Source organism: Globicephala melas, chromosome 17 (assembly GCF_963455315.2).
Source record: "Globicephala melas chromosome 17, mGloMel1.2, whole genome shotgun sequence".
In the NCBI taxonomy this organism is placed as follows: domain Eukaryota; kingdom Metazoa; phylum Chordata; class Mammalia; order Artiodactyla; family Delphinidae; genus Globicephala; species Globicephala melas.
This window is the reverse complement of record NC_083330.1, coordinates 64,411,854-64,556,032: the sequence shown is the minus strand read 5'-3', so window position 1 is coordinate 64,556,032 and position 144,179 is coordinate 64,411,854. Positions and strand designations below refer to the sequence as shown.

At 44.7% G+C, this 144,179-nt stretch overlaps 3 protein-coding genes across 3 annotated transcripts in view; 2 read left to right on the top strand and 1 right to left on the bottom strand.

Annotated features, from left to right (window-relative positions):
• FAM91A1 (family with sequence similarity 91 member A1) overlaps positions 1–10,205 on the bottom strand; it is a 42,921-nt gene extending 32,716 nt beyond the window's left edge. Inside the window, exons 1-4 of the mRNA XM_030875741.2 lie at positions 9,885–10,205; positions 3,371–3,455; positions 2,210–2,361; positions 293–350 (exon numbers count right to left, since the gene is read on the bottom strand). Coding sequence (XP_030731601.1) covers positions 293–350; positions 2,210–2,361; positions 3,371–3,455; positions 9,885–9,956 — 367 coding nt within the window. The 5' untranslated portion in view covers positions 9,957–10,205. The remainder of the gene's footprint in view (positions 1–292; positions 351–2,209; positions 2,362–3,370; positions 3,456–9,884) is intronic.
• Positions 10,206–43,775: 33,570 nt separating this feature from the next.
• On the top strand, positions 43,776–92,623 carry ANXA13 (annexin A13). Its single transcript, XM_060287074.1, has 12 exons — positions 43,776–43,813; positions 45,302–45,362; positions 59,789–59,864; positions 72,207–72,301; positions 75,357–75,527; positions 78,458–78,491; positions 78,590–78,669; positions 80,267–80,335; positions 80,745–80,846; positions 85,235–85,310; positions 89,007–89,119; positions 92,042–92,623. Exons 1-12 carry the CDS (start codon positions 43,776–43,778, stop codon positions 92,159–92,161), a joined length of 1,035 nt encoding a protein of 344 aa, XP_060143057.1. The 3' UTR covers positions 92,162–92,623.
• Positions 92,624–119,638: 27,015 nt separating this feature from the next.
• KLHL38 (kelch like family member 38) lies at positions 119,639–127,580 on the top strand. The gene is made up of 3 exons (XM_030875739.2): positions 119,639–120,991; positions 125,854–125,959; positions 127,291–127,580. Exons 1-3 carry the CDS (start codon positions 119,639–119,641, stop codon positions 127,578–127,580), a joined length of 1,749 nt encoding a protein of 582 aa, XP_030731599.1.
• Positions 127,581–144,179: the final 16,599 nt, after the last annotated feature.

Genomic DNA, 144,179 nt, shown 5'->3' with positions numbered 1-144,179 from the left:
TCTTTCCTCATTTGGTATACACCACAGCCCAAGTAACAGAACTTCATTCTCTAGAAATACAGAGACTAGTCCCATTTTTCTGATTCTACCACTCCAAAATATTTTCTTAGACATTTAGACAAAATCTTATACTTGACTTGTATCACCTGATAAAATTCCTATCAATAATGTTGCTTGCTGTTCTCATCTTTCAAGTCTTCCAGGTTAAAAGCACAATAATGAAAGGCAAGAGCACGCATGCACAAAGACACTCTAAACATTGCCTCGTTCTTCAGCATAATTAAATACTTACAGTCAGCAGCAGTGAAATTGGGCAATGAATCATAACTTTTCTCACTGTTCATAATGTCCTTTTAAAAAGAAAACAACGTAAATGTTAAGCGCAAAATGTCCTTGCCACAGGAAGCACTGAGATCAGAGCCTGGCAACCTAGAGCGTGCATGTCACAGTGTGGCATGTACCACGAGGTCCCAACCTAGCAACTGAAGGTCAGGCTTTCAGGTCTGGATTCCTCACAGCGCATTATGAAGCCCAGACAGTTGCCCAGTAACCTCTGCCCTGTGGAAGCTATGCAAGGAATACCTCTCTCAGAGTTCAGGGTTCTAGGCTCTCCACACTTCATACCTGATCCTAGACTCCTACCCTAGGATTAGAGAGAATCCCGAGAGAAGGCCCAACAGTGTGTCATAGCTCCATTAACAAGCATCCAAGACAAGCACTGCTGACAAAGACCTTAACCGCTCAGCAGCCTCTGCTCCTCCAAATCCCAACCAGCAACAGAGTCAAACTCAGGATCCAGCTTCTTGCAACCCTCATCTGTTTCTCCAGTAATAAACCAGCTGTTTACTGTGGGGATAAGACCCATTTTTAGCCCAGGAGTTATACCCAATGGTATAAAAACAGATACCAGAGAACAGCAAGCACATGGATGCACTGAAAGCTAGTAAATGGGACAAAACCTCACTCTATTATCTCCCCCAAACCTGTGGATAACACCAGAAAAATAATCAGAGAGACAGCAACAAAACTATTCTACACACTGCTTAGCTGCCACCTTCATTATGCTACCCTGGTTCTAGGGAAAGGGACTGACAGAAACCTGGGTGGCCAGGCCTCAAGCTTTACTTTGTATTTCCTCCAAAACAGGGACACAGGAGACATGGGACTATAGAAGTGCCTGTGAAGAAGGGGCTTAAGGAGACAGGCAAAGGGAGCTCCTGCGAAGGCAGCCACGTCCTAAAGGGAGCTAACCTCACTGCTACTGCAGGCGCCCAACTCCTTCAGTTCTAGGCTGCCCTCTGCTCTTCAAGTGGCTGGTGAGCCCAGAACAGTAGCACTCAAATAGAATTAACAGCAAATGAATACTAGATAAATACTGCCAAGCTTTACATAAAACCCACTTAAAAACAGTATATAGGGGCTTCCCTGGTGGCGCAGTGGTTGAGAGTCTGCCTGCCGATGCAGGGGACACGGGTTCGTGCCCTGGTCCAGGGGGATCCCCCATGCCGCAGAGCAGCTGGGCCCGTGAGCCATGGCCGCTGAGCCTGCGCGTCCAGAGCCTGTGCTCCGCAACGGGAGGGGCCGCAGCAGTGAGAGGCCCGCGTACCGCAAAAAAAAAAAAAAACGCCAAAAAACCAGTATATAACTACTATTTAAAGCTATTCAACACAGGCCTAAAAACTGCCTTTGGAAAAAGGCTAACATCTAAAAGTTAGTAATCACAGAAAGATTAGCAACCAGGACTACTAATACAATTCTATTCTTCTGAAACATGCATTATATAATGTTGGGTCTATATCATCATTTATTCTTTCTACAGTTAGAAAACAGCTAAATACATTAAGCTTCTCTGAGCTCAATGTTCAATTCTGTCACCCACATTTTCAACCTTAACAGTGTATTAAAAGCAATAAATTTTATACAAACTGTGCTAACATAAATGGCTGATTAACGCTACAACAGCACAAAGGGTCAACAACGTCTTCAAGAACACAGAATAAAGACAGATACTTTCCTGCTGAGAAAACACTGATAAGGACAACTACTTGCACAAGTGTGGCTACAACAGTTAACTATTAAGCAACCATCTTTTTTACACTATAAACTCAGAAACAATGTCCACCGTGGCTGAGGGCTGGTCATCATTCACAAAGTGTCCCCGACATGAAGTCCCATCCCATCCCTGAAGATTCACGTACTGTAAACTCACCTCCATAATCCCAGTATAATATAAAAATGGTGTTATCCTCAGGCCCTTTACCATGATATCTGATAAATGGTAAGGGTACAGCATGAGATGATCTCGACTGTACTTTAAGAGTTCCTCATAGTACTTGCGTTCATCTTTCTTGACATGTTTAACTGGGAAAGAAAGGGAAATTCTCCAGTTTTTTTTCAGATCTTATACTTAAATATAATTATAAATGCAAGGAGAAACACTTTACAAACTAATATTAATTAAAAAGAGAAGTATGTAAATTGGAAGAGAATAAAACAATCTAAGTTGGAACAAAGAAACAATTACACCACAAGCAACAGACTTCAGAGTATATAAGTAAAATATATGGGACAGAAAAGTAGAGAAATAATTCTTAACAAATCAAAGAGCAAAGAAAGTGAACATGGAATGTCTCCCCCAAAAAACATAAGCTATAATCCATCCAACCCCTATGATACTTTACAAGACAGCCAATCTGAATGGCCGTTTTCTATGAAATCAAGTCTATTTTTAAACATTATTTGCTGGTTTCTGTGTTTTAAATGTAAAAAAACCTCTGATTTCCATGGAATATGTTTTCATAGAAAACCTATCTCTGAAATACTATGCTTAAAATAAGAGTAACAAATGGGAGGGAAGACTAGCAGGGCAACAGAATAATCAAAGTAATCTGACAAATAAAAAGCAAACATTTTTAAAAAAGTTTTTTTTAAAAAATGGAGCCAATTATGTTTAAAATTTGTTCCAATTATTATAGAAAGAGTTTTCATTAAAGTTGTATTATTTGGAAAATTTATAGAGACCAAAACAAAATTCAAAGTCAAAATTCATTAAGAAGGAACGTACTTCTTTTCTGGCATATTTTCTCACTAAACTAAAAAGAGGACAACTGAATCAAAATTAATATTCTATAGGTAAAATGAATCTATAAACAGTACTCTAAAAAATAATTTTCATTGGAATTAGAAAGAAGAATCTACTTGCTAATGCAAATTATTGTTAGGTGTGATGGGTCATTATAGAATTTATTAAAGGCTGTACATGGAAAAATTTCAGTACTATGAAATATATAATAAAAAGATAGGACAGATTTATGAAAACGTAATTCAGCAGTAGTCATTTCTACCTCAATGTAAAAATGTCTCTACTTACCTAAGTTATTTCTGTATCGTAACTGATTGCGGATACTGTACAGGACAACCTGCTTCTCATATTCTCTCTGTGAATTTCCAAGACTCTAAAAAAAATTTCAAATAGATTTAAAATAGTTTCCAAACTAAACAACAGTACTTTTACCCCATAAAATTTCAATACCATGCCCCCTAATTTTATCCTGGAATCTCTAATTTCCAGAACTGAGTAAAGATTTTCTTAAATTTTATCATACAAACTTTTCTGCTATGGTATTAGAGCAAAAATTCAATGTGTTTATCTTCAGTCTCCCTTTCTAAAAGGATTTACTGAAATTATCTAAAGTATTTAATATCAAATAAAAGAGCAGTCTGAGAACATAACTTCACTTAAGTTAACAAAAAACTAAGTTCTACAAATAAAGATTTCCTTCTTTTGTTTTTTTTTAAACATTTTTACTGGAGTATAAATGCTTTACAATGGTGTGTTAGTTTCTGCTTTATAACAAAGTGAATCAGTTATACATATACATATGTCCCCGTATCTCTTCCCTCTTGCGTCTCACTCCCTCCCTCCCTCCCACCCTCCCCATCCCACCCCTCTAGGTGGTCACAAAGCACCGAGCTGATCTCCCTGTGCTATGCGGCTGCTTCCCACTAGCTATCTATTTTACATTTGGTAGTGTATATATGTCCATGCCACTCTCTCACTTTGTCCCAGCTTACCCTTCCCCCTCCCCGTATCCTCAAGTCCATTCTCTAGTAGGTCTGTGTCTTTATTCCTGTCTTGCCCCTAGGTTCTTCATGACCATTTTTTTTTTTTTTAGATTCCATATATATGTGTTAGCATACGGTATTTGTTTTTCTCTTTCTGACTTACTTCACTCTGTATGACAGACTCTAGGTCCATCCACCTCACTACAAATAACTCAATTTCGTTTCTTTTTATGGCTGAGTAATATTCCATTGTATATATGTGCCACATCTTCTTTATCCATTCATCTGCTGATGGACACTTAGGTTGCTTCCATGTCCTGGCTATTGTACATAGAGCTGCAATGAACACTGTGGTACATGTCTCTTTTTGAATTATGGTTTTCTCAGGGTATATGCCCAGTAGTGGGTGCTGGGTCATATGGTAGTTCTATTTGTAGTTTTATAAGGAACCTCCATACTGTTCTCCATAGTGGCTGTATCAATTTACATTCCCACCAACAGTGCAAGAGGGTTCCCTTTTCTCCACACCCTCTCCAGCATTTACTGTTTGTAGATTTTTTGATGCAATCCCTATCAAACTACCAATGGCATTTTTCACAGAACTAGAACAAAAAATCTCACAATTTGTATGGAAACACAAAAGACCCCATATAGCCAAAACAATCTTGAGAAAGAAAAATGGAGCTGGAAGAATCAGGCTCCCTGACTTCCAACTATACTACAAAGCTACAGTAATCAAGACAGTATGGTACTGCCACAAAAACAGAAATATAGATCAATGGAACAGAATAGAAAGCCCAGAGATAAACCCACACACATATGGTCACCTTATCTTTGATAAAGGAGGCAAGAATATACAGTAGAGAAAAGACAGCCTCTTCAGTAAGTGGTGCTGGGAAAACTGGACAGCTACATGTAAAAGAATGAAATTAGAACACTCCCTAACACCATACACAAAAATAAACTCAAAATGGGTTAAAGACCTAAATGTAAGGCCAGACACTATCAAACTCTTAGAGGAAAACATAGGCAGAACAGTCTATGACATAAATCACAGCAAGATCCTTTTTGACCCACCTCCTAGAGAAATGGAAATAAAAACAAAAATAAACAAATGGGACCTAATGAAACTTTAAAGCTTTTGCACAGCAAAGGAAACCATAAACAAGATGAAAAGACAACCCTCAGAATGGGAGAAAATATTTGCAAATGAAGCAACTGACAAAGGATTAATCTCCAAAATTTACAGCAGCTCAATATCAAAAAAACATACAACCCAATCCGAAAATGGGCAGAAGACCTAAGTAGACATTTCTCCAAAGAAGATATACAGATTGCCAACAAGCACATGAAAGAATACTCAACATCATTAATCATTAGAGAATTGCAAATCAAAACTACAATGAGATATCATCTCACACAGGTCAGAATGGCCATCATCAAAAGATTTCCTTCTTGACCGTCTCCAATTTGTGTAGATGGATAGATTCTTGCACCTACATTTATTTAAATTTAAGAATGGCCACTAAGGACAGATCCCCGTCTGATGACTACTTACAGTTGAGGGCTATGATTATTAAAAATTAAGATTCCTGGAGAATGTACACTTAAAAAATACCTCTAAATACGATTATTTCTTAAAAACGTCATCTTATGGCCTCATCAGAAAACACTTATGACAATTTTAGAATTTCCGATATATTTTTTAGTGAGCAAAATGCTTTCTAGCTGTGAATTTAGTGTTTTAAGTCCAAAATTGGGTTCTCATGAAAGCAAAGAATAAGTCTGTCTGATTATAGTTAACATGATATTCAATGTGAGACCATAAACTTAATTTAATATACGACTGCTATCCCCCTTCTAATTACTAGCTATGATCTTTCCAACACACTATAAAATAAGACATCTTAAGAGATTAATGACAGAAGGAACAGAGGACTCAGTTATTATATTTCTCACTCATAGATTTCTGAAAGCCAAGGTAAATGTCCATGCACATACTTTCACTTAAGGCCATCTTCACAAAACAGATGAAACTCACATCTAAATAAACTGGCACACAACTGGAACTACTGGTGGGTAGCATTTTAAGAAAAAAGGGACATAACGTGAGAAAACTAAAAATCTTTCTTCCTGCATCTAGATTAATTGATTTATCACAGGTTGAACCATAAGCCACACTACTGCTGAAATGTTATGTGCTGACATTATTTTCATCCATTTTAACATTACAAGAAGTTAGGAGTAAAGTTCATTGTAGAGATACTGCTCTCCTATCTTTTATGTAGCACCAAAACCAGGGCCACTATTGAAGATATTTAGGGGATTCAAAATATTAGGCTTTCTGTAAAATTTTAAAGGATCTCCTCTAGCTCTACTGCCAAATAAAAGTCTCTTTCTCAAGGAACAGAGAACATACACACTCACTCACACAGCAGACAATTTGCTAAAATCTCAGCAACTTCCAAACTTGAGGATTTACTCTTCTGTTTCAAAATAAGTCCCTTAATTTATTCTAACTTACAACCGTTTTCTCCCTTTAAAACTCTGTTCCCAGTAACTCCAGGATAAAAAGTGTAAATCAAGCCACTTACACAAAATATAAGGTCCCCATTATTTGTAAGTTAATGAGAGAATACAGTATCTACTAAACATCTAAGTCTTTGCGCTAGTCATTAAGTAATGACTGGTCCTGATCGATACATGTGCAGACACACAAATAACTAAAAACTGCATTAACAGCTGATTTTATTCTTCACTACCCTTGTACATAAAATATAATTGCTTTGTTCACAAAGATTCTTTGGCTTCTCTTCCACGCCCACCCCAATTTCCCACCATCCACATTTTAAAACACTGCTGCCACTACAGGAGGCAACGAAAGAAAGGTCATTTTACTGGGAGACAGTGCAGACCCTGTAGAAATTCCCACCAGGTCTGACAAATGAAGCTGGGCTGCAGATAAAAGGAACTAAAACAGACGGAGTGACATAGAAACCGGCTGTAAAACACCCACTGTGGATCACATGATGCTAAAAGCATAAAGAATTCTTTCTAAAGCTTTTGCTCCTACAAACCCCAATGCGCACCACCTCCCCCAAAATACACAATAGTTTTTTTTAATTGACCCTCCTTGGAACCTCATCATAAAATTTCCCTTCAAATAAAACTATGAATTGTTTTGAACAATGAATACTGGTAAACTACATAGAAAGATCCTGAAATAATGGCCTGATCCAAAACTTTTTAATGGATTTCTGAAAGTCTAGTATAGCTCACACCATGTAAAAAATTTTCATCTCATTTATATAAAAACTATTTTTTCAAATATTTTTTCAAAAAAAATCTGAATCACCTTCCACCAGCTTTCAAAACTGGGAAATATGAGTCACTTTCAAATTAAACTCATCAAAACTTACCAGAAACTCTTATCAAAGTACTTAGTATCTGTAACACCAAAAACCAAATTCTTTCCACACAAGGACTATTCCCCACTTTTAAACTGACTAAGCTTTAGCTCCTGGAAAAAAATCTCAGACTGATACTATCACTCATTCACTGCAAAAGTATTTACTAAAAGCCAACTAAGAGATAGGTGCTCAAAATACAAAAGCAAAAACAAGTAATGTAACCAGAAAATACAACATAGTGGGGTAAGTGCTATGGGTGAGAAATACAGTGCTGGGTCAGCACACCTGAGGGTCAACTACTCCAGAGATAGGTCAGGAAAACCTTTCTAGAGGAATTAACATCTCAATTCAAAAAGAAGCAACATGTAATCTATGGAGACAAATAGAAATAGGACTGGGTTTGCATTTTAGAAACCTCACCACAGTATAGTATGAAGAATGGATAGGAAGGTACTTTTCTGAGTGCTAGACACCAGACAGAAAGCTGATGTCCTAATCCAAGGTAGACCTAGGGAAAAAGAGCAAGGCTAGAGAAAATCCATGAAGTAATTTGTACAGATGGGTTTTGCAACACCTTCTACAAGCGAAAGCTTATCCTAAGCTAAAACACCAACTCTTGTAAGTGATCTCACCAAAAAAAGTTTTAATTTAATGTCATGCTTGTGCTTAAGTATAACACTGTTCTGAGATTATTTTTAATAGTCATGACTAAGGTTTGGAAAGGTTTTTGCCATATGTACAAAATAGATAATAAGAACCTGCTGTATAAAAAAATAAATAAAATTCAAAAAAAAAGCCTTTTCCCAATACTAATTAAGATCAATTATTTCTGCTGGACATAACTGAATCATCCATCTTTCTTCTATTATGTTACATTTATTTTTGTGAAATGAAGAGTAGAGAAAACATGGAAACAAAGGATTGTTGGTTCTTCCAGCTGTCTTGCCATATGCCACAAAACCCTAAGAACAAAAAGTGCCCATCAAAGCCCTCATTCCAGCTTAACAAGAGAAAGTCTGTCAGGTTTAGAGCTTTCTTCCTCCCATTCAAGATTAACGTCACATGGGCAGCCACTGCCACCCAAGAATTCTGAGTTCCTTAAATTTATCTTTCCACTTCCTTGTATTTTTGGTATCTTGAAGTGAAAGCGTTTTCTCTGCCACACAATGCACCGCCAGAACCTTAAATTATTCATTTCCTGGAACTAAGACCCCAAGCTGGGAGAGGAGGCAAAGTAATAATCCTTATACCATCACCACCAACAACCCAAACTTTCCAAATATGCCAGGGTCCAGCACCAATGGAAAACAGAATTTCACTCTCAACCAAGCAACATGGCGGGAACTTGAAGGTCCATCTATGACCAGAGAGAAAAAGTGCCTTCTATACAGCACATATCACTTCTTCATAATCTTTACCACCGCTCACCATATTATGTATTTATTCATTTATTTGTTAACTGTCTTTCTTTACTGAAACGTAAGCTCCATGAAGACAGGGCTTTCCCGTGTTGACTGTTGCAAATAACCCGCACCTAAAACAAGGCATAGCACATAGTAGGTGTTCAATAAATATCTGTAAAACAACTGAGTAAAAATAACACTCAAGCATTTGAGAACTACCTCTCGGACAAAAACCTCCTGTCGCTCTCTTGTTGCAACATCTCTAATAAACTCATCTTGTTGACAGACTGAAGTCCAACAAAACAAAGTCCGAAAGCCCTTTAAAATCCGGCCCTGACCGCTACCACTCCCCACGCACTCACCAAGCCCCACTGCCAAACACACCAATACATCTACACCTCCGGATTCCGGTGATGGAGGAGGTCGCTCACTACTCTCAAAGCACGCTTTCACTCGTCCAAGCTTCTTAAAATGACTTTCCCTCTCGCTGGAAAATCTTGAATCCCTCTTATCTATCTCTTATTCGTCCTTTAATGCCCAATTTAAATGCATCCCCTACACAACGTCCTGACACTCCCTGGACGGTTTCTGACGCCCTCCTCTGCGCGCTCGCATATACTATCATGCAGGTTCGTGTGAGCTGCTATCAGCCTGTAACGGATTCATTTGTTTCTCGTCCCTTTCCCACCATCCCGCAGTTCTGGAGGTCAAGAGCCGTGTTTTAAATTTGTTTCGAAGGTGCCTAGCGCAGTGCCCGGTTGAAGGGAGTCTGCGTGCGAAGGCGGCAAGCGAGTCCACTGGACACCATTCCATCCCATTTCGAAACGGCCCCATCCTGCCCCTGTGGCCCCAGGACCGTCCCCTCCTCACCCGCGGGCTGCGGGTAGGTTATCTCAAGACCCTGGGCGGGGGAAGGCCGGGAGCCAGCCCAGAGGCGCCAGCCTCGGCCCCGCGGGCTCGGCGAGCAGGTGACAGCGGGGCGGGACCCCGGCCCCAGGTTCCATACCTGTCTCACGTTGGCCGGCAGCTTGCTCCAGGGGTAGTTGTGCCGGATGTGGAACTCCACGTCTATGTTCATGACGCCGGGAGCCCGGGAGGGCGGCGGCGGCCAGGACCGCAGCTGGAACGACGCCTCCCGCCTGCCCGCCCGTAGCCCGTCCGAGGAGCCCGCGGGAGGCCCCACGCCTCACACTGCGGACGGCCCGGGCTGCCCCATGGCCTGGGCTCCCGACAGCTCGGTGCGGCCCGGGCCACGGGGCACGGGAGCAGAGGAGACAGGTGACCGGACGCCTCGGCTGCTCCAAGTTTCTTCCTAGTTTCGGCCCGCCGGAAACGGCTTCGGGCGTGCGTCACTTCCGCCCGCCGGCGCGAGGCCGGGGGTCCGAGGCCGGGGGGCGGAGCCCGGGACCAACCTTCATGCCCGCCCCCTGCAAGCTGAGGGGCGGGACAGCGAGGTACAGCCGGCAGGGACCCCGGTAGTCGTGCCTTGCTCGAGCGCTCCGTGTCGTTCTGTCAGTCTCTGGATGAATTGATTGGGTTTTTATTGCCATTGCTGGATGACCCACTTTCCCCCAAATGCGAGCCCGGGTGGCCCTGGAGCAGGCGGTTACAGGCGCTGGGGGAGGGCCGGCCAAGAAGCAGCGACTTGGGAAGGGGGCCATAGTTGACTTAAAAACGGGCAAGAGGGCTTCCCTGGTGGCGCAGTGGTTGAGAGTCCGCCTGCCGACGCAGGGGACATGGGTTCGTGCCCCGGTCCGGGAAGATCCCACGTGCCGCGGAGCGGCTAGGCCCGTGAGCCATGGCCGCTGAGCCTGCGCGTCTGGAGCCTGTGCTCCGCAACGGGAGAGGCCACAACAGTGAGAGGCCCGCGTACCGCAAAAAAAAAAAAAAAAAAAAAAAAGGGCAAGAACGGTGAGGTCCCGGGGGCTCTTAAGAGCCAACCCCGAACCGAGGCCAGGTGGAAGGGGTCCAGGCTCATGAAGGAAATGTGTAAGTCAGAGCTTTCCCCCCAGTGGAGTGGAGTAAAGGTCTAGCGATGCTTCATCCCCTCCTGATAGCTGCTACATCTTGTGGAAGAGGAACAGTTGGGCTCTCCTTCAGAGCTCCACATTCTTGTTTTGTTGCGACCCGGTTGGCGGGATCTTAGTTCCCCCACCAGGGACTGAACCCCCTGGCCCTCTGCAAGCGCAGAGTCCTAACCATTGGACGGCCAGGGAATTCCCACAAAGGTCCAAATTCTTAAAATGTAGGGATTCAGGGAGTTGAAATGGTAAACAGCCGGTGCTGACGTGGGGGAGGTCCAGAAGTAATCTAGGAGATAAGATTCTTGCGTGCAGCCTGTTACTGTTCTGCTCCTTACAGATGGCTCCGGAGTCACTTTTTAAAGGCAGAAATTAAGACACTCTTAATTTCAGTTCTAGTGAGAAGGTCTTTGGGGACACTTTCTTCCATAATTTGTTACTCTGGCTTAGCAAACCCATGACCCTTGTTACTGGCAAGCAACCACAGTATCTGTTTCAGTTTTAAACCATTGTTTTAAGGGCCTTCCCTGGTGGTCCAGCGGTAAAGAATCCGCCTTCCAATGCAGGGGACAATCCCTGGTCCCGGGGAACTAAGATCCCACATGCTGCGGGACAACGAAGCCCCCGCACCACAACTGCTGAGCTCGCACTCCTCAACGAGAGAGCCCATGCGCCCTGGAGCCCTTGTGCCACAACTAGAAAGATAAAGCCGCACTCCACAACTAGAGAGAAGCCCGAGCGCCACGACAAAAGATCTCGCACACCTTGACGAAGATCCCGTGTACTGCAAATACGACCCGACACAGCCAAGAAAACAAGGAAAATAAATAAATTTTAAAAAGAAAACAATGGTTTTACATATTTTATTCCACACCTGACAGATGTATACTTAGAACTTTTTATGACACCTAGGGCACAGCTCAGCAGCAGCCTGACGCATGGCAGAGACCTTATTATCTCTAATGGGTTGAAACAAATATGACCCACGCTGCCCTTGCATAGATATATTGGACTCGTGTTATCCAACTATAAGAGCCCATAACTAAATGCTTTGACGCCTATGACTACAGACCCTCGACATCATAGCTAAAATTAAAAGAACTCTGACCATGAGATGTTTATTCAACAAGTATTGATTGCCTGCCTGCTATGTATTAAGCCCTTGACTTACAACAGGTTATTTCTCACAAACTTATGAAAGAATCCCACTCTTAAAATCCCAGTTTACACTGGCATTTTTCACAGAACTAGAACAAAAAATCTCACAATTTGTATGGAAACACAAAAGACCCCGAATAGCCAAAGCAATTTTGAGAACGAAAAATGGAGCTGGAGGAATCAGGCTTCCTGACTTCAGACTATACTACAAAGCTACAGTAATCAAGACAGTATGGTACTGGCACAAAAACAGAAATACAGATCAATGGAACAGGATAGAAAGCCCAGAGATAAACCCACGCACATATGGTCACCTTATCTTTGACAAAGGAGGCAGAAATGTACAGTGGAGAAAGGACAGCCTATTCAATAAGTGGTGCTGGGAAAACTGGACAGCTACATGTAAAAGTATGAGATTAGATCACTCCCTAACACCATACACAAAAATAAGCTCAAAATGGATTAAAGACCTAAATGTAAGGCCAGAAACTATCAAACTCTTAGAGGAAAACATAGGCAGAACACTCTATGACATAAATCACAGCAAGATCCTTTTTGACCCACCTCCTAGAGAAATGGAAATAAAAACAAAAGTAAACAAATGGGACCTAATGAAACTTAAAAGCTTTTGCGCAGCAAAGGAAACCATAAAGAAGACCAAAAGACAACCCTCAGAATGGGAGAAAATATTTGCAAATGAAGCAACTGACAAAGGATTAATCTCCAAAATTTATAAGCAGCTCATGCAGCTTAATAACAAAAGAACAAACAACCCAATCCAAAAATGGGCAGAAGACTTAAATAGACATTTCTCCAAAGAAGATATACAGAGTGCCAACAAACACATGAAAGAATGCTCAACATCACTAATCATTAGAGAAATGCAAATCAAAACTACAATGAGATATCATCTCACACCAGTCAGAATGGCCATCATCAAAAAATCTAGAAACAATAAATGCTGGAGAGGGTGTGGAGAAAAGGGAACCCTCTTACACTGTTGGTGGGAATGTAAATTGATACAGCCACTGTGGAGAACAGTATGGAGGTTCCTTAAAAAGCTACAAATAGAACTACCATATGACCCAGCAATCCCACTACTGGGCATATACCCTGAGAAAACCATAATTCAAAAAGAGTCATGTACCAAAATGTTCATTGCAGCTCTATTTACAATAGCCCAGAGATGGAAACAACCTAAGAGTCCATCATCGGATGAATGGATAAAGAAGATGTGGCACATATATACAATGGAGTATTACTCAGCCATAAAAAGAGACGAAATTGAGCTATTTGTAATGAGGTGGATAGACCTAGAGTCTGTCATACAGAGTGAAGTAAGTCAGAAAGAGAGAGACAAATACCGTATGCTAACACATATATATGGAATTTAAGAAAAAAATAATGTCATGAAAAACCTAGGGGTGAAACAGGAATAAAGACACAGACTTACTAGAGAATGGACTTGAGGCTATGGGGAGGGGGAAGGGTAAACGGTGACAAAGCAATAAAGAGGTATGGACATGTATACACTACCAAACGTAAGGTAGATAGCTAGTGGGAAGCAGCCGCATAGCACAGGGAGATCAGCTCGGTGCTGTGTGACCGCCTGGAGGGGTGGGATAGGGAGGGTGGGAGGGAGGGTGACGCAAGCGGGAAGAGATATGGGAACATATGTATATATATAACTGATTCATTTTGTTGTGAAGCTGAAACTAACATACCATTGTAAAGCAATTATGCTCCAATAAAGATGTTTAAAAAAAAAAAAAAATCCCAGTTTAACAGAGGAGGAAACCGAGGCTTGGCAGGGCTGCCTGACTTACTTATAAGATCATACAGGTGGTAGAGACAGCGCCAAACTGGAGCCTAAGACTCTCTCCTGCCAGAGCCATCCTTTCAATTCCTTGATTCAGGCTCTCACTGAACTGTTCTGCCTGCTGTTCCAGTTCAGATAATGTTCATTTAAAGTCAACAACATAAATCCCCCTCAACAATATTTTTTTGAATAATTAAGTGTAGAAGAACTCATATTCTTCCAAAGTCTAACTTTGATTTAATGCAATGTCACGATGAAAATTAAAGTCAACATAATTTTTAAATCTTTGTAAACCATTGTTTAGGGAATTATAGCAAACATGAGCACCTGCTAAATTCATCTTTTTTGTTTATCAACAAATATTGACTATAGACACATCAAAAACTACAGAAGTAGACAGGGGATGGTGGAAGTGAACTTACACCTGCTAAATCAATAAGACACGGACCTTTGGAAACTTGACCATCAAAAGAAAAGAATCTAACTCAGTAAGTAGAATAGGAAAGATTAGTATAGAAAAGATCCTAATGCAGCAAGTAGCTGAGAAAGAAATTTGAAGGAGGAAATGGTAATGGGTCAAAGCTACGTATGGGAAAAATCCAAACAACAAGCCCTTCTAAGTAGGAACTGATGACAGAGCTTGGCTTATGAAACACAGGTGCTAATTAAAATACTGATCTGCCTCATTTCCCCCAAGGCGCCAGTCTTTGAGAGACAGGAAACAAAGCAGTTCAGAGAGACCATAGGTTAATCCACAGGGCTCAAAGACCCCTGTGCTGGGAAGTTCAGGAACAGGACTGCTCCCTCAAACACCAGGAAGCAGGGCTTCCCTGGTGGCGCATTGGTTGAGGGTCTGCCTGTCAATGCAGGGGACAGGGGTTCGAGCCCTGGCCTGGGAAGATCCCACATGCCGCGGAACAACCGAGCCCGTGAGCCATGGCCGCTGAGCCTGCGAGTGAGAGGCCCGCGCACCACGATGAAGAGTGGCCCCCGCTCTCCGCAACTAGAGAAAGCCCTCGCACAGAAACGAAGGCCCAACACAGCCAAAAATAAATATAAAAATTAATTAATAAAAAAAAAAAACACCAGGAAGCAAAAACAACTCATTGGGCTCCACATGTAGCACTCATTACATCATAGAGCCTTTCTGGTAAACGATAATGTCCATTCTTTTAGGTCCTTGACTCAGACCCCCTACTATTTCTGCTTCCGTAGACCTTTGCTATTCAAATTCCAGAGAGGTCAGAAACTGCAGTGTTAGAAACCCGATTCCAGAAGCTACCATTCAAATTAACCTCATGGGTAAACAGTGTGTTCAGAAATACAAGGGCAATGAGATTCCATCTTATCTGGCTTTACCAACTTGGACTAAGGAAAATTACTCAGTTGTCTTGAGCAGCTGCCCTTCAGAAAGACTACAGAACCATTTCATTCACACAATTCCAACAAAAGTAAGGAGCAGAAACAACCCAGAAGTAGGGCGCTATCTGGTGGACTAATTTCACAAACTCCAGAATATCACTCCCTGTGGTAAATAGAATAATAGTCCCCAAAGATGTCCCCATTCTCATTCCCTGGAACCTGAGAATATGCTGCCTGATATGGCAGAAGGGTCTTTGCTGGTGTGAGTAAGCGAAGGATCTTGAGATAGGGGTATATCCTGGATTATCCGAGTGGGCTCAGTGTAATCACAGGGGTCTTAGGAGAGGGAGGCAGGAAAGTCGGTCAGAGACGGAGACCGGACAATTGAAGCAGAGGTTGAAGTGACACAGGGCCCCAGGGCAAAGAACATGGGCAGCTTCTTGGATCTGGAAAAGGAAAACAGATTCTCCCCCAAAGCTCCCCAAAAGATCATAACCCTGCCAACTCATTTTGGACTTCTGATCTCCAGAACTCTAGGATAATAAATTTGTGTTGTTTTAGGCACTAAATTTGCAGTAATCTGTTACCGCATCCATAGGAAATTAATATACTCCCACAACAATCAAATACTCCAACACCCAAACAGCTGGTCAAATTCATATTTCATAATTAAATCAAATTTCATAATTAAACCATTGTAGTTGAAGTATAAATACCCTTAGGAGGAATACTAGCTTTTTAGCCTTATCATTTTTTAGTATGTACAAGCTATCGCATCTTTTTCTGAGAGGAAGTTGGAAAGAGAAAGAGCTTGGGGATTAAATGAGGCCAAGGAAGGACCTGTAGAGGAGGAAGGGGTGTCTAGAGAGAAGAAAGAGGAAGTCATGCGAACATTTTGTTTCACAGTTTTGCCTGGGCCTGACCTTGGCCATGGTTTTACCTCCTGAATGTGCTTTGCTCTGTTCCACGAACCAAGGCATCACCCCTGATGCTCAGCACCATGACCTAGCTTGTTATCACCTCACGGCTTTTGCCCTTGCTGTTCCCTTGGCTTCGAATGCCTTTCCCCAGACCTTTGCAAAGCAGGCTCCCTTCACTCCACCCGTTGTCACTTAGAGTGGCCTTCACCAAATTCTCTGTCCGACCTAGCCACTTCTCCCCCACCTCTCTGCAACACATTATCTTGGTTTATTTTCTTTGTTGCAAAGAATCACTAATGGACATTATCCTGCTTGATTTCTTGTTTATTTTCTGTCTCCCCAGCAAAAATACAATCTCCATGGAAGAAAGAACTTTGTCTCGTCATCAGTCTATCCCCAGTACCTAGAATCATGCCTCACACATAGTAAGTGCTCAATAAATGCCATTGAATGTATTGAATGAGTGAATCAGTTTTGTGACATCCGAACTCTTCCATGTCACCTTCTTGATTAAGCCTTCCCCAACCACGTTATTTAAAACTGTAAAACATCTCCAGTCCTTCTCAGCCACCTCCCCTACATTACTTTTCTTTATAACACTTATTACCATCGAATATATTTAATAATTTACTTAGTTTTAAAATTATTTGTCTCCCCTATCAGACGTGAAGCACCCCAAATGTAGGAACTTCTGTCTGCTTTGTTCTCAGCCTTGGCCTCAGGCTTAGAACAACACATAGTATTGAATGAATGAATAGATGTTGCATAGGGAGCCGAATTCTCCTAAAAATCCAGATTTGGGGATCTTCTTGAAAATGTGGGAAATCCCACAGCACTGGACACCCTTCCCCACACCAGTCAGTGGAGCTGAGGACAGGCTACCCGGATTAGACAGAACGTGGGCTTTCTCAGGGCCATGTTCTCCACCACCCCTACCTCTGTTAAGAAGTTGTCAGTTGCAAAACCCATCTCACTTGTACTTTGTTTATCTCAGGGTAGAGAAATATTTCTCTAACCTTGTCTCTGTCCAAACTGAAGGAAATGAACGCTAGACTGGAAGGCCCAGCCGTCCATTCTCACTCACATTATAGACTACAGAAATACCAAGACATTTAGAATTCCCTAAATGTGCCACACTCCTTAATCCCTTTGGGTCTTTGCATACAGAATACCCCTGTCTGGAATGCTTTTCCTCCATCTCCACCTGAAAACTTTCTCATCCTGACACTGTGAATGGAACACTGAAGAATCAGGAGGTGAGAATGGAGAGGTGGGAAGAAGCACGATCATATGGGACCATTGTCCTCTACATTAGGGAGTTTCTAGGATTTTCTTCTACAAGTGATAGAAAACAACTTAAGAGCTGTCTGTTTTAGAGAGAAGCTGAGAGATCCTTTGCCATATAGCCTGGGAAATATGAATATTATATATTTATATAATAAAGAGAATGTTATATTTCTGCCATCTGAAGTCAGTCTGTGTTTAGAACACTTGTGGTCTACGTGGCAATGAATACTGTTCCAACAGCAAGCCACGTCACCTCAACACAAAGCCTGAACAATTGTAATCGTTACAGTGCCCACTAGGGGCTGATCTCACACAACATTTCTATACCTACAACCTAAGTTCTACACTTCCTCATTTCTGACTATTGACTTTTATCCACACCATTCTCTCAAGCCTCAAAGTCCTTGAAATTCTTTCTCTAATTTGTCTCCAGTATCTGATTGCAACAGATACTTCCTTGGAAACTGATGGAGTTAGGACTGCTGAGCAGTGGTCCAGCTGAGGTTTGTACCATCTCAAGGTCACCATTGAGCTTCGAGTTTTGGAGCAGAGCTCCTTGGTAGCTCTGGTAGACAGGCTAAGTCAGTCAGCTACAGGCATATCCTTAACTGAAAATATTTTCACAATATCCATGATGGGGAGTAAAATCACATTTTGAGGGAATAGGATTTGTGAATTCTACAGTAGGTATGCAACTTAATTTTTTAAAAAGAGGTTGGACTAGCTGGAAAAATAACTATAGAGGTAAAAGGGACAAGGTTATGAAAGCCCAGAGAAGTGAGGAGGCATCTGGAGAGTTTCTCTCATTTCTCCCCCTTTACCTCATCAAATCAGTTAATTTAAGTAAGTGGATAAGATACAGAATAAAAATTTTAATGCCATTTTTTTTTACTGGGGGGAGAGGGTAGTTCTAGGAGCATGAGAATCACCTGAGTTTTTTAAACTTACCAACATCCAAACCTCACACCAGAGCAATTATATCAGAATTCTTCAGTTGGAGCCCAGGTAATGCATGTTTTTAAAATATTCCCAGGTGACTCAAAGCACAGTGTTGACAACCACTTCTCAGGCCTCTTTGGGCCTCAGGTACTCAATGAGCACTTGCTGAAATGAATTTGTAAAATGATGAGGTTAACAAAGATGACTTCTACTGTCCATTCTAACTCTACAGGTCAATAAGTACATGGCCAACTATAATATAACTTTTTTCATATTCAAAATAATCCCCCCAATCTAGACTTTTCTGTATGAGAAATAAGCAGGCATCTATTCAACACTGGTGTAGACTGAGGAAGAAATTTCTCTACCCCTTGGTAACCGTTGGGAAAGCCATGAGATAAATGAAGAATTACATGCTATTGGACTAATATGGAAATTATCTGAGTTTGTGTTACACATATGGTATGGGTCCATCTCAGATCTTTTTAGCTTATTTGGGTGTATTGTCACAGTGGCTTAGAACTGGCTGAAATGAAATATTTTTTGTTTCCTTCTACATTGTGTCACTCAAACTTTACACCTTTAGCAACAGGTAATCTAACTATCCAATAAGAAATACGAGTTTTGGGCTTCCTTGGTGGCGCAGTGGTTGAGAGTCCGCCTGCCGATGCAGGAGACACGGGTTCGTGCCCCGGTCCGGGAAGATCCCACGTGCCGCGGAGCGGCTGGGCCCGTGAGCCATGGCCGCTGAGCCTGCGCGTCCGGAGCCTGTGCTCCGCGGCGGGAGAGGCCACAACAGTGAGAGGCCCGCGTACCGCAAAAAAAAAAAAAGAAATTCGAGTTTGTCTACTAGTATAATCTGTGATCAAGGATTAAATGAAGTATAATAGGACTGTTTCATGACCTCTGTAAATGAGATCTCAGTGAGAGACAGGATATTGTCTTGGCTCCCATTACAACTGATTCCAGGAAAATGGAAATTGGCTTTCTTGGCCCAGGTCTACGTAAGCATTTGTTCTCTCACTTTACAGAAGCAAATTCTCTTTCTTTTAGAATTTGCAAAGATTGAATTCAATGTCATTAGTGACCATATCTTTTTATAATTTGTATAGCCTTAATGCACAGCAATTTCTTTCTCCCTCCCTCCCTCCCTCCCTCCCTCCCTCCCTCTCTCTCTCTCTCTCTTTCTTTCTTTCTATCATTTTTAAAGGATACTAAAAGCCAACTGAATCATGTACCTGGTAAAAGGTAAGCCCAGGAAAGCAAAAGTCAGGAAAAATTAATTAAAAAGCCAGTATCATCCACTTGCCTTTGAGCAGATAAGGATTATTACAGAGAAAGACAAAGCCAAGGTTCATCTTTTGAAATAAAAAAATAGGATTTTTGAGTCTAAGACAGTAGTCTTGAAAGCCAGGCTTTGTTGAGAAACAGTTTTCTGAATTAGTTTATTTTAGTTCCCACTGGCATATCTTGAGGAGAAACAGGTGAGAAAGATGAAATCTTCAAGGTGGAGCATAGCTGAGTAGAAACCTTGCCCCAATGAGATGGCTGCATTTAAAACAGGAAGAGACCGAATTAAGAGTAATGTATACCTGAAATTAACACTATTATAAATCAACTCTACTTTAATTTGTTTAAAGAAGAGTGTCTTAACTGGTAGATTTAAGGCCCCACCCCCTGCACACACACTACCCTGTGGGGTGAGAGTGTGAGGACAAACAGATCCACCTTCAAAAATAAAGCAGCTATAATATTATTTGTCAATGTGAATGGTCGTGTATGAACATCCTCAACCCCCAAACAACGGCCAGCTTTAATCAGAGCTAAGACTTATTTTCTGCACAGAAAAGATAAGGAGCAAGGCTGCACTGGAGAGCTAGTCCCTCACTTAATTCGATGCAATAGAAAGAGGAATACAAGGATGGGTACAAGATGATAAGTGGGGCCAGTGGAAAGAAGTGGTTCTTCTGATTCTGACTTCTGGAAGCAATCGTGAAGGAGGTGACTTTTTTGTTGGACTTTAATGCTCAGATAGATCTGAAGGGATTAGAGGGAAGGTTTTGGCTGGCAAAGAATGGTATGGGAGATGCCATGAAGGCCAGGGCACACTAAAATAAAAAGGATCAGGTGACGCTCTTGCTAGACTCTGGTGTCTAGTAAAAGTTAATGATTTAATGACCAGAAAGCCCAACCTGAGAGATGATTTGTCCTTTCATAGCTCTTCAATGTTTTATGATGTATTAATACATCATGAACATAATATTGATCATTGTATTGAAAATCCTAACAACCATATTCAAATATAGAGAATGGACATAATTTATAATCTGTCCTATTTTTACATAGAACACCACCCGCAAAAAAAAAAAAAAAAAAAAAAGGAGAAAAAAAAATTCTTGATGTGATCAAACGCCAAGTCAGGGAAAGAAACATATACTGGCTTAAAAATCTAAAGAGACTGAGGTCACCTGTCATTTCTTGCCAAGTGTACAGCCACTGGATTCTAGAAAAATGAGAAGCTGGTTGTTCGTTTTATAAGTAAACCACAAAGTTAAAGATTCACCACATATTGCATTGAAAACCAATAGCTGCTACAAGCTGGTACTGTGTATTTCTGATATGAGAAATGAGACATGCCTGCTATTAACGAATAATGACAGGATACTATGGAAGACTACCTCGGAAAGCATACCAGAGCGGCTTAGTCATATCATTTAATCTTGCTGGTCATTATTTCTGGGCTTCTCACTGAGAGACTTCAGAATTCTCTAGGCCAGGAGTTCTCAACTGGGGGCAATGTTGTCTCCAGGGGACATTTGACAATGTCTGGAGACATGTTTGGTTGTCACAACTGGAGAAGATATACTGGCATCCAGTGGGTAGAAGCCAGAAAGCCTGCCCTAAAATGCATAGGATAGTCCCACACATACACACAAAAAAGAATTACCTGCTCAAAATATCAATAGTGCCGAGGCTGAGAACTCTCCTTGGCACGAAAATGAGTACTCGAAAAGCATTCACCCCCAAATTTATGACTCCAAATCCTAAATCAGTTCTGCAGATTTTTGGTGCAATCGTTGTACAGGAATCTAAATCCACCCTAATATAGGCAGTTGTCAGGTAGAAAGTAGTGGCATGAATTCAAATCCTCACTTGACTATTTATTGAGTGAACTCTCGTTTAACCCCTTTGGGCCTTAGGTCCCTATCTGTAAAATGGGGAAATAATAGTAACTATCTCGTAAAGTTGATGTGATGTTTAAGTAAATAAACAAATGTAAAATTCTTAGAACACAGTCTTGCCCACAACACTAAATAAATGTAAAATTTTGTATTGTTAGTATTAATTTTATCATCATTATCATCAGCATTACTTGGCATAAAGAGAAATGTAAAGGTTTTCATTTATCTAGACTAATTTCCAAAAATTCAGTCATTTGAATAGTAATTTTATTATTTCCAGTATCATCTAAACTACTATTTACTTAAGATTTTTCTTTAAATTGCCACACTTCACACTCTTCATAAACTTTTCCTGTCCTGTGCAGGTTTGATACCTTAACTATATCTTCCTAATGCACATAAAATAATGCCACGCTATCAAAGCAAAGATTTTGTGTTTGACATAAAATCATCTCATGTGTCCTGTGCCCCACTGGTAAACATGCCACAGTTAGACAGCCAACCCCTTTCCAATGGACTTTTGTCATTCATTTGGCTGCCCAACAGCAAAACATTTTATTAATCTTGCTGGAGGCAGAGTCCACCTCCCATCAAAGAAGTTATAAATGCCAATATTCCCTTTCCCAGCTGCCTTTGCTGCCGAGGCATGAGCACGTGACCTCAGCCTCACCAATCAGACGTGCTCGGCCCAGAGTGTGAATCAGGAGCTGCTGACCAAAAGAAGCAGGCATGTGTCAATCTTCTCAGTCTCAGCACCATGAGCTTCAGTGGCTATAGTGGCATGCAGCCCTGGGAGGCTGAGGTGGCAGAGATTCTCTCGCTGACCCAGGATTACCCAGTATTGAGTGAATTCCCAGAACTGCAAACTCAAATGCTAGAGGGACCAAGGCAAGTAAATGTGCAACACGAGCCGGGTCAGGCTGTAGGGGGGACGGTGCAATCTTGAGGTCTCGTATCCTCTTCTAACGTGGGCATCTACTGCTCGGTTCCAGCCATTGGTTTTCCTGTGGAGATAGAAGCCCTGTACTACCAGGTCTGATTTTTTGAAAGAAACAGGAACTCTGAATTTTATGTGGACTTGATGGGCAACCAATTCAAACACACAAATAAACACGCACCGTGTAGGGCATCATTGATGGGCACGTGCCTGTGAGCCAGCTTCTGTCCTCAGGCCACCTATATGCAAATGCTGGGGTATTCCTAAATCCTCTCACTTCTTATCTCGCCTTCAGTGGAAGGGTTAATGAAGAGAGAAGTTAAAGCAGCCTCTCTATACCCCTGTAATATTTGTAAGACTTCAAGTAGCTGATAATACTAAGTAAAAACATCATTAGTAATAATAATATTATTAAGTAGTAGTATCACTTATTAATATTATTAAGCAGTAATAATAACTGTAATATTAGTAAGACTTCAAGACTTCCATATTTTCTACTAGCCTTCTACGCAGAAGCCTTATTCCCTGAATACAACACAGTTCCATGTCTGTATTTTGTTCATGTTGTTTCATCTTCCTTTATCAGCCCCACTTTGCCTGACTCCTTTTCCTTCTAGACCCTATTCAAGGCTCACTTCCTCCTGGAAGCCTCTCCTGGTTTCCTTTCCCACTTCTTCCTCCCCCACTCATCCACCTTAGGTTAGGTACCCCATAATAGGAACCAGGATAATGTTCCAAACGTTTTAAAAAAGCAATGTCTTTGTACCAATTCTCTAGAAAACAGCTAGACAAAGCTTACCTCTTAACACTTTATCAGGGGGTATAATCCCAGGGCAGCAAGAGTAAGGGGGAAATAATTGGAGTCAGGAAAGGACAAAAAACAAATATAAGATACTACGTCCCTAAGCAGGCCACCACTTCTCAAGAAAACACAGTTGGTTGCTAAGTCCTGTGTGACACCTCTCAGATGCAGTATGAAACTGCTGTACCTCAAAGCAGTTACTTGGGTGATAGGAGGGGTGAGGGAGCCATATTTTAGCTCCTTCCTGTCTTCAGCCTCCCATTGGTCAAAATGTGAGCCGTGGGCTGGTGACGTCCCCACACCAGAATGGGTGGCCACGTGCACACAGATCTAACAGTGGGCCTGCCTCGCCCGTGGCACTTCCCCATCATATGAAATGATGTGTATGTGCTTTTTTCAACAATTACACGATCAATGACACCAATAGCATCCTTATCACTTACGTCTTTAGCATTTACATATTGCCCAGCACACAGGAGGGAGGGAGGTGAGTTTGGTTTAGGTCGGCAGATATCTGTGAAACATCTAGAGGTTGTCAAGTGGAATGAAACCCAGAGGTGGGTGATAACCATGCTGAAATACAAAAATCCATTTTTTTGGCTGTGCAGCTTATGGGATCCTGGTGCCCTGACCAGGGATCAAACCCGGGCCCTCAGCAGTGAAAGCTCGGAGCCCTAACCGGTGGGCTGCCAGGGAATTCCCAATACCGCAGCTTTAACGGGCCTTGTTGTATTAGTCAGGGTTCTCCAGAGAAACAGAACCAGTAGGATATATAGATAGTTATATATAGGAGGAGATTTATGATAAAAATTGGATCGCTATATATAAGAGGAGATTTATTATAGGAATTGGTTCACACAGTTACGGAGGCCAAGGTGTCCCACAGTCTGCCATCTGCAAGCAGAGAAGCGGGAAAGCCCATGGTATAATTCAGTCTGAGTCCAAAGGCCTGAGAACCAAGAGCTCCGAAATCCCAGGGCCGGAGGAGATGAAGGAGAGCAGGAATTGGTTCTTCCTTCACCTTTTTTCTTCTATTAGGGCCTCCGGAGGATTGGATGATGCCTGCCCACATTGGTGAGATCGGATCTTCTCTGCTCAGTCTACTGAACTAAATACTGATCTCTTCCTAAAACACCCTCACAGACACACCCAGGAATAATGTTTTACCAGCTATCTGGGCATCCCTTTCCCCAGTCAAGTTGACACAGAATTAACCAGCACACCTAGCAATCCAAGGTGTATGGGCTTCTGGCCTTGCTCTCCATTCCTACACCTCCCCCACTGCCTCTCCCACCCCCTCTGGCCTCTCAGGCATCTAGATTCTCTTCAGGTACCACAGGACAATCTTACCTTGGGTAGTGGCTCTGGATAAAATGCCACCAAATTAAAACAATCTGCAGTGTATATAATATCTTCCATTAGGCACCTGGGGTTTTACTCTTGTTGATGTTGAGTGATGTTCACACGCCTATACAATGCAGTTGACTTTTCTACAAGAAGGTTTTTGTGTATTTTTTCAACCAAATAAAAATGTTCCTTTTAATGGTCTCTATTGTACTAATTAGTTTTAAACACTTGCCCCCAGTTTCTCTCCACCCCCAGAATTCCCCTGATGACACAGAACCAACAATAAATGAGCATTTTTACATAGAAAAGGAGTTCTCACCCATATGGAATTTTTGTATTTATTAGGGGGTAAAAAGTGCCTTTTGCAATTCTTTTCACGTCTCATTTTGTGCATCCACTTAGCACATAATTATTCTTTGTGTGTTTGTTTTTCTCAGCTATTTACTAGACATCTGGCTACATAGCACCTGGTTAGATCTCTTCACTCACTGATACTTTAAAAGGCTTCATGTTTTCTAGCCATTTAGCATGTACTCCAAAAGTAAACTGCAAAATTTTCAATTTTCTCTTCTCCAGGGGCTAATAAATATACGAGTGGGATTAAAAGGTGGATTTTAAAACATAAATTATGGAAAATAAAATAAGTCACTGTATCTAAATTATGAATTAAACTCTTAGTATTGCTTGATTCCACTTATTACTTTAAGAATCTTATCTCTAAAAGTAGTCTTGACTAACAGGAAAGATAAAGAAACCTAGTTATCTGTTAAAAAGTGATGCATAAAGTTCACCCTTTTGGCAACTACATTTTGAATAGCATATCGGTCAGCAGGTGATTTTTTAACTTCCTGTTGTATTAATTACTTATCTGTTATCACTATACATGACTTATATTACAATTTGCTACAGCCTTTCTTTAAAGATCGTTTGGGAATATTCGTGAGATCTGAAATGCAGGCTGAAAAAAAAAGATTTTTATGGAACTGCATGACTTAGTCTACCTTTTGCCATGTGTAGTTCATCAAATAAAGCTTAATCAGACTGCTAAGAGAAGCCCACACAGGCTGTGGTCCTTGGGAAAGCAAAGGGCTTCAGAACAAATAACTTTCAACATGTACCTTCTTTATAGAAAGTTCAGGCCTTGAAGTCAGCCAGTAATATAGAGCCAAAATACGGGGGAGTTCAAAAGGCTTGGAACTCTTATCTCAGGCATCGTAGTCATTGTGTACCTTTAAAAAGTAAAATTTAATTTATAACATGAGTCAGGCTTTAAGATGCCATAAAAATAACAGGAGTTTGAAAGTGGGGATCTTGCATCTTGCTACTGACACTGCTTTGCCCAGAATCATGAAATGAAAGTCAGAAATAAAAATATTCTTTTGCACATCGACACAGGCAATGTTAGCCTTGGCCAAATTTTTGGAATGACGACGAAAAAAGTCTTTCATTGGTGCCAATACACTTTAATAAGAAAGGTCTCCATAAATGGACCTAGGTGGAATCATAGAATCAAAGTCGTCTTAAAACAGAAGGAACTTTACAAGGTACTTGGCCTAACTCTCTTGGCTTTAGAATTATAAAAATGGAAGCACTTTATAAGGAGGAAGGAACTTGGGTATGGTCATCAGATAATTACAGAGACACGGGATGGTGTGGAGCATCTTGTGGCCGAGGTGACCAAGGAGACCCACGTGTCCTGCGTGACCTTGTTGTACACTGCCACCTGCTCTAACTCACTGCGATCAGGCCAACTCTGATTCTAATCAGACCTCTTTACACAAATGAAATTATACTTGCTAATTAAAAACATTAAATCAATTAAAGTTTTTATTAATTTGTAATGAAAAAATAAAACCATCTGAGAAAAGATTGCTTCTGTTCATGTGATATGTATATTCCTGAAAATTTGCAAGGTTAATGTTTACAATCAAATATAGTTTAGATACTTGTGCTCGCTTCATATGACTCCCAGGGGTACTCAGCATAGTTAACTGCTTTCTTTCTTGAAACACTCTCTTATCTTGCCTTTCTAGCCACCACATCCTTCCAGTTCTCCTCTGCTCAAACTCACGGCTCCTTCTCTGCCTCCTGCTCTTTCTCTGTCCAGCAGGTGACCATTGGTACAGGTAAGGCTCAGTCCTGGGCCTCATTTCTCTTTCCTTCTCTCTCCTTTTCTCTCTCTTCACACTCTCTATCAATAATCTTCCTCTGGGTCTTCCCTGGTGGTGCAGTGGTTAAGAATCTGCCTGCCAATGCAGGGGACACGGGTTCGAGCCCTGGTCCGGGAAGATCCCACGTGCCGCGGAGCAACTAAGCACATGCGCCACAGCTACTGAGCCCGTGCGCCACAACTACTGAAGCCCACACGCCTAGAGCCCATGCTCCGCAACAAGAGAAGCCACTGCAATGAGAAGCCCGCGCACCTCAACGAAGAGTAGCCCCGGCTCGCCACAACTAGAGAAAGCCCACACGCAGCAACAAAGACCCAACACAGCCAAAAATAAATAAAATTAAATTGAATTAATTAATTAAAAATAATAATAATCTCCCTCCTGCTTATGACTTCATACATGCCAACGATTCCCAAAGTTTTCTCTAACCCAGGCCTCATTCATCCCCAATTGCCAGTCTGCCGTCGCCACCTGGGTGTCTAATAAGCATCTCAAACTCAACATGACCAAAGCCCAAAATCTTGATGCCCTGCTGGGAGATCTCTTCAATCCACCCCAGCCTTCCTCACCTCACATCTGGGAGAGACATCTTTGATTTTCCTTTGCCCTCTGTCCCCACATCCAATCCATCAGCAAATCCTCTTGGCTCCACCTCCAAATCTGAGCCCACCTCGAAACTCCGCCTTTGCATCCAGGCCAGCTCCATCGCTCACCTGCTCAGCTGCAAAAGCCTCTTCACCTATCTCTTCTGCTCTGCCTACCTGGGATCCATCACGTACACACAGCAAGGGCTATCTCTGAAACGCTAAGTCAGATCGCACTGCTCTCTTGTCTAAAATTCTTTAGTGATTTTGCAATTCTCTACGAGTAAATTCCAAATCCCTCACCACAGCCCTCGAGGCCCTGCTTGGTCTGATCTGCTTTCCCTTCTCTGCACTCAGCCCACTCTCCCCACCCTCCCCTCCAGCTGCCACATGACATCTTTCCTCTGTTATTCAAAGGTACCAGAGCCTTTTGACCTCAAGACCGCTTTTGGCCTGAAATCGCCTCCCTTTGTCCTTCAAACGCTGTGTCTGTTCTTCAGGGCTCATCCCCCAGCCCTTTCCTCCTACTTGCCTCTCCTTCCTGCCCCCTGACAGGTGGGCTCCCCAGCTGTTCACCTTCATATCACCCTGTTTCTTTCCTCACAGCCTCACACTTTTCACAGTCTGTAACTATGTTGTTTGTGTCACTGTCTAGTCTTTATGTTTTCTCCAATAGAATGTGAATTCCACCAGGGCCGGGACTTGGTCTCGTCAGCACCAACCCCCAGAGCCACTGGCATGTAGTAGATACTCAATAGATTATTTATTTCATTCATGAACTAAGTAGTGGATTAGCATGCGCTAATTCTCCACACTTACAAGAACGGTCATGGGAAACAATTTAAGAATTACAGAATCACTCACACGCACATACTTCATCTGTGGGTATGTAGGTGAGAATCCCAGCCTTTCTAACCTGCACTGGTTTGAAGTGAGAAAAACATGCACAGACACACACACACACACACACACACACACACACACCCCACACCTATTTCCAGCCAAATCATCCAGTTATTAAAGGAATATTTGAACGAATTAAATTACTGCTCAAGAAATTTTTCCATCCCTTGGGGTTTGTCATAACAAAATCTGGTCTGCGACAGACAGCTTTCTAAGGAATTCCTTCCTCTCACTCACTCACTCACCAAATACCTGTTGTAAGTCAGCTGCCGTTATTTCCACGTGCCATGTATGACAGGTGCCATATAAGCTCTGGATATAGAAGGGTGAAGTGGAGATATTCGCTGCCCTATTCCAGGGCGAGAACATGCAAACAGAGAAACAAATAAAAACAGTCCAGTGGGGTGAGGGCTGACCTGGAAGAGACAGCCTGCCTCCCACGATTGCTACATATGCATTTGTTTTATCTCGTTTCTTTTTTATCACTTTTTCTGATGAACCATCTGACTTCTCTGATGGGCTCTTTATTTTTTTTTAATAATAATTAACATTTATTAAACATTTACTAGGTTCCAGGTATCATGCTCAGCTCTTTATATATAATATCTTTATTTTTTTACATCTTTATTGGAGTATAATTGCTTTACAATGGTATGTTAGTTTCTGCTTTATAACAAAGTGAATCAGTTATACATATACATATGTCCCCTTATCTCTTCCCTCTTGCGTCTCCCTCCCTCCCACCCTCCCTATCCCACCCCTCCAGGCGGTCACAAAGCACGGAGCTGATCTCCCTGTGCTATGCGGCTGCTTCCCACTAGCTATCTACCTTACGTTTGGTAGTGTTTATATGTCCACGCCTCTTTCTTTTTACCACCCACCAAATATGCTTTCTGAGCCCCATCTTCAGCCTTCTGTTCCCTTTCTCCGTGCTCGGCCTCTGCACATCTCAAGACGCTAACACCCCCTGGGTGGATGGCTCCCGACCTGGCTCCGTCCGTCCCTGTCTTCTCAGCCAGGCCCAGCTCTTCTTCCTCCAACTGCCCTCTGAACTCCTCTCTTTGGGGGTCTTCTGGAACCTTGGCTTCCACGTTTCCCTGCTAGAGTAGCTCCTTCCTTGGTTGCCCTATTGCTAAAAGTCGGCACCGAGTCCCAGTCACTCCCGTTGGAAACCTTGGTTTCAAGTTTTCCGTTTGCTACTATTCGAGTGCAGCCATTCTCATCCACATCAACTTTCCAAGGTCTCCTCAACTCTCCCCCTGTCCACTCCACATATCACACTCCTGGTCGCCTCCTGATCATTCCCCAAACAGCATTCACCACTACCAGTGCTGTCCCCTCATGCCCTTCCCCCGCCCCTTTCAAATTCTTGCCACGTCACAGCCCCCAGAGTAAGGCTCATGCCCCCAGGAAGTCTTCCTCATCCCTTTGGGATAGTCATTTACTACCTCAATTATATCTTGGCTTTCAACTGTACTTTTTAATATCTATCCTCTGCAGATAAGTGTTAAGTTCCAGGAGGGCAACCACTCCGTCTTTTACCTTCCTTTCTTCTGCCCCGTGGTGCCTAGCACAGCACTATTACATTCCTCACTTAGCGACTGATACATATGTGTTGATGAGTGAGTGCTGGGTTCTGAAATCCTGCAGTATAGACCGAAGGTGTTTCATCTTCAGAGAAGCACTGACAATGGAGCCCTGTCAACCAGTCAGCACTGAGGCAGAGCTCACAGGGGCAGAGTCTACAGGATGGAGCCATCAGGAGAGGGATGCTGTGCGGGTACCTGGGCAGCTGTTGAAGGTGCCGGTGGCAGTGGCCAACCACAGGCAGATCAACCCAAGAGGAGGCACAGAAAGCTGTACCGGAAGAGAAAGTTCCAAGGGAAGGGCACTCTGCTCCCCTTTTGGTGGCTCCAGTTAATTCTCAGCCTCTGACAGGCTTCAAAACACTCTGGGCTACTATTTCCACCTCCTTCTCCCATTCTCACAATTTCTCCTTTTTCCCTTTCCTTTCTCTTCTCTTACTCCCATTATGCCTTCCCTTTTGCCCTTCTGCAGTGGACATCTCTTGCTTGGCCAGCCTACCATCCATTCACCCTCTTTTTATTTTTATTTATTTATTTACTTTTTTGCGGTACGCAGGCCTCTCACCGCTGCGGCCTCTCCCGTTGCGGAGCCCAGGCTCCGGACGCACATGCTCAGTGGCCATGGCTCACGGGCCCAGCCGCTCTGCGGCATGTGGGATCTTCCCGGACCGGGGCACGAACCCGTGTCCCCTGCATCGGCAGGCGGACTCTCAACCACTGTGCCACCAGGGAAGCCCCACCCTTTTTTTACTAAGAGCACCCCAGTTTTCTCTGGGTGACCAGCCCCCCCACTCTCAGACCTCGTGGTTTGGGGGGGTTTGGCTCCACGCTCACCTCCAGAGGCGACAGGAAACCCAGTCCTCACAACCTCCCTCCAGCTACGGTGGCCAGTTCACCGATGCGTGCTGAGTCCCAATTTGGGCCAGAGAATCGGACCAGGACATACAGTGAAACTTATAGGAAAGGAAAAGCTCTCGTGTTCTTTTCTACAGCTTTGGAATTGGGAGGATGAAAATATGAATCCGCTGGCAGCCCTTTTGCCTGTGAGAGGGGGATACCTTTAAACGGGGAGAAAGAAGAACTGAGAAATGGAGAGGGACAGTGGATCCTGGGGATATAGTTTGAGTAGCTGGATCCAGCTATGCCTGAAGCTAACTACTTTTTCCAGTTATACGAGCCATTAAATTCCTTGTTTGTTTAAGTTATTGTTAATCAGACTTTTAGGCACTTGCAACCAAAAGAGTCCCAACATACCTTCCTAAATCCAACTGTTCGTAGTATTTTAGGTGTGGAAGTAAATGTAGAGAGGAAGTCCAACTCTTACATTTACTTTGTTGAAACCCAAGAACTGGAGACTGTGACTCTGATAGTTGTACCAGAGACCAGCCTAAAATTCAGGTCTTTGCTCTCCCAGAGCTACGGTTTATTTTTTGGTTTGGGGGGTTTTTTTGCCACAAAATGCTACATTAAATCAAGGTGTTGTCTCTTATGTAGATGCTTTATTTCTCCAACCAGAACATAAGCATCTGGCTGTGGGAACTGTGTCCTAAATTTTTCACACGCCCTGCAGCTTAGCATGATGTCTTACGTGTGGCAAATACGCAATAAGTCCTTGTTAACCAATCAGTGAGTTAAGAAGGTATTTTGATCTGTGAGAGTTTTGCTTTTATGCTTACAAGATGAGATGTGTTACTTTCAGGGTTTTTACTACTGAAAAAAATTTGGAGTATGAAAATACAGTTGTTTTCAGAAACTATAATCATTTCCTGCAGATTTTTGTCTTAAGCAAGATTTATTAGCATCTACATTTATTATTTAATGTAGAGAAAAATGTATAAACAAACATGACAAAATATTAACTTTTTTGCTTTTGTTTATGTGGAAGAAAATAGCAGTCCAGGGACTTCCCTGGTGGCGCAGTGGTTGAGAATCTTCCTGCCAATGCAGGGAACACGGGTTCAATCCAGGTTTGGGAAGATCCCACATGCCACGGAGCAACTAAGCCCGTGTGCCACAACTACTAAGCCTGTGCTCTAGAGCCCACGAGCCACAACTACTGAAGCCCTTGTGCCTAGAGTCCATGCTCCACAACAAGAGAAGCCACCACAATGAGAAGCCCATACACCGCAACAAAAAGAAGCCCCTGCTTACCACAACTAGAGAAAGCCCTCACGCAGAAGCGAAGACCCAATGCAGCCAAAAAAAAAAAAAGAAAAAAAAAATCAGTCCAAAAATCAACTATAATTTTTGGGTTCTAATTAAATTACACTAAATAAAGAAAATACTATTAATTCTCCCTGCAGAAATAGATATTAGGCAAGTGTTCAACTTGACGGTTATATTTAGAAAATCAGCATCTGTGTATTTTTGTTATTTTGAATACTGTATGGCTACAATATAATTTGAAATACTTGTTTGTATTATCATATGAGCTTTCACCAGGGTACTTCTAAATGGATGTTTTATTAAATACAAATTATCCAGCATAATGTATTTGCTCTGAGAATCATAGCAACTGATGAGATTGTTTTGTTTGTTTTTTGAGATGTTGCATTAGTTTCCTAGGGCTGCCATGACAAAATGCCACAAACTGAGCAGCTTGAAACAACAGAAATTTATTCTCTCATGGTTCTGGAGGCTAGAAATTCAAAGTCAACATGTTGGCAGGGCTGTTCTCCTTCTGAAATCTGTAGGGGAGAATCCTGCCCTGCCTCTTCCTGGCTTCCGATGGTGGCTATCAGTCCCTGGTGTTCCTTAGCTTGCAGCTAAATCACTCCAATCTCTGTCTCTGTCATTGCAAGGCCTTCCCCTGTGTGATGGAGTCTTCGTATGGCATTTTCTTCTTCTTATAAAAACACCAGTTATAGTGGGTTCTGGCCCATCCTAAGTATCTCCTCTTAGCTTGGTTACACCTGCAAAGACCCTATTTCCAAATAAAGTCACATTCAGAGGTACTGAGGGTTAGGACTTCAGTGTGTCTTTTTTTGGGGGTGGGGGTGAGATACAATTTAACCCACAACAGATATATAAGTAACATTTTTAAGAAGTGTTAGAAACTTAACCTTGGTGGGCTAAGAAGGAAAGACTCTCTGGCAAGATTGATTTCTGACTTGCTATTGAGACACATAAAGTTAGGAGATTAGAACTTTGGCTGGCATCACCACTTTGAGAACCACCAAAATCCAAGAGATGTAAATAAACAGGCCCAGTCTAATAAAGAAAGATGCAGCACCTGTAATAATTTAGAATCACTAAATATTTATAAAGATACCAAAAAAATAAAATCCCTAAACCCTTCCCATCACCCCTCCTGTGCCCTCTTTTCCTCCATCAAGTCTGCTCGCTCTTCTTTCCTAGGCAGTTCTTTTTCTGCCCTCCAGACCTCTAGCTATGACATCCTTCCAGTAATGGCCTGGAGTCATAGGAATTCCCCCTTGCTGCTGTTGCTTGGAATTATCCCAGCCACCTCCTCACACTCCCATGGGGAAGGAGAAAAGGATGAGATGATACCAGAAATAGTTCTGTTTCAGTCAAATCCAAACTTGACTGTGGGTACATTTAAATTATTGAGAGGTGGCTGTAGTGGTGGTGATCTAGAAAAATAAGGTGTGTCAGCTTCTTCCCTGGCCTCTAAGCTTTCTATCTTTCACCTCCCTGGAGCCATAAACCATATCTCTTCTTGATGAATTGCTGGTGTTCCATAACTGGGCAGAACTTATCTCCACACTGAGCACCGCACGTCAAATTGCCCTTGTTCCTCCTGAACTTTGAGCTTCAACAGCCTGGGGTGGGAGAGGAAGGGAGGGAGGAAAACTGTCACTGATCAAGGGTTCTAGGAGGGGTCAGTGACACAGAGCCAGCACGGAGATAGGGCAGGGAAGACTAGGCCCTAAGAATTCTGGGGCTGGGAAAAGGAGGTAGTGAACTATAGAACGCAAACTAGACACTAAAGGCAAAGTACTCATGAATGGTCAAAGCGTTCGTTGTTAACTTATATCTCCTTTCCTTCCGCCCCATTCCACTGTCAGTACCCAGAGGACAGCTGTGTCTTGTTTACCACTGCATCTCCAGCATCCAGCATCCCACCTGGCACACAATGGACTCCAATCTCTTTGGCCATCTTTCATTTCCTGTCATTTGCAAAGCCCTGCCCTATTTCTGAGGTGTAGCACAAACTAAAACACCTGACCTGGAACACTTTCTCCTTTCAAATGATGCCCTTCTTCTCATCCCTTGGTTCACAGCCTAAATGTTAGCTCCTTGAAGAGTTCTATCTCTATTTAAAGTAAATTATACAAACTCTCATGCACACGAGCGTGCTCATGCACACACACTTTAGCTTCCATCACAGCATCCTGTTTGGTTTCTCCGTAGCCCATACAACAATGCGTAATGATTTGTTCTTTGTATATCTCCTCCACTTGGCTGTACATTCCAAAAAGAGAAAATTCATATCCCTTTTGTTCACTGTTGTAGTCCCAGCAATTAGCCCATCCAAGAGACACACCAGATAAAGGTTAAAGAACAAAAGAATGAATATATAAGCAGAAGGTAATAAACCTATAAGAATTTTCATATTATGTTACATGGGAAGGTAGCATAAAATAAGCATGGTATCTTAGACCAGAAGAGGAAAGATGGATTAATTAATAACTATCTAGGATCGATTGAATAACCAAAACTAAGCTGAATCTATTTCTTCCTTATTCTACATCAAAATCAATTCCAAATGAATCAAAGATGTAAACCTTAAAAAATGTCGTTTTAAAAAAAAAAAAACTTGAAGAAAATGTACAAGAAGTCTTAATCATCTTAATGCAGAGACTTTTTCTAAGCAAGCCAAAGAAGAAAAGATAGTTTTTATGTATTTAAATATATCTAGCACTTTCTTCACACACATATATGCACTGAAAACATCAACAGAGACAAAAGATAAATTGGGGAATTATAACTGTTATGCTTGACAAAGACCTGGATTTTATTATATATATTATTACAAGTATATAATGAAAAAACTAATAACTCAAAAATAAAGGACATAAACAAGCAGACCACAGTAGAATTCATGCAAATAGCTTTTAAGGATCGGGATATATAATTTTAAGAATATCAAAGGAAAGGAATGTAAATTAAACAGTGCGATAACCATTCTTTATCTTTGAAATTGGCAGAAATGAAAAAGTTTGAAAATCTTCAGTGTTGGCCATTATGTGGAGAAAGGAGTACTGGCATATTACTGTAGGAAGGTATACACTTTGTCTTTTGAAAGTCAGCCTCGTGGGTCAGCTGGCCTTTGAAAGTCGTTCAGCATTTTTATGTCTGTGTATAGGACAACTTGGCAACATCTCTCAGAATTTTACAGCATATACATTTTGGCCAGCTATTGCATTCTTAGATTTTATTCTACAGATAAACATGCACACATATGCAAAGATGCATAAACGAAGATAGTCATTCAAAAGACCAAAATAACCTAAATGACCTTGATTAAATAAGCTTTGGTTCATACCCATAGTAGACGAACATGCGGCCACCGAAAAAGAAATGTGCCAATGTCTTGTATCTATTTAGTATATGAAGCCCAGAAGGCATGGCATAGAAGGCAATGTACCAACCCATTTGTTGAAAAAAAGCATACCAAAGATAGCTAGGCAGATAGACAGATAAACATGGCTGTGTATGCATGCCATTTCTGGAAGGACTCAAACCTCAGAGGGCATGGACTGAGTGGTCACTACGCTTACTTTTCATGGTGCCTCTTCATATTATGAGGGGGAAAAATGTAGCATCCGCACATATTCCTTTTTAAATTTAGAAACTAGCTAAATTATAAAAATGATGCTAGCATAACTCAATGTAGCCTTCAAAAAGATCCTTTGTAATAATAAGGGTGATGTTAGTAAAATAAGAAGATTTTTCAGTCTTGTTTGGTTAATGCTTTTATCACTCCAAGGTATAAAATCTTAGTGAAAACGTACACTTTTTTTTTTTTTGGCCGCACCATGCGGCTTGCGGGATCTTAGTTCCCCGGCCAGGGATTGAACCCAAATCTCCTGCTTTGGGAGTACAGAGTCTTAACCACTGGACCACCAGGGAAGCTCCTAAAGGTATAAAATTTTAAATGAACACCTAAAATAAAAAATAATAACTCTTTCAATAATCCAGGAGTGAGAAAGCTTTAGCCCTTTAGCTGTGAATAAGATATTCAACTTGCAAAGCCAACACTCGATTTATTAATAAATATTTTAGTTTTAAAAGATGGCCAACCAAGGCAGCGTGGGCAGGTTAAGATCATTTGTAGCTGCTGCCACTCCCTACCCATCCCCAACAATGTATTCAAATGCAATGCCAACGGTTACTTATTAAACTCAAGAGATATTATGCCCTGGGAAAACCATTATAAACTTGGCCTGTAGGAGAACTGATCTCTTAATGAAATACAGAACAACTATCTCTGGAAAAAAGAAAATGGGCAATCGCCATGTAAGTATTTATTGCTTTCGGGAATCAAACCAAGTTCTAATTTTGGTTAGCATGTGGAGAAATTTAAACTATGAAATCATGATTGATACTTTTATACTTTATCATTGTGATCACTCCTAATTGTTGGTTTTCACAACGGCAAACCATGCTTTCAAAATGCATTTGGAATATATTTTTTCTCCATTAGTCAGAAATCTCTTTGGAGGCGTGAAAGAGAAGTATTTAAAACAAGGTGGTAAACGGTGCTTGCAGAGAGCAAGCAGTTAAAATAGTATTTAAGGAATATATGACTAAAGATGTTAGTTTGCAGCAAAGCTGCACAAAGTTTCATAGACTGTGCCCATCGGTGTTTTGGGAATACAGGCTCATGTTGCAAATATCAGTAGATAAAGATACAAGTATTCTCATAAACCTATACAACTTGGATTGAAAGGTGAAAATATCCCAGTATTTTTTCTAAACAGCACCAAATGACCAGATATTTGCAAATACTCACGGAATGGATTTAATATTTTACTTTTCTTCTGAAATGTCTAGGCTCATGTGAATAGCATGTCTATAAACTATTAATGGCTAAAAACTGACAAAAATACTACCATTTGGAGCTAACTATGCATAAGGCAGGTCAGAGTTACATCTTGATTTTTTTTTTACAGTGAAAAAGGTATATTTAAAGCTATGGCAATAAGAATTTTAATAAGGTTTTGTTGCACCTAATGTGGCTTCCCACAGGAAGACGGATTTATTGTGTGTACACTAGGAGCAAAGAGAATAAAACTCCAAAATCTTCTGTAAACTAGAACTTTGTTAAAAAGATTTTCTCCTTTGCTCTAAATCAAACTTGTGCTCAGATGGTGGCAAACCTACAAGCATTTTCTTCAAAGAGGCATTATTTTTAAAATCATCTGTAAGTAGCATTTTCATACCAGCCAAGGTTACGAAGCTTCCATTTAGATTATCTTTCAGAGAAACTGAGACGTACTTTTAAAATACTTCTGATCCTGGAAAAATTTTTTTAAATAATAAAATAAAATACTTCTGATCCTGCCTGGGCTCCCTGGTGGTCCAGTGGTTTGGACTCCAAGCTTCCAGGGCAGGGGTCATGGGTTTGATCCCTGGTCAGGGAACTAAGATTCTGCAAGCCATGCAGCACAGCCAAAAGAAAAAAAAATTTTTTTAATAAATAAAATAAAATACTTGTGAACCATGCAGAGGACCTCAGGAAAAATCATTGGCTCCTGGTTTAGCAGCTTAAGAGAATGTTTTCACCCCTTGAAAGTCACCCCTTGAAAGAGGCAGCTGGCTTGTGTGAGTGGTCTAGCATTTTATGTATTTCTTTTTTGAATCCCCAGAGCCAATCTTACTCCCTGTCAGAAGGCAGGCAACCGTTGTACGAAGGGCAGGCCCAACACTTGGCAGCCGTGCAGCCTCTCAGCCACCCATCAGGGAGTGGAGAGCCAGAGTTCCATCAGCCTGTAAGCACTTTATTTTCCCTCCAAATCATAGGTATGACCAGGCTTTCTCATGGGCCCATATTACTCACCAGTGACTTGTTATACTGGACCGTCTACAATCCTCTGGTCTGAAAATGTCACCATCAGGCATTACTTCCAGGCAGGGAAATTTTTCCCTAGAAAATGTTTGTTATAATATTTGCAGCTAAGGTAAAAATGTAATTTAGAAACTCAGCTTCCCTTCCCAACAGTGTCCGCTTAATGGTGTACTGGAACAGAGTACGTGATCTTACACCATGCCCCTGTGACATTGTAGAAAATATTAGTGGAATTTAACATGTGCATAAAGAATGAATATATTCTAAGACTGTGTTTCTAGGTGAGTAAATGCAAAACCTTTTTAAAGGACAAATTACTGCATTAGACAATGACTTGAATGTGTACAAACTTAAAACTACGATGCTTATAGTTTTAAAGCAACTACACAACCAAAACAAATTTGCAAACTAAATGCTAGTAAAATTCAAGTCCATGATGTACAAAAGTATGTTATTGATTTAGTGTAACAGATAATGTTATTTTGCTGAGATTAAATGTAAAAATGGCGCAGATTGCTATAATGTGGTTTTTCTGAGTTGCAGCATGTCTAAAATATGATGCAGTGTGTGACTTCTTAGCTCTCCTGTCACGTTTCTCTATCCAAACTACTGAGAAACTTTTGTTTGTATGACTCCCTGTAAGACAATTGGGCCTTCTCTTGGCTAAAATGCAGGCTTTTTGTATTAAACCTCCCTCTGTTCTCTGTTCTTTCACCATGAGCTTGTAACAATTAAAGTACGGCTATTTGGCATGCTTTTTAAATAGAAACACAAATGCAGGCATTGAAGTCACGTGCTAGCCCCTGCTCATCCTCATGATACAGTATGCTTTATGTTTGTTTTTATATATTAGTTATTATCAGCACTAAAGACACTATATAAAAAGCCTACTAGGAAGGTTGAATTCCCAAAAATATGTCCACAAACCAGAGTCCACAGATAACTGTTTGACAGATACTGCTCTAAAGCCAATAGAATGTTGGCCAGGAAATTACATTTTCCAAGGTACTCTGATATGGAATCCTAGCCAATTCTGAAAACTGAAAAATTACTTTTTTTTCGCTTTCCTCCAATCCTTTTGCCATCATTTTTTGAACTCAAGACATAGTGTTTGTGCCTAACCTATTTGGAGCAGTAATAACGGATACTTGGATATTATCATTTGCTGAAACACAGTGTTCAGAGTTTGCTTAGCCTGGAGGCCATGTCCCTGTGCTCAGTGAGCTCTGTGCAGAGACAGAAAAATAGATCCACAGGAAAAAAGCTTAGGTTCAGCCAGATGACTCTCCTATTCTACTGTGTGAATTGTTTTCAAGAGAATCACCATCTAGAGGAAAATAGAATATTGACACAAAGAGTGAGATGACTTTGCCATAAGAGTGTGGCTATAGGTAGCAGAGTCATAGACAGGAAGCAAGATCTAGGGGTAGCATGGATAAATGTGGAAATAATCACAAACTCAAGAGGACTGTTGATTTCTGGAAATTGTTTTCCAGACTACTGCACAGGTGCTAGAAAGGACTGCTGCCTTGTTACTCATAGTATGGACCCTGGGCTAGCAGCAACATCCACGTGGCCTGGGTGCTTTTAGAAATGCAGAATCTCAGGCCCACTCAGACCTACTGAATCAGAATCTACATTTTAACAAGATCCTCAAGTGATTCCCATGCACGTTAAAGTCTGAGAAGCAATGGACTGGGGAACAAGTTCTTAAACTTGGCTGGGTGTTGGAGTCACCTGGGGAGTTCTAAAAACCACTGATGCCTGAGTCCCACCCCTAGAGAGTCTGAATTAATTAGCCTGGTCCTTGGCCTGGGCATTGGGATTTCTAAATGCTCCTCAGGTGATGCTAACGAGCACAGAGTTTGAGAAACAGTGAACTGCACAGCACGATCCGGACAAGACTAGCTCAGCACAACGCTGATGTCATTCTGAGGGTCGGTAAATGAAAACCAACTTGTAAATGTTAGAACATCTGCTCAGCGATCTGCCACAGTGTTTGTCAACATGCCACGTTTATGACTCACTTGTGGTAATATTTAGCCAACACAAATATTGTCTGAAATGGAGACTAGTTTGGGACTTGTAGCAGGAGTTCTGAACCAGCAAGTTCAGAAGAAGGTGGATCGGGAATACCTGGGAGCTACATGACAGGTGGGGACCAGGTCCAGATTCCTGAGAAAAGAAGGGAGCCTCTAGAGACAGGTGAGAATGCGTTTGGGAATTTGAGACAAAAGTAAGCACGTCTTGGGGCTTCCCTGGCGCAGTGGTTGGGGGTCTGCCTGCCGATGCAGGGGACACAGGTTCGTGCCCCGGTCCAGGAGGATCCCACGTGCCGCGGAGCGGCTGGGCCCGTGAGCCGTGGCCGCTGAGCCTGCGCGTCCGGAGCCTGTGCTCCGCGGCGGAAGAGGCCACAGCAGTGAGAGGCCCGCGTATTGCAAAAAAATAAATAAATAAATAAAAGAAGTAAGCACAGCTTTAACCAAGAGTGTACACTCAACTGTGATCCTCAAACTCAAAGAATCGCAGTGAACCCCAAGCAGAAACCAGCCTAGACCATGCAGTAATATCTCTCCTATCAGGAAACCTTTTGTCCCGGAAAGTTAGTCCTTCATATTACCACTATCCATAAGAGGAAACAAAAATGGCTTCTGATGTGAAAACATGACGTGCACTAAAGCATACCTTCTCTATTTAATGACAACTCACCCACTTAAAGTCTAGCTACATTTTTTGGCACAATTACACGATCTGGGCTGTGGAGATTTCTTGGCTATAATAGATTAAAAGCAGTCATTTTAAAGAGGTGGGGGGAAAAGGCTGGCAAGGACAAAACCACTGACAGAAGGAAGAACATGCAAACTGAAAACTTGACCCAAGAACTCTAGTTATAGGAACCCAGGGTCACTTCGTGTAGGGGATGGATTCCAGCGTATCCCAGCGCACCTGGGCAACTCTGCTCTACAGCTCAGCAACGTGAATCCAAAGGCCCAGCAAAGATGGGCACCACTGTAGGTTTAAAGGGGCCTTTTGAAACGATGAAGATGATGGTAATAACAGACATTTTTCAAGTGCTTGCTAGACTGCGCAGTTCTGAGAGCTGTGGTCCTAATGTAGAAGCATGGGTCTACTATCAGGTATTCCTCAGTGCAATAGTCCCAAATGTGGCCCCCAGACCAGCATCATCTAGTATCGCCTAGGCTTTTGTTAGGATTGCAAATGATCAGCTCCCCACCCCCAGATCTACTGAATCAGAAACTCTGGGGGTAGTGCCCAGCAATTGCTGCTGAAAAAGCCCTCCAGGAGATTCTGATGTTCCCTAGTGTTTGAGAACCAGCGTTGAAGCAAAAACCTCCCACAGGCCTCACTAGAGCTGTGCCCTCACTCTGACCACGAACCATCCCCACCCCTCAGCCTGCCCACATGCCCTGACCATGGCATTTCAAGCCTTCTTAGCACCATGCCCTCCTCCTGGGCTTCTTATACCAAATGCAACCCAGAGAACTACCCCTTCCTGCTCCTTCCTCCACCCCAGACCAGGCCGCACACTCTCCTGCCTCCCATCTCAGAGCTGCACAGTGAACTGGCGGCAGAAATGCAGGGAGCCACTCTCCGTCCTCTCAGCCAGCTCGACATACTCTTTTAGAGAAACTACCAGAATCCAGGTGCTGTTTGAGGCTCTGGAGATAAAAAGAGGAATAAGATAAATGACCACAGTCCATGCCCTCAAAATAGCTCACAGTCTGGTCAGGAGGCACACAAATAAATAATTATACTGACGTGTGGTGGACACACTAATAGAAACGTGTCCATGGTAACAAGGTTCAAAAGTTGGACATGGGCTTCCCTGGTGGCGCAGTGGTTGAGAGTCCGCCTGCCGATGCGGGGGACGCGGGTTCGTGCCCCGGTCCAGGAAGATCCCACATGCCGCGGAGTGGCTGGCCCCGTGAGCCATGGCCACTGAGCCTGCGCGTCTAGAGCCTGTGCTCCGCAACGAGAGAGGCCACAACAGTGAGAGGTCCACATACCGCCAAAAAAAAAAAAAAAAAAAAAAGTTGGACAGAGGAGGGAATGATGCCCTGTGGGAGAAGTGAGAGTAGAATAGGGTTTCTAGAGTGGAGAAAGGCATTCTTTGTAATGCAGGAGCACAGACAGGTCCAGGAAGGCTGGTGCTGCTGGTGAGTTGAGCTCTAGCCCTGCCAGAGGACTCAGCACATCATACAGCAATTGCCTGGGCAGCTGCTACCCTGTCCCCCAGGCTGTGAGCTTCTGCGGGCAGACACTGTGTCTTACTCACCGCTGTAGCTCTGGGGCTTGACACATAACAGGCGTTCCATACATATTTTTGATAGAAAGATCGATGAGCAGGGACAGAGACAGGAGACAAGACTAGACAGGAGCACAGGGTTGAGACCCGAAGTCCCTTGCATGCCATGCAATGTATATTGGTTTCCTAGGGCTGCTGTGCAAACTACCACAAACTGGGGTGCTTCAAACAATGGAAATTTATTCTCTCAAAGTTCTAGAGTCTAGGGACTTTGAAATCAGCACGTTAGCAGGGCCACACTCCCTCTGAAGTCTCTAGGGAAGAATCCTTTCTTGCCTCTTTCAGACTCTGGTGGCCCTGGGGCACTGCATTCCTTGGCTCCTGGCAGGATAACCCTAATTTCTGCCTCCATCTTCACAGGGCCTTCTTCCCTATGTGTCTCTATGCTTTCTCCTCTTCTTCTAAGGACACCAGTCATTGGCATTAGGACCCTCCCTAAGTCCAGAATGAGCTCATCTTTCTTTTGTTTTAAACCACCTGTAGAGGTTTGGCGTTCTTTTCCTTATTTATTTATTTATCTTTGGCTGCATTGGGTCTTTGTTGCTGCGCGTGGGCTTTCTCTAGTTGCCTCTAGCGGGGGCTACTCTTCATTGCAGTGCATGGGCTTCTCATTGCAGTGGCTTCTCTTGTTGTGGAGCACAGGCTCTAGGCGCGCGGGCTTCAGTAGTTGTGGCACGTGGGCTCAATAGTTGTGGCTCAGAGGTTCAGTAGTTGTGGCGCATGGGCTTAGTTGCTCTGCGGCATGTGAGATCTTCCTGGACCAGGGCTCGAACCCGTGACCCCTGCATTGGCCGGTGGATTCTTAACCACTGTGCCACCAGGGAAGTCCTGAGCTCATCTTGAGATCCTTAACTAATTACATCTGCAAAGGCTCTACTTCCAAATAAGGTCACATTCTGAGGTTCTGAGTAGACATGAATAGGGGACACTATTCAACCCATTACACCAAGGAAATTGCACTTTATTGCCTTAAGCTAGTAGTGGTTTTTAAACTTTGCACAACAGATTCCTTTGGAAGGCTTATTTAAACAGAGAGCTGGGCCCCATCAGCAGAGCATCTGATTCAGTAGACACTCTATGGTGGGGCCTGAGAATCTGTAACTCTGACAAGTTCCCTGGTGATGCTGATGCTGCCAGTCTAGGCACCACATTTTGAGAACCACTACCTTAGGCAGTAGAGAAGCCCTAATCGATCTCAGACAAGGGAATGACAAGGTAAGCACTGCCCTTTGGATGGACCATGCTGGAAGCTGGTGGAGAAAGGTCTGGAGAGAAACATGACCAAAGGCAAGTAAAGCACTTGAAAGTCAGCACTTCCAAGTAAAGCACTTCAAAGCCTGGAGAAAGATGATGAACCCCTGCCCCCAACTAAAACAGTGACGATGGGATTGGAGAGACAAGGACAGACTGGAGGGTCAAATCGACATAACTGGCTGACTGACAGGATATGGGAGGTGAGGGACAAGAAAGACTACAGAGGGGCTCCAAGGTAACTGGCTTGTGCACGCAAGTGGATGATGGTGACGCACCCGGGGGATGAGGCAAAGTTTGCAAGGTGAGAGGATGAGTTTGGTTTGGGGATCTGTTGAGTTTGAGATTTCTGTGTTCCACCTGGGTTTAATGCCTAGCAGGTAGCTGGATCTGGAACTCAAGAGAGAAGTCTGGGATTGAGGTAATTTGTGTGTATAAATTCTGTTTTTTTGTCTGTTTTGTCTTTAAGTTAGTATGTATTTGTTCACAGACTACGGGACTCACAGTGGCTTAAATAACAAAGACTTTTTTTTTTTAACATCTTTATTGGGGTATAATTGCTTTACAATGGTGTGTTAGTTTCTGCTTTATAACAAAGTGAATCAGTTATACATATACATATGTTCCCATATCTCTTCCCTCTTGCGTCTCCCTCCCTCCCACCCTCCCTATCCCACCCCTTAATGATTAACCCTAACAGGAATCTGAAAGGAGGGCACTCTAGGGCTGGTTCAGCAGTTCAGTCACGTCATTAAGGACTCAGGCCATGTCTGCCTTTCCATTCTGCCACCCTTGAGGTACTGGCAACATCTCCCCTCCTGGATGCAAGATAATGGCCATGTGTGTGTTCAAGTTAGTAATCTCACATGATAGGGTCACAAGGAGGAAGGAAGGGGATGGAGAAAAAAAATATCTTTCTCCTCCTGTACCAGTCCCCTATCAGTAAGGAACATCTTTTGGGAACGCCCAGGCAGACGTCCCTTTCTATCTCATTGGCCACAATTGGTCAAAAGCCCATCCTCGACCAATCACTGGCAAAGGTGAAGGGGATAGTGATGGACCATGATTCATCTCCAGGGCTGGGGAAATCATCTTGTCAGCTAGCGTTCTTTCCTCTCTTTCTCTCTCTCTCACACACTCTTTTTCTTTCCATGTCCTAGCTTTATTCTCTCCTACTGAAAATGAACTTTTTCTTTTCAATGATGGGGGAGGCAAAAGGAGTTGATGAGAGGGAGGCCTGGCCACAGGTAGTTCAGGCACCACAGAGAGTCCCATGGCCTCACGTAACTCCAGATTAACCACCCCAAGGAAATGAGTTTTCTCTAAGCATCTATACATACAATGCCAGGGAAAATTCTGATTGGCTGAGGTATATGCCTACCTCTTTGAATATCACTGTGGCCAAGGTTGACCTTACCTATCGTTAGGGATGGGCAACATTGCTTTATCAGTATTGCTTTCTTATAACTATTGTTTTTATTAATGTTACTACTTCAATGACTATGACTACTATTGGATGGACTGAAATAGAAAGAGAATGAAGATTTGAAGATCAGATGGGAAGGCAGTAAACTAATTCACCCTTTCAGTGATGGAGGTTTGGATTGTGGCGGGAATGAAAAGGAAGATAAAAATGTTAAGAAGAATTTTAAAGAAATAATTAATAAGTTTGGATCCAATGCATATTGCAACTCTCTTACCAGGGGAAGAATAACATTCATTGTTTTGATTCTGGAGGAGACAAAAACTTGCTCAAAGCAAATTTAGCTCTTTCACCTTGTTTCCTTTTCAGCAAATCTGAACTTGTTCACATACTGTTGGTTATGTCCTACTACACGGCACTATTCCATGCTGTAACGGCTCAGCTCAGCCCCCAATATTTTCACTTTTCAATTCCATCTGCCCAGTTATCATTGACTCTGGAGGATGCCAGAGTACACTAGCTTCCTTTCTTCCTGTAAGCAATGAATCCCAAGTTCATACTTTCAGTGAATTGGCAAAAAACAAAAGAAAAGAAAAGAAAAAAAAAAACCAGCCTTTGGCAAAGAAGAAGGAAATGGATAATTCTTTTCCAATGAGAAAAGTGCTTCATTTTTCATAACTCTTGAAGGCATGTTTCCTTTCACAGTTGAGAAATAGTCGTCACCTCCCCATCACCACCTTTCCCTCAACTTTTGTTGAGGCAGTACAGCAGTCATTGGATATCTAGAGGTGTAACCCTCTTCAGAGGTCTCTAACGCCCCAAACAATCAGTGGACAACCTCAAAGCAGACATTTTCCCCAGGACACAAAGTCTGGTTTCAAGACAATGCATGTTATTCTGCCTCTAGAAGAAATTCTGAGTTGTCCAGCCCAACACAGTACTGAAGGGCCCCCAAGAATGAGCCAACTGGGGCTGCCAGTGAGGATGTGATGCAGACAAAGAGGCAGGGGGTGATGACAGACTTCTCCCTTTGGACCCACTTTAACTCAAATTCTTCCTCCTAGTTACCTTATCCCACTACTCATCTTTCAGATTTGTCATCTGGGTTCCTTTGAAATCAAATCAAAGAGAGAAAGACACCATGGTCCGCTTCTAATCCTCCCGTTTAGGTAACCACAGCGATGCGTTCTTTGTGACTGGGGACCTTGCTTTAGTCAGTACCTATGTACCATTTACCACTAGAAGCTCAGCCTTCTCAACACCTTCAAGTAACATGTTGACAGAACTGTTATAGCCATTAGATCAGGGCTGTAGACCCTTCACATATCAGATTTTAGCACTATTGGCACTTGCAACCAGATAATTCTTTGCTGTGAGGGGCTGTTCTGTGCCCTGTGGGATGTTTAGCAGAATCCTCGGCCTCTATGACTAGACACCACTAACACTCCCCTATTTGTGACAAGCAAAAATGTCTCTGGACATTGCCAAATGTCCTCAGGGAGGCAAATAGCTCCTGGTTGGTTGAGATCCACTTCATGAGACACAGACCTTAAATGGGAAAGCGGGGCTAGTGGGCAGATGTCCCCATAATGTCTTTATCTGGCTGAATTTCCACCAGCGATGATGCATCCCTGCCCCTCTGGTCTAGGCTCTCCCTCACACTGATTTGCCTCTCTTGTCACAGGGTAAGAGCCAACGCATCTTGAAGCTTGACCCTTGTCCTCCTGTTGATGACAACGGCAGCTGAGAGGTGGTGGTTTTCCCCCAAAAGGCTGTTAGCTCATAAGTTCTGATGGCCAGAATGCAAAGGGCCTCCCTGCAGAAATACCCAGTAACAGGGCTGCTAAGCTACTGGTTTTCCTGCCTAGATGAACAGTGCTCATCTGGAAAGACATAATCATGAGTGAAATAACCAGGAGTCAATTTGCTCACCTCTCCTCTGGGTGTAGCCCCCAAAAGGGCTGCCCCAATAAATCGCCCTCTACCAGAGCTCAGGGCGTGGTAGGCCCATCACATTGTTTGCGTTTCTGAGCGTACTGCCAGTAACTTTGGAAACAACGGTACCCACCACCTTGAAGAGTCTTAAGTCCACATGTCCTTAAGGTCAGGTCTCAACCCCATAGTCACCTTTGATGGTAAATATCACATTGACATGTATAACCCAGACAGCATAGCCTAAGGAAACTTGTCTCTCTGGAAAATGACCTAACTATACCAATCTTCATTAAAAGGTGTTCTTAAAATGCCAACATAAAAATAACCCCAAAATTTAGGAGAAAGATCACTTTTTTAATCTAAAAAGTTTCACTTATTTTTCAGAACACACAGCATATGTAAGCATATATCATATTGAGACCTGATCCAAGGGGATGTTTTGTCTATTTTCAGCCTTATTTGACGAATGATGCAAATATTTGTACCCATTTAGAATGATGGCCAAACTACTAATAGTCATACCTGTCACTTTATAACTGCATCTCTGAAAGGGTGAATAAACAGCAGCGAAGAGCTCCCTGTATTCTCAGCACCTTTCAAAGGTTTCCTAACACGCTTTCCTAGCTATCTTGTCTACATCCTTGGCTAACAGACTTCAAAAGCTGATCCAGGTGAGAACAGGATCTAAGAACAGCAGATTCACCTTTGTTATCAGTGAGACCATGGTGACCATTAACGTTTTGCTCTGACAAGCATTTATGTAGATTTTGATTTAAAACCAAAAAAAACAAGACTTTTAATCAAATTTATTGTTTCAAGGAAACCATGCCCAAGAAGCAATCAACTTAATTAAACAGTATGCTACTAATTACCCAAGATTCATGTTTAAAGATATGAATGACCCCGCTATTGTGTTTCAAATTGCCCATCAGTGACTACTAAACGTATCTGTGGAAATGTCACCGGGATATTTTCCGGCTGAATTCAGTTTATTGACTTTAAATCGTGCAATACTTTGCATTCGTGCTAACTGGTTTCAAAGTACAAATGAGTGACCAGTTAGAGGTGAAAGAACATTGTCCTGAGAGAGAGGAGTCCAGTTTTTTCCATAAGCAAGTAAGTGACCCTGCGCAGATGACTTAACCACCAAGCCTCAGTTTATCTGTAAAATGAGGGAACTGGATACATTGAATAATGTTTCCCAGACTGCAGACTTAAGTGTGACTTTCTTGAACATTGCCAGATACATGTGCCACATGTTGTACTAATAATTCTAGTAACTATTTTCTTTAAATCCACTCATCTTTTTGACACAAATTTATCTTAAAAAGAAACTTTGTATTAGTACCATAAATGGAAAACCAATATCAGTTGATGTTAATACAGAAAGTGAGTGTATTACATTCGAACTAAATACTATTGCCAGCCAAAGGCTCAGATCCTGTCACCTGTTTTCTGATAAAAAGACCTTTCGCATGAAATAGAGAAGGTGTTTGCAAAGTAACTATTTGAGGCTTTCTGGACCACACAACCTTTGCTGCAACTACTCAGTTCTGCCACGGTAGTGTGGAAGCAACCACTGACCAAATGTATATGAGTGGGTTGGCTATGTTCCAATAAAACTTTACTTACAAAAACAGGTGATGGCCCCAGCCTACAGTTTGTCAACCCCTAGACTGGAGGAGTGTGAAAGACATACTATTACCTGGCAAAGACTGACTACTCAGAAGAATCTAGAGAGAATTTTATTTTATTTTATTTTTTTAACATCTTTATTGGAGTATAATTGCTTTACAATGGTGTGTTAGTTTCTGCTTTATAACAAAGTGAATCAGCTATACATATACATATATCCCCATACCTCCTCCCTCTTGCGTCTCCCTCCCTTCCACCCTCCCTATCCCACCCCTCTAGGTGGTCACAAAGCACCGAGCTGATCTCCCTGTGCTATGTGGCTGCTTCCCACTAGCTATCTATTTTACGTTTGGTAGTGTATATATGTCCATGCCACTCTCTCACTTTGTCCCAGCTTACCCTTCCCCCTCCCCGTGTCCTCAAGTCCATTCTCTAGTAGGTCTGCATCTTTATTCCTGTCTTGCCCCTAGGTTCTTCAGAACCATCTTTTTTTTTTTTTTTTTTAATTCCATATATATGTGTTAGCACACAGTATTTGTTTTTCTCTTTCTGACTTACTTCACGCTGTACGACAGACTCTAGGTCCGTCCATCTCACTACAAATAACTCAATTTCGTTTGTTTTTATGGCTAACATTCCATTGTATATATGTGCCACATCTTCTTTATCCATTAAAAGGAACTCCTTTCCCAGATGGAAACTAATGGGCTTTAATACCTTCAGTGTTCCATGTCACTCACTTTGAAAAATGCTTGGTTGAATTTCTACCCTAAGAATCTATGATAAACCTCTTCCCTTTATCTTTTGCTCCTTGGATAAAGCCTAGGATTTCTTACTTGTACAGCCCTCAGTGTATGTACTTTTTAAGTTGTCTTCCTCATTCACTGGGATGTCAATGGGAAAGTTCCTAATTTTTATCAGACCCACGGTTCTCAACCTTGGTTGCACATTAGAATTATCTGGAGAGTTTTTAAAATTCCTACACCTAGTATGTACCTATATCTTAGTGATTCTGATCTAATAGGCCCAGGATGTGACTCAGTCATTTGTGTATGCTCACAACTGGCTGTGGCAAACTTGCAAAGTCAGTCCCATCCAGGGTGACCAACTATCCCGGTTTCCCTGGAACTGGCCCAGTGTTAGCACTGAAAATCCAGGATTTCCTGGGAAATCCTCAACCTTCGGCAGTCAGACAGTTGTTCACCTTAGTGCCAGCCACCACTGGCAGAAAATCCTCGACTCTCTCCAAGAGGGTCAGGAACAGTTTCAGAGAGGAAATGAGGCTTCAGCAAATTTCCTTATGTAGATCCATTCTCCACTGTTGCCCCTGGAATGAATGGTGGGCAACCAGGTGTTTAAAAAGTGGATGGGCACGAGGATCCGTGCTGTCAGTCCCCAAGCTTCTTCGGCCCTCTGAGGGCTCAGGTAGGACAGTGAGGAATCCGTCACAGCATCTGTCCTCTGCCTCCCCTACCTCACACTGATAGGCCCCTTGCTAATAAGACAAACCGGCAGTCATTTTGCATAGATTCTGTCAGTAGGGAGAAGTGACCTTTTTTTTCCTTTCTTTTTTTTTTTTTTTTGCGGTATGCAGGCCTCTCACTGTTGTGGCCTCTCCCACTGTGGAGCATAGGCTCCGGACGCGCAGGCCCAGCGACCATGGCTCACGGGCCCAGCCGCTCCGCGGCATGTGGGATCCTCCCGGACTGGGGCACGAACCCGCGTCCCCTGAATCAGCAGGCGGACTCTCAACCACTGCGCCACCTGGGAAGCCCAAGAAGTGGCCTTTTACCTGTGAAAATGTTTGACAGTTTATCAGGTTGGAAAGCAGTCACCCGAAAGGAGCAAACATCAGAAACTGGCCATCCTGCTGGCCTCATGCCTTTTCAGTCTTCAAAATGCCTCCGCTAAAATGCAACTCCCTGGCACACCGTGGTCCTCGAACGACGATCCCTGTGAGCTAAGGGCAAGATGCTTTAGGAAAGGGGGAACTGGAAGATTTGGGGTGAGATGGGGAGAGAAGGAGGAAGAGTCCTGAGAGCCTGTTGGAGACGGTCAGAGAAGCCAGTCCCTCCCTGGCCAGCTCTGATTACCATTATGAGATCTCTCTGCCCAGTACTCTCGTTGTCTTTTTTTCCCCAGCTTTATTGAAATATACAATTGACGTATAACATTACATAAGTTTAAGGTGCACACTGTGTCGATTTAATACACTTATATATTGCAAAATGATTACCAGCATGGCATTAGCTAACACCTGCAGCCTGGCACTTAGTTACCGTTTCTTTTTTGTGGTGAGAACATTTAAGATGCTTTCTTAGTAACTTTCAAGCATATAATACCATTTATATATATATATATATAATATATATTTATATATAATACCATTTATGTATATATAGTTTCTGTATTATTTAACTATCATCACTATGCTGTACATTAGATCACCAGAACTTATTCATCTTATAACTGCAAGTTCGTACCCTCTGGCCAACCTCTCCCCCTTTCCCCTAGTCCCTGAACCACCATCCTAGTCTCTGCCTCTATGAGTTCAGCTTTTTTAGATTCCACATATAAATGATATCATACACTATTTGTCTTTCTCTGACTTATTTCACCTAGCAGAATGTCCTCAAGGTCCATCCATGTTGTCACAAATAACAGGATTTCCTTCTTTCTCGTGGCTGAGTAATATTCCTTTATATATAATATTCCTTTTCGGGCTTCCCTGGTGGCGCAGTGGTTGGGAGTCCACCTGCCAATGCAGGGCACGTGGGTTTGTGCCCCGGTCCAGGAAGATCCCACATGCCGCGGAGCGGCTGGGCCCGTGAGCCATGGCTGCTGAGCCTGCGCGTCCGGAGCCTGTGCTCCGTGATGGGAGAGGCCACAACAGTGAGAGGCCCATGGACCACAAAAAAAATGAAAATAAAATATATATATATATATATATATTCCTTTTCTTCCTTCTTTCCTCCCTTCCTTCCTTCCTTCCTTTCTTTCTTTCTTTCTTTCTGTCTTTCTGTCTTTCTGTCTTTCTTCCTACCACGTCCTCTTTATATATTCATCCATTGACAGACACATATGTTGTTTCCATATCTTGGCTATTGTGAATGATGCTGTAGTGAATCACACTGCCTTATTTTATCTTCCTAAGATGCTGCTGGGTACAGCAGGTATTAGTCCCAGTTTACAGAAAAGAAGCAGAAAATATGATTCTATTTGACTCAGAAGGAATATTGGGAGCAGAGTTTGACAATGACGCCTCTCCTGCACACACACTTTGCCCTGGGAGAGGCTGTCCCTTTTGCCTTGCAAATAGTGATAACTGGCCTTCATTTTTCATTTCACTTCCTATTTTCTCATCATCAAGAATATTTATTGATCCCATGGTCATGCAAGTGGTCCTCAGTTTCTCTGGTCAGCAGACAAGTCACAGGTCTCAACTGGTGTTTCTACTAAAAATACAGCATTCTAATAGTTGAAATGAGCTTTCTATCATTAAATTTTTTTAATAAATAATTTTGACAGGAACAAAAACATGGTTGATGAGAAGTCAATAGTAGAGTTTCTGTATCCAGACTGTGTAGGTTTGAATTCCATTACTTACTAGCTGTGTGACCTCAGGCAATTAATTAACCTCTCTGTGCTTTGATTTCCTCATCTGCAAAATAGGAGGTCATAATACCTACTTCATAGGGTTGCTGTGAGGACTATACGTAAATTGCTTGGACCAGTGCCTGGCACTTAGTAAGTGCGTAATATTCAGCTGTCATCCTCAATTTGAAGTGTTTCTCCCATAAATTTCTCTTAAACTCTTAGCTCCTGCTACTACTTCTCTACAAGTACAAAATCGTTTCTGATTTAGGAGAGAATTATGTAATCAGCTATTTTAAAGTTGCCACACAAGGCACCATGTCAGGCGCTCATTCGACACTCAGCAGGAATCAGGTCAAAAGGGAAGGAAGTAATAAAAATAACGCTGAGCCCTCCCCACATGCCAGCATCCTGCTCAGCACTTTTGATCCATATCCTTATAACAACCCACAAGAGATAGATACTATTATTACCATCTTTCAGACGGGAAAACAGAGACTTAGAAACGATAGGGAGAGAAATAGCATCACGCCAGATTCAAGGGTAGATATCTTGGAACAGGGGGGTTACCTGTGTGATCAGAAAGAAGTCTCTCTCCCAAAATGAACCTCAGTATCCCCAACTCTATACAAGGCGAGTTTAGCCCAAACGGCCAATGTTAACTAAAGTACCAGTAACTAGCATGGGGATGGTCATTGCTAACGCTGAGGAGAATACAGGCATGTCTGAGCCTCTCCCCAGCACGGCCTTCATTTTGCTCCTGTTTAATAAGAGCAGGCCATCACTTAGTTCTAATCCTGGCCCTCTTTCTACTCTCCCCAGCCCCCCTCCTGATTCCATGTCAGCTCAAGCAGTAGCCCTCTTTAGATCAGCGTACAGAGAGCCCTCTGCCCTCTGCTCCCCAGCATTTCCTCGGAGACTTCCCGTCTCAGAGTCTGGATACCAAGCAACCACTTTTAAATATTTACCGAGGAGACTGCAGTCAGACAAGCCTTCCAGGGAGCAAACAATCCAAATGCCACTCCCATTACATTTTGATATTATTTCAGAGTTTACAAATGACCCTTACATCCTTATGTCACCCAGCATCCCACCTCCTATGTGCCACCCACCATGTGCTTACTGTCATCCGGCACTGTGCTACTGCATCCCGGACACGACTGCATCCAAACTTCACACTACCCGTGAGCTGGTGCACCTCCACTGTGAAGAGGAGACGACAAAGGCTCGGGGAGGTGGGTCAGCTTGCCCTAGGTCCTACGACCAGCAAGAGGCAAAGCGTAACTGGACACAGTAGGTCTGACTCCCAAGTCCACATTGTGTCTTTATGTCACATTTAGATCAATCATGTTTGTTCTGCAGCGGCGCTGTGACAGGTCATAGTAAGCACACATGTACACAGACCCAGAAAGCATCGTGCTGTAGTCTCTCCCTGGAATATCCTTTCCCCCACCTCCACCCCTCCTCTTCTCCCTTTTTTTCTGCTTGCCTAACTCCTACTCATCTTTCAAGAACCAGCACACATGTCAACTTCTCCATAAAAATTCCTCTTTCTCCTCTTAGCTATTGGCAGCCAAAGTGCTTACCATATCATAACGCAATTGTCATTGATCTATTTCCATGTTGATTTCTCTGAGGACAGGGGCTAGGACTCATAGACATTGAGTGCCCCCCTCACCTGGGGGAGTGCTTGCCACGCAAGAGATGTTCAGTACTTGTTTGTTGAAGGAAGAGGAGGGAAGAAAAAAAGGAGGTGGAAGGAGAAAAGGAAGAAGGAAAAGGGAAAAGAGAAGGGAGGAGAGGAAGCAGGGGAAAAGAGAGGAACTGTTCAGAGGATGGTCTAATTTGCCTGCTGTGTATTGCTTTTTAATGAATTCACGTGTCTCTCGTGGGACAGTATGTTCTTATTTTCCAGTTCTGATGTTATCCAAATAGAAGATGAGGTCACCTGATCAGGTCATTCCTACTGATGGGCAGGAGTGTATTTAAATACGGGTGTACTCAGGTTGGATGACCCACCTGGAAAATTTTGGTTACTATATAATGTATAGAGCAATGAGTTTGCAAACACATCCCTCAGCTAACTTTTTCACACACCCCTTCCCCAGAGTTTGCTGTGAGTTGGAGGCAGATTTCTTGAAACCCCCTTTCGATCTTAAGAGTTAAGCCTCCCTTGAACTGCGCTGGGTCAGAAGCCTTTGGGCAGGTGTCTGCCTGGGGGTATCAGATGCGGAGCCGCGCCTCTTCCTGGGCTGTTGATGTGCTGAAGCTGACACATAGCCTGAGTCATTCCGGGTGTTTTCAACATTCTTTCTGCCCCGGTGACACTGCTTCCTAGGCTCCTAAAATTTCAGTTTATTTTCTCTGCATCCTCCCTCCAGAAAAAAATAGTTCATTCGTTTCCTTGTTTTAAACGCAAGAACATGAAAACACAGAAAAGTGACATGTAGACGCACTAGAAGGAAGAAAAAAACAGAAAAGCTCCCAGCGTAGTCATGCACCAGGCAGTGCCCTTTGTAGAGTTAGAGTATTGGTTTCATTTTGAGCCTGACACACCAGCTTGATGGCCAGCGCTGCACCCACCTTGTATCTCAATGGGACCCTCACACCCAGGGGTGCAAATTAGCACACTGGCCAGAATATGGTGTTGCGGTGTCAGCCCAGATCACCTGGACTCCACAGAGCCTGATTTTTTAACCATTTTACTGCCCTGGGTGAAATGCATGCCTGGATCCCAACTGCAGGCGATGAAAGAAAAACTGATCCTCAGAGTGCCATTTACAAGGTGAAAACCCCTCAGGCGATATTCTGGAAAGGTCCTTACTGATCTGCCTTCAACAAATATTGTTTACATTTATTGAGCACGTGCCCTCTGCTAGGCCTCATTTTAGATGTTTTGCATGAATGACTTCATTGAAACTCTCACAAGAGACCTATGAGATAGGGGGTATTATTATCCGCATTTTGCCATGAGGCAACCACAGCACAGAAAGGTTTCCAAACTTGCCCGAGGTCACAGAAGCAATAAGCAGTACCGCTGGGATTCAAATCTAGTCTGACGAGAAACCTATGGTCTTAAAGTTGACTATTATATCCTCGGTGGCTACCTATTATAAACATGGTGTCTGGGGCATTGCGAGATAGATAACAGATGGATAGATGGATAAGTAGATAGATGATAGAATCTCACAATATCAAGTTTGGAAGATGTCTGTTTATTTCTATATGTATACCTTCCAAATTTCTCAAGTCAAAATACGCAGAATCAAAACCCTAAATATCACTACAAGACAAAACCCAAGAGTTGGCCCAAAGGAGCAGAGGCAGGACAAGCTTGCCTGTGGTTCCTCTAAATACCGGGCACTGGAAATGTTATCTCACATAAGCCTCAGATCTCAGAAGGCAGACACTGCCCCCATTTTACAGATGAGGAAATGGTGGCCTAGAGTTTAAATGGCCCAACTTTACATGACTGCTGAGGGGCAGGACCACATTCAAACTTAGATCCACGTGGGCTCAAACCCAGACTCTGTAATCATTTTTTTTTTTTTTTTTTTTTGCGGGACGCGGGCCTCTCACTGTTGTGGCCTCTCCCGTTGCGGAGCACAGGCTCCGGACGCGCAGGCTCAGCGGCCATGGCTCACGGGCCCAGCCGCTCCGCGGCATGTGGGATTCTCCCGGACCGGGGCACGAACCCGTGTTCCCTGCATCGGCAGGCGGACTCTCAACCACTGCGCCACCAGAGAAGCCCTGTAATCATTTTTTATTAACATCTAACATGTCTTTTTTAATGTGTCTTCTGAGTGTCAATGAAAATGCTGTTTAAAAAAAACCAAATCAAAACAAAACCAAACCAAAAGAAGGAATGTTGCCCCCTCTCTTCTACACCTTGTAGTTGAGAGCAGGCGAACTATCCATTTATTGGTCTCAACCCTCTGTCCCCATCCTGGAGTCCCCTGCACCCCCGTGTTGTGTCTGACTCACGTTCCCGCAGACCTGCTTTATATGGAAGTTCTGTTCAGCGGCCTCAGGTTTCAAACACAAAATCTCCTGATGGGCAAACAGGCCCGAGGCCCCGAAGTCAGCTGCCTGGCCCGCTAACAATGAACAATGGAGGTGGAATGTCCTCTCCGTGCATATTCCCGAGAAATTTGTTACCCAGATCATTGGAACGAGCCAAGGACACCCCTTGCATCAACACTGGCCATCGCTGATGAATGCAGCCATTGTAGACACAGTCCCAGCCATGCCGAGGGGAAGATTCCTTCCACACAGACTGTTTTCTTTCTTTCTTTCCTTTTTAAATCACGTCACATGGTTCCTTCCCTCTGACATCAAATATCCTGCTGTTCCTAGGAACAAGCTGGAATTCTCTTCTGATAAGGAAAGCTAACCAACATGGCTAAGAGTCATTCATTCCTAGAAGGGGACGGTGACTTCAACCTGCCCTGCTGAGGGCCATGCATCTGATATAGACTTCTACGCTGTATTATTTGTAAAGCAAAAAAAAAAGAAAAAATTAAGTCTCAATATCATCTTTATTCCTAACATGGGGTTCAACACTCTCCCACTGCACCCCACGCCACCCCACCAGACATTACTATTATTTTGGACTAAAAGACATTTATTTTTACTCATTTTTTGGCCTTGGATAAACAAACTGGACATGTTCGGAGGGTACTTTTCCCATCCCTCCACTCTTATAACTCTATGATATTTGTATCATGGAACCATCTTGCTAAAACAGAGAGGGAATGTCATTTCATACCTGACAGTCAGACAGTCCTGGTTCGAGCCCTGGCTCTGATTCAGCTGTTACCCAGCCAGGTGATCTTAACCAAGTCTCCTCATGGCTTCTGCAAGCCCTGACAGCATCTTTGAGCAAATGAGGAAAAAGTATTCCTCTGGGGGAGAAGCAGCCCTGCCAGCACAGAGCTCGGCAAGTGTATCCCCAGCAGGACCCAGCTCCCACTGCCCTCAGGCCGGGCATAACCTGAACAGCCATTCACAAGTTCACAGCCATTCTCTTTTCCAACTTGTCAGTTGTGAAGTGGGATAGATAATAAGTCCACCAAACTCTTGTACCGATGAGGCTAAAATGACACACAGAATAGTTTATGAAGCCTGTCACGAGATTTCTGCAGCTCCAGTTTAACTCTACCTCACTTCCTAGGTCGCACCTAATACTCCTGATGAAAAGCAAAGACACAATTTTCTTCTTTGAGATTGCTACTTCCCACACTCCCACACCCAGAGAACCAGCCCTTTTAGAATGTGATCAAAAGGCAGGGTGGGCTTGGTCAGTGTGCAGCCTGTGCAGCTGCACCGGGCCCCACGCTCAGAAAGGCCTTGCTCTTCGTTTAATGCTCTGATGTCACCATCTTGAAATTCTTAATTATTTTTGAACAAGGAGGCCTACACTTTAATTTTCCACTGAGCCCCACAAATTACGTCTCTGGTCCTCCCAACAAGCCTTCAGAAGCACCAGATAGCCTTCTTACAGCCCACAAAAGATTGGGAAAGGAACATGGGACACGCCATCGCTCTGCCGAACGTGAAGGCCCCAGTCATAATTAGAGTGTGAGGCAGGATGGTGCACGGGACCCAAGAGCATGAGCTTTAGGAGGTAGACTGAGCTGGTGCAAACCTGCATCCTGCAAGACCACAGACAAATTCCCTAACCTGCCTGAATCCAGGCTCCCCCCTCTGTAAAGCAGACAACAAATGCCTACTCTTCCCTGTGAATAATGAAGAAAGGTCTGTCAATGAAGAAGTTGTCTAGCACATGGCGGGCGCTCAACAAATGTGAGCCCCTCTCCCAGCTTGTTTCAGGAATGGATACTTCAAGATGGGCCAATGGACCACGTTCCAAAAGGCAGTGGGGTGATGGGGGCCCTGAGATCCCTTTGGCTCTTAAGATTATATGATTCTCCATTAACCAAAACCTAGAAGTCAGCCTTCCTCCAGTCCATAGTTATTCAACCTCAATCTCTCCCTCTCTCTTTCTCTCTCTCTCTCTCTCTCTCTCTCTCTCTCCATTTCCACCCTTCTTGTCTTTGCTTTGCTTCATTCTGAACCCATGCTTCCTTCATGTAGTGGACAGCATGGCTGCCAACAGCCCTAGACTCACACTCTGCTGGCTTAGCAAACCCAGCAGGGAGAGACATCTCTCTCTCAATATCTATATATCAACCCAGGGAAAACTCTAATTGACCCTGCTTGGATTACATCCCCACTCCTGAACCAGTCACTAGTGCCAGAGTGACAGGGTGTGTGTCCACCCAAGGGCAGGACGACGGGGCTCAAGCTTCATGACTGACATCCCCCCGTGAGACCACATGAAATGGGGGAGGGGAAGTCCCCCAAAGGACGTAGGGATACCAGGCAGATAAATGCCACTCGTCCTCTGTGCTTTATGTGGTTTACTGCTCATTCGCAATAGGTGCCCAGAGAAATGAAGGGAGGGACAGGGAAATCGGGGAGTGCAGACAGCAGCACTTAAACCAGCCTTCACTGAAGGATGGGGAATAAGTGGCATATGTCATCAAAGACCATCTCTGTGAGGAAAGACAAAGACAAAGAGAAAACACAGGTTCAAAGCTACTCGTTGCATGACTGCAACTAACCTCACATCTTTAAATTTTTTTTTTTTTTTTTTTTTTTTTTTTTTGCGGGACGCGGGCCTCTCACTGTTGTGGCCTCTCCCGTTGCGGAGCAACAGGCTCCGGACGCGCAGGCTCAGCGGCCACGGCTCACGGGCCCAGCCGTTCTGCGGCATGTGGGATCCTCCCGGACCGGGGCATGAACCCGTGTCCCCTGCATCGGCAGGTGGACTCTCAACCACTGTGCCACCAGGGAAGCCCACATCTTGTAAATTTTTAATAGCCATGCATTGATTTTTATACTTACCTTTTGTTTAGGCAAGCAACACTGGTTTTCCACTTCAGTGCTAATAGAAAGTTTCTTTTTGAAAAATAACTTTAAGTGAAAACAAAGTAGGTCAATTGAAAGAAAAATAATAAGCAAATAATAATAATGTAGACATAGATAGCTGTGGACATTCAGTGCATGTATTATGCCAATGACTGAAGTATGGGAAACATTAGTATATATGCAGAACTTTTTCTCCCCAAGGAGCGGTAAAAACCAATAACTCTGCTATTGCTGGTCCATAGGTTTATCTCTGGCAAACTAAATATTATGTCTCTCATTGTGTGAATGGTAAAGCTTTTAGCCCAGATTGTCAAATGGATCTGTAATAAGATCCTAGAATCCTCAGCTTCTGGCCAAGAACACCTATTCTCTAGACATATTGTGTCTCGTGGTGAAGGTTGAAAACCAGCATTCCAGGACATTGGTCCACTGTATTACTCTCTGTTTCAGAGACAGACACACAAAGGTGGGGTTAATATGAAAATCACTTCTCCCCGAGCTGGCCGGGCTGATTGTCCTTGAGAACAGAGGGGGCCATTCTCCGTGGTCATCCAAGTCCGGCTGGCTCCAGGGAGCACCAGCCATCTCTCTGGGGCCAGAGTTTCCCCAGCTGATTTCCACATGTACCCATGTGTAAAGCGGCGGCTGGTCCCTCGTTTGGATGACTGCTTGGTCTTCCCGTTAGCTGCCAACTTCAGCCAGAGATAATTATTAAATGCCTATATTGTCCACTCAACCTTTTCAATTATTTTTTTCTAGGCCAAAGCGAAAGTTCTTCAGGGTTTTGATGCTGATCGAGATGCCAAAAAGCTGAACAAAGCCTGCAAAGGAATGGGTATGAAAGATACTTTGTTTGCTAATTTACTACTGAAGTTGATTAAACTTGATCTCATGTCCAACTTTCCCACGATCTTAGGAAGATGACCTCCCACTTATCTCGTATCTTCCAAGCTAAGTTGATCACTTTTAAGGTTCCCTTTATAAAAGTTCCCAAAGTTATAAGCAGGTCCTATTACTTGTCAGGATTCAACATAATAGCTAGAAATTTAATATTATGACATTTAATTTGAACTTGAGTTGGGGGAAACTTCATGAGAAGTGTCATTCATACAATTCTAATGTCATCTAAACCCGCTGATGCCTTTTATGGGAGTCGGTAGGGAATCAGGGCTGATGAGAACTGGATTAGGGACCTGGAAGCTGTGTCTACGAGCAGAGCAAGTGGAGATGAAACTGTGGCCGAGGTTGAGAATCAAGAGGCAACACTGGAGCAACTATTTACATCCAGGCCTAAGTGCATGGCCAAGGATGGGAGACTAAGCAAGAGATCAGGAGTCAGGTAAACCCAGGAACAAGGTGAGATGAGGGAGGGAGCGTCTAGGGCTAGGGCCATGAAAAGAGGCTCTGGAACCCAAGGAAGTCACTGATAAAACAAGGTTCTAGTCCCAGAAGCTTGGAAGAAGGTGGAATTTGAAGCTCAGATAGAAGGATTTACCTTGAGTGGGAGGGCGGAGGGGAGGGAGGGAAGACTGAGTGCAGAAATAGATACATTCATGGGTGTTGTAAGAGGAGAAGGCTGAAGGCAGTCATACCTAGTAATGGGACATGGCTCCATGAGTGTGAGGCAAAGTTATCTGCTAAAGACGTGGGTTTGACAATGGAGTATGGAGTTTGGGTGATAATTTGGAATACTAGCTCTTGAGTGGAAAAGAAGGCGGAGGTGGCCAGTATCGACTTCTCATGCTGAGAGCCCTACTGAATAAGAGAAGAAAACGGAGAAGGCCAAAGAACAAACTTACCTGTCTTCAGTGGTATCTTAAGTTCTGGAACTGTACAGAAAAGACAGCTTTACAATAATAGGTCATGTTTATTGAACTCTTTTGCCATACATTTTCACGCATTACTTCATTTGACAATAGCAAACCTCATTTAATCCTAATTTTCCAGATGGTTAAAGTGAGGCTCAGAGGGGCTAAATGACTTGTCCAGACTCACACATCTAGTGAGTAAGTGCTCAGGCCAGCATTAAGCCCAGGCAGGAGTTAATTTCCTGCTCTTGACCACCAGCTGATGACCTTCCTAGCTTAGGGCAGCTTTCATCTCCATGGGGGCCTTCAGAGCTCTTTAACACACATCTCACATTCACTCAACAAAGCAACAAACACTTATTAAGCACCTTCTGGAGGGTCACGTGTGACATGTTTAGGGACCTGCACTTTATTCTGAAACAAGGTGGAATCAAGCAAGAATTCATCTGGAAAGCAACATAGAGAGTTGACGGGAGGACGGTGGGAAGGGAGATAGGGGGACAAGTTCGGAGGTGACCAGGGGACAGATGATGAGGCTGCTGGGCAGTGAGTACAGACAAGAAGGAAAAGATTTGAGGCATTAATGGTCAGACATCACAGGGGTTGGTCACAGACCAGTCGGCGTGCGAGGTAAAGTGAGAAGTCAGAAAGAACCCCCAGGTTTCTGTCTCAGGGAACGAGATAGGTGTTATCATTCATCAAGAAAAGGAGTATAAAAGGAGCCCCCAGTGTGCTGGTGAACGTGTAGGTCTTACTTTAGACATGTTGAATTCAAGTGTCTGAGAAAATCCAGTGGAATGATCCTCGTTAGTAGAAATATGTCTAGAGCCCGGGAGAGAGATGTGGGCAGAGACGGTCGACTTGGGAGACACCAACACGTGGGTGGTGGTTGAAGCTATGGGTGAGGATGTGCTCACCCAGGAAGTCTGTGTAAAGAGAGGGGAGATGCAGGAAATCCCAGCATTTAAAGCAAATGTAAAAGTAAGACCGGGAAGGAGTGGCCAAAGAGACAAGATGGGAAACAGGAGAGAATGTGTTCTCCAGAAGTCTCCAAAGGGAAAAGAGAGTTCCCAGAAGAAAGGAGTGGGAACCAGTATAAAACCCTATCCACCCTGAGGTCAAGTAAGATGAAGAGTGAGAGCTGGATTTTACAGCTAAGAATAAATTGACCATCTCTGCCACAGTGGTTCTCAGCGGACAGCTGGAAGTAGAAGGCTCATTGCCCTTCACTGGGGTGAGAATGGGGATGAGGTTCTATCCCATCAGAGAAGAGAGAGGCTCACAGCTGACAGAATGTTGAGGTGACGGGAGACTAGACACATAAAGAGGGAGTCCACTGAAAGGGAGAGCTTGTAAATACAGGAGGGAAAGGGGGTTGCTGACAAAAACAAGATTTTAGAAAGCCTGGAGGAGGGGGAAATTCAAAACACAGACATCAGGATTGACCTTGAATGGAAAGAGGAGGTGCGACTGAGAGCTGGAATTGATACATTCGTGGGGGTAACAGGGGAAGAACGTTGAAGGAGCTCTGGCCGGGCAATGTGACATTGCTCAGTAAGGTGGGAGGCGAGGTTATCTGCTCAAAGTGTTGCGTTTGACGATGTGGTATGAGGTGTGAGTGGTGCTTGGGCATAGACGTTGAGTAGAGATGACCAGGAAATGACTGCTGGTCCCCTGTGAGGTCTCCGTTGCCTAGAGAGACCACGATTTCACGTTGGCTCAGCCCACACGGTTCTGTGATTTTCTCCTGCAGCCTGAAGGGAGGACAGGGGAAATGGATGTTAGATTGACCCCGGGTTTGCTGATCAGGGGTTCCAGAAGAACAAGAAAGTGAGGGCATTTGAGGGGGGCATTACCTTGGGAGAAAAAAGATAGAGGGACCAAGGGGCAAGGTTGATTAATTTCCTCAACTTTATTTTCTTACATCTACTGGGGAACTTTTAATATTCTAGGCATTGAGCCAAGCACTTTATATACAAAATCTCATTAAGTTATTCTCACAAAAATCCACTTTTCAGATGAGGAAAGAGGCTGTGACAAGTTAAGCAGCCCAAAGCCACAACCCCGTAAGTGGTGAACACTGGGATGGAACCAATTCCTATCATTGTCTGAAGCACAGAGGCAGCGGGTGGGACAGGGCTGAGAAGACATGGCTGGTAGGAGCCATCTCAGTCCACAGGCTGTTGTATTAAATTTTCCTTTTCCTTATCGTGCTGTAATTCACCTAGCATAAAATCCACCCTCTGACGGCGTATAATTTAGTGGCGTTTAGTATATTCACAGGATTGTGTAATCATCACCTCTAATTCCAGAACATTTTCATCACCTAAAAGAAACCCCACATAGATTCACAGCCACTCCCGCTTTATCCTCCCTTCAGGTCCAGTCAATCACTGGTCCACTTTCTGTCTCTATGGAGTTGCCTATTCTGGGCGTTTCATGCACCTGGAATTATACAATAGGTGGCCTCTCGCGTCTGGCTTCTTTCACTTGGCGTAATGTTTTATGAAGACAAGTGCCAGATTTTTACTTAGAGGTACATTAGTGCAGATCTACTTTCCTAGGAATGGGTACTGTGGTAGAATAAAGATGGCCATAAACTCTTTGTGTGACTCCAGAGAAAAGAACTGGGATCCACAGCGGAAGTTCTAGGAAGACATCTTTTGCTTCTGTATAAGGAACTATCTAACTATAGAACAGTCTGCCTTGCCCAAGAAATGCTGAAGTCCCAAAGAAGCTGGGGTGGGAGACAATCTGGTAGGAAAGTGGTAGAAGGGATTTCTCCAGAGTAAGTATTGTTGAATAAATGGGTGGGGTGGGACTGGAAATGAAGGATGACAAGCAGGTTGCTTGGTTTGGGGGCATCAGAGGAAAGCTCAGCAGACAGGAGCTGGTCCTTGCTCACATCCTGGCTAATCCTGTATTCGGACAACAGCTGTTGGGAGGTACGTTTGCCTGCAAGTGTCAGGATGTTTATAGTTCTGAGCTGTGCTGAGCGGCTGAGCCAGCCTCACAGGTGTCTCCCTGCTGCCTCTCGAGTGACGGCCTGGCATCTGGATGTAGGCTGGAGACAGGAGCTGAAGTGGGTGTGGGAATGAGTCAGCTGTGGTTTATGACAAATCCCCAAGCTCTCAGCCACCACACTAGTTTAGTTCGCCAAGCACAGATGGGGCACCTACTGAATGCCAGCCATGCCGTGCACTCCACCCCCTCCTGTGGGTGCGGCCACAAGGCGAGGCCATTCTCGTGCTGGTGACTGTTGAAGAGCCCCTTCTAGGTGCCAAGCTCTGTGCTGGGTACCACACGCACATCACCTGGTGTAACCCTACCAACAACCCTGTAAAGTTGTACTATAATGACAACAGATGAGAATGCCGAGGCTCAGAGGTTAAATACTTGCCCAAGGTCAAAAAGATATGAGATGAGGGTAGGGTGGTTGCAACCTAGGGCCATCTCGAAAAGATATCATTTGGATGAAGGTCTAGAATTCCCACCTCTACTAATAAGAGCAAGCCCAAGCAGAATCGTACCATTGGCAAAATTCGTCTGCAAGATCTTGTTGCTATACCAGCCCTGCAAGGTCTGGATTTAAATGTCTAGGGCCATGCTGTCCAACAGCCACCAAGGTGAGGCATACAGGTCACTTTTAATATTTTTTTAAACAGACCTCTCTCAAACCGCTTTTTTTTTGGCCACGAGGCACGTGGGATCTTTGTTCCCCGACCAGGGATCATACCCACACCCCCTGCATTGGAAGCTCAGAGTCTTAACCACTGGACTACCAGGGAAGTCCCTATTTTTAATTTTTGAGAAGCCAATTTTTTTTTAAATGCTGGTGAAATTAATTATACTTTAGCTAACTCAATACTGTATCAAAAATATCATTTCAACAGATAGTTAATATCAAAGTTATTCATGAGATACTTGACGTCCCGTTTTTTGAATTAAGTCTCCAAAAGACCGTATGTATTCTACACTTGCAGAGCATTTCAACCTGACCAGCCACGATTTGAGTCCTCAACAGCCACATGCATCCACTGTATCAGGTAGAGTGAGGTCAGAGGTCCTAGGCCTCAAAACGTTCATGTGCACTCCTCAGCCGTTCACCCACCTGTGCAAGTCAAAGTAATAAGAATGCTGTACCATAAAATAACATTTGATTCTTACAAATATCGTAAAACTGACAATTTCCTTGTTTGTGGTTTCTTTGGTGCCCCTGCTTTCCTGGCTCCTAAGTATCTGCTTGGTCTGGGTCTTGGTTAACCCAGAAGCCCCGACGCTGACACTGTCAGGCGTTCCTCTCAGGGCTCCATGCCCACCCTGTTGCCCCCATCCCAGCAAGGCCCTTCTGAAGATGACGTGTGGATAGTGTGTGGACCCCAACATTCATTATCCTCTCTCTCTTTTTTTTTTTTTTTTCTCGGTACGCGGGCCTCTCACTGTTGTGGCCTCTCCCGTTGCGGAGCACGGGCTCCGGACGCACAGGCTCAGCGGCCATGGCTCACGGGCCCAGCCGCTCCGCGGCACGTGGGATCTTCCCGGACCGGGGCACGAACCCGTGTCCCCTGCGTCGGCAGGCGGACTCTCAACCACTGCGCCACCAGGGAAGCCCCTATTATCCTCTCTGAAATGTAAGAGGATGTTTGTCATTCTCCCTCCGAGAAACACAAAAACAGGGGCTTAGAGGGAAAAGCTGCTATGGAGCTGCTATGGGCAGAGACGGCTGTGGCTGGCTTTGGGGCCTGCTGGGAAGAGGCTCACTCATTAGGCACCAGAGTCCCGGGGTATCGGGGAGGGAACTTCAAACCCAGAGGTCCCCACCCTGCTGAAACTCAGCTCGGGGTGTTCCCAGAAAATGGCTGGACGAGCCAAAGCCAGGAGGCCCTGCAGCACTCCCGGGGTTGACGGTCACCCAGTTCTGACCTCTACTGTGTAATTACTGCGTCAGATGAACAGTCAGAGCTGAGGTTCCTTCTTTTCTCATTTTTTTAAAAAAGTCTTTCCCAGAACCACTGGGGACTGGCCCTAGTGCCTCAAATCATTGTAAATGTTTACAGGAAATCGTTCCACTGCACAGACTGCTTATATGACACACATACTGTGAAATGTAAAATGAGGTCACTGTTCGGTAAATCGCTTCTCGGTCGGGTAGTGGGAACAGCTCCCTGGATAAACCTGATACCCGGACTCAAAGGGCTCAAGAGAAATCTAGTCATTTCCAGGCTCTCCCCCACCTCCCGGCTGCTGCTGGGACATCCCCAGACTGCTTTGCTTTCTGCTCTCCTTTAAAAAAAAACACTCAGGAAGGAAAGTCTAAAAAACCTTATTTTAAAAATTTTAGCTCAATTTTCCTGAATTATGCAGATATGGGTTGACTATAGCGACAGAGTAGAGGATTTCCTATTGGTCCCTGCTACGTGCAGGCCACGTGAGTAGCACACACAGCTTACAACCATGCAGAGAACAGCTCCATCATAATGCAGTGCAAACTTCTCCATGCATGCAACTCCACATTCGTTCACTCAGCAGGTCAAGTCTGATGAATACTGAGAGCCTTCTCTGGATATTGCAATGAGCAAAGCCCCCTGCCCCCGTGGGACTTGCAGTGTCGGGTGGCAGAGACAGGACAGAGGAGGAGGACAGGTAATGTGAGGGACACCGGCAGGTGTCCCAGAAAAGTCCAGCGAGTTGAGTCCTGAAAGAAGAATGGGAATAAAGGTGAGGGCCGAAGCTAAAGACGTTGCAGGCAGAGGCAAGAGCCCAGGCTGTTATTCTGGATTTGAAGGAGCCTAGGTGGAAAGGTTCAGGCTGATCTGCTCCACAGAAAGGCCACTCTGGAGACTGTGAATGCTGATTGCAAAAGGTGAGAGTAAGACAGGAACACCATCTGGGGATCAGCTCTGGTGAATGATACGACAGAGGTGAGGATGGAGAGCGATGGGTGGGTCTCAGGGCTACCAAGGAGGTGAATGGTGAGGTCTTCGTGGTGACAAATTAGATGTGGGGCGAGGGGAAAGAGAGAGCCAGGGGTGAGCACCCGCACCCCTCCATTCCTGGCTGGCATAATACAGCGAATGGGCCACCTGGGAGGCAGGAAGCCTCCTTCCAGAGATGACAACTGTAAGGGTAAAGGTCTGAGATGCGGAGGCCCTAGACCTGGGCTAGAGCAGCCCATGTGAGAAAAAAAAAAAGTTGGGGGACTGGATTCAGAGATTTTTTTTTTTTTTTTTTTTTGCGGTACGCGAGCCTCTCACCGCTGTGGCCTCTCCCGTTGCGGAGCACAGGCCCTGGACGCGCAGGCTCAGCGGCCATGGCCCACGGGCCCAGCCGCTCCGCGGCACGTGGGATCCTCCTGGACCGGGGCACGAACCCGCGTCCCCCGCATTGGCAGGCGGACTCTCAACCACTGCGCCACCAGGGAAGCCCCAGAGATTTTTTATGAGAAAAAGAAATCCCTTTTGAGGTGAGATTTCTGGCACTCCCCTGGTTAAAAAGAAACAATGTCACAGAGGAAGTAACTGGATACACAGTACGCAGGTGAGGCTACAGGAGGAAATGAAGAGGAAGGACAGAAGTAAGTGCTGGAAGTGAGCCGGAATGAGGCAGGCAACGAATGCTGACTATTTTTGCAAGTGAACTCATCCTAGAATTTTCTGTTTCTCCAACTGGAATCAGAGAACTACATCTTCCCAGAACCGTAAAGGTGGAACTAGTCCTTGAGACTAGGTGAACAGTCCACAGACACAGAGCTGGTGGCTGTCCTAGGAGCAGCGCACAGCTCTCTCACCCCTGGGTCAGAGCAGTCTTTCTAAGTCCCAGCACTGGCTTTCCAAACATGGCATTGAGGGCTGGGGCCAGAGTCAAACGCTTGAAGTCTTTGGCAACACCCCTTTTTCTTCCCTTCCGCATCTCCAGCCAGGTCCCCCTTCAGCCCTTCCCGCAACCTTGACCCAGATTTCTCCTGTTCCCAACCCGTCTATCAAAATGCATCTGCCCCGTGTTTTGTTCCTTCAGGATCCTGATCTCTCAGCGGAACAGGAGCTAACGTACAAGTCCAACCAATTCAATTCCACTGAAAAATTGCCAAGTGTGCTATTTACAGGCAGCAGACATTGAGAGGAGGGCCAGGAACAGGCTAATGTAGGAAATCTCCAGACTTTGGGCTGTGAAGAGGGTTTTTTTAATTCCTTTCTTGAAGTCTTGAGATACTGCTGAGGACAGTGGATGGACTGGCTTCCTAGGGCTGCCATAACAAAGTACCACACACTGGGTGTCTTTAAACAGACATTTATTGTCTCTCAATTCCGGAGGCCAGGAGTCTGAAACCAAGAAGCCAGCAGGCCATCCTCCCGCAAGGTGCTAGGGAAGGACCATTCTAGGCCTCTCTTCTAGCTTCTGGTAGCCGCAGGCGTTCCCTGGCTTGTAGATGCACCACTCCAATCCTCCGAACTCACACGGAGTTCTCCTGTGTCCCTTCACACCATCTCCCTCTGTGTGAGTCTCTCTCTGTGCCCAAATTGACACTTTTTATAAAGACACCAGTTATATTGGATTAGGTCCCACCCTAATGATTTCATTTTCACTCGATTACTTACATACCTTAGAATGTGACCTATTTCCAAATAAGGTCACACTCTAAGGTACTGGGGGTTAGGACTTCAATGTATTTGGGGGAGACACAATTTAACACATAATAGTAGGTGTCCCGCAACAGCCAGGTTACAAGAGAGGAGTCAGATGGGAGGTCTGCCAGTGCCAGGATGGACAAAGTGATAATATTCGAACAGAGCTGTACTATTGTCTAGATAAGAATTTTTAGAGTCTCTGTCTCATCCTCTCACAGCCCCTATGCGATCAGATTGTCATAACTTCCTTCTACCAGAGAGTAAAAGTGAGACTTGGAGCAGCACTGCCCAAAAGAAACATAATGCAAGCCACACATGGAATTTCCAAATTTCCAGAAGCCACATTTTTTAAAAGTAAAAAGAAACGAGTGAAATTAATTTTAATAATATATTTTGTTTAACTAAAGACATTAACATGTAATCAGTATAAAAATTATTGAGACAGTGCTTCCCTGGTGGCGCAGTGGTTGAGAATCTGCCTGCCAATGCAGGGGACACGGCTTCAAGCCCTGGTCCGGGAAGATCCCACATGCCGCAGAGCAACTAAGCCCGTGCGCCACAACTACCGATCCTACGCTCTAGAGCCCTCCAGCCACAACTACTGAAACCTGCGTGCCTAGAGCCCGTGGTCTACAAGAGAAGCCACCGCAATGAGAAGCCTGCGCACCGCAACAATGATCCAATGCAGCCAAAAATAAATCAATAAAACAAATAATTTTTAAAAAATTAAAAAAAATTATTGAGATATTCTACACCCTTTTTTTACACCAAGTCTTTGAAATCCAGTATGCATTTCACAAAAACACATAACTATTAAAACCTTAAACGGTCCTAAAATGATCTTTCATTCCTTCAGTGGTATGCATAGTACCACACCCTAGAAGAGCAGATCTGACAGGCAAGACGGACCCAACAGCCCCACTCACCCAAGGAAGACGGCAGTACGTGGCACCTAACAGTACACACTACCTTTCAGTGACCACTCCCTATGGCCTAGGTACCAAGCTTAGAATGTCACATACATGCAATCTTATGTATATATTATATATATATAATCTGATGAAAGCTTACCTAACATGCAGTGACTCTAGAGATATATAAGCAATGCTCTTTAGAGGAACGGCGGGAGCAGAAACGTAATGTTTCAGGATTTCTGAAAGTGCCTGACCTACCGACAAATGTGGCTCTGGTGAGGTGAGTGAGGCTGGGTGCGTTTGTGTGCAGAGATGGGTCTAGAAGAGCAGTTTGAGACCGTGCTTCAGGAAGTCTCAATGTCACACTAAGGAACAATGATTTAGTTCTGGAAATCATGAAGCATCACTAGAGGTTTTAAAATTAGGGAGTGAAATGAGCACACGCGTACTTCCAGATGATGATTCTGACGGCAGTGTGGAAGGTAGGCTGCAGAGACCAGAGCCTGGTGTCAGGGAGGATGAAAACCAGCAGGCCTGTTACGCAGGGGCAGGGGGAATGAAGAGGGCGGAGTCATCTCGTAGCTGAGACAGATGGGCGTGGCGGTGTCGGAAAATAAAAGAAACGGAAGGTGGGCCCTCAAAAGGGACTTTGGATTTTCTAATTCAGATGATGCCACACACTGAGATGAAATTAACGGGGTGGGGAGTGGATTCAAGGATAGACGGGATGAGCTCTGCTTTAGCTCCGTGGGGAATTGAAAGGCCTTGGGATCTCAATGGGAAGCTGGCCACAGGCAGCTGGAAATAAGATCTAAACTCAGGAAGGGTAAGGGCTGGAGGTGCTAGTTTAGGATTCATCAGCCAAAGGGCAATGGTCACGGGTTGGGGTGGGGGGAGTGATGGCAATTAGCAAGGAGACCTGGCAGCTGAGTGTAGAGGGCAGGTAGAAGAAGGGCTGATGAAGGATGCTGAGAGGGAGATGGTCGAGGGGCTGAAGGGAGGAACGGAGGACAGAGGCAAAGCACTCAAGCAGAGAACAGTCGACAAATTCCAATACTGCCGAACAGTAATGTACATGCGGGAACTAAGAAGAGGGTCTGAGCTGTGCCTCAGTTTCCTCCTCTGTAAATACGAGTTTGAGCCAGAAGGCTTCTGATGCTCCTTCCAGCTCAGTCACTGGGGTGACAGCCCAGGGACAGTGGCCTCAGCACAAGTCTTGCCTGGATCTGAGGCAGCCCTGGGGCACTTGGTCATGTATACTCCCCGGTGTCCCAGTACCCATGTGCACCTCAGGGCAACCATGGACCCCTACTTGGATTTCATTCTCACAATAGCCGTGTCTATTATCACCCCCATCTTATAGGTGGGAAAACTGAGGCTTGGTGAGGCTAATTATTTGCCTCGTGTCATAGGGTTTAAGGGATTTGAATTGAGTCTGAAGAAACTGAATTCAGGGTTCGCTGATCAAATAGTCTTTCTCACCCTCACACCTGCAACACCTGGGTCATCTTTCCAATCCTGTCTCCAGGTTCAAAAAATGATACACTCCCCTTCTTTCTTAGTCATTATCATTTCAGTGCTGATCAAATACCTACAATGAACAAGTATTACTATGAACATCAGGGAAAAAATCGTTTTAGGAAGAGTGTGATTCAAAAGAGTTTAAAGGGGAACTGCCCCACATGCTCCCAATTAGGACTTCTCTCCTGAGATTAACAAGTTTATGGTTGGGCTTGATACTATAGCAATTTGGGTCTATATCTTTTTTTTTTTTTTTTGCGGTACGCGGGCCTCTCACTGTTGCAGCCTCTCCCACTGCGGAGCACAGGCTCCAGACGCGCAGGCTCAGCGGCCATGGCTCATGGGCCCAGCCACTCCGCGGCATGTGGGATCTTCCCAGACCGGGGCACGAACCCGTGTCCCCTGCATCGGCAGGCGGGCTCTCAACCACTGCGCCACCAGGGAAGCCCTGGGTCTATATCTTAATCTCTTCCACTCCATTTTAAGTACCTGCAGACCAAGGAACATACCATATTTTTTTTTTTACAGTTTTTTTGAGGTATAAGTCACACACCATACAATTCACCCATTTAAAGTGTTCAATTCAGTTGTTTTTAATGTATTCACAGAAATATGAAGCCATCACCACAATTTAGAACATTTTCATCACTTTAAAAAGAAACCTCCTACACTTTAGCTATCACACCTCTGCCCACCCCCTCCCCAGCCACTATTCTACTTTCTGTCTCTATAGATTTCCCTATTCCGGACTTCCATATGAATGGAATCATAATATGTGGTCTTCTGTGATTGGCTTCTTTCACTTAGCAAAATGTGTTTAAGGTCCATCCCATTCATACTGTAGAATGTGTCAGTACTTCATTCCTTTTTCTGGCCAAGTAATATTCCACTGTGTGGATATAGCACCTTTTAATTATCCATTGTCCACTGATGGACATTCAGGTGGTTTGCACATTTTGACTATTATGAATGATGCTGCTATGAACATCTGAATACAAGTTTTGTGTAGACATAAGTTTTCATTTCTCTTGCGTTTATGCCAAGGAGTGAAATTAAGGAATAGACCATATTCGTTCCTCTTTCCGCTACAATGCCTAGCGTTGTGCTTCAGGCAGTGTGAGGCCTCAGTGGATATTTGTCAAGTGAGTGAAAAGAATACAGTTCTCAGCATAAGATATTAAAGCCAAAGGGTCCACCTAGGTTCCACCAAAGCCTGTGACCACCACCCTGGCTTCCCCAGATTGACTAAAATAAACGTCCATCTTGTTTCTTGCTCATTGTGATTTTGCCTCTTTCTCCTGCACTTCAGGAACTGATGAAGCCACCATCATTCAAATCCTATCAAGCAGGACATCGAATGAGAGGCAACAAATAAAACAAAAGTACAAGACAACGTATGGCAAGGTGACGCCGAGGGTCCTCGGCCGTGTGCGCACGGCCTTGGTCTTGACTGTCTCTTCTGCTTCTTTTATGTTCCCAAGACAGTGAGGACTATCCTTAAAGCTTTATTGAATTAGCCCAAGAGAAACAAAATGAAACAACCATTTAAAACTTTAATTGACTTCAGAAAAACTGAAATGGCCTTGTTAACAGCCTGTAAAATCAATACTGGTTAACTCATTATTTTTCCAATTGACTTCTTTTTAAGTTGATTCCTCAGTCTTTTTTCCCCACTCATTTGGATTAATTCCACATATTAACTTATAGATAGGCCAGGGATTTGAAAACCAGTTTTCACAGGTGGGTCTTTATGTAAGAATTCTTCATTTATTCAGGTGTCTTCAAGAATGATATATTCTTCATAAGTGATTGTTACAAAAACTAAAAAACCAAAACCAAAAAGCCCTCCATTTCGTTAAGCATCAACGCCTTTTTCTTTCTTTGCGTATCTTTTCTTTCATTCTTCTTGTTGATGGTGTTACATTTAGAAATCTTTAAGAATGCATTAGGCTTTCTGTTTTCTTTATTAATATAGCATGAACACGATCTGACATTTTCTTAATGTCATTAGAATTATCAGTTTGCCAAATAAATATGAGTTATTATGCTGCATTCTAATCCAAATTTATACATCCTTTACAGTTTCAGTAACTCTATGTATAAATGGATATAGAGATAGAGGTGGATTTTCTTACTTATTTGTCACTGGGGAAGCAACAATCTCTCTAGGCCTTGGTCTCCTCACAAAATGAAAATGGTAATTTGCCTCCCTTCTCAGGCTGCTGTGAGAATCAAGCAGGGTAATGCTGGCACCTACCAGTAAAGGGAGGCTGTGATAGGTGTGATTGTCTCCACCTTACAGAGAGAAAAAGTGGAGCGCATCTGTTTAAATGACTCATGCAAAACCACACACTTAGTAGGAAAAAGAACCAGCATTCAAATCTAAGTCTTCCATCTCCAGGGCCAGCCTCTACTCCTGAAGAATCCATTGCCATGAGAGGAGCTGTTTATCTATACATTAAACAGTCCAGACAGCTGTGCTTTTGTAGTTCTTCTGCTTCCCTCTTCACAATCAGGCTTGTCAATGTCACTCATTGATGACCTTGGTGAAAATAAGTGCAGCTTCAGTTCAGCTGCATTTAATTGAATTGAATGACATTGAACTTTCATGCTTGTCAGCGCGCCTGACTATAGCATCCTCTCAAGTGCTGTGTCTACTTATATCCTACCGATATAGAAAGTCAGATACAGGCATCTTAAGCTTTGGTGTAAAATAAGTGTAAATGGGTTCAAAGTGAGGACTCAGGGGCTCTGTTGCACAAAACTCTGCAACACCTACATCTGCCAATCATTTGCTTACTTTCCAATTCTCAGCTGTGTTTCAAACAGCTGGAACTGCCAAAGAGGTGATCGAGAATCATATCACAAAGCTAGAAGACATTAGAGACAATCAAATCTAAAGTCAGCTGAGCTCCAAAGAGAATAAGTATCCCAAGGTGACACAGCTAGTTAGCAGGAAACCAGGATTAGAGCCGAAGAATCCTGAGCTGGCTCCTAGGTCCGAACAGAATGTAAACACACAAGGATTTGTTTTCAACCTTGTGACGAACGAGAGCAGCCAGCTGGGATTTCTCTTCTCTACGGTTCTATATAATGCCCATCTGACTTGGAAAAATATTTCTAGTCTTCAGGTTGATCCACACCAGAGTACTGACCAAAGGCCTGTCTTCACAAGGATCAGGTTAGATGCAGCAACTGCCATGGGATGGAGCCAGTAATATCACAACCTGCTATTAAGACTGCAGATCCCAGGACCTTGGACAAAAATCTTCTGGGATTTTCCTCCCAGGTCCGGAGCTCAGAGGTTCATTTGAGAAAAAGTTGATTTGCCTTCTCTCTGAAAGTTCCTTTCAACATGAAATAATCATCATCATCACTTATTGAACATTGAAAATGTGCCAGGCACTGTGTTCAGTGTTTACAAGGATTGTCTTATTTAATTCTCCCAACAACCTTAAGAAGTAAGTCTTATTATTCTTCCCATTTTTCAGAGAAGGAAACTGACTGTTGGTGAAATTAAGCACATTTCCCAGGTCGCAGAGCTATGTGACTGTGTTGTTAGACATCATGCCATGGTGCTGAGTAGCCAGGCCCACCCCATGCTGTAATTTGGTCTATCGGCTTCCAGTCTGACCCACACGGGGCTGTCTCTGTGTGAAGGTCCTTGCTCTGAGGTCCTGCATTTAACTTGGGACATTGATGACTCTAGTTGGACTGAACGCCCATTCTTGACGCTTTTCTCATTAAACCATCAGGTCGGAGGGAGACAGTAGGAGCAGGCGGTTCACCTGTGATTGGAGGGGCTTGCCCCAAACAGGGTGCCAGTGAGAATTTCATGCACTTCCCTTCCCCCACCTGAGTTCTTTCCCACGTGTGTCCCTTTCAGAATTTAACAAAATGCCAAAGTGACTGTATATCAGGTTTGCCCAGGACAGTCCCTCGTTAATTCCTGTTGTCCCCCTGCAATTATTAATAGTGCCCCCCCTTTCACTGTCAAAAGCATCCCAACTTGGACAATGAATGATCTGGTCTCCTAGGGATGACAAACCTGTATTTCAGTCTTCTCTAGCCAAGTATTTGGAGATGAGTCCTTTATCTTATTGAGGTTCAGTCCATGGGGATAATGCAATACCTCTCCTGCCAGGGCTGTTTTAGGGATCAGTGAGGAAGCCCTCTGAACCCCAAAATATTCTGCAAATGCTGGTTGTTACTTTGATTCATCTTTGGGGTCCCCAGCCCTGAGCAGGGGATCTTCCCTCTGCCTCTCTGCCAGCCTTGGCAGCAGATGGATGGGCACTTGGGAGACGACTGTCCTCCAGCAGGTCACTCATGCCTGTAGAGCTCCAGTCTAGACTGTGCCCTGTGTGTCCACAGCAGGTGCCCTGCGGTGGGGAGAGCAGACACCTGTCCCTCTGCTCTCAGCACGTTCCCAGACAAGACTCTCGCTGTCTTCCCACAGGACCTGGAGGAGGTGCTCAAGAAGGAGCTGAGTGGATACTTCGAGAAGACAGCCTTGGCCCTTCTGGAACACCCCAGCGAGTATGCCGCCCGGCAGCTGCAGAAGGCCATGAAGGGCCTGGGCACGAATGAGGTGGTGCTCATCGAGGTCCTGTGCACGAGAACCAATAAGGTGAGTCCCAGCCGAGCCCTGGACCAACTCCCAGGGGAGCGTCCATATGCCCATCAGAGATGGCTACAGCAGCCAGAAGGGAAAGTCCTCCCTGCGTTCCACCCACGGGGTGAGCAAGTGTCTGGGCAGAAACGCGTCCACTTGGTTCACACTGGAGAGATCCCTCTTCCAATCTTCTGATGGTCATTCTTGGTGTCGCTGCTCCTGGCTTGACAGGATAGATCCTTCCAGAAGCACAGTGTCAATCCAGCTTTCATTTTTCTAAAGAGATGCACAGTTTTACATGAAGGAGGAAAGTTCTACTTTACCCTCCCAGCCTGACTTTGTGGGTCTCCTGGCACAAATAATACAACAGTCCAAGCATGGCTGCATCTAGCGGAGAGCACAAGAAAAGGCAGGGGGGTGGGGGGGGTGCCAGGGGGGTCCCAGTGAACACCCCCGGGGCCGCCACCACTTCCCCAGAGGTTTCCGTGTCCTCTATCCTGTCCTCCCCTGGTCCCTTGGGCACATGCCACCATCTCAGGAGCTGAAAAGGACGTTCGTTAAGGCCCTCGCAGAAGCCCATTCATCTTTGGTTCCAGAACCCATAAGGGCCAAGGACTTCATCAGAAGAGAGGGCCCACAGGGCATTATCTGGGGAGCCCCTGCCTCTTCCACAACACCGATCACATAGAATGGGGAGGTCCAGCGAGGAAATGCCAGGAAAATCCAACACTCTTGAGGCCTCCGGGTAGGAAGCAGAAACAGCACTTGGAGCAGATGGCGAGGAAAGATGCCCCAGCGCTCTGACACTGCAGTGCCGTTTGAGCCCCCGAGTGCCTACCACCTGGGCTGGTTCCTGCTGCCCAGCCTGTGCCGTCCACCCACGTCTCCTGAAGCACCACCAGGCTCCACGCTACAGCTGCAAACCCCTTTCCTGAACATCTCTGGACTTCTCTTCTTCCCAAAGGATAATAAAACCCCTCCATTTGGGGAGTTTCAGGTTAGGATTGTGCCTTAAGGGAAGGTTAGCACAGGAGGGCGGTATCAATTCAGTCCAACAACCACACAACTCTCCTTACTCAATATTCCCATCCTTTCCAGAAGCACCAAAGTCCTAGCGACCAGGCAGCCAATATTTGGGCACCCTGCCTTGGCAAGAAGGTTAATTTGGTCGTTACTTTTCTAATCACACTTGCCTACACGTGGTTCACCCTCAGCCTAATTTCTTTCAGGTCCTGGTCTCAAACAATGAACAGGTTCTTTTTTTTTTTTCAATCAAATAGATCTGACAGTAAAAAGAAGAAAAGCAGGGAGAGAGCAGGCCCTGGGTTCAGGCAGATCCTGAGAGTGGGCTGGAAGGAGGAGAAACGGGAGGGGGCTGCAGAGTCACAGGTGTTCGGCCCCCACCTGCTTCCTCCTCTCTCCCACCCACTGAAGCAACATCGGCCTGGCCCTCATCTTCTATCGCTCCCTCTCCCTTCTCCCCATCACTGCCCCATGACTTTCATTTTAAGCAGTTTATGAGCGATGCTGTAGGGAAATGCCTGCTCTTATACGCTGCTCGTTCAAGTGTAAACAGAGGCAGCTCCCAAGTGGGTCAAGCCATTGCAATATACAGCCATACTCTGTTTCATTGCGCTTCGTTTTATCGCGATTTTGCAAATAGCATGTTTGTGGCAACCCTTCATCAAGCAAGCCTATCAGCACCATTTCTCCAAAAGCATTTGCTCACTTCCTGTCTCTGTGTCATATTTTGGTATTTCTCACAATATTTCAGACCCTCCATTGGCAGAAAGATGACGACTTGCTGAAGGCTCAGGTGATGGTTAGAATTTTTAGCAATAAAGTTTTTTTTTTTTTTTTGCGGTACACGGGCCTCTCACTGTTGTGGCCTCTCCCGTTGTGGAGCACAGGCTCCGGACGCGCAGGCTCAGCGGCCATGGCTCACGGGCCCAGCCGGTGTGCGGCAGGTGGGATCCTGCTGGACCGGGGCACGAACCCGTGTCCCCTGCATCGGCAGGCGGACTCTCAACCACTGCACCACCAGGGAAGCCCGCAATAAAGTATTTTTAAATTAAGTTATGTGCATTGTTTTTTAGATATAATGCTATCGCACACTTAACAGACCACAGTAGAGTATAATCATAACTTTTGTGTGTACTGGGAAACCGAAAGATTCGTGTGACTCGCTTTATTATGACACTCATTTTATAGGGGTGGTCTGGAACCAAACCCACAGTATCTCCAAGGTGTGCCTGTAAAGCAGTTCTTCCCGGCACACACCCTGGAGAGAGGCTTGCACTCCTGTACACAGCAAATTGTTTACTGAGTGCAGCCTTGTTTCAAGTAGAGAAAAATTGAACACAGCCTAAATGTCCATCAATCAGAGGCTGGCTAAATAAACAGGGGCCTACTGTAGGATGGAACCTTTTGTATCCATTTAAGAAAAACACTAGGTGACTAACTAATGTACAAGCCTAGCTGGACCTCCCAAACCTATTACTGAGTGAAAAAATAAGTCAAAGAACAAACAATATGAACAGTATTCCACTTTTTAAACACATACACAAAACAGTTCTATATATTTGCAGTAGCACAAACATATGTATACAAACGTAAAGGGAAAATATGCACTGAACTTCTAACACTGGCTACCTGGGTGGGGAAGGGAGAGTGAGATGGGGTGAGGGGGTAGTGAAAGAAGATGTTAGCTGAGCTGTAATGTTTTCACTTTTAACTAAGGATGACATATGCTAAAGGACTCCACACAGCTGGGGACTTGCTCTAGGCCTAGACCTTGACCTGTAGGGACAACCCCCTTTGCAGGAAGTCACAAAGGCATCCTGTGCCCAGAGACAAGCTCCTGCCTCTTCCCTTTGCTTGTCTCTGCCTATATTATTGATTAACCCCACCTTGGAGTATTGATTTTTTTTTATTACCTCTCCTAGGAAATCATCGCCATTAAAGAGGCCTACCAAAGATGTAAGTGACCGTTTGTTCTGACTTTAAAGAATGTTCCTTCCAAAATACCTCCGGGAGACTAAATCTGCTTTCTCTCCTCCTTTCTTCTTCCCGAAAAGTATTTGACAGGAGCCTTGAATCAGATGTCAAAGGTGACACAAGTGGAAGCCTAAAAAAAATCCTGGTCTCCCTGTTACAGGTAAAAGTAAAAAGGTCTAACCTGCCTTATGATCTTGGGAAACAGCCCTTGGCAGCATGGGACCATGGTGAAAAAGGCAATTTCGATGATAAACATTTCCTTCTTTTATTAAAAATGTTACTGAGGGATCATCAACCTGTGTTCTGTCAGCCCAGCTCATGTGAAATTATTCAATGGGTATTTTTCCCATCATAGCAATCCACCTCAGTTTACAATCCCTTTTTGTTAGTGAGTTATCTCATTAAGCATCACCACCTCACTTTGCCAGTGAGGAACCTCTAGGTGTACACACAGTAAGACACAGCTTAGGAGCAAGAACCAGCCCATCTGACCCCAAGTAGGGCCCTTTTCATGACACAACTTACCTCCAGGATTCACGCCAAGTCTAGGCCTGTAAGAACTGCTGCAGGGAGCTTGGCCTGGAAAGCAGGGCTTTAAGAATTGGCCCTGCTAGGACACAGCCCCCGCGGTCCCCAGCCAGATGGCATCTGCACTCTCATTGACACACCCAACTTTATGAGCTTTGTGTGTTTCTCTGCTTCATTACTCTCGATGTGGAGAGACTGATAGCAGAGAGTACACAGAGTAGGCTTCACCCGTAGCACGAAGAGTATATAAGTGTTCTCCTGCTGTATAACAAATTGCTGCAAACTCAGCAACCAACTATGCAGACCCATGATCTAGCGGTTTCCATGGGGCAGGGGTCCTGTTGCGGGTTAGCCGGGGTCTCGCCAGGCTGAAATCAAGGTGTCGGCCAGGGCTGCCTGGGGTCCTCTTCCAAGCTCATTGGCTGTTGGTAGATTGCGGTTCCCTGTGGTTGTACGACTGATGTCCCTATGTTCCTGCTAGCTGTCAACCAGAGACCACTCAGCTCCTAGAGGCCAACTGCAGTTCCCTGTCGTAGCCCCACAGACAGTTCAGAGCATGGCTATTTGGTTTCTTCCAGGCCAGCAGGAGTTCATGTCTCTGACTTCTTCCATCTCTGACCTTAACGAGCTCATATGATTGGGTCAGACCTACCCAGGATAACTGATTAGGGATTTTAATTACATCTATAAACATCCCCTTTGCCATATAAACATAATATGATCACAGGAGTGGTATCTCACCATATTCACAGGTCTTACCCACACTCAAAAGAAGGGGATTATACAAGAGTGTGGGCAACCTGGGTCATCTTAGAATTCCACCTGCCACTAAGGGCTTAGGTTAGACCTCCAAAACTTTCCATGACCAACATTCAGGGCTCTTCAGGGCTGGGACCCTGAGAAGTGAAATTTGATATTTTGGAAGGAAGACTAATAGCTTCCCAACAGACTCATTCTAGGGGACATCATGAGGTTTCTTAGAGGTCAGTGGGGTTTGTGAGTGACCCTGGTTTCTACAAAACAAAAGGAAAAATGTGTTGTCACAGAAGCTACTCTGTTTATCAGTTGTGCCCAAAAGATGGCAGCAAAGAGCAGCATTGCCACTTTGCCAGGTTTTGTCTAGCTTCAGGCCACCCCTCTGAAATCACCCCCTTTTCTAGGACTTTCCCTTTTTGTTTTCTGTGGTCAAGCAGGAACTCAAGTTAATAACAATGTGTTGATTTTTCTAGGCTAATCGCGATGAAGGAGATAATGTAGACAAAGATCTAGCTGGTCAGGATGCCAAAGATCTGTACGATGTAAGTATGCAGATGTGCCAGTCTCTGCAAATCCTTTTTTTTTTTAATTAACATTATTTTCAACAACTGTTACTTTATTTTATGTGAATTGGAATTACCTGGGAAATAAGTATGATCTTTAAAATATTTTTCATATATATGGTCTTCATGAACCTGAAAGAATTGCTTTTTCTATTCTTATATTCTGGGGTTAACCACCTTAGATCCATTTTGGAACAAGGGAAGGTATAAATAACATAAATATGTGAGGTGTACTTGTGGGTTAGAAGTTTAAAGTGCCAGAGCGATCAATGTGGCTTAGATTCAGTGCATATTTTATTGTTTCCTGTAAGGGAGGCCTGGTCACAGCTCTGTTTATTCAGTCTTTTTGCAAAAGGCTTTTTCAAAATGTTTGCACCCGGCCCTCTAGGCAGGGGAAGGCCGCTGGGGCACGGACGAGCTTACCTTCAATGAAGTCCTGGCCAAGAGGAATCACAAACAGTTACGAGCCACCTTTCAAGCCTACCAAGTTGTAAGTGATCCAGTACTAAGGCAAGGAGTTCGCACGGAAACTGAGTCTCAAGTTATTTCCAAAAGAAGCCGAGTTCTGGGATGTGGAACTGGGCGGCAGGGGGTGGGGTGTCTTTTACAATAGTGGTTCTCAATCGGGGTGATTTTGCACCCCCCAAGGGATATTGGATAATGTCTGGAAACATGTGGGGTTGTCACAACAAGGTGCGCTGGGGCAAGCGGCACTACTGGCATCTAGAGCGTCAAGGCCAGGGATGCTGCTAAACAGCCCACAGTGCACAGGGCACCTCCGACAACAAACAGTCATTCGGCCCCCAGAGCACTGCTGAGTCTGGGAAACGCTGCTTCGCAACAGAGGCTAGGGAAGCAGGGGAGTGTCAAGTTTAGGAGCAAAGCCCTAGAGTCACAGGGTACAGGTTCAAGTCCCGGTTCTATCACTAACAAGTGACCTGATGTCACCATCCTCATTTGTAAAACAGGGACCGTGAACATCAACACCCCACCCTCACGGGGTTATTTTAGGTGTTAAATAAGATGAATATAAAAGGCTCAGGACAGTATCTGGCATGTGGTAAGCTTACTTATGTTTGCTGTTACTATTATTCCAATTGACAGTTGGGCTAACAGTGCCTACTGCTCCCAAAACAGATGTGATAATACCTCAGAGATACACTCTTGGAAAGATGTGTATCAGTTACTTTTATACAATTATTTTTTTTAATCTGATGAAAATTTTAAGTCAACGAGGTGAGTTAGCTATTTCAAGGCACTTAGTGGTTAATCCTTCCCTGAAAATCAGTCTTTAATTGCAAGAAGATCTTTGTGGAATATCAGATTTTGTTTTGGTCTCCTATTTTATATTTGTGGAATGGTTTTAAAGGACATCTGTACCCTGTGTCTCATTTCAATTTCACAAGAATACTGTAACTCAAAAGTAGGCTGAAGAGCCATTGTTACCCACAACTGCTGGTGGAGGAAAATCTGTTACAAGTAAGGAACCATCTGTAACTTATCAGGACCACACAGCAAGTCAGTAGCAGAAAGTGGATGAGAATTCCAAGATTCCCCAGCCTGAGCTCCTACCTCAGCTAGAGCTGGCCGCTCCTCACTCAAAATAGCATTTCCTATGTGTTGCCAGCAGATGAAAAGACAACAAAGCTTTGGAATTTTATCATCACTGTATATAAGCCCTTAGGGCCCTCTGCTTTCAAATCCTGCCCAGAGCCGCGATCAAAGGCAGCTGACCCTGTACTCCCCTGGCCCCTGGGCCTGGAGCTGTGTAGACTGAGCTGGAAGCCTTCTCCATGACCTAGACCCTCTTCCCATAAGACTGGGGCCATGGATGGAGTTTCTGGGGTGGCTGTCATTGGAGATCACTATAGAAACACACATATGTGTGAAGGTGTGTGTGTGTGTGTGTGTGTGTGTGTGTGTGTGTGTGTGTACGTGAGCTACTGACTATCTAAGGATACTCCCTAGGCCGATTGTTATCAAAATTAATCCCCAAACAGCAGAATCCGTATCACTTGACACAATGTTTAAAATGAGAATTCTTAGTGCCGGCCCTGGACCTACTGAATCAGCTTCCTTGGAGTTAGGGTCCTATAGTCTGTGTTTTAACAAATCTTCCAGATTCTGATACATGTTAAGGTTTAACAAGTCTGCTCTAGGCTACTAGCTGTATGACCCTGGGCAAGTTATTAAGGGTTCTGTGCCTCAGTTCCCCCAACCGTATAATAGGGATAATAATAGTACCTACTTCACAGGGTTAGTAAGGATTAAATAAATTAACAGATTTAAAGCATTTATTGCCTGGCATGAAGTAGGTGCTCAATTAACATTAGCAGTTGTTATGAGTCGCCTTATGTGAACCGACAGTGTCAAAAAACAGAGCTAAAACTCAAATGGTCAGTAAGAGAATCAATTGATCTGATAATTCTTTACATGAAACCAGCTCTAAAATGCTACCTATTCATCATTCCGAAAGCCTTGTTGGAACATTGTTCATCTTGATCTTTATCATTGATCTTCTGAGTTCATCCTGATCTTGGGAACCTGGCTCCATAAATTTTCTCATGGTCTCTGGCTAAAAGCACTAAGATGCTAGGGTCAGATCAGTGAAGTGTGTCATACGGCATAGGTTGTCCTGGCATAGAGTCGAATTTTAATTTTTGGCGCAAAAACTCAGGTTTTTGCCCTTAATCTGCCCTCTAAACCTGAGTCTTACTGTTGACGCTCTCCGAGATCCCAGCCCAAGCAACAAAGCTTCCCCAGCTCTGCAGCATCGTGAAAGATTATCACCGTCCCCAAATCTACCAAATAGGAAAGGCTTGTAGAGTTATAAAGTTCCCAAAACATGGCTCAGTATAAATTGTAGGTACACATACCCATAGCCCCAGGTCACTGCCTCACCACCACACCCCTCACCATAAAGTTCTCCCCTTCCCTAAAGTGTTCCTAAGCCCATTCTAGAACCTTTAGCCCTTTAACTGCTATAACCAAAGTCAGAGTACACAGGGCTCTGCCGTGGGCACGCTGTCAGTTTGGGGCATTGGTTTTAAAAGAAAGAAACGTGTCTCCTATTCTTCTAATAATCTCCCCACAGGCAATGCTACCTGGTAAACTAGAAGCCTTTGAGGCTTGTCTGGAATCCACCCTGGCAATGGGTTTTTGTACCGAGATCAGAAAACCTGGTTTTGTCCAAAGAGCCCCCTAAGAATTAAGTGTTCCGATAAGTGAGAAGCATTCCATTTGCAAAGGAGCATCTCGGTAGCTTGGGCCAGTGGACTGTTTTCCATTTGTGCTCAATGGAGTCCCTGGAGGTGGCTTGGTAGCTACCAGGAGGGAGTGGGGGGGAGGAGGTAGGTAGAGAAGAAAGGGCAATGCCGTCTCACTGTATCTCATGAATAGTGCCCCCGGAGTTGGGCAGCAAAGAGACTGAGAGGCCAGGAACCTGGCATTACCGTCTAGGGCTGCGGTAAGGAGCCCATCTCCCGCCTCCCCAGAACAGCTCTGTTTTCCTGCTCTTATCTGTTGTGTAGGCTGAGATGCTACAGAAAATTTAAAAACACTGTTCTAGCCCAGTACTAACAATAATAATGGAAAGTGGTTTAATGTGAGGATTTTTTTTTTTTTTTTACTAAGCACAGACCTGTGTGAGGACAATGTCCTCTTGAAACACAATCTCAGTCTACACAACAAGAACCCTGTTCATGGGAAAAGTGATAGCAGTTTCTTCTGAAATACCAGCTCCCACATCCAACCCCCAACACCTCAGAACAGCTAAGAAAGGGACTGAAAGCCCCCCCGATCCAATCCCTTTCTTATCTAGGTCGATTCCACACCAGACCTCTAGATGGGCCAACTATGATGAGGACATCAAGCTACGGGTTTCATTAAATCTGGACCCTCCTTCCCCCCATGTCTATTGTGCTCGTATCACAAAGAATATGTTGTTTACCAGTGTTTTCAGAATAAACTACATAAACTCCACTGGCATGTCCTTAACGGTCCCAATTATTTATAGACTCACAATTGTGTCATATCCTCAAGAGATAATTTCTAAGAAAGAAGTTTCAGTATTTCTAATGCTTAATTGCATTTCCCAAACCCAACCAAAAGTTCTCCTTTCTCTTTATATGCCTGCCCTGAGCTTGGCCCAGGCGGTACTTGTGTTAAGCGTGGTCACAATTTACTCTGAACTTCAGCTTCTATAAATATTTGGAAGGAAACCTAATGTGTAATGCTGTGCAGAACAAGCTGGCGGTGAATATAAGATCATCTGGAGTGTCCCCAGAGGGAAAGAAGCAGCATTTGACATGGTCGGCCCCTGGCTCCCAGCCCAAGTAGCCCCACAGTATCAGAAACATTAGACCAAGTCCTTACCATGAACTTCACAACCTCTATTCATGTCACCCAAAGTGTAGGTGCCCGAGCTCCCAGTCTCAGTCCACAACGGAGGAAGGTGTGGGAGATGATTATAACCATAGCCTCCTGGAAAATTGGAAATGGAAAGAATTTTTATAAACACGTAGGAAACTCAAGTACGATAGAAACATAAAGAATATTGTTGCAGTATTTATTCATTGTTTTTCCACTCCCTGATTTCACAGAGGAGGAAACTGAGGCTGAGGGAGTGGTCCTGACTGGGGTCACATCCATTAGGGGTCAAATCGGGACTAACTCCTAGGCCATGAGAGTCCCCACTCAAATGGCGGGCAACCATCCCCAGCCCTGCAAGGGCTGAGGCCAGAGAGGAATCCCAGAGTTCCTCTGGTCCTCGCGTGACCAAATCTGGAAGAGTCTATTGCTTTTTGTAGAAGAACGAGCCTCAAGTGCACCAAGGCCAAAAGCAAAACCTGGACTAACAGCTGCACTTTCTTTCTCCAGCTCATTGGCAAAGACATCGAAGAGGCCATTGAAGCAGAAACGTCAGGAGATCTGCAGAAGGCCTACTTAACTCTCGGTAAAGTAAAGCTAGGAAAGCCCCTGATTTGGGTTGGGCTCCCTGGAACCAGACTTGGAGACAGAGGTTTGTGTGCAGGAAGCTTTCAAGGAATAGCTTGGGAACCACACATCTAAGCAGCATTGCGAAGGGAGAGAATGAATGTGATGCAGCTGCAACAGGAGCTGTGCTGGTCCCCCAAGGAGCCCTGAAGTCAGGATGTCCAAAGTGGAGGCAAGGGGACCAGGTCTTCACACCCCACATCAAGCAGCTGTCAGGCTGCACCCAGGGAGCATCTGCAACCTTGGGGAAGATAGCTGCCTCTTTTGACTCCTAACGGATATGACCCCAGTCAGTCCTTCCCTCCTGAGAAGGGACTCAACCCTGAGCAGCCAGCAGGTAACACTTGGCATGAATGCCTGCTGTCCTGAAGACAGCAGCTGGGGGAGCTACCACAGCATCCATGACAGTCCCACTAAGATCATGGAGCCCCGAGAGCCTCCATCAACAGCCTGGGACCATTGTCTAGTCTCGTGGGGCAGCATGCGGTTCATGTGACACACACTCAAAAGCACCCAGGTTCGGATCCAGGAACAAGTTTCTGCGGGTGCCTGATGGCCCAAGGGCGACCTTTTCCATTTGGTTCCCTTCAACACTGGAATGAAGGAGGTCTGTGTAGAAAGCAAGGCGGGGGGACTAGATCAAGGCCGTGCCAAGCAAACGCCCGGCATTTCTCTCCAGGTGTTGCCCGTAGGCAGGAAATAGCAGAGAGGTGGGTACCGGGCTGTGGCTGGCAGGCTCCTTTCTCATTTTTGCAAGCCCCGGAATGAAGGCATTGTCCATTGTCCACACTCCGGTGGTGAGGAGGCCAGGGCAGCAACCCAAATGGCACGAGAAATGGAGAGAATATCCCCAGAAGAAGAGGAAGAACCAAAAAAGCAGCCCCTGGAAGCTACAAAATGTGCTCTCGCTGCCAAACCCTTTTGTTTTGTTTTTCTGATGGGATTTTGGGGGCAATGTCAGCAATTGATTTTTTTTTTCCACCCTCATTTTGCATTCAGATTAGCAGGTCTGCTATTGTTATAGAGGCCTGAACATCCTTAATGTCACTCCCGTCCCACAATGGATACACACAGATGACTGTCCTTAGGGCTTTAAGGATGAGTGTGTTAAGTAAACGGAGAGATCTACTCATGGCCCAGCTACAAGGCTCCAAAGCCTTTCTGTACCTGCAGTGTAAAGAAGCAGGAGAACGCCAGAGTTCAGTCAGAAGATTAATACTAATTCTTATTAGAATTAAGTATTAATGGTAATAAAACCATTCAACCCTTTAACATTTACTTAGCACCTGCCTGGGCCAGCAGTTGAGCCAGGCGTGGGGATCAGAGGTAAATAGGTCCAGTTCCTGTTCTTAAGAAGCTTCAAACTCATGGCAGATACACACAAATCAACAGACTGAGCTACAGTAAAGATAAAACCAAAACCAATCAGAGCAAGGCAGGTCCAGAGGAAGGAAAGGACCCATCCCTGCAGTTGGGGGACCATGAAATGCAGGAGCTGGGTGGACTCCACTGGTAGCAAATATAAAAGAGATTAGAAAAGACCTCGAAAAGGAACCACACACAGAGTGGAACATGACTTCATGACTAAATTCTCTACACACTCCCCACCCTACTCCCGCCTAACTCATAAAGATGCCAGTTTGCCACTAAAATTGAGGAGGAGGTGTTATGCGACCAAACGGTTCCCACCGCTTGCAGCCTTCGGAGCAGCACTTCTCAAAGCGGGGTCCATGGACCCCCTGCATCAGACTCACGTGGGGAGGCGTGTGAAAGTCTCGGGAGGCCACTCCAGGTTACCCACTTAGGACTTCCTGGAATGCAGCCCAGAGTCACACATTGACAAGCTCCTCCCGTGATCATCTTACGCCCCTGGAGTTTGAGAGCCCCTGCTCTGCAGGCCGAGGCACCGCGGGCTGGCTGGCTGCCCCTCCTCTCACACGCACGAAGATCTTTATTCCCGCATCCTCCCAAGCTGGCCCCACCCAAACTTTCGGGCTATTCCTGCCGCTGCGAACAACAAAGGTTGTTCACCAGGCATAGACTGTATGCGGTAGAAAAGTTGAGTTTTCTCCCCAAAATATCAGGAAGAAGGAGTGTCGGGGGGGAAGTCACTGGTGTGGGGACGGAACGCACTGAAGTTAGGCAGACGATCACTAAAGCGTCAGTTAGTACGAGCACAAAGGACGGGGTCCTCGGGAAAACCTTGTGAGGCCACTAGCTCAGAACGTCTGGGGGGGGGTGTCACAGTGAGTCTCAAACACGCTGCTCCCCAAATTGCCAGGTTCACCCCCCCCCCACCCCATCACCACCACCACCAATCCAGCAGCTTGTGGATTCAGACTCCTGGGTCTGGGCTTCTCCACTGACATGCTGGCGGCTGCCACATGACCTATAAAATAAGGAGACAGACCCCCCACCCCCACAGCCTAGACTCTGCTTTCCTAATTCTGTTCCTCCCCCTTCCTGGTAAGCATTCTATCGGCAATTACCTAGAAGACAAGAGTTCTCACTGCAGGACACATTAAGGATGTGCATTCCACACTTATGCTGAATGTATTCCTTATTATTTACCACTAACATCAAAAACGTTAAGTGTTCTAGGTAAATGTCAGCAACATAAACAGTAAAGGGTTCATTCTCCCAAAGTGTTAGTCCTGGTGGACCCATACGAGACTTGGAGGAGGGGAGAGCAATCATGATTTATCCCCAGGAGCAGAGATGCACCCCATCCCCTGATTGGTGAATAGAAACCATACTTTGTTAATCTGAGGATTAGATCATGCTTTATTCATTTCTGGCTGGGGCAGGGCCAGAAAAGAGCAACTAGCAGCATCAGAGGAAGGTGCTCTGTAGACAGGATCAAACATTGCCTCAAGCCCACATCCCAGATGGAGAACTAAGATGATTGCGGGGACCTTGGAGAAGATTCAGAGATGAAGCTCACAAATAAAACCCAGTGAGGGACTTCCCTGTGGTCCAGCGGGTAAGACTCTGTGCTCCCAGTGCAGGGGGCCTGGACTCCAACCCTGCTCGGGGAACTAGATCCCGCATGATGCCTCAGCTAAGATCCCGTGTGCCGCAACTAAGACCCGGGGCAGCCAAAATAAATAAATAAATATTTTTAAAAATAAAAAAATAAAACCTAGTGAGGAAAAACAAAAGAAAGGAAGGTTGTTTAGCATGGGCTGAGGAGGGCCACGGTCCAACTGAGCGTATCTTCAAGATTATGAAGTTTTATATGGCAAGGTTGCCAGCCAGTCCGTGTTTCCCCTCCAAACCCAACTCTGACATCAGAGATTTCTCTTAGAGATGAGAAGGTATTCCTGCTGGTGAGAATCATGAACTTTACAGGGAGGGCCTGAGGATGGTCACAGCCCTCCGCCTCCTCCCAAGGGTCTTCAGGGAACAGGAGAGGTTCTTAGGTGTCTGAAGGGGTTTTGGTCCAAGAGTCCAGATGCCCTGACCCCAGGGGAATCTTCCAGATCCCATTATCAACAGTGTGAAGTCTGCTCCTTTCAAACACTGGCCTCACAATTCCATCAGCTCCAAGGGCAGCCAGGTGACACTCTGAGCCAGCTCTGTTCCTTCCCAGGGTCTCTGTGTTATTCCACAAAACATGAACACATCACGTTCTCTCTCCCTTTGCCCTGCCCAGTGAGGAGTGCCCGGGACCTCGAGGGCTACTTTGCTGACTGTCTGTACAAGGCCATGAAGGGTGCGGGGACCGACGAGGAGACCCTCATTGACATCATTGTGACCCAGGCGGAGGTAAGACGCACTCGTTGGGCTCCACCTTCTCGTTTTGCCACCACTGATGTCATCTACCGGTCGTTTTTAGTAAGAGCCTATTTACAGAAAGAGTAAAACAGAGAGGGCCCTTGCCTTCCCAGACTTTGTAGAGGACAGTGTGCTGTGCTTCAGTCTGTTTCTTTTTATACAAATGCAGTAACGTTAGCGGCTTCTATGTCTGTCGTCTGTGGCTCCGGAGAGCTCGGGGTAGTGTGTGGAGGGAACCTGGAGGGGCTGTTCCGGATACGGCAGCTCCATTTTAAGGAAGGTAAAACAGACACTCTGAAAGGTGAACAATGGACTAGATCACCCGAGCAAGTAATTTCCCGACTCCTGAGCTAGGCCTTTATTTCCTTAAACACATCCCAGAAGCACAATTTTGCACAAAAAACCACATCAGTACAAGACAATGTTTCTCAACCTTTTTTAAATTAGCGATCGCCCACCCTCCCCCCCAGGGAGCCTTCTTAGACCCAGTTTTCTCCTAACTGTCACTCCCCTCCAAGAAATGTTAACACGGCATACACTGTGTGAATCTGTTTATGTTCCCTACGCACATACGTAATTAATTTTACATAAGAAGATTAAGATGTTTTTTCACCCTCTAAGAACCAGTTTTTGCCCCCGTTGGGAACAATATCGCCCCCCTTTGAGAGTGCACGAGTACAACAAAGGCACAGGAAGAGGAGTGGCCAGAAGCTTGGGAGCAGCTGTCAAGACTCATATTCAGAACACAGGGCCACAGAGAGGAGGAACTGCAGAATAAATGGGAAATGGCATTTCATCCACAGCAGAGAGGCCTTGGAGAGTGAAGTGGAACTGGGCACTTGAAAACCACAGACATCTTCCCTCAAAAACGTGTTAAATGAGGGGGAAAAGATACCAACCCAAATTCTGGCCCCCAGCTTTTTGACAAATAATACTTAATATCTGACACTGTTTTGAAATATAACTTAGCAACACAACTATTCTTTCGTTTTTATTTCTATTCCTGGAATTTCTCCTCCCCCTCTTTCTCCTCTCCTCCCTCCTCCACAATTCATATTTCCCTCTCTCTCTTAAGCCCCTTTCTTTTTCCTCCTCCCCTCTCCCTCCTCCAGTCTCTCTGCCACTCTCTTTGTTTTATTTTGGTTGCTCTGATTCTCTCTTTCCCTTATCTCTCCAGGTCTCAGCCTTCTCTGTATCTCTGTCTCTTAGTAACTCGCCTCCCCCAGCCAGAGTCTCTGGAGATCCTAAGACACTCCAAGGAGCAGGTTGGTGACAAAGCCCAGCAAGGATTTTAAAGACCCCAGGGGGTCGGACCACTCCGAGGGCTCCTCAGGGTGCCATATTCACTCCAGCATGCATGAGCTGTAGCCTGTTTATTCCAAGATGCTCTGTCCTATCTCAGTACTGACCACAGGTCCTGGGCCATCTCCACATGGGGACCATCCCCTCGGAATGCTTCTGGCCCAGCCAGATATATTGGCCAGATCCCCTAATCCCCCAAAGCCACCAGGTACTAGAACAGAGCCCCGTGAGCCCCACCCCATCCCTGCACTGACCCACCCCTCCCACCACTTCCTGCCCCTCCCCCAGCTGAGCAGCCTACCAGCCAGGGGAGCAGGGATCACAGCCCACCTGCCTGATGCAGTCTCTCTCTTGCGCAGCATCCACTTCCAACAATTCCTCCCTTTCCTACCCTCTCCTGCTCTCACCTTTCTCCCTCCTGTTGGGCCCTCTAATTGGGGCAGGAGAAGAAAAGAACCAGAAGCTTGAGCAATGGTTTGTGAGTCTCTCAAGAAAGCAAGATAGAGTCTAAATTAAAAACAACGATAACAACAAAGCTAAAAACAAAAAACAAACAAAAAACTCCTGGTTAAAGAGAGCTCTGTGCTTCCTTTATGAGACTTACTGTGTTCTTTCTGGAATTATATCTTCCATGGTGCAAGTATTATCTCCTTTACTAGGTGGTCAGAATCTTCAGAGCAGAACTATCTTTTTATATTTGTTTCTTCTGAGTCCTTTCCCCACCTCCAGCACCTAGGTTTTTCAAGCTTTTCAATGAGTTACAGTTGATCCCTGAACAACGTGGATTTGAATGGTGTGGGTGCGCCCATATGCAGAGTTTTTCAGTAAATAACAGCACCTGTATTTTCATTTTATGGATCCTTACATTAACTAAGTGTGGGGAGAAGTTTGTGCTCCATTAGAGATCACAATATGTAGAATCAAAAGAACTAGGGTTTGAGGCCTGATTCTATCCAAACTGTTTCAGCTTCCTGCCCTTGGGTGAGTCATTGATCAAATTCCTTTGTTTTTGAGGCAGAGATAGCAATACACAGATTCTAGACTGCACGGGGGTGTCTGCGTTCCTGATTCCTGTATTGCTCAAGGGTCAACCGTAGATTCAAAATAAGTCCTAAAAATTGATAATGAATTGAATTTTGTTGTTTGGCACTAATATCCTTGCTGATCAGGGTACAAGAGAAAAAAAAAAGGCGTCATTTCAAACTGTGTTGACAATTTTCTTAACCTTATACTAAGAGTCAGCAAACTGTGGCCTGCAAGCCGAATCAGGCCCGCCACCTGTTTTTGTACAGTCCTGTTACCTGAAAATGATTATTTTAAAGTAACTGTAAATAACTCAAAGGAAAAATAATATTTTTGTAACACATAAAATCATATGAAATTCAAGTTTTAGTGTCCATAAACAAAGTTTTACTGGAACAGACACACAGACACTGAACTCAGCTTTCCTATTCTCAGCCACGAAATAGGAAGAATAATAACTCCGACTCTTAAGGGCTGCTTTGAGGCATTAATGAGCAAGTGAGAATGACGTGCTCAGAACAGTGGCTGCCTATGTTTACGGTGAAAACGCTATAAATGTCCCAGTTGCTGTTGTTATCTCTCCTACAGGTGGACCTTCAGGGGATAAAAGCCAAGTTCCAAGAAAAGTATCAGAAGTCTCTCTCTGACATGGTTCGCTCAGACACCTCTGGGGACTTCCAGAAACTGCTGGTGGCCCTCCTGCACTGAACCGAGTCAGCACAAGAGGAGCACAGGAAGGAACCACCTTTGTCAAGAGCCCCCCCAAACCAGATTTGCAAATGCCACTCTAGCACGAAACACCCTCGAGGGTCCTGGTTTATTTCCTTGGCAGCCTGAGCCATGCGGCCGGGGCAAACTGTTTAAGTTAAGGGCAGCAGCCTCAAGACGCTTGACTAGGTCACCCTGAATGCTGGTTTAGCGAGTATCTGGGCTGCCTCTTAATTTTCCTTGAGGGCAGTCACTGAATGCTTTCTGAGCACAGATGAAATCTGCAGTTGATGAAAAACTATGCCTTCGTAATAAAACATTTAAAAGAATACGTATCACACAGGGATATGTATGTTCTGGGTAAAGAGCAAATGGTTGAAGTACAAGAAAGACCAAAGTGCTCAATTTCAAATCCTCCATGTTAATGTAAGATGTGGATTACGCCTACATCAGCTGCTTTTCCAAAAACTGGGTTGATTTGCTTTGGTGTTTGTCCTGTAAATAAATGACTTGTGAAATTTCAACATATTTAGAAAATGCAAACAGTTACATTTATTAATAATGACCAAGGACAGTCACCAAGGCCAGCGGCAAGGAAACAACTGACTTGCCTATATGAAACGTAACGAGAGGTAAAATTCCCTGATCTGCTACCTGGTTTAAATGGGTTTTCTTGCTTCTCTAGACATTTGAGCCATTTGAGTTTTCCCTCAGATCTTCAAATACAACTAGGCTGGGCACAGTGCCAACAGGATCAAGGTTAATGGTCTGACTCTCAAATGGATTGATCCTGCACCAATAGCATCTCTGTTCCAAGGTGTTTGTCTCATAGCCACGTGCTGCTACACATAAAGGGGTCTCTGTCATGAGAACATGGACACTTTGGTCCAATAATTATAGTTATAGTTCACTGGATGATTATTTGTGCCCGGCACTGCTAAGTAGCTTACTTTCATACTTAATTTTCCCAACATCCCTATAAGATTAATATTACTCCCATGTATGAGCTGAAGCAACTGAGACATTAAGTAATCTGGCTAAACTCATTCACAAATGACAGAACCGAGATTTGAATTCAGGGCTGGTGGACTCCAGAATCCATCTTAATAACCGCTTTTCTTGGAAAAATAACACATACAAAGTACATGGAAATGGGTCTGTATTCATTCACCTGCTTAAGTTCCTACTATTTGCCAATCACTGTGCTGGGCTCTGGGGATACAAAGACAAAGAGAACACTGGCCACACCTTGGGCAGTTCATTCCCAGACCAGTAGTGTAGACGGATGCCTCCAATATTCATCAGACGCTGTCAGTGCATTGATACAGGCATGTAAAGCTCTCTACCCATGAGTAAGAAGAGTGAACACAGAGCTCTGCCTGGGGGAACTGGGGAATGCTTTACAGAGATGCAGTTGTGCTGGGTTTTGAATACATAGAAACCTTCCAGAAAAACAAAGGAAGAAGCATATGGGTAGAGACTCGGAAACATGAGAGAGCAGGATGTGTTCAGGAGGCGTTGAAATCCATTCTCCTGGGGCATAGATGTGGTGAAAGGAAGGAGAGGGTCGGGGAGGCGGGTGATGAAGAGTATGTTTGGGTCACATCAGCCGTGGTTTTGCCTTCCAAGTGTGAGCTTGGTCTTCTGGGCAATGGTGGTCATTGGAGATGTTTAAATGAGTGAGAACATGATCAGATTTGGGTCTTGGGAAATCACTTTGGTGGTGTAATCAACACAGAGCATACCAGACACACGCTGTGCTGTGTCTTTCTAGCAGCTGTAAAAGCGTGATCAACAAATTAAGAAGTTATGTTAACATCTGTATCCTCGACACACCGTTTATCTACCTAACAGACACTGCTGTCATTATGAGCTTTAGCACGTAAAATGGTTCAGTGACAAAACACACTCATGTTCACTTGTTGTCTTAAAAAACAAACGAAAACAACCAGTTCTTGGGATCTGAGCTTACAGTAAGGACAGAAAAACAAACCAGTGGACTGAAAAGAGATCTATTAAAAACAGCCAATCTTTGAGAGTGCTGAAGGCCATGACTGACATGGAGAAGAGAGGAAAGGGATTTCACAGGGGAGGAAACAGGCTGAGTAAGATGGAGAAGCAAAGTCATTTGCTCAAGGTCACACACAGGAAGAATCAGGGCCAGAATTCAAACGCAAGTCCTTCTGACCCTGATGTCTGAACTCTTAGCCAATTAGCTCACGTCTATGCGTGCTTTCTCCAGACCTTGCTGCTCCAGGCACCAGTCACCTCTCTGCCTGTTGCTCACCACTCACAGGCAGAAGCCAGTTTCCACGCTTGACCTGGGGACTGCCTCACAAGAGAACTCCCCCGTCTGGTCTGTCCCCAGAGTGTCCCACCCTCCCTGTCGTGGTCAGGAATTTCCTCCTTTTCCCTTCCATACACCCCTGCCCGGCCCAGGCTCCCCTCCCCTCTCCCCAGGCCCCTACTCTCAGAGGGCAGGGCGTGCCTGGGGATGGGGAAGGAGGAGAGGACAAAGGTAGAAGGAAGGGGGGAGAGCAACCCTGCCTTGTCACCCTCCCGCTGCACAGCCCTGTCCCCCAGTCCACCCACCTACTTCCCCCAGGGCCACTGGAGAAATCCTAGCTCCTGCCACCCAGGTGTTCGGGTAGGTGGGGAGGGAGTCTGAATCCCTCCTCCAGGGCTGCATGGGGAGAGCAGGTCCTGTGGGTGCACGTGGTAACTCACCATCGACTTCCCCATGAAATTCTGCCCCTCTTGGCATATAACCAATATAGCCATATAATCAATCCCTGTAAATCTAAGGAGAGTGTTTAAAGGCGAAGATTAAAAAGAAAAAGGAGACTAGAATAACGGTCCAGAAGAGGAGACAGAGGTTATATCACATATACAGAGATAGATGGTGGAGCAGAAAGGGATATCCAGGCTGCCTTCAGGAAGACGTCAGCCCAATCAGAGTTAGATGTGTCAGTCCTCAGAACACCCCACTGTCCTCACCCAGAGGGCACTGGGTCCCTGCCCCAGCAGTGCAGCGTCTGGCTCCTGCAGCACCAAAAGACCGACGCACAGGACTCCTCCAGGCTGCAAACTAGCTATTTCTCAGACCACACTACAGCCCATAAAAATGCCTCAGATAAGCCCCCAGAGACTAGATAAGTCAAGAAATAAGGGTGCCGGGAAACCAGAAGTGGTATTCGGCTCTCCATACCAACAAGCGAGAGCTGCCACATTGTATTCAGAGAGATGCCAAGGCTGCCTGCTTGTGCCATTACAATTTCTTGCATGACCAGGGCATAGAGCGGTGACCACTATGTTAAGAGAGGGTCAAGAGAAAGAAAAGTGGGTGGGGTGGGGGCAGGGAGAGAGGGTTTCAAAAGAAACTTTTTTTTTTATTTCTGTAAATTTTAGGTTTACAGAAAAGTTGTAATTATACTACAGAGAGTTCCCATATATCCCACGCCCAGTTTCCCAAATGTAGCATGAATATTGTACATTTGTCACAACTTATGAAATAATATGGATACATTATAATTGAGTAAAGTCAATACTTGATTCACATTTCCTTAGTTTTTACCCAATGTCATTTCTCTGTGCCAGGGTCCCATGGGAATACCACATTACATTTAGTTGTTACGTGTCTTTAGGCTCCTCTAGACTGTGACAGTTCCTCAAACCTTCCTTGTTTCTGTTGACCTTGACAATGTTGAGGAGAGTACTGGGCAGGTATTTTGTAGAATGTCCTTCCATTTGGGTTTGTCTGATATTTTTCTCACGGCTAGACTGGGGTTATGGGTTTGTCTAGAAGATCACAAAGGTAAGGTGCTATTCCCATCACAGCATTATCAAGGATACAAGGGTACAAGGGTACATGCCATCAAGGTGACTTAACACTGCTGACGTTGATCTTCTGGCTCAGGTAGTGACTGTACTCATTAAAAGGAAGTCACTGTGCATGTACTCATTAAAAGGAAGTACTCATTAAAAGGAAGTCACTGTGCATGTCCCATACTTCGGGGCAGTACTCATTAAAGGAATGTACTCCACTGTACTCATTAAAAGGAAGTCACTGTGCATGTCCCATACTTCGGGGCAGAGAGTTACGTTCTACCTCCTGGAGGGAGCAGTAGCTACATTATTTGGGATTCTTCTGTTCAGGTTTGTCTGTTCTCCCCCATTTATTTATTTATTCAATAATTCATTTATATCACTACAGACTTATGAATACTTATTTTGTACTTTGGGTTATAATCCAAGACTATACTATTCATTTTGTTGCTCAGATTGTTCCGGCTTTGTCTATTGGGAGCTTTTCCAGTTGGCTCCTGTGTCCCCCTGACGTACCCCCTCACTTTGCTTCTTGAGTACTTCTTTTGTTTCTGGCACTGTAAGATGCTCCAGGCTCATTTTGCATATTCCCTTCCCCAGCCCTAGAATCTGCCATTTCTCCAAGAAGCCCTGGTCCTTTTATGGGAGAATGATATTAGAAAACAAAATCTGGGCACTGGGTGTGCTAATTGCTTCTAGGCCCACTCAGTGGACAGAGCTAGGAAATATAAGTGTATATACTAACCCATGTATACACACGTATCTATATTTACACATATATGTAGGTAGATGATACAGATATAGCTGTATAGGTATAGATGTAGATGTAGACATAGACATAAATCCACCTGTATCTATATTAAGTTAGACATGAGTTCATACAATGTCTTCAGCTTTCATTCAGTACCACACGGTTCATGCTAGTAGGATATTTGATATCTTGAAAACATCACAATGAGACAAGAGAGTGGGAGGGAAGCTCCTAGAAAAAGGAGCCATGGGGGAAGAAGCAAAGAAAACCACACAGTGCCCTGCATGTGCCACTGATTGACTGTATTTCCATTTTGAATGGCAGAGTTTGTGCCCAGATCTGGGGAGAAAGGGTAGTCCATGTCTGAATGGTCCTCCACTACCAGGTACCCAAGGAAATATCCTTAGGTTCTGAAGAGGATGCTCCATGGCTCCTTTGTGACCAAACCAGAAATACTGAAGTCTTCTGTTCCTAAGGTAACCAACTTCCAATGAGTTCGAAATGTGTTCAGCCAACACTGATACCATGCAAAGGAAAGGGAAATAAAGACCATCTTCAGCACTAGAATGAAAAGACAGTGGGTTCTTACGTCAGTCTCTTTCTGAAAATGATATTTTTTTCCCCTATAAATGTAACTTTAGGATTCCTTAGAACAAGGATGTCTCAGAACAAAAGAGGCCTGAAGCATTTTTAGACTCTGGGCTAGAAGAAAAGAAGCACTGGTTTTGAATCATTCCTCACTGTGAGTAATGTGGGCCAGGATGACATGACTCACAAACCAAAATGGACACACTAATTGGCTGAACTCTGAACCCAACCCAAGTATTAATTTTTTTTTAACTACACTGAAAACAAAATCAAAGTTGTTGTTTTTAAAATCCTACCAAACCAGTTTAAATTAGAACCAGTCTTTGGAAGTGGTAGAGCCAGAAGAAAAAAAGAATTAGAAAAGCAAAATCATTTCCATACAAGTATTTCATTCAAGTGTCTGGCACATACAAATATGCACTGTCTATGTATTTCTATCAGTAGGAGCTCTTTTAAATGAATCTCACTTAACCTATTAGCCAGATTAAGGAACATGCCCCCTACTCTCTATAAAGTCTACTGGTGGAGGTCCTGGACGCTCTGGAGGCTGGTGGCTGTGGGGCACTGGGTAGGAAGCCCTCCCTTCTGGTGGATCGTGCATTCTGCAAGAGTGCGTTGCACTTGTTCCCTAACCTGTCTCTACCTGTTGTACTCAGTATTGTAATTACATAATTTAATTCAATATTAAATAAGTCGATCAACTATAAGTACAAAAGGAAAGACTTCTTGTTTCTATGAAAGCTAAATCAAATGTCTGGAAAGACAAGATAAAGGTGTGTTGCATTTAAAATAAAAAGACTGAACGGGGGCTTCCCTGGTGGCGCAGTGGTTGAGAATCTGCCTGCTAATGCAGGGGACACGGGTTCGAGCCCTGGTCTGGGAAGATCCCACATGCCACGGAACAACTAGGCCCGTGAGCCACAACTACTGAGCCTGCGCGTCTGGAGCCTGTGCTCCGCAACAAGAGAAGTTGCGATAGTGAGAGGCCCGCGCACCGCAATAAGGAGGGGCCCCCACTTGCCACAACCAGAGAAAGCCCTCGCACAGAAACAAAGACCCAACACAGCCCAAAATAAATTAAAAAAAAAAAAAAAAAAAAGACTGAACGACAACATTGATGCCCATCAATGGCTCATCTGCAAAGAAAAAGTACCCAAGGAAAAGTACCCAGGACCAGGTAGCAGGGTCCTGTTAGTTCTATTACTCAAAATAGCTTCGACTTTCCATGTTTTACCACCTCCAAAGCTCTCACTCCAGGTCAAGCCTCCATCCTCTCTATCCTGAATCCCTACAATGGCTTCATAGGTGGGTCTCCTGCTTCCCTGGTTGCTTCATCTCTGACTCCTTCTGGAACCTCCACTCTCCCCCCTCATTCACCAGGCTCCGGCCACACTGACCTTTTATCTACTCCTCAAACTTGTCACGCTTCTTCCTGCCTCAGGACTTCTGTACCTGTAGTTGTCTCCACCTAGGACTCCCCTTCTCCCAGACTGCCCCGTGATCCGATCGCAGTGTATGTCTCCCCCTCCAGAGGCTTACGCCGGCCATCCTAACTAGTCCCATTCCCATCACTGCCCTCAAAACACACCCAAACTTTCCCTTAAACATTATCTTGTATTGTCTTCATAACCGTTGTCACCATCCATAGTTATCTTACATATTCACTGTCTACACCCCCCATTAGAATATAAGTTCAGGAGGGCAGGGACTTTTTCTCTATTATTCACCACTGTAACCCCAGCACCTAGAACACTGTCTGGCGCATTGTAGGTGCTCAATAAAATGTGGTTGAACAAATGAACACCTAACACAATTTTATTCTTCCCCTTTTCCAGCCAACTTTATCCTTTGACTTCCAAGTTTCCTTTCTGTTGCAGCATCACAATCTTGCCTTGCCTGCCCCACCTTCATGTAGCTAGTCTCCCCCTCTAAGCACTCCCTTTTACACGGTTCCATCGGAGCACTTCGTGTATTATTCTTCATCATTCTTTGTCCATATCCCCAACTAGACCAGGAGCTCTGTGAGATGAAGGGCCACGTCTTCCTCAGCCTTCCAGCCCCAACACACACAGCAATTCTCTATATCTCTCACCACCCTGCCAGCCCTAACCACTAGATTGTTTCATATCTAATCTTTTCCTCCATCCTCTTCTCTATCACAGTGCTGCCTTTATAGCACTTATCATCGCCCCAAATCATCTCATCTCTAGTTATTCATTTATTTGTTCTGCTTATCTATTGCCTACCTTCCAAACTGTATCCCTAGTGACTAGAAGAGAGACTGACACATAGTAGGTGCTCAATAAAGATCCGTTTATAAAGGGCTCATTCAATGTGTTTGTTAAATGAAGGACTAATTAATCAATTAGCCACCATGACCACTATAAATCTCAGGACACCCAAAGAACAGGAAGATTCGATGCTATGTTTACAGCAGTTACTCATGGTTTCCAAAACAAGACACAGGGACACGATTCATGAAAATCACATTCTGCAGCAAATGTTTGTGAGGAGAGGGGAACGGGGCAAGTAGACATTTGGCTAATGAGCAAAATGGGTCTCAGACTGCTCCAGGGCATCTACTGCCTGAATGACTGACTGGTTGCTTCTTTTGTTTGGCACTGAGACAGGAGCAGCAGGTCTCTCTGCAGCTCTATTAATTCTGTGCCAATTAGTCCAGTTAGAAGCAGGTCTATAGATTAATTGCCCAGATGTTTGATTCCATCAGAGGTCACATGGCATACACAGCCCAAGAAGATTCACATAGATCTTGGCACACAGAGGATGGAGGAAAGGGATGACACTCAGCAAAACAGGTCTCAAAGGCAAGTTCTAAGAGGACTTAAGGCAGTTTCAACAGCCCCTTTCCAAGAGGGAGACCTCAGGCCGCCTGCCTTCTCCAGGCCCCTCAACCTGGGCCAGCTGGGGAGCAGGGACATGAGATTTGCTGGTGACGTCGGCTTGGCGTCCTCCATGTGACATGTAACGAATATCAACCATATTAAGTCACTCTAGGTCCCCAGCATTGCTGACGATGCGATAAACAGAAGTTGGGCCATGCGGCCACCACAAGGGCAGCGAAAGTGGAGGCTGGAGCTGAGCCAGCTGATGGGGCCAGCAGAACAGAGGCCAGCTCAGGACTGCCAGCCACCAGCACCCAAAATAATGTTTCGTCAGGATGACATGTGAGACCTGGCTAGAACTGGTCTACCCCAGTGGATGGAAATGTATGGCTAATTCCAAACACGTTATCAAACATACAAATGGACCCAAGAACCTAGCTGGCTGCACTTTACCTCTGGGCACGGTGTCTGTAAGGACGATCAGAAGAAGAGTTATTGGTTTCTACTTTATGCCTTATTATGAATAAGATAGGCCAGTTAATCATGCCTGAAGTTTGTGAGAGACGTGAGTGGTACCTAGCACAGTGCTTTCTACCCTCGGCTGCACAGTGGAATCGCCAGGGAAGCTTACAGAATGCTGAGCTGGGGCCTCACCTCAAAGATTTGGATTTTATTGGACTTAGGGGTGCAGCCTGGGAATTGGGAATTTTTTAATTTCCCCAGGGCTTGAATGGGAAGCCAGGATGAGAGCCACTGCCCTAACATAGCCGCAGATTGAGAGGCTCTGAAAGCCAGCCCCTGCCTTCACCCACGGACACTCCCCCAAACTCCCATCACCCTCCGGACTCATTTTAAGCAAAGAGGAAAGGGAAGGACCACTCACTGACCCCTGTCACAAAAGGGCCCTTCTGGGGACATACAGTGTACCTCTATACAGCTTATATTGAAGTCCTCATAATTTCCTATAAAACCTAATTCCTTAAACTAGAATTCTGAGCCATCTATCTACCTGCTCATGCATTCCTCCAACAAATACGCTTTGAGTATCTGCTATGGACTCAATGTTCTTGCTTGCATGAAGATTTCATTCCATTAGGGGAGCCAGAATAAACAATAAGATGTTACAAATGGAATAATTTCATTAAACAAAAAAATGTAATAAAAAATAAAACAGGGTGATATGACATAGAGAGACAGGTGGGGGGACACCTGATGGAGTAACGTAAGCCAAGTCCTGAACATTGAGAGGCCAGCCGTACAACTACCTGAGGGCAAAGCAAGTTCCAAGGCCCAGCTTCAGTCTCCTTGCAGGCCCACTTCAACTCCTCTGCTGTCCCATGCGGTGTCACCAACTCCCCCACCTTTGCATTTTGGCCTTGTCCTACCAGAAATGCCATCTTCCAATCCAAATCTATGACTGCTCAAAGAATCCCCTCCCCTCTAGAAGCTTCCCGGATCCAGTCCCTTCCTCATTCTGACCGCTCATTACCTCACCTGAAATGTCTGGAAATGCCTTTGATAAATCGCAATGGGTATAAGAGCACAAGACGTACTATTAAGTCTTACTATTCATACCTCCTCAGCCTCCTGCCTGATTTGCCTTGAATCATCACACCCTTGATTTTGTGGTCTTGTTGTTTCACCTGGGTACAACTGGTCTCCTTCCATGGGATCGTTGGTCCTTCTGGGCATAAGTCAGGTTTTCTGCTCCTTTGGTATTCCTAGTTGCTCCTCAAACAGAGCTAGGCATTCGTTCATAGCCCCTGACCAGAGCTCTTTATAGGAGGATTTGACTAGGTTGGCAATTCAGTGCTTGTGTGAATACACGAATTAATTAGTAAGCCTTGCCTCCAAACCACAGCCTTCATTCTCTTCTGTACTAGCATTATCTCCATTTTATAGGTGAGAAAGCCAAGGCACAGAGAGGTTAAGTAACTTGCCACAGGTCACACAGTTGGTAAGTGGCAGAGCTGGGATTCAAACCCAGGTCTACCTGGTACCAGATGCTGGACCACACTGCACGACCTCATCCTGAGAAGAATGCAGGTCAGTAGTCCCAGTCTCAACTTTTCAACAAAGAAACTAAAACTCATAAAAGAATTAACAGAGGTAGCCTGGTTCATAGATTGAGTTGGTGCCAAAGCCAGGGCAGTTATTCATGGCTGTGGATGCCAAGGCCTCTGGGCTTCTGCTTTGCCACATCCCTTCAGAAAAGTCAAAATTCTAGTTGGGATTCAGCCGAAGTATCAGATCATCACTGTGCCCTCTACCGAATTTCAGTGCTGTCAGGTTGCTGCTGACAATAGATGAAATAATGAAATGGTCCGTGGGCAGAGGGCCAGAGAATATTCATTCATTTTAAATAATATTTTCTTTCGTTTTTTCCTCTGTTTGGACTGCTGGAATGGTGGAGTTGGGGAAGGACAGGAGTAAGAAGCTAACATTATCCAGCACCCCGAGCCAAGTCACATGACCTCATCTGCAGTTTGGGCTCAATGAACGGTTGCCAGAGTTAGCAAATGAAGACAGGATACACACTTAAATTTGCATTCCAGGCAGTGAGAACATATTTTAGCATAAGTATGTCTTGCTCAATATCTGGGACCCTACTTAACGAAACCTGCCTCCCAGGATTATGGTGAGGATTAAAGAACACACAGGACATAAAGTGCTCATAGGTACCTGACTACGGCCAAGGGGCGGCACTAGGTCTGTTCAAAGACTGCTTTTTGTCCTTTATATAACAGCTGGCAACACACCCTGCCCTGGACCCTCATGCAAAAGAGAAAAATGGCCACCATGCATTATCGACTCACAGTTTAATAAGCAAATTCACCTAGAGAAGACACTGCTCCTTTCAGTAGGTGAGGCTGTCTTGCTCTGCTTTGCCCCCAGGGAAAACAGGGTGAAAGGGTAGAATCCAGTGGCCAAACCTGTTAAGTTCAGAAAAGTTCCTCATGAGAAACAATAATAGAAGAGATAAAGGGTTAGCAGTTTTGCAAACAGAAATAACTTGGCTAAGCAAAGGAGAAAATGAGGTGGGCAGATGGTAAGGGGAGGGGTGTAGGTGGGGAACAGGGCCTGGGGAGAACACGTGAAGAAAATTTGTGGGAGAATGTCAAGTGGGAAAGGCCTGTTGCGCCTAAATCAGAACATCTGGGCGCCTTGTATGAGGCATGGGAAGGATGGGAATGTTTCTCAAAGGTCCTCAGACAACCTCAGGCACAGCTGTGAGGCAAACGAGTTTGTCTTCAACACCCTTTGCTCCGCCCTTTGAGCAGGAACTCCAGGTCCGGCCAGCCCTCTGCCCAGCGATCCCCTCACATCTCAGAAACATTGTTCTACGAAAAGCACCACCTTCATCCCCCACTCCCTCCCAGGTTTGGCACTCTTCTGTTTACTTGTCCAAAGTGCTCCTTCTAAGACCCCAACCCTTATGTGACAAACTAACCACAGGGCTGGAACATTCTTTCCAGGGATAATTCACATTTGGTAACATCTTCTAGAATGATCTTTTTCCCTTCTCCCCTGCACTTTCCTCCTCATTGTTGTCTAATTCATTACCTTCTCTAATTGGCAGAAGGAGTGCTTTTTAGGGAGAAGAGAGAGTTACCGTGCGGCCTGGTAGAAATGAGATCTTTGTGTGTCTCTCCAAATACATTCCATGAGCAGTGAAGACAGTAGGTATGCAGTAGGTGTTCAATAATTTTGTGTTGGGATGATTTAATCAATTAGTGTGCGCTGGTGACTCTCCTAATTTCAGAAAAGATCATCCTCATTACTGTTCTTATGCAATCATTTCTGGAGGAAGATCCACTAACAATTGGGAATCTCAGTCGTGTCATCAGTTGCCCATCCCCCATCTCTATAACGTTCTACTTTGGAACAGAGAAAGTTTCCCTTCAGGCATGTGTGTTGAAGAAAGTTCTGGAGATGACAGTGGGAATGATGTGCACATCTTCCAGGTAGAATGGCAGGTTTCTGATTGCTATTATTACCACCAATATTCTGCAATGCCTTTGGGCGACCGACAATGCACTAGGTGTTATGAAAAGTTTAAATAGCAGACTCCCTGACCCCCAGGTCATGTCTGAAACTCCATGGTCTGTTCTGGCCTGCCCATTGGAATGGAAAACACAAGAAGATTCTTCCTACTTCCTTACCCAAAGCCCTGGGGAGTTGGGCAAGCTTTCCTAGCAATGGGGGTTACCAGATCAACTGTGCTGTCTTTGCTCACTCTTTTTTTCTATCTTTTGATTATTCAGGTGTAGGAGAAACTAAAGTGCTGACGACGGAAGCCTTTATCCAAAGGGCTCCTGGAATCCCTGGAAGGTTCTGAGGACTGAACCTCAAGAACAATGTGTGAAGCTAATACAAAACAGTGTCTCTCTGGTAGCATCTATTGCCCACCAAAAATGATTTACAAGGAATGGTGAACACTCACCACAACCTCAGAAAGATAGGACTGATTACAGCCCAATATCAGAATCAACTCAATATCAGAAGCAGACACGATTGGCTTGTGAGAAACAGTGAGTGACCTATTCATGCTTTATCTCATGAAAGAGAGGAGATTCAATTCTTTCAAAGTCAATAAAGAGAGAGTTCTTTATTTCTACACTCCTGCTCCTTGACTCAGAGACTAGATTAACCTTAAAACTGACCAGCTATCCTCTACTACACAAGTGACATCTTTTGAGGCAGCCAGAGTACAGCTTTATGCACACACACATGCACCCCCAAAAATCTTTCTGTATCCTTTTAGAGACTACAACTTTCAAGCAACCAATAGTACAAGATGTGGAAGACGGTGGGGAGAGTCCCTGCCAGGGACACTCTGCTTCCTGAAGGTGGAAGAGAGTTGGTAAAAATCAAATTTTGAAAGATGTGGGGAAGACAAGAAGAGCCTGTTGGGGCATTTTTTGGACAGTTGGGGGTTATAGGGTTTTTTGCATTGCGGATAGAAGAAAATCACACCTCAACCCAACAGGGCCAAACTTGTGTGTGTCACTAACCCTGGGAATGGAGCTAGGAAGTGGGAAGAATAATCAGCCATCCCTCCAACTACAGATGTAAGAAGGATATTCAAGTAGCACCCAAGGGGATAGTTAACCGTTCCAAAGGCAAGCTATATAGTCTGTTATTTGCCCATACCTGGGTCTGGATTAATCTTCTCATTCAAAGATGAATACATAAAGAAAAGAGACAGACTGAAAGTATACTGCAGGACATGAAAAGAGAACACCATTCTGAAGACTCAAGAGTATGTCCAGAAGAAACTTTTTCAAAAACTTCAGCGTCAACAGAGAAAAATGACATTCCTTCTGTAAAATTGGCAGAAATCCATTATGATCATACTGAGACAGAAAGAGAGTTAGAAGAGCTATGGGATTATTTTGGAGGGATAAAGATGCAATAACATATTTCAATACTGCATTAGAAGCAGCAAAGAGGAAAATTAACCATATGGAAAAGTACACCAGTGGTATAAAGGGTAAATTTGGGTGAGTATTATAGAATGCAGGGACAAGGAAGTAAATATTTTAAAAGAGATAAAAATTTAAATAAGGAGGCCAAGTTAAAAGAATATATCTGTGTTGTTCATGTAGGAACAAAACTGCAACAGAAGTAATAAAGATATAATTGAAGAAAAATTTCCTGGGCTGAATAAAGTCTGGAATATACAAATCAACAGCCATGTTTTATAGGCAAAATTTATAAAAAGAACATATGCCTGGACATATCCTGGCAATGCTTTTAATTAAAAGAATAGAGAAAAAATTTTAACAAACAAAAAAGGATATAAATCAGTCAATTCTCAAACTTCTACTCTGCAGCACTGAACGTTTTCCAGGATAAAATGGGTGGTTTTCAGAAATTTTTGATGAAAATAATTTTTTATTTATTTATTTTTAGTTAATATATAATTGACATATAACTTTATATTAGTTTCAGGTGTACAACATAATGATCTGATATTTGTATGTATTGTGAAATAATCACCACAATAAGTCTAGTTAACATCCGTCACCACACACAGTCACAATTTTATTTTCTTGTGATGAGAACTTTCAAGATCTATTCTTTTAGCAACTTTCAAATATGCAGTACAGTATTACTAACTATAGTCATCATGCTGTATATTACATCCCCATGACATTTATTTTATAACTGGAACTTTGTTATGAAGAAAAAAATTCTTGACCTAAACTATTACACCTAGCCAGAATGTTGTCCGTAGATGGCAGGAAACAAAAAGAGAATCTTAGATAAGGAAGGATTCAGAAAAATGCACCTCCCCTATATTCTACCTAAAAAAATTCAAATCAATGAACCCGAGTTAATAGAAGAATGAGTCAGAATTAAGCATTTGAGAATGGGGAAGTTGTGCCATAAAAGAACTGGCAGTGAAAATGTAAATCAGCTAAGTATGGAGCTAAGTCTAAATAATTTTTGTAAATATGATTTAAAAGCAAATAATAAAGCCATTCTTAAAAGACAAGCTATACTATATGAAATAATTTGATGACAATTATCTGGGCCTTAAATTCCAGGTTACCTTTACAAAAACCAGGGAGATATAAGTAAAATGTTTCCAATTCCTTTTCTTACCTAGCAGGGAGTCAAAAATATTCTTTTATTTATGATCATTAGAAAAACACAGATTAAAAAATGTTTTGGAAAACTTAAAAGAAAGCCACCAGTAAAAATATAAACAGTCTGGGCTTTGCTGAACCAAGACGGCAGAGTAGAAGGACGTGCTTTCACTCCCTCTTGGGAGAACACCAGAATCACAACTAGCTGCTGGACAATCATCAACAGGAAGACACTGGAACTCACCAAATAAGATACCCCACATCCAAAGACAAAGGAGAAGCCACAATGAGACAGTAGGAGGGGTGCAATCACAGCAAAATCAAATCCCATAACTGCTGGGTGGGTGACTCACAGACTGGAGAACACTTTATACCACAGAAGTCCACCCACTGGAATGAAGGTTCTGAGCCCCACGTCAGGCTTCCCAACCTGGGGGTCCAGCAATGGGAGGAGGAATTCCTAGAGAATCAGACTTTGAAGGCTAGTGGGATTTGATGGCAGGACTTTGACAGAGACTCCACTCTTGGACGGCACACACAAAGTAGTGTGCGCATCGGGACCCAGGGGAAGGAGCAGTGAACCCAGGGGAGACTGAACCAGACCTACCTGCTAGTGTTGGAGGGTCTCCTGTGGAGACGGGGGGTGGCTGTGGCTCACCATGGGGATGGGAACACTGGCAGCAGAAGCTCTTGGAAGTACTCCTTGGAGTCAGCCTTCCCAGAGTCTGCCATTAGCCCCAGCAAAGAGCCCAGGTAGGCTCCAGTGTTGGGTTGCCTCAGGCCAAACAACTAACAGGGAGGGAACCCAGCCCCACCCATCAGCAGTCAAGCGGATTCAAGTTTTACTGAGCTCTGACCAGGAGAGCAACAGTCAGCTCTACCCACCACCAGTCCCTCCCATCAGGAAACCTGCACAAGCCTCTTAGATAGCCTCATCCACCAGAGGACAGACAGCAGAAGCTAGAAAAACTACAATCCTGCAGCCTGTGTAACAAAAACCACATTCACAGAAAGACTGACAAGATGAAAAGACAGAGGGCTATGTACCAGATGAAGGAACAAGATAAAATCCCTGAAAAACAACTAAATGAAGTGGAGATAGGCAACCTTCCAGAGAAAGAATTCAGAATGATGATACTGAAGATGATCCAGGACCTCGGAAAAACAATGGAGGCAAAGATCAAGAATATACAAGAAATATTTAACAAAGACCTAGAAGAATTAAAGAACAAACAAACAGAGATGAACAATACAATAACTGAAATGAAAACTACACTAGAAGGAATCAATAGCAGAATAACTGAGGCAGAAGAACAGATAAGTGACTTGGAAGACAGAATGGTGGAATTCACTGCTGCAGAACAGAATAAAGAAAAAAGAATGAAAAGAAATGAAGACAGCCTAAGAGACCTCTGGGACAACATTAAACGCAACAACATTCGCGTTATAGGGGTCCCAGAAGGAGAAGAGAGAGAGAAAGGACCCGAGAAAATATGTGAAGAGATTATAGTCAAAAACTTCCCTAACATGGGAAAGGAAATAGCCACCGAAGTCCAGGAAGCGCAGCAAGTCCCATACAGGATAAACGCAAGGAGAAACACACCGAGACACATAGTAATCAAATCGGCAAAAATTAAAGACAAAGAAAAATTATTGAAAGCAGCAAGGGAAAAATGACAAATAACATACAAGGGAACTCCCATAAGGTTAACAGCTGATTTCTCAGCAGAAACTTATAAGCCAGAAGGGAGTGGCATGATATACTTTAAGTGATGAAAGGGAAGAACCTACAACCAAGATGACTCTACCCGGCAAGGATCTCATTCAGATTCGATGAAGAAATCAAAAGCTTTACAGACAAGCAAAAGCTAAGAGAATTCAGCACCACCAAACCAGCTCTACAACAAATGCTAAAGGAACTTCTCAAAGTGGGAAACACAAGAGAAGAAAAGGACCTACAAAAACAAACCCAAAACAATGAAGAAAATGGTCATAGGAACATACATATCGATAATTACCTTAAACGTGAATGGATTAAATGCTCCAACCAAAAGACACAGGCTCCATGAATGGATACAAAAACAAGACCCATATATATGCTGTCTACAAGAGACCCACTTCAGACCTAGGGACACATACAGCCTGAAAGTGAGGGGATGGAAAAAGATATTCTATGCAAATGGAAATCAAAAGAAAGCTGGAGGGCTTCCCTGGTGGCGCAGTGGTTGAGAGTCCGCCTGCCAATGCAGGGGACACGGGTTCATGCCCCGGTCCGGGAAGATCCCACATGCCATGGAGCGGCTGGGCCCATAAGCCACGGCTGCTGAGCCTGCGCGTCCGGAGCCTGTGCTCTGCAACGGGAGAGGCCACAACAGTGAGAGGCCCGCATACAGCAAAAAAAAAGAAAGCTGGAGTAGCAATACTCAAATCAGATAAAATAGACTTTAAAATAAAGAATGTTACAAGAGACAAGGAAGGACACTACATAATGATCAAGGGATCAATCCAAGAAGAAGATATAACAATTATAAATACATATGCACCCAACATAGGAGCACCTCAAGACATAAGGCAACTGTTAACAGCTGTAAAAGAGGAAATTGACAGTAACACAATAAGAGTGGGGGACATTAACACCTCACTTACACCAATGGACAGATCATCCAAAATGAAAATAAATAAGGAAACACAAGCTTTAAATGACACAATAGGCCAGATAGATTTAATTTATATTTATAGGACATTCCATCCAAAAACAGCAGATTGCACTTTCTTCTCAAGTGCGTACAGAACATTCTCCAGCACAGAACACATCTTGGGTCACAAACCAAGCCTCAGCAAATTTAAGAAAATTGAAATCATATCAAGCATCTTTTCTGACCACAACACTATGAGATTAGAAATGAATTATAGGGGAAAAAAAGGAAAAACACAAACACATGGAGGGTAAAAACTATGTTACTAACCAAGATATCTCTGAAGAAATAAAAGAGGAAATCAAGAAATACCTAGAGACAAATGACAATGAAAACACGACAATCCAAAACATGTGGGATGCAGCAAAAGCAGTTCTAAGAGGGAATTTTATAGCTATACAAGCCTACCTCAAGAAACAAGAAAAATGTCAAATAAATAATCTAACTTTACACCTAAAAAAACTAGAGAAAGAAGAACAAACAAAACCCAAAGTTAACAGAAGGAAAGAAATCATAAAGATCAGAGCAGAAATAAATGACACAGAAACAAAGAAAACAATAGCAAAGATCAATAAAACTAAAAGCTGGTTCTTTGAGAAGATAAACAAAATTGATAAACCATTAGCCAGACTCATAAAGAAAAAGAGGGAGAGGACTCAAATCAATAAAATTAGAAATGAAAAAGGAGAAGTTACAACAGACACCGCAGAAATACAAAGCATCCTAAGAGACTACTACAAGCAACTCTATGCCAATAAAATGGACAAGCTGGAAGAAATGGACAAATTCTTAGAAAGGTATAACCTTCCAAGACTGAACCAGGAAGAAATAGAAAATATGAACAGACCAATCACAAGTAATGAAATTGAAGCTGTGATTAAAAATCTTCCAACAAACAAAAGTCCAGGACCAGATGGCTTCACAGGTAAATTCTATCAAACATTTAGAGAAGAGCTAACACGCATCCTTCTCAAACTCTTCCAAAAAATTGCAGAGGAAGGAACACTCCCAAACTCATCCTATGAGGCCACCATCACCCTGATACCTAAACCAGACAAAGATACTACAAAAAAAGAAAATTACAGACCTATATCACTGATGAATATAGATGCAAAAATCCTCAACAAAATACTAGCAAACAGAATCCAACAACACATTAAAAGGATCATACACTGTGATCAAGTGGGATTTATCCCAGGGATGCAAGGATTCTTCAATATATGCAAGTCAATCAATGTGATACACCATATTAACAAATTGAAGAATAAAAACCGTATGATGATCTCAATGGATGCAGAAAAAGCTTCTGACAAAATTCAACACCCATTTATGATAAAAACTCTCCAGAAAGTGGGCATAGAGGGAACCTACCTCAACATAATAAAGGCCATATACGACAAACCCACAGCAAACATCATTCTCAATGGTGAAAAACTGAAAGCATTTCCTCTAAGATCAGGAATGAGACAAGGATGTCCACTCTCACTGCTATTATTCAACACAGTTTTGGAAGTCCTAGCCTCGGCAATCAGAGAAGAAAAAGAAATAAAAGGAATACAAATCGGAAAAGAAGAAGTAAAACTGTCACTGTTTGCAGATGGCATGATACTATACATAGAAAATCCTAAAGATGCCACCAGAAAACAACTAGAGCTGATCAATGAATCTGGTAAAGTTGCAGGATACAAAATTAATGCACAGAAATCTCTTGCATTCCTATACACTAATGATGAAATATCTGAATGAGAAATTAGGGAAACACTCCCATTTACTGTTGCAACAAAAAGAATAAAATACCTAGGAATAAACCTACCTAGGGAGACAAAAGACCTGTATGCAGAAAACTATAAGACACTGGTGAAAGAAATTAAAGATGATACCAACAGATGGAGAGATATACCACGTTCTTGGATTGGAAGAATCAATATTGTGAAAATGACTATACTACCCAAAGCAATCTACAGATTCAATGCAATCCCTATCAAATTACCAATGGCATTTTTTACGGAACTAGAACAAAAATATCTTAAAATGTGTATGGAGACACAAAAGACCCCGAATAGCCAAAGCAGTCTTGAGGGAAAAAAACGGAGCTGGAGGATTCAGACTCCCTGACTTCAGACTATACTACAAAGCTACAGTAATCAAGACAATATGGTACTGGCACAAAAACAGAAACATAGATCAATGGAACAAGATAGAAAGCCCAGAGATAAACCCACGCACCTATAGTCAACTAATCTATGACAAAGGAGGCAAGGATATACAATGGAGAAAAGACAGTCTCTCCAATAAGTGGTGTTGGGAAAACTGGACAGCTACATGTAAAAGAATGAAATTATAACACTCCCTAACAACATACACAAAAATAAGCTCAAAATGGATTAGAGACCTAAATGTAAGACTGGACACTATAAAACTCTTAGAGGAAAACACAGGAAGAACACACTTTGACATAAATCACAGCAAGATCTTTTTTGATCCACCTCGTAATGGAAATAAAAACAAAAATAAACAAGTGGGACCTAATGAAACTTCAAAGCTTTTGCACAGCAAAGGAAACCATAAACAAGACGAAAAGACAACCCTCAGAATGGGAGAAAATATTTGCAAACAAATCAATGGACAAAGGATTAATCTCCAAAATATATAAACAGCTCATGCAGCTCGATATTAAAAAAACAAACAATCCAATCCAAAAATGGGCAGAAGACCTAAGTAGACATTTCTCCAAAGAAGACATACAGATGGCCAAGAAGTACATGAAATGCTGCTCAACATCACTCATTATTACAGAAATGCAAATCAAAACTACAATGAGGTATCACCTCACACCAGTTAGAATGGGCTTCATCAGAAAATCTACAGACAACAAATGCTGGAGAGGGTGTGGAGAAAAGGGAACCCTCTTGCACTGTTGCTGGGATTGTAAACTGATACAGCCACTATGGAGAACAGTATGGAGCTTCCTTAAAAAATTAAAAATAGAATTACCATATGATCCAGCAATCCCACTACTGGGCATATACCCAGAGAAAACCACAATTCAAAAAGACACATGCACCCCAATGTTCATTGCAGCACTACTTACAATAGCCAGGTCATAGAAGCAACCTAAATGCCCATCAACAGACGAATGGATAAAGAAGATGTGGTACATATATACAATGGAATATTACTCAGCCATAAAAAGGAAGGAAATTGGGTCATTTTTTGAGACGTGGATGGATCTAGAGACTGTCATACAGAGTGAAGTAAGTCAGAAAGAGAAAAACAAATATCGTATATTAACGCATATATGTGGAACCTAGAAAAATGGTACACATGAACAGGTTTTCAGCGCAGAAATCGGGACACAGATGTAGAGAACAAACGTATGGACACCAAGGGGGGAAAGTGGCGGGGGTGGTGATGGTGGTGGGATGAATTGGGCGATTGGGATTGACATGTATACACTAATGTGTATTAAATTGATGACTAATAAGAACCTGCTGTATTAAAAAAAAAAAAAGATAACATTCTTTTCTCAGTTAAAAAAAATAAAATGAAATAAACAGTCTGGAAAAGGCAAACAGTCTCCAGTGTCAGTCTCTGTCAGGAAATTCCATTCTTCTTCTTCTCTGCCTTTCCTGATAAGGGCAGGGGAATAAGACTTATCCCTGCCCTCAAGGAGCTATAATACAGAAGAGAGGTGAAAACATGTTACTAAAATTCAGCCTGATGTGAGAGCTTTTCAAAGATGTGTGTATAAAATTCCCCTTTGGGGGTGACCCAGAATTCACGGTGGGAGGGGAGTGAGGTGGGAAGGAGAAAGGTTGAGGAAGGCTTCCCTTCAAAACACTTAAATTATTATCTTGTCTGTCTACCAGACTGTGAGCATCGGAAGAGCAGGGACCTTGTCTTACTCAATGGATGAATGGACAGATGGACGGATGATGAATGGATGAATGGATAAATGGATAATGGATGCTTGGACAGACAGATGGATGGACCCTTAGTTAATCAGACCAATTCAATTGGTCTTGCTCAATTCACATTTCCCCTAGGGATTCTAATTAATCCTACTTCTAAAGGATTAAAGTTCATCCTCCCAACAGACCTTCCTCTGTAGGTCATCCACTTTCTATACCACAGCAGCAAATTGCCAAACTATGCCTCAGTGACCTAGGGAGAGTCATGTTCCCGTCTAAATTCCTATCTCCCCATCAGGGAGTGCCTGCCCGGGGGAGCAGAGACGCCAAGGCAGTGTATTATTCTTTGTGACTCACAGTGCTAAAACAGGAGAATAAGAATGTATCCTTGATCATATTATTTCTTTATTCCTGATTTGATTTAGAGCTCAGAAAGCTGATTTGTGGCATAAATGATGTATGAAGTCAGACTTTAGTTTGTGGGGAGAAGTGGGACCAGACAGCCGGGTTATGTACCAACCATCCCCTAGCAGTCCTGACATCATCTCTGTCGGCCTTTTTTCCCCCTTGCCCTCCCTGGGGGAAAGAAAATATGAAGATATTTTCTGGCAGTGGGACAGCATGGAGGAAGAGTTGGGAATGCAGTCATTTGCACGACTGGCCTAGTAAAATTAGCTAGGCTTTTAGCTCTCAGAGGACAGTCGTCACGGCAACCCCAGAATCAAGGAGCAGGACGCCTTTTGGCCATTGTCTGGAGCACAAAGTCCTTATTCAGCTTTCCACAAGCTGGTTAAACAAACATACCCAGACAGATAGGTACAGACGCCGATAGACAGGCACTCACAGACACAGAAAAGTTTTAAAATCACATAGAAGGGGCAAGTTCCTTCCTACAGCTTTTGATGACCCAGATCACTGAAACCGTATTTGTCTGCTCCTCAGTTTTGTCCTGCACCTGCAGACTGTGGGAAGTGGAGCTACTCTGATGCCATCAGAGGACAGTCTTCCAGGTCTCAAGGAGCTGTCCCAAAGCCTTTAAGTGTACATATGTCCCTTCTTGAAACACAGGTCCTAGGAACTGTCCCAGCCATGGTTCACTCAGTGTGAAATAACACCTTGCCTTGAAGGGTCTTAGGAGGACTGGACATGTGTAATATAGCACATTTTGTGGCTTCCTTGTCTGCAGTTGTCAGACGTGAGGCTGACCTGAGCCAGCAGCACTGCCCTTCCATGGGAATCCAGGCCCAGCTCACCCAGACAGGAAAGAAACCGAGGCCTCCCAAGTCCAAGCAGCCTGTAATATCAATGCAAAACTCTATGGGGAAACTGAAGGCGTTCTGAATTTACTTAAAAGGGCAAAATAATAAGAATACCAGCTGGCAGCTTGACTGGTGTTCAGACCAGAGCCTCTGGCTTCAGGCCAGAGATGTGCAGAATCTCTGAGGAGGCCCCTTTGCTGAGGCTCAGCCCCTAGCATTCCCTTCTCTGGCCTTTTCAGGGCACAAACCACAGGGTGAGCTGAGAGAGGCACAGCTCAGAAGTCACCTGCCCATATCTTCGTGGCCAGGTGAGAAAGTACAGAAAGGTTAGGTGACTGGTCTAAAGACACACAGCCTGTCCATGACAGAGCCTGGACTGGAATCCAGGACTCCCAAAAGCTGAATAGGTAATGAGGAACATAGCAATTGCTCAGGGCAAAGGAAACAGGTAGAGTGAGTAGGAGACTAAATTAGATGCTGAAAACTGGGCACCAGGACCTACTGGAATCTCATGAGATTATTTTCAGAGTAATGGTATAATACTAACCAAAATTTACTGTGAACCTACATTGTGCCAGCACTTTACTAGATGTTTCTCATACATTATTTCTCTGTGACAAGGTTATCCCCATTTAATAGATGGAGAAACTGCAAAAGTGGTTACCAAAGGGGAAGGGGAGTGGGACAGATTTGGGGTATGGGATTAAGAGATACAAACTGCTATTATAAAATAGATAAGCAACAAGGATATATTGTATGGAACAAGGAATTATAGCCATTATCTTTTAATAACTTTAAACGGAGTATAATCTGTAAAAATACTGAATCACCATGCGGTAAACTAATATGACATTGTAAACCGATTATACTTCAACAAAAAAAATAAGCTACCTGCCCAAGACCACACAGATGCTGAGGAGAAGTTTCAAGATTCTCCCAAGTCTTCATGCCCTCGAAGCCTGACTCTTGACTCCTTATGACAACAACTTTCATCACAAGGAGAGGTAAGGAGCTGAATGTCCTCATTTATCTTAAGTTCCCATATGTTCAGACCTTAAACTAAGACATCTCCCAGAGAAGGTCAGGACATAAAATTAAGACAAAGAACATAAAACTTTGGGAGACAAATAGATTCATGAATTGAAAGTAGCTGGCTGGGGTTACACGTGGTGGGTGATAGATACGTTTTTTGGATTGGGCTTAGTGTTATATGTGTGTGTTTGCTAGGAGGTAAACACCAAGATTATTTGTGTCTTTTCCTTACGTTTAATGTAGAGCCAGAATTCTCCTAGTAGGCCAGGCCAATGGAATGGGGCCTGTTTTTTTTAAACTTTAGAATCCAAAGGATTTATTAAAGTTGGTCAGACATTGAGGCTGCACACCAGGGCTCGTCTGAAGACTTGACAGGGCTGGATTCCAGAAGGTCTAATTAGTTAGAAAACGTAGGGGAAACTTCAAGATTCCTCCAATGGGTAGAGCCATGTTAGTTGCCCTCACAACAAACTCTTGGCTTGCCCACTGGCTGGAAGAGAAATAATATAGTCATTTCAGAACAATAAGGAAGTTATTTTTTCCTTGTGCTGACTCTGAGACCAAGGGCTAAAGCACTAGCTTTGGAGTTGAGAAGACCTCAGCTCAGTTCCCAACCTTGAACTCAACTCTTGCTCTGTGGTATAAAGCAATTATTTTACTTTTCACTTCATCATGTTATTGGATTTGATCAAAATGAGGGACATCCAGGGCTGCTCCAGAGCACGGTTTGCATTGCAGTCTAATGGACATGCACCAAGCTGTACACGGCAGCCCTGCTAAACTTACACAGCAGGTGGGGCATGAAGGCCACCCAGCAGAGCTCCCTCTCTTTCCCTAGTCTCCATTCTGTTATGCTCAATTCAGGAACTATATATAATTCCCCCACTATGTGTCAGGCACTGTGCTAGGTGCTGGGGACAGAGAGACAATTAAGACAAAGTTTTTACTGTCCAGACACTTCCATTCTAACAAGAGGGATGCAAACAGGCAAACATAATTGCAATGAGGGTATGAGGCATGTACTATTGGAAGTGTGCAGAGGGTGTGGAAACAGTACAGAGGAGTACTGGGAGGGTCGAGGAAGACTTTCAGAGATGCTGATATACAAATAACGTTTTGAAGGATGAATAGTAGTTCAGAAGTGAAAATGGAAAGGACAGCAAAGGGAAGAGTACATACAAAGGCCCAGAAACGCAAACAGAGGGACCTCAGGCCCTTTCAGGAATTTGGCTACTTGCTCGTATGTCCCGAGCACGGCTCAGAAGTGCAAGAACAGTCACCAGTTCTGATAGCTGTACAAACCAGCTGCTCTCTCCAGCTCCTTGCTTGTACCTCCAAGGGTCTCTGACCCACTTGGCTCAGATCTTTTGCTCCTAATTCCGGCCTCCAGGCGCCTGGCCCCAACGACATGGGATGGATGTTTTCCTGACCTTGATTTTCTTCTGGGCGTGATCTACTCTGTGATCTGCCACTATGAGAGACACTCCCCCTCCTCCCACCATGCTCTGTGGTGCCCTAAAGGCCAGCCCAGCCCAGCCTTCCCAACAGGGACCAGACACATACAAGGATCTGCAAGTTGTCTGAAGGAGCTAGAGTGAAAAATATAAGTGGGACAGGGAAGTGGCAGGAGACCAATATGGTTCCTGCGAAAGAGTATGGACTTTATCCTACAGACAGGGGAGCCACTGAAGGGCATGATGCAGTGGTGGGGGGAACGTGGAGACTGGCAGATTCTGATTTGTCTTCTTCAGGGTGACTCTGGTGGTGACGGGGTGGATGTACCGGAGGGAGAGACAGGAGCAAGGGGAAAATCAGCGCAGAAGGCTGTTGCAATAGTCCAAGCAAGACTTGAGCAGGAGAGAAAGCTGGGTTTCCCTGCCATTCACTGCTGGTACCCTCAATCGGGACCTCCCCGGAGGCAGGGGCAGAACAGACCTGGGGTCCCTTTAACTCATCCTGGTTGTTCTATAACCCTCCATCATGGTTCTAACTCTTATATTTGAAGGCTGCATCCTACTCCATCACCATCATTGCTCTCCTCTCCTCTCCCCCTCCCCCTCCTCCCCCTCCTCCTCCCCCTCCTCCTCCTCCACCCCTCCCCCTCCCCCCTCCTCTCCCTCCTCCCCTCCTCTTCTTCCTCCTCCCCCTCCTCCTCCCTCTACTCTCCTCCCCCTCCTCTTCCTTCCTGTTCTCCTCCTCCCCCTCCCCCTCCCCTCCCCCTCCCCTCTTCCCCCTCCTCTTCTTCCTCCCCTTCTCCCCCTCCTCCCCCTCCTTCTCCTTCTTCTTCCTTTCATTATCTCTCTCTCTCTCCCACCCACCCCCCTCTCCTGGAGCAACATATTTTGCCTCCTTCCTCTAGCACAAGCCTCCCTGAAGGGAGAAAATGGAAAAATAAAACAGAAAAGCAAACCTGAACTATAACAAACTAACTGATGAATAGTCAGCAGGGGTCTTGTGAGAAGCAGGTATGACCCACAAGACTACTGCCCTTGCCACTTTAAAACAGAAGCCCCCGTCATACGGAGGATCAATAAAGGTTTGGTCTTTCCCACGGCTAGAAACTCTGGGATGCTCCACAAATATTTAAAACAAGTTTCATCACAGACACCATCACCTTGGAGCCTGGAGGAGGAACTCTCAGCCCTCTGCAACGATCCTGCCAGCAGACAGTAGGAAATAGAGACCCACTAAACAACACCCTTGGGCCCATGTTCTGGCTTCCCTGTGACCATCTGCCACCTTCAACTTGCCCAGGACTATCTTCAGCGACTTTCCCCAGGTCACGGCAACCTGTTTACAGACATCTAGAATTCCCAGGCACTTTTAGGACAAGGGACTCGGGATGTGTCCAAGTGGGCAGCAAAGTCTTCTCTAAGAGAAGCCGTTCCTCCAGATCTATTTCTGCCGATGTAAACACTTGCCAAAGAAACAAGGCATGTGGGCATGCACCAGCGCTGCAGGCCCTCGGGTTGCTGCAAAAGGCAACTGGAAAGTCACATGTCATAACAGTGGAAAGTACATATGCAACTATTCTTAGCCCTGGAATGTATACACTGTCTCCCTGCCCAGCAGTTCTTTCACAAAGGTCTAGAAAACTGTGAAAGTGCCTTCGGCATAAACAAATCCAGAATTCTCCCAGGACAAATTATTTGCCAACTGAAGGAAAGGCCTGGGTTTATGGTTTCATTTGGAGCGAGAGGTGGAAACTCTCCGGAGGGACCAGCCGGACCAGGTATCGGTGGATGTCACTGCAGCAAAACAAGGTAAATAGCTCGAATGTTTAATTCTTCTGCAGGTAGATGGGCAGCCAGATGTCATCCAATAAACCCTGTCCAGGGTATTGTTCGGTCTCTGCTTTCTATTTACCTCATTTTAAAAACAAAACCCACAGGACTCTGTGAAGTCATGCTTTAAAAAAGAAAAAAAAAAATCTCAAAGGTCCACTTTCATCCCTCATTTCTGTCTTGTTACAGAGGCCACACCCCCAGAATGACATCTGTGGGGAATGACTAACACCCAGAAAGATGTTTAGATGAGTTTACTAAATAACAGACATGCTGAGAAGCTGGAGAAAGGTTCACAGACTTCTGCTGGTCAAATGCACAGACTGTCATCTTGCTTCAGGTTAACATTTCAGACCACGTGACCATTTGCCACCTTCAACTTGCCCAACTTATCCAACCACGTTTTCTTTTTTTTTTGGTTTTTCTTGTTTTGTTTTGTTTTGTTTTTCTCAGACTGTCCACAGATGCTATTTGCCTGTTACCTTTGAGAGTAATCGTAACCTAAAAGAGAGGTGTCAGCTGTGAGGCCCACGCCACAGGTGGTCTCCCTTTCTGGTCTTCACTGAGCCATATTCTTGGCAATACCCACAGGCATCTTGGTGAACGGACATAGGTGCTCTAAGTCTTGGAGCCGCCGCAGCTAAACCCTCCAGCACGTGCTCCCTCTCGGGACTTCTCCCCATCTCTGTAGGATGGACGAGGAATCGCCAGATGGGCTGCTCTTCAAAGACCATGACTTCTCCTCTGACTTGTTGAGGCAGCTCAATGGCTTGAGGCAAAGCAGGATCCTGACTGACGTGAGCATCTGCACGGGGGCCTGGGAGATCCCCTGCCACCGCAGCGTGCTGGCCTCCAGCAGCCCCTACTTCCGGGCCATGTTCTGCAGCAACTTCCGGGAGAGCAGCGAGCCCAAAGTCCAGCTGAAAGGCCTCGACTCCGCAACTGTGGAGCGGATCATCCTGTATGTGTACACGGGCGAGGCACACATCACAGTGGAAGGCGTCCTGCCCCTGATGGAGGCCGCCTCCATGCTGCAGTACCCCAGGCTGCTTGAGGCCTGCTCCTCCTTCCTCCAGAGCCAGCTGGCCCCCAGCAACTGCCTGGGCATGATCAGACTCTCTGAAATCTTCAGCTGTGAGACCCTCAGGAAGAAAGCCAGGGAGGTGGCCCTGACGTACTTCCCAGAGGTGGCCGCATCGGCTGATTTGAAGGAGCTCTGGGCCTTGGAACTGATAGACTACCTGGGAGATGATGGGCTCTGTGCGGAGGAGGAGAAGGTGTTCGAGGCCCTCATGGTTTGGATCAAGCATGACCTCCAGACCCGGAAGCAATACATGCAGGAACTGTTCAAGCTGGTCAGGCTGCAGTACGTCCACCCAGCCTTCTTCTACCACTTCATCGCCAACGACGCCCTCCTGCAGTCCTCGCCCCCCTGCCAGACCATCTTGGAGACAGCCAAGAGGCAGATATTTTCTCCGTACAGCACCACCAGTGCCCCGGGCCTCCAACCTCTGTGGCATGTCCCCCCAAGAAACTCTTACCAAGACTTCCTCATCCTCTTGGGTGGAAGGAAGGACAACCAGCAGACCACCAGGGACGTCCTGCTGTACGACGGACAGACCGGCCAATGGCAGAGCCTTGCCAAACTCCCGGCCCGGCTGTATAAGGCCTCGGCCGTCACCTTGCACCACAGCATCTACCTGCTGGGAGGCATGGCGGTGGACGCGGGGAACAGTGTGCCCAGTCCCAAGGTCTATATCTTCTCCCTGAAATTCAATCAGTGGAGGTTGGGGCAGCCCATGCTGGCAGCCCGCTACTCCCACAGAAGCACTGCCCACAAGAACTTCATCTTCTCCATCGGGGGGATTGGAGACGGACAGGGGGTCATAGGCTCCATGGAGAGATATGACAGCATCTGCAACGTCTGGGAGAGGATGGCCAGCATGCCACTGGGGGTCCTCCACCCTGCAGTCGCTGTGAAAGACCAAAGACTCTACCTTTTTGGGGGAGAGGACATCATGCAGAACCCTGTGCGCCTTATCCAGGTAAATGGTCCCTCCCACCATGGCTACACATACACACACGCACACACACATACATATATACACACACAAATATATGCATATACACACATATACACATATGTACATGTACACTGCATACACAAACACATACATATATACATACATACATGCTTGTCAGTTGCAGGGAAAGGAGAAAGGAGAGAGGGAGAGAAGGAAGGAAGGAAGGAAGTTAGGTTAATTTCAGCCAGATTTTATCCATTTATGAATTCTTTTTGTATAAGATTAATACATACAAAGGTACATCAGATACAGCTAAAGGTTCTACCTAGAACACATCGAATGCCAGATAGTGAAGTCCTATAGGAATATTGCAGATGCTTCTAACCAAAATCAGTAAGGCCTTAAAAGAAGACTCCCAAGCACTGGTCCATAGTCTGTTACCAAATCCCCAGGAACCTGACCTCAGATCTGCTGAATCAAAATCTCTATGTATGGGGTCTTGACATTTACTGTTTACAGACGTTTACAGGAGAGTCTAAGGCACAGCCAGGTTGGGGAACCCCTGCCTTAAATGATAGGTAGATGCTAATTTCACTAACAAGCTCTCTGAGAAGTGTGATTAATAAAGATCAAAATGTCAGAATACTGGGTGTTTTCCACCTTGACACAAGTTCTAATCACTGCAGTTCACCTAGATATGAAAAACTTCAAGCCTCTACGTGATATATAAAGATAATCAAGGAGGCCCCTGAGATCTGCTGTGTTCATTTAGAGGAGTTATATTGGGTGCCAACCACAGAGAAGGCCCTGGGGACATGGACATGAGCAGTAAATCCCACTTACCCTCCAGGAGCTTATGAGACAACTGCAATTCAGATGCTGAATAGAGGGGTGCTCTAAGAGCATAAGGGGTGCCCTAAACCAGTCTCGAGGGAATCAGGGAGGGTGTGAGGGTTCAGGGAACTTTGGAGGGAACTCTGTGAGGTTGGTTTAAGCTGACTTGAGCAGAGAGGCAGAGGAAGAGAGAAGGTAGGTGAGGATGAAGAGTAAAAGAGGAGGAGAGGGCTTCCCTGGTGGTGCAGTGGTTGAGAGTCCACCTGCCGATGCAGGGGACATGGGTTCATGCCCTGGTCCGGGAAGATCCCACGTGCCGCAGAGCGGCTGGGCCCGTGAGCCATGGCCGCTGAGCCTGCGCGTCTGGAGCCTGTGCTCCACAGCGGGAGAGGCCACAGCAGTGAGAGGCCCACGTACCGCCAAAAAAAAAAAAAAAAAAAAAAAAGGAGGAGGACGCACAGGGTGGACAGAGGGCTCTGACGTGGACAGAGATGGGCGGGCAGCTTCTCTGAGCAGATGAGCCTGCGTCTGGAACAGGAGTCACACTCATCTGCTGAGGGAGGGGTGGCGTTCCCAGGTAAGGGAACAGCTGGCACGAAGGCCCTGAAGCAGAAAGGGGCACGGCCCTTCGCCTGGAGGTGCCGAAAGCATGACCAGGTGGCAGCAAGTCTGTGCACCAAGGCGGAGCTGGGGATGGTCAGTCCCCCCATAATCTCTCTCAGCCCCCTTCCCAAGCCACGCAAGCAACCCCCTCCACCAGACTGCTGCCCCTGAGACCCCCCCTGCAGAAATTCCAGAACATTCCTGGGGGGATGAATGTGGAGATGAGGCTGACCTGGCAGGGCTTTCCAGGCCTTGTCAAGGAACTGGGGTTCATGCCTAAGAGCAGCAGGGTCGGCGAAGTTGTCAAATTTGCATTTTTAGAATCTCCTTCTGGACGCTTTGTGGAGAAGGCACTGCAAGAGGCCTGAGTGGACAAAGGAAGGAGAGTTGGGAGATTCTTCTAGAGGTCCAGGCAAGGGATGATGGCGGCTCAGACTAAGTTGGTGCCAGTGGAAACAGAGAAAAGTGATCATTTCAATGCAATCCTTTTCTTGTTTTTCTCTCTCCTTCACTTCTCCAGCCCATATTGTTGACTCTTCCCTGACCATCTAGGCAGATTCTAAGTCTGTTCCAAATCCCACTCATTTACTTGAGCCAAGAGAGACATGTTCTGATCCCCTCCAAGCTCTGGCCACACAACACAGGTGTAATAAAGAGCTTCTGTGTAAAGCTAGAGCCCCTCCTACATTTTTTTAAAACTATTTTTCAAAATAAAGTCAACAACTATGTTGATGATTTCACATTACAAAATTGTTACCGATTCCTAAGAATAAATACAAAGCTCAAAAAAGCTTTTAAGCTACCTCATCAAGAAATGCTTAGGACGATTAAACAAGAAGCTTAAATAGCCAAAAAGCAAAAACCAAAACACTAACAGGTGAGTGATCCTTTTACACTGCAGTCATGAGAAGGGGAAAATGGGGAAAGTATTAATTTGGAAGCTCTTATCTACTTAGCATTAGCTTTGTAATGGAAATTGTACTCATTCAGATATCGTTCAAGATGAATGCTTGGGGTTACTTGATGGGGTAGGTTAGATTTTCAAGTATAGGTTCAAAGATTTCTTCATCGGATGGTTTATCTGCACGCAAGCATTCTTTTTAAGGACGAGGCTGCCATGGCGTTACTGTGCAAATTGTGTGTACGCGTACCTTTCTACCCGGCCTTCTTTCTACCCCTATTGCTGGATGGCGTTAAGCAAATCCTTTACCATAACGAAGTATCACTTCCTCCATGGGTCAAAGACCATCCTTTGTTGTCCTTGCCTCATCCTCTCTGGTGGTATGGTGAGGATTGTGAACAAATGTTTAATCTATTTTTGAAACCATCCCCAAAGCTAATAGAGAACAGAAAGCCAGGAGCCATTTACTCAAGTAAAATGCAAGCAGGGTTTGCTTTTCCTGCAAGGATCTCATGTTTCCAAAGAGTGTTTCCTACATATTTGCAGACGAAACCATGAGGCTTGACAGCCATTGTGGTTGCCCCTGTCTCTAGCTGTGGCCTCCTCTATGCTTCACCAACTTTAAGGACTGACAGAGACTTCAAGAGGGCTTCAGTCTTGAAAGCCTCCATCAAGAAAGCCACACCGAAGAAAAAGGAACCGTCCTACACTGTTGGTGGGAATGTAAACTGGTACAGCCGCTAGGGAGAACAGTATGGAGGTTCCTTAAAAAATTTAAAATAGAGTTACCAAATGATCCAGCAATCCCACTCCTGGGCATACATCTGGAGAAAACCATAATTCAAAAAGATACATGACCCCAGTGCTCATTGCAGCACTACTTAACACTAGCCAAGACATGGAAGCAACCTAAATGTCCATCAGTAGATGAATGAATAAAGAAGATGTGGTATATATATACAATGGAATATTATTCAGCCATAAAAAAGAATAAACTAATGTCATTCACACAACATGGATGGACATAGAGATTAGCATACTAAGTGAAGTAAGCCAGACAGAGGAAGACAAATATCATATGACATTGCTTATCTGTGGAATCTAAAAAAACAAAAAACAAAAAAAAAGATACAAATGAACTGACTTACAAAACAAAAACAGACCCACAGATATAGAAAACAAACTTATAGTTATCAAAGGGGAAAGCTGGGGTGGCAGGGGGATAAATTAGGAGATTGGGATTAACATATACACACACATATATAAAATAGGTAACCAACCAGGACCTACTGCATAACACAGGGAACTATCCTCAATATTTTGTAATAATCTATAAGGGAAAAGAATCTGAATTCAGTTATATATATATATAACTGAATCACTGTGCTGTTCACCTGAAACTAACACAACATTGTAAATCAACTATACTTCAATTTAAAAAATCTATAAAAGGGACTTCCCTGGCGGTCCAGTGGTTAAGACTCTGCACTTCCACTGCAGGGGACACGGGTTTGATCCCTGGTCAGGGAATTAAGATCCCACATGCTGCGGGGCACGGCCAAAAATACAAACCATCACCAAATATCTTTAAACACTACTAATACTGAAATAAAAGCAAATTAAAATAGTAAATGCTTTTTTTAAATTTAAAAAAAAAAGAAAGAAAAGCCGCATCTCCATGGCCCCAAGCAGAGCCATGAGTGTGGTGGATAAAGGCATGGATTCTGGGTTCAATCAGACCAGCTCTTCTACTACTCTAGCTGTGTGACCTTGAGCATGTCATTTCACCTCTCTCAGCCTCAATGGTCTAATCTGGAAAATAGAGGGAAGTAATGGTATCTACATCATAGGATGGTTGTGAAGATCAAATTTGGTAAAATGATAAAGTATAAGGCCTTTAATATGGTGGCAAAAATATTTTGTACAGAAAGAATTTCCAGTCAAGAATATTGGAATATTTTGTTCCTTCGTTTCAGCCTATATCTCTTGTGCTAAATTCTGCCAGTAATGAACTAATTGGCATTTGACATTTAAACTTTAAACTGAGGGATCTAACAGGAGCATGTGTTCTGGGAATCATGATTTGCTACTCCATTTCAGACGAAGGCCAAGGACTCCTGCCTCCACCTCTTTGCTCTTTCTTCCTTTTCTCATGCTTACTTTTTTCTAGGATTCTAATGACTTTCAGGCATGACCTGTTGTTCAAAAGCCTTCCTCTTTTAGCCCTAAATTTATTCTTGGCCTTAAGAGGCTCTCGGATACGCTGGAACATTTAGAAATTTAAACATGAGCCAGAAATAAAAATGATTGAAAAATCACTGGTTTTACGCATGTCCAAGTTGCTCCATTTCTCACTGAAAGGAAAGAAATGAGCCAAGCAAGGTAAGCAAACACATACTACAAACACTTAACTCTTTCTGTTATTTAATTGTATTTTGTTTACTGATAGTAAGGTACCGCTCCTTCACCCTCTTAATTACTATTTCTATCTTTTAAAAACGTTATCACTTTAAAATGCAGTGCCGTGATTATATTTCTCTGTCAGGTTTATCACATTTCCAGAAACACGTGGTTCAAAATGGAGACGAGAATGATCAAGAATGTATGTGCCCCTGCCGTGGTACTTGGGGAGCGGATTGTCATCGTGGGAGGTGAGTTTTAACAGAAGATCGAGAGGCTGGACACGAACTTGGCATCTCCCATGGGAAAACGGTCACTGATGTTTTTCTACGAGACAGTCTTTCTTTTTCTTATAAATTTATTTATTTATTTATTTTTGGCTGCGTTGGGTCTTCGTTGCTGCGCGTGGGTTTTCTCTAGTTGTGGCGAGCGGGGGCTGCTCTTCGTTGACGTGCATGGGCTTCTCATTGCGGCGGCTTCTCTTGTTGCGGAGCATGGGCTCTAGGCACACGGGCTTCGGTAGCTGTGGCTCACGGGCTCTGGAGCGCAGGCTCAGTAGTTGTGGCGCTCGGGCTTAGTTGCTCTGTAGCATGTGAGATCTTCTTGGACCAGGGATCGAACCCATGTCCACTGCATTGGCAGGTGGATTCGTCACCACTGCGCCACCAGGGATGTCCCAAGACAGTCTTTTTTAAAGCACATAACTGAACCACTTTGCTCTACACCTGAAACTAACACAACATTGTAAATCAACAATTCCCCCATATAAAATTTAAAAAAAATAAAATAAAAGTACACCCATCCAACTAGGGGAGTGTGGATGACTTGACAAAGCTCTTTTATCTTCCAGAAGTTTCTCCCTGTCAAACAAGGAATGAAATAATGAACCTATTTCACAGAGTTGTGATCATAAAATGTGCTCATCTATCTAAACCACTTAGCACTATCCCAGACCCGGGGCAAATACTCAGAAAAACATTTGCTGTTGTAAATAAGATTAGCTGCTACGGGATCATTTCTCTGTAATTGTAGTATAATACTATGGTTAAGAGGGCTGGTTTGGGGGTCAGATAGACCTGGGTTCAAATCCTGACTCTGCCACTAACTGGCTGTACACTCTTAGGCAAGTTATTCATCTCTTTGTGCCTCTGTGTGCTGATCTGTAAAATGGGGATCAGAAGAGTACCCACCAGATAGGGCTGTCGTGGGGACCCACTTCTGAGCTCCCAAAGGCTCCGTCTTGGGATTGTTAAAGCTCTTGGATGAGCATATGAGAAAGATGAAAAAGCTAACGAGGCTGAGAAGGCCACTGGAATCTCTGCTCTCAATCTAAGAACAAACGACGTAAGTGTTGCCCTCACTTCGAGTTAAGATGCAGAGACTGAAGTCAGACGGATCTGGGTCCAAATCCCAGCTCTGCCACACACAAGCCCTTGGGCAGGTTATGGAAACATTCCACGCTTTAGCTCAGAGTCCAGCCTCAGGGTTAGGCGATGACAGAGATCAGACAGGTCCCTGGACCGCTGACCTCCAGTCCCAAATAAGCATTGCTGACCCTGTCGATATGCCATTTGTTTTTCAGGTTACACAAGGAGGATCCTTGCTTATGACCCTCAGTCCAACAAATTTGTCAAATGCGCAGACATGAAAGACCGGAGGATGCACCACGGGGCCACGGTGATGGGGAACAAGCTCTACGTGACGGGTGGGCGGCATCTGACCACGGACTGTAGCATCGAGGACTCGGCCTCCTTCGACTGCTACGACCCTGAGACCGACACCTGGACGTCCCAGGGGCAGCTGCCTCATAAGCTCTTTGACCATGGCTGCCTCACTCTCCGGTGCATCCCTCACCCCTCCACCACCCCCTGAGGCCCACGAGAAACTGAGAAGTCATCTGTCCTAGTCAAGATGCTCTTGTTGCAAGAGATAGAACACAGCTCCAAAAAGCTTAACCCTGGAAGGGTGTAGGGAGAGCTCACAGAACTGAAAGTTCCAGAGCCTGGAGGCCTGGGACCAAGCATACTGTTGACAGAACACTGTCTCTCTGTCTCCATCTCTATCTCTGTCTCTGCCCCTCTATCTTTCCTCTCTCCCTTTCCCTCTCTCCCTCCCTCCTTCTCTACCTCATCTCTGTTAGGCTCTACTCTACAAATAAGCTTCTTCATCCACACAGTGTGAGAACAATGGCAACTGATAAATCCAGACCCACACTCTCTAGCTTGGCATCTTCGGGAAGAACTTCACCATTATCCATATAGTAACTGCCTCCCAAAACGATGCTGATTGGCCCTTTTTGAACTCCATGCCTCCCTCTTGAGCCAATCACTGCTTCCAGGTTGTGCTACTAGAGTTGCCTTGTCCTGGATCATGTCTCTACGGGCAGAGGTGGGGTTAACGGTTGTCATTGACAACCTATTTGAACTGCACATAATGGGATAGAAATGGTTCCCCAAAGCAAGAAATAAATGCTGAGCTGATTAAAAAACACATCTTCCCAGAACATCACAGAAGTTCACAATGAGAGGGCAAAGACACCCAAGAGGGTCTCTGGAAGCACCTGGTCCAGGTGGCAGCAAGAGCAATTGCCGTGACTGTGTTTCTCTGCATTCTAGGACGTAGTGCATTGGAATTCCAGGAGAGTATGTGAAACTCGGTATCCAGCGTTTGCAAAATTATCTGCACCAGCAGAATAAAGTGTGTTTCTGGTGCCAAATGATGTTTTTCTTCGAGCCTCTGTGGAGCTGTAAACCTACAGAATTAAGCAGGATTTTCAATTTGGTAAATGTTATGAGAATTGCTGTTCTGAGGAAAGCCAACAAATTCCTTGAGAGATTACCGCAATTACGGCCCTTCCAATGCCAGGGCTGACTTTCCCTATGGCCCTCTTTGTCTCAAAGAGTCTCCCACACTGACTCAGTCCCAAACTCAGGAATTAGCTGAAGCTGCTAGCACATTACAATCACCTGGGAAGATGTTTGAAAATGGGGCCACATCCCATTCGGGATGGACAGACAGGGATTCTCACAGGTGGAACCAGAGCTCTGTATTTTTGAAAAGCAGCCCAGATCATTGTAATGTACGTGCAGTGAGGTCGAGAACCACCGCCCGCTTAGCTGCAGGCACAGAAGACCTTCACCTGCTGGTCCCATCCCCATCCTGGCCTGCCCCCCCCACCAGCCCAGCAAGGGAAGCGAAGTCCTCTCCCCACCCGGGATGAGTCTTTCCGCCCTGAGCCTGGCACCACGGTGCCCCCGAGCTGACACCTTCCTCCCCGTCCAGCTCTCCACGTCCATGTTCTGGACTTTTCCTTTCTTCCTAGTCTGTATTTCTTGTGCTCTTTCTCCTGCTGGGGTCTGAAGCTCTGCCCTGCTCCCCAGACCACTTGGTTGTGGTTCAGACACCCTCCCCAGATGGTCATCCTGGACGCTGTCACCTGAGCTGTTGGCTGGCCTTATTTCAGCCTCTTCTCTTTTTTTTTCTTTTCTTTTTTTTTTTTTTTTTTTGCGGTACGCGGGCCTCTCACTGTTGTGGCCCCTCCCGTTGCGGAGCACAGGCTCCGGATGCGTAGGCTCAGCGGCCATGGCTCACGGGCCCAGCCGCTCCGCGGCATGTGGGATCTTCCCGGACCGGGGCACGAACCCGTGTCCCCTGCATCTGCAGGCGGACTCCCAACCACTGCGCCACCAGGGAAGCCCAGCCTCTTCTCTTTGAACCTGTTTGTTCAGGCTCTCGATCCCACCTCTCCCTCAAACTGTACTTGTGAAAGTGACCAGTGACCCCGACAGTGCCTACACGGCAGCCCATTTTCACTTCTTGGCGGACTTGACCAGTCAGCAGCATACGACCGACGGACGCTCCCTCCAACTTGAAATACTCTCCTCTCGGCCTCTGGGACACCCACTTGCTCTTGCTTCTCTTCCTCCTCCCTGCAGTTCATTCTCTCTCCTTGTTTCCTTGGCAAATACGTGGTGGCTGACTCACCCCAGTGCTCAGCCCTGAGACCGTTTTCGTACCTGCTCTCACTCCCGGGGCGCGTGAGCTCTCCCAGTGCGCGGCTCTCCACACTGTCCCAACGCTGCTGACCTTCCAGCTTTCTCTAAGCCTGGACTCCACTGCTCGCCCTACGTCTCCACGTCAGTGTTAAGCAGACACCTCGAACTGAACATGTTCAAGTTCACTCTTTCCTCTCCAAGACAACTCCTCCCACAGGCTTCTCCACTCTGGGACAGAACAAGACCTTCTCCCAGCTTCTCAGGCCCAAAGCCTCGGACACTACTCTTGCCTCTTTCTCTCACACTTCAGTCCATTTGTTCCAAGAACATGCAGAGGCCGACCGCGTCTCACCACCCGTAGCTCTGTCTCTGGTCCCAGCTGCCATCTTGACTCAGCTGGACTTATCACCATCATTTCTTCACTGGTCTATCCGCTTCCACCTTTGCCCCTGAACCTCTTCTCAACGTGGCAGCCTGTGTGATCTTTCACACATATAAAAAGTAAGTCAGCATAGGTCATTCCCCTGTTCCCTCCAAAGGCTTCCCAGCTGTCTCAGACCACCTGCAGGGAACTCGCTCACCCACCAGCCCTGCCACCTCTCTGCTCTCGGCTGCTGGCCTCATCTCCCACCGTGTACCCGCCTCCCTCAGCACTAGCCTGCAGCTCACAATTCCCAGCAAGTCTCCACTTTCTGTTTCCACCCTTGCTGTGCCCTCCACCTGAAAACGCTGGCCCCAGTTCACAACCACGTGGCTCACTCCCTCAAGTCCTGCTGATGGCCCTCATCTGATCCATCAACAGGTCCTGTCCGCGACACCCCTGAAATAGACCACGAACACCTCCAGTGCCTCTGTCTTCATTGCTGCTTCTCTGAGTGCAGCCATCCTCGCCTCCTACCAGCCTCCTAATAGACTCGCCGCTTCCACTCCTGTCCCTCTGATCCTTCCTTAAATAACAGGTATTCTTTTTAAAACACGGACCTGATCGTGTTACTTTCCTGCTTAAAATAATGTTGAGTCTTCCAGAGACTTTTGCCCGAAGCCCCCAATCCTCTGTCTAGCCTCTAGGGCCTTCCATGACCCAGCACCTGCCTATCTCTCTGCCCTTACCTGTTGCTACTCCTCTTCCCCACTCTCCCACACCTGCAGTCATCTCTGCTTCAGTCATCCTTTATTAGTTCCCCTCCTCTCTCTTGCCACAGGGCCTTTGCACTTGCTCTTGCCCCTGCCTGATACACACCTCTCTCACCTCTTCACCTAACGTAATTTCAATTTATACCTGACACTCCAGATTTTAAAAGTCACTGCATCGAGGAGGCCCTCCATGCCCCCTGCCACCCCAGCCTGGGTCAGCTCTCCTATATGTCCCCTTTGAGACCCTCACCCTATTTGTGATGACTTGATCATCGTTTTCCCCTCTAGAGTCTTACATCTGTCCTGTTTTCCTCTGCATTCCCAGAGTCGGAGCTGGGCTCAGCGTCAGACACATGGATCGCAGATCCTCAATAAACATATGATGAGTGGATGAAAGAATTAGTAAATGAACGTGGAAGCTGAATCAACGCTGTCTCTGGGACCTCCATCTCAAACTCAGGGGTAGGTCTGTGTAGGCACTAGTTTACGCCCCCTCAGGCCCTCTGCTAAGGCAGAGGGCAGTCCGTCCTTCCCTCTTTCCCTCCCTTTTCCCCTCTTGAACTGAGTCTGGCGAGTCTGGTTGGCACGGCCTACCTCGGTCAAGCCTGCAGGGTAAAGGGCTTTGTCCAGAGGGCACTATTTGCTTGGGAGCCTTGCCATCTATAAACCCCTCCTGTGGCCTCCAATAGTCCTTCTGTCACAGAGACTTGCTAATGCCTTAACTTTCTTTTCCCTTCGTCTCAGTAAGCTGCCAGAGTTTGTGGCTACTCAGAACCTGTCCAAGTCTCCCTGGGGCGCAGAAGAACTATGTAAATTGTCTGCTGGGATTTAGAAAGAAAGATGGCACCAGAGCCAAACACGTTCGGACACACACAGCAGGCCAGCTCGTTCATCGAATCAGATGCATCTGTGACAGGTGCATTCACACACCTGGGCATCCTGAGGGCCAAAGCCCATATCTGAACTGGGCTGCACGACGACCCTCAGGACACGAGGGATACTTTCCAATCTGCTGAGGGTAATCTCAGTCCAACGAAAGAGAGAGAAGCGTTTGGCACAAAGTTTCCTCGATCTTGCTGGCTGAGGGGAGAGTCACAGTCCAGAGCTGAGGCCAAAATATATTTAGCCAGCAGCAGTTAAATTGAAACATTTTAAGTAGAAAAATGTCAACTAGCCTGACTGATCATCTCAACAGGCAACAAGGGAAGGGGGGAAAATGAAGCAGAGCTGAGCGCTAAGCAAGAAAACATTAACAAAAATATCAAACACCCTGTCCCAACACAACCCAGTGAGCAGGAAGGGGGCCAGCAGAGAAAACAGCATCAGAGGAAAGCAACTGCAGCAGGGGAGTGGTAAGTGGAGCGCTGGAGGGGCTGCTAGCTTCAGCACTGAAACATGCCCCTCCCAGCCCCAACTCCCAGCAGGTATCTTGGAAGAAGGTCTGCTGTGCTGAGGCCACAGTGCACCCAGCCATGCACTGACCAGGACATGGTCAGCAGACGCTGCACTGGCTGTCCCCTGGCAGAGCTACATGGCCCCAGCGGGAGAGAGTTGCTGGCATCCTGGCCCCATGCAAACCCTCCCTGACTCTCGCCCCAGGAGCAGTGGTGGCTTTGAAGGTGAACGCCGACCTGGAGCCTCCAGGCTCCCCTCCAGGAGGTCTCCTTAAGATCCTGCTTCATCCTCTTCTGCATCCATTGTGTCTGGTAAACAAGAGCAAGTCCCAAGTATCCACATCTTAAAACCAAAGTCCCGAGGTAGACTGAATTTACCTTTGCCACCTACAACAAAAATCTGTAATGTCCCAGAGGCAAGGGCTGTACCTAGCTTTATTCAAACCCCTTCTCAGGATGTCTGACACCACCCTCCCCACCCAGCTCCAACATGCCCCATGCCTTTGCACATGCTACTTCTCCTGCTATGATGCCTCCCCCAGCGCCACCTACTGAACTCGTACTTGGCCTCCATCTCCTCCATGGAGCCCTTTCCAACCTTTCTACCCTCCTCCCTTCCCCCGCTTTATTCCAGCTCCTTTCACGTTGCAGCACCATAGAGACCTGGCAAATGGAACTGAAAGGGGAGCTCTTCATGGAGGCAAAGACAGACTCTCAGTGCCCTAGAAACCCCGGGCCAAATTCAATCAGCACTTGGCACACAGACAATGCTGACATAGTTGTGGAATGAATGAGCGGCTGCACAAACGAACGGGTCCTAAACACCACTGGGGTGTCCATGCTGCTCTGGGTGAGAACAAGGGCTTAATTATCAAACGCATTGAGCTTTAAGTCAGGGAGGACCCCCGATGGTGTCTAAGCTTTAAACATTATTATTGCAGAATGAAAAGCATAGACTAGAGTAGTATGTAATATGGTGGGGAAGAAAATGACACTGATTTTTACCCCAAGAACACTATTCAAAAGGACACAGCTGATGGCCTTCAGATGATCCAGGTCCCCAGAACTCTCTGCATGCCTTCTGTCCTCTTGGATCATTTTTCAGATAATCCCCCCTCTCCAGTCATCTGGACTTGGAAAGCATTAAATCCTTTCCCAGCTTCAGGGACCCCCGATGACCTTCCCTTGCCAACAATTGTTTATTAGTGGAAGCAGCATGTTGTGCTGCAGAGAACACAAACGTGGGAGCAAATGAGACCTGGGCTTGGATTCGGGTTCTGCCCCTCACTGGCAGTGCAACTTTTGACAGGTTACTTCGACTCTCTGAGCTTCAGTTTCCACATCTGGAAAATGGGTGCATTTTTACCTACCTGAGGGATTACTTGGAGAATGACAAGAAAGATGAAGACCGTTAACAGTACAGTGTCTGACATTGAGTGGGCAGTGAACACGGCCAAGTTCCTTTCTCTTCTTCCCTATTTGGTCCTGCTCCTGTCCTCATTACTGGCTAGTCTGCACGACCCCGATGAGAAACTTCCCTAAGAGCCCACTTTGACCAAGGAAGAGCAAATGACTCAGACAACCCTGAACAGCCTCTCCCCTCTGGCTGCCATGGCTTCTCACACCTGAGGATCTGATTCCTGCATCTTGCTAACTGGTCCTCCTCTGAGAGCACTCTTGTCTTCTTCATTCATTCACTCATAGACTGTTATGCATGCAACAAATACTGACCAGAGACCCCTACATGCCAACCACAGTGGTAAATATGGGGGTCATGGAGTGAACAAGGGGGTGAATGAGGCTCCTGCTGTCACCAACCTCACAGACCGATGGAGTTTTCCCAACCAGATGTGTTCAAACAGGGAAAGGATGGGAGAATGAGGGCAAGACTCCGACACTTCCTTTAGGACTCAGCTCAGACACTGTGTTGGTTCCCAAGCCTGCCATAACAAACTACCACAAACCTGGTGGCTTCAAACAACAGAAATTTGTTCTCCCACAGTTCTGGAGGCTAGAAATTCAAAATCAAGGTATTGGCAGGGCTGGGCTCCCTCTGAAGGCTCTAAGGAAGTATCTTTCCTCATCTCTTACAGATCGGCTGGCTCCTGGAAAACACTGCCATTCCTTGGCTGGTGGCTGCACCACTCCAATCTCTGCCTCTGTCATCACAGGACCTTCTTTGTGTGTCCTTCTCTGTCTCTTATTGGACTTTGGGCCCACCCTAATCTAGTGTGATCTCATCTGGATCCTTACCTTATCACATCTGCAAAGACCCTGTTTCCAAATAAGGTCCCATTCTGAGGTTCTGAGTTGACATGAACTTGGGGAGGAGGCACTATCCATCCCACTATAGACATCTCCCCCAAGAAGGCATCCTGATGAGCCCTCATCGCCCTCTGTCCCAGGCTGGGCCACCATGACACCGACACCTCCTCGTCTCCCCATTTCATCAGGGGCATCTCGTGGCAGGGACCATGTCTGAGAAGATACTCAGTAAATGTGTACTGAACTGAACTGAACCGTATCACAGGGACTAGCAACTCTTTAATGGATTCCAAGGTCAACGTATATGAGAAACAGCTTCCGAGTAGCTTCCCCAAAGTCCAAGGTGAGCGACGTCTGCCAAATGCCAATCAAGAAGGAGTTAAGGGTCCATAAGGAGAAGTCCAGGGGCAGGCATGAGAAATGATCTAAGAGAACTAATCTGTTAGCATAATGTTACCACAATGTCTCATTCTCAGTCTTGCCAACATAAGCCTTTGGGGTGACGTCGTGAGAGGCTGCACCTTAAAGCAGAAGCCAATGCTGTGGGTGCTGGAGGGAGGGGTTCTGGTTTCTGAAATGTCAGCTCTCATGCAGTCTTATAGGAATTCTAGGCTCCCATTCAAACACCACGTCATTCTCTTCATGTGGGGAGCTGGGGTTTTGTTTTCCCTAAAGATAGGCACAAGTCTCTTTTCCTCTTCATTTCACTTGTTTAATTAAGATTCCAGGCCCTGCGGTCCAGAAATCTCCAGTAACACTCCCAGAAGAAGCTGATGGTCCAGAAAATGGTGCTTTGAGGGCAGAGATTCAAGGATTCCAGGGGTCTGAGAGACACAAGCACAGAGGTAGGTCCTATTCGAAATCAAGAGGCTATCTCTGCAGTTTCCCCAAAGGACCCACTGGCTCTACTCACATTCAGAGACAAGAGGCCACGTCAGGGCAACTGCAAAATCAAAACCCTCTGAAAGGGGCTGGAAGGGAGGCAATGTGGAGACATCTATACTCAAGATAAGACCGAGGAGAAAATGGCAGAATTCATTAGCAGAGCCTCTGAGACACTTCTCTTTTGTGGAGTATTGGAGAAGAAAACAGAATTAATCCCCACTTTGGCTATAGGTTTATTGGACTTATCTGAAGGGCAAAACTGAGAATGCTAATGGATTTGAAAGAGCCCAGATAATTCTCCACTTGAGACTGAGACTACCGGGGTCTGTGCCCATGGGTGCAACGATTAGCCCTCAGAAAATGTTTGCTGAGTGAAGGAATCCATGAGTGATGATGACTAATGTTTATTGCCCAACTGCTAAGCACTGTACCCACAATACCTGGCTCAGGTATCACAAGAATCTTCCGGCATCTCCTCAGCACCCTTCCTGAAACCCTATATCCAAAACAGCCTCCAGCCCACCCGCTGCATTAATCTTGCTCACCCCTTGTATCTTCCCTTCATACGTTTTATCATAATTATTTATTGTTTTATTTGCTTTCCTGAGCTTACTTAGTTGATGCCCTCACCCAAATGGAGGTTCCATGAGGACGGAGAACAGGGCTGCCTTGGTCACATCTGTTTCCCTGGTTCCGACACAGAGCAATCAAAACAGGTTTGCTGAATGAATGAATGAATGGACGAATGGCAGTTGGGCATTAGGATGCAGCGCAAAGGAGAGAGAAGGTAAATTTTTAGAATAGCATGGTGGGGGGGGGCCCAGTATGAGGAAGGAGTGAACTGGCCCTGGGGAAGGCATGTTCCCTGTCCAGGTGAGGGCTACAGGAAGGTCACTCTGCAGGCAGCCAGGGGAAGCATGGAGAAATCCAGAGAGTTTATTGATTTATTTTATATATTTATTTTTGGCTGTGTTGGGTCTTTGTTGCTGCACGTGGGCTTTCTCTAGTTGCGGCGAGCGGGGACTACTCTTCCTTGCGGTGCGCGGGCTTCTCACTGTGGTGGCTTCTCTTGTTGCAGAGCACGGGCTCTAGGCATGTGGGCTTCAGTAGCTGTGGCACGCGGGCTTAGTAGCTGTGGCTTGTGGGCTCTAGAGCGCAGGCTCGGTAGTTGTGGCGCATGGGCTTAGTTGCTCCGTGGCATGTGGCATCTTCCCGGACCAGGGCTCAAACCCGTGTCCCCTGAACTGGCAGGCAGATTCTCAACCACTGCACCATCAGGGAAGTTCCCAGAGAGTTTAGATGGGCTGCTATTGCCAGTCCCTGGGAAGGATGATGAGTTCTGGCCACTAACATGACAGTGAGGAATAAAGGGAGGGGAGGACATGTGAAACAAGATGGCAGAATCCACGGGGAACTGGACACTAACTGGATGCAGAAAGGGGAAGAGGTGGGAAGCAAGGAAGAGAGAGCGCACAGTTGCCAGCCTGGCTGACCCACAGGATGCCTGTGCCATCAGCAGAGAAGTGCAGGACAAAAGCAAAGGGAAGTATGCCATGGGGCTGCCAGCCAGGAGGTGAAAGCCCCAAGACAGGTCAGAGGCATCCCATGTCCAGAGCAGTGTCCCGTGCCCAGGGGTTTGCACAAGCTCCATGGATCTGTAATCTTGCCTATAGTATGTCTCCCCCACTAGATCTTAGGGGCCTACCTTTCAGAACCCCTTTTGAAACGACCCAGTCACCACTGAAAACACCCCTGACAATGGCTTGTGTGGTGACCTTTTGCATCTGCAGAGGAGCCTATAAGGCAGTTTCTGAGTGGACAAGAGCACAGATGGGGTCAACGTGCCTGGCTGTGTGGCCCTGAGAAAATTAACCAAACTCTCTGTTTCTCAGTTTCCTCATCTCTAAATTGGGTATTATGATAATACACCTGCCTCCTCGTAGAGTTTTTGAGAGAATTAACTGAATTAATATACATAAGTGCTGTCTGTAGGTTAGCCATTATTACCGTTTCTGTCCTTAAATATAATGCACTGCAAAGAGCTATCTGTAACTATGTGGCCTTGGGGAGGTCTCAACCTCTCTGAGCATCAGTATCCCCTTTGGCAAAATGGAGATGATGATGCTATCACTCTGTAGTGGGTTGAATCATGGCCCCAAAAGATAAAACCTTATCTGGAAAAAGGGTCTTTGCAAATGTAGTTACATAAAGCATCTCAGGATGAGATAATCCTGGATTAACTGGGTGAATCGTAAATCCAGTGGCCAAGTGTCCTTATACGAGAAAGGCTGAGGGAGATCTGAGACACAGAGGAGAAGGCTGCGTGAAGACGAAGGCAAGAGACTGCAGCTACGCAGCCCACAAGCCAAGGATGCCTGAAGCCATCAGAAACTGGAGGAGACAAGGAAGCGTCCTCGCCAGAGCCTCCGGAGGGAGGGCAGCCCTGGCAACAACCTGATTTTGCACTTCTGGCCTCCAGAACTTGAGAGAATACACTTCTGTTGTTTTAGGCCATCAAGTTGTTTCAGCAGCCAGAGGAAACTAATACACTCCCTCACAGGATTGCTGCAAGAATTAAAAGAGGTAACATCCATAACGTAGCTGGCAATCAACAATTCACAACAATTATTGTTATAATTTACCCCTTTCTCTGGACCTTCATCTCCCCACCTGTAAAATCAGAATTTAGATGGGATAAAAATGTCCAAGTTTTTGCTACCTCGTGCCGGCTCCTTCACCCCTCAACTCCCTCACAAGGGAGGTTGGGACCATGTTAATTTCTCGTCTCCCTTCTTCTCCCTTCTGTCTCTCATTCCAGGGGTCCATGACAGACAATGTCCCCAAATGACGGGTCTTTACATCTCTGTGTCCATCACGGAGGATAGTGGGCACTTATCCTCATCTTCAAACTGGACGTGATGATGAGACCACAGAATCCTGAGCAGTCACCCTCCAAATCTTCCAACATGAAAGAAGATCCTGGGCACGTCACTCAACCCCACTAGGACATGACTGCCCAGAGTATATTTTAGGAATTATAATATTCTCCCCCTTCTCAGGGCTTGATGAGAAGGAAGCACTTCAAACGACCACATCAATGGCTAAAGCAAAAACAGCAACCACGAATGGTGGAAGTGCTAACAGACATAAAAGTAAAATGTGCAATGACAGTAAGAATGTCAGTGACGTTTAAAATTTACAATGACCTTCTAAATGACAACGATAGCAGAAAGGATGGGAGGAAGGAGATGGCGATGCTTCATGGGTGTACTGGACGGGGACTTCTCACCAGACTATGCAAAGAGGCCCTTTAACTACTCTCCCCGGCTCCATTCTCTCCTCTTCTCACTCTTGCCCAGCCACTCAAAGTCAGGACTGGAGGGACACTCCTAGCAGAAGGGCGGGAGCAATAGATCCATTTATCTTTCTAAAAAATAAATCTGGCCAGATCCCTCCCTTTCTTAAGTCCCTTCGAGGAATTCAAACTCCACTTCCATACCCATGAAGTCCTTTTTATGTGTAAGAATAAACAGCCTCGGGGCTTCCCTGGTGGCGCAGTGGTTAGGAATCCGCCTGCCAATGCAGGGCACACGGGTTCGAGCCCTGGTCCAGGAAGATCCCACATGCCGTGGAGCAACTAAGCCCGTGCGCCACAACTACTGAGCCTGCGCTCTAGAGCCGTGAGCCACAACTACTGAAGCCCACGCGCCTAGAGCCCGTGCTCCGCAACAAGAGAAGCCACCGCAATGAGAAGCACGCGCGCCACAACGAAGAGTGGCCCCAGCTCATCGCAACTAGAGAAAGCCCACATGCAGCAACAAAGACCCAACACAGCCAAAAATAAATAAAATAAAATAAATTAATTAAAGAAAAGAAAAAGAATAAACAGCCTCCGCTTGATTAGGTAACATGTAACATGGTAGCGGAGGTCCCACCCAAAAGGTACTCAGTGAATGCTAATTCCGTGCTGCCTCCACACTCCCTGCTCTCTTCAACTGGCCAGAAAGAGAACTCTCTTATTTCCTATTAACAAACAATGCTTAACTATTAGCTGTAGCTGCAGATACATAGAAACAGAGACTAAATAGATCTCAGATTCTTGGCCACTGGCTCCCCATCCTATAGGGACACAGTGACCTGCTCTTTCATGCCAAAGGCACAGGACATGCTTCCTACAAGGGCTCAGTCCCAGTGAATGTGGTCAAAGCCTTAGATTCTCAAGAAGTTTTCAAGGAAATATTTTTGCCCTCAAAATTGCCTCCTTCTTTTTATCTAGAATGATGATTTATTTTGTTATTCAGTGAGTGAAAATTCATGAAACTTTGTGGTTAGAGCAAAAACGTCACACATGATTCCATATGTCCATGCAGTGGGGCTGAGAAAATCTGACAGTGAAAACCACCGTTTCTTCCCCTAGAGTTTAAAGGCCTCCAGCCTCTTTTTTTTTTCTTATAATACTTTATTCCCTTAAAAACATTGCTTAAAAAAATCATAACTAGATACAAGGTTCTAGAAATAAAGACAATGGTCAAAGCACTGTATTTTCTTAGATTAGTTTCAAGATTCAAATTCTCAAATGCAAATGTAACATTTCCAAGTCATGGACCCAGAAGTAGACCTGACAGACCAGCTGGTCCAATCCAGAGAGGCAACATGGAGAAATGGAAACAACGGTGGGTCCCATGAGAAGCATCCAAGGACCTGGATTTGAGGTTCAGTCCTCCCTGCACTAGGCACAGGACCTTGGGCAGGTCAGTAAACAACCAGTAAACAACCAAGTAAACAACTTGGTTGTCAGTAAACAACCAAGTCAACCAAGCAACCAGTAAACAACCAAGTAAACAACTTGGTTGTCAGTAAACAACCAAGTCCTGGCCTGTAAAACAGATGCATCTCATCTGCCCAGCATGCTTGAGAAAATTGTGATAGTAAATGGAAAAGCTGAAAGTGCTCTATAGTGACCAGGGATAAATATTCTCCTATACTCTTCACTCTACCTCTCTGGACTCAAGGCCCATTTGGCCTGGGGAAACAAGAGTAAAGGGATAATTAGAGAAAGCCATGGAACACACATGCGTAACCAGCATCTGGATCAAGAAACAGGATATTATAGCACCCTAGAAGGCCCCTTCACACCTTGTTCCAGTCATTAGACTTTCCAGGGGGAACCACTATCCTGACTTCCAAACCTCATATTAGTTGTACCTATTTATGAATTTCATGTAAATGGAACTAGATAGGTTGAACTCGTCTACATGACTTCTGCTCAACATTAAGTTTGTGAAATTCATTCACATTGTTATGTGTAATTATAACTTGTTCATACTTGTTGCCTATAGTATGTAACTACATGACAATATCACAATTCACGTATCTGTTTTACTCTTGATGAGCATTTGTGTAGCTTCCCATTTGGGGCTGTTATGAACATTCATGTGCATATCTTTTGGTGAACATTTGTGTGCTTATCTGTTGAGTGTATATCTACTAGTGAAATCGCTGGGTCACGGGGTGTGCATAAGTTCAGCTTTATAAAAAACTGATACAGCCAATCAGTTTCCCAAACTTGTTGTACCAACCTCTACTCCCACCAGCAGTGTATGAGAGTTCCAGTTGCTCCACATCTCAACAACACTTGATACTGTCTGTCTTTTTCATTTTAGCCATTCTGGTGGGTTGGAAGTGGCGTCACACTGCAGAATGATATTTTTAAAGTGTAAACCAGATTATGTTTCTCTGCCAATGGTTTCTTTCTGCAAGCAGAATAAAACCCAACTCTTCAACCTGACCTATAAGGCCTTGGTTACCTCTGACCTTCTCTCTGACCACTCACTCTACTCACTATTCCTCCACTCCACCACCTTTCCAATCTTCAGATATGCCAAGGTCATTCCCAACTCAGGTTCCTTATATTTGCTGTTTCATCTGTCTAGGAAGTTTTCCTCCAGATCATCCCATGAATAACTACTGCTGGCTCACTCATACATTCAAAAAATATTACTGAGTGATTATCAGGTTCCTTCTCAAATGTCACCTCCCTCCAAGGATCTTTCCCTGATTACCATCAAATGTAGTCAAGATTACTCCATTACCACTACCACCACCACACGTTCACTCTCTAGCCCCTTATCTTGCTTTATTTTCCTGTTTAGTAATTATCACTACCTCCCATTTCCTCTTTTAAGATTTCTGCCTTATCACACTAGGATATAAACTAAGAGCAGAGACAGTCAGTGTATCTTCAACTAGAACAGTGCACACAGTAAGTATACAATAAATATTTATGGGATGAACAGAGAATGAAAGGGAAGGAATTCACATAGCCTTCTCAAAGTTAACCATAGAATATTAAAGCTAATGGAGCTCCTTCTGTGTTTTTCTATCTTACTCCCCGCCCCCATCCCACTTGACTGATAAAAATGAAGCTCAGAAAGATAAAGTGAATTGGTCAAGCCAGCAGCAAAAATGGAGTTTGAATCCAAGCTCATGATTTCTAGTTCTAGTATACTATTCTGCCTACAAGAACAGGGGACAAAGTCTAATCCCATTTGAATGAGTCTCTAATTACTGAATATTGGACTTTAGGAACTGATTCAACCTGGAGAAGTCCCCTCTCATACCATGAAGGTAGACAACACATAAAGAGAATATGACACAGAAATCACTTCTGGTTTCCCCCCAAATCATCTCTGACCTTGGTTCAGAGGAAGAGGATGACACTGAGAGGGTAAATATGGACGAGGGTGGCTCTGAGTCTACCTCCCATTCGCTCAAGAAAGGAAAGTGAACCATCTTGGCAGGAATAATTTCCCTGGGCTCCAAGGGCCTGAGATCTACCAGGAGATCATGGCCTACCGGGAGAGGGCCCTGTCTCACATGCTTAGTTTGGGTGAGAATCAGGTTGTACCACAACACGAGCCTCACAGCCAGTTGCATAATTGGATATGTAATCAGTACCTTCAAGAACTTCAGCCAAAAACACTCCTGACACCACTTCGATCTTGCTGAATCAACTCCAAACCCCATGACTGGATGATTCACTGGTCTCCTCTGGGGTCATGACTATCAGGTGCTGACCCAGGAATTAGAACTAAATTCATAAGGGGAAAGATGCACTAGTTGGAACTCTGGTTTTTCCAGTGCTTCAACCTACTGCTCCTTGGGTTTCCAAGCAGTGATGGAGGCCATGTTGGTCTCTTCCTTATCAATCCAAATAAACGGAAGATAACCAGAGACCAACTAGATAAGATAGGGAGCTACCATTTGGGAAGAAATCAACCAGGAATGATTAAAAAACAAAAACTTACAAAACCACAACCTCTTATCATAATTCTAAAATCCAAAAACCACTGAAAACTGGTTTTTTTTCTTTTTTTTACAAATTTATTTATTTTTGGCTGCATTGGGTCTTTGTTGCTGCACGCGGGCTTTCTCTAGTTGTGGCTACTCTTTGTTGCGGTGCGCTGGCTTCTCATTGCGGTGGCTTCTCTTGTTGCAGAGCACAGGCTCTAGGCATGTGGGCTTCAGTAGTTGTGGCTCGCGGGCTCCAGAGCGCAGGCTCGGTAGTTGTGGTGCACAGGCTTAATTGCTCCGCGGCATGTGGGAGCTTCCCGGACCAGGGCTCAAACCTGTGTCCCCTGCATTGACAGGCGGATTCTTAACCACTGCACCACCAGGGAAGTCCCTGAAAATTGGGTTTTTTGCTTGATTGTTTTGTATATTTGTGGCAAATTCACCTGGCAGCAAATCCTGAGAGCGAAAACTGACATGAGACTATTTTTAGCCTCTATTTATCCTACTTCGGGTGCATACTCATACATTTTGATGTAGAAATATTACCGTTTGATTTTGAGGTGCTGAGTCAGACCCCAATGGAGTGATCAGAATATACAGTATATTGTACATCTTACTACTTTAATGAAAACTGAAAAATTCTTAATACCAAAACACATCTTGCTCCTAAGATTTTAGGTAAGCATGGCAGACCTGTAATTTTTCACTTACCTTATTTGTTCTGCACAAAAAACTAGGGCAGACAGTATTGTCCTCATTTAACAAATGAATAAACTGAGGCTCAGAGAAGTTATATGACCTGCTATCTATCACTGCATAACAAATTACTCCAACACTTAATGGTTTAAGACAAAAATAAACATTTATCGCTTCACACAGTTTCTGTGGATCAGGGATTTGAGAGTGGCTTAGTTGAGTGGTTCTGGTTACAGGCCTCTCATGAAATTATAGTCAAGATGTTGACCAGTTATCCAGCGTGTTTTATCTGAAGGTTTGACGGAGGCTGAAGGATCCACTTCCAAGATGGCTCACTCACATGGCTGTTGGCAGGAGGCTTTGGTTTCTTGTCACATGAATCTTTCCCTAGGTCTGCTTCAGTACCCTCCCAATACGGCAACCAGATTCCGCCAGAGCAAGTAACCCAAAACAGAGCAGGATGGAAGCCACAATGTCTCTTATGACCTAGACTCACAAGTCACATTCCATCATTTTCATAATATTCGACTGGTTACAAAGGTCAGCCTTTCAAATATGAGGAAGAACTACATAAGGACATAAATGCCACCGCAATTATATAATATTTTGTTTATGTTTTACAGATGAAGTCTAAGCAACTGGTCCAAGGTTGCATAGCTCGTCAGATGCAGAATAGGACTTGAAGCCAGGCTGACCAGTTCCAGAGTCCATACTTTCAACTGCGACATGATAATACCTCCTTCAATTTACTCGACTGTCCTCTAATATATTGGACATTTAAGTAAATTCTAGTTTCTTGTTACTATAAA

Excerpts from the sequence above, each read along its gene's own strand:
- KLHL38 (XM_030875739.2), top strand. The coding sequence starts at position 119,639 with ATGGACGAGGAATCGCCAGATGGGCTGCTCTTCAAAGACCATGACTTC. Across the intron at positions 120,992-125,853 it reads ACCCTGTGCGCCTTATCCAG|GTTTATCACATTTCCAGAAA; the intron begins GTAAATGGTCCC and ends TTTCTCTGTCAG. Across the intron at positions 125,960-127,290 it reads GCGGATTGTCATCGTGGGAG|GTTACACAAGGAGGATCCTT; the intron begins GTGAGTTTTAAC and ends TTTGTTTTTCAG.
- ANXA13 (XM_060287074.1), top strand. The coding sequence starts at position 43,776 with ATGGTGACGCACCCGGGGGATGAGGCAAAGTTTGCAAG. Across the intron at positions 45,363-59,788 it reads ACACGGCACTATTCCATGCT|GCCAAAGCGAAAGTTCTTCA; the intron begins GTAACGGCTCAG and ends ATTTTTTTCTAG. Across the intron at positions 78,670-80,266 it reads TCCTGGTCTCCCTGTTACAG|GCTAATCGCGATGAAGGAGA; the intron begins GTAAAAGTAAAA and ends TGATTTTTCTAG.